The following is a 144,179-nucleotide window of genomic DNA, read 5'->3' as shown; positions in this document are numbered from 1 at the left end:
TATAATTTTTGACATGAACTAACTGAATTGTTTGAGCAAACTGAAATGAACAATTTAACAATTGACTTTTGATTATTGCCCAGAATGCTAAGCATATCATAAGGAAAATCTCATTTGCTCAAAACCAAAACTCAATTGACGCATTATAATGAATTCTTTATAAGCTTATAGTTTAATGTGATAATGATTTGCACTAACCGATACTTTATCCTTCGACTTGTGGCCAGACACGGAACCAGCCCCGTATGTGATGCTGAACTTGGCCCCATCCTTCTCGTAACTACTGCTGTCCTTGTGGGAGTAGGTGTTGTGCTTCTCTACAGTTGCAAATAATAAAAATACAAATCATTATAATACATCTGAAGAATCTAACCTAAAAATGTTCATGTAAATTTAAAATGGAGTATTTATTGATGTTGCATATTTTTTCACCACATCCTTTGTTTATACAGTATATTCTAATAACCGGTTTAGCCATTTTCTAATAATTTAGTGTGAACCACAAAAGATATTTAGCCGTAAGATATGTAAAAGTTGTATTTATAAGGAGACAGCCTCTTTCAATCTTTCATTTGCCCGTTCTAATAAGCATCGGTGTATTATTTGGGCCGTCCCCATACATCCTGGTCTCTCCGTGGAGCGAGTTCCGCATGGATTTTATCTTAAGTGATAATGCCGCAACCCCTAGGTCTAGCCTAATGTCTAGTATAATGTCCTAATGTCTAGTAATGTCTAGTAGTCCTAATGTCTAGCAATAGGTCTAGTAATGTGAAAAACAACCCAGGCTCGTGCCTAGCGTCCTAGGACAAAAAAATCCTGGACTCTCCAATAGAAGTTTTAGCTCCAACAAGAGTTCGGCGCTTGAATGCCGAATGACGTCAACATTTTACTGCCAAGGTTTATTTCCTTTCCTGCTATAACAATGGTAAACCTACGCATGTTTTAGGTTTACTAAGACTATACCACTTGCTTATGTTACTGTTTCGTTTGTTAAATGATAATGCACAAACTTTACTCCTGAATTGACACATTGGCAGTCTGGAATAGAACAATGTGTTTCTAAAGGCCAAGTTGAGGTAGTAAATAAAATAAAAGAGAAAAGTCAAGACATCAAAAACACCTACATGCCAATCATTTAACAATGAACATGTCTAAAGATATTGTTACGTTTTAATTCCGTTGCAATCAAAGTCTTTATTCAAATAAACACTTGCCACTCACGGCAGTAGCTGTCCTTTTTCTTGCAGATGCTACTGGAGGGCACCCACAGGTCTGCAGATCCCGTGTCAAACTCCACGACGACACTCTGTCCTGGGCTGCCGATCTTGATGGGTGCGAAATAGTACATCTGCAATAAGGATATTGAATAGACAAATATTCGTGTTACAAGTGCGCAACTTGATCTATTACGTGCTAATTACAATTTAAATGTTTCTGTGTATGTACTTACTTGTAAAACTAGCGAGAGCATCAGTTTTATCCAGTTGAAACCACTTTGGACAAGAATTGTACATAATATGCCGTCACTTCAAAGCTACAAACCATACTAATCTCAATGTTGTAAGAGCGTTTGTTGAACACTTATAACATTGTAGTTGTAACAGACATAACATTGTAACAACTACAATGTTATAAGTATTCAACAAACGCTCTTACAACATTGAGGTTAGTATGGTTTGTAGCTTTGAAGTGACGGCATGATGTCTTTGGCTACTGTACAATTCGGCAAAACGAGAACACACTCCAGAGGTACAATTTTGTTTAAATTGATTTAAGTGAAAATACAATCACGCAAATGGAAATTCGCTTAGTCTGCAGATTTGTGGTGGAGGGAATATTTGCTATACGTTCTCGTGTTATTTGCAATAGGCTTGTCGTCTCATTGTGAGCCTAGTTGGTTGTACTCACGTCCTGGAAGTCTTTAAGCTTGACGTCGACGCCACCCTTGGCACTGCGGACCGTCCTCAGGTGGTGACCCAGGTCAGCCAGCGAGCCATTGTGTCTGTGATATCTCTGTAGGTGGATAGTGGTCACATTGCTGTCGAACAAACCACAGTCAGCAGTCAGAGGGGGAGAATCAACATAGCCACATAACTGCGTTTACAGAAGAAGTTTTCAAACACTTAATTGTTGGATAAATATTGTTTTAAAACATAAATTATGCATATTCTTGCATTTAGCACCGTAGGTGTCAAGGTAAGAACTAGACACGATTTACTTTTTTATCGATTTACCTTTTCATTTGGGCCTCTGGAGGCCAAAAACTCGACTCGCTAAAATTTGTGTACATCTACAGAGTGTCCCTGGACACATGTATATAGCGTTATTTCTTAGGTCAAGACAAAAACATTTCAATAGACAATAGACAATAGACAATTCTTTATTCCGTTAAACAATATATACATTGCAATAGGAAAGGTCAGTACAATTTCAACGCATAAACTATAATTGGTGTTTATTTCACCATATAAACATGGGTCTGTGATACATAGTTTTCCGTCTGTCTGTATTTATGTGTTTTTACAAGAAAATTAATAACTCCTAAACGGTTTGAGATACAGCGTTGAGATTTTGCAAAAATGTTAATCTTATTGAGAGCTGTTTTTTTATTATACTAAAAAAATCATAAACCGTTTCAAAATGGCGGCCATTTAAAATATTTGACTCAGAATTTCACGAAAACCGTTTACTTAACAACATAATTTCATGAGACAAAAAAATTATAATTTTCATATAGTGTTCAATAATACCTTATTGTTTATTTAAGAAAGGATAAATTTAATAATAACAGAGAAATGTGTTCTTTTCGTATTGCATGACCACTTTTCTCCATTTAAACAATGCTAATACCCCTTTTACATTGACTAAATATCTTTACAATCAGTTATACGTCAATCGGGAGTTTTAATGTTATAATGTTTAATATTTAATATTAATATTTAATATTAATATTTAATATTATTTAATATTTTTAATATTAGTATGAAGTATGATTAGTAAGATAATTATTTTAATTTTTGTAATATTGAATTTGTCTTTAACGAGAATACTTTAAAATTATGGAACACGTATTGGTTTTTAGCACTGTTATTGTAACTAGTTATTTAGCTAGCATAACAGCTGATTGAATCCTTTGTTTTTGTTATTTATAAGCATAATTGTTGTTTATTAGCCATTAGTCCATCGGACCATGGGAACTGGGGTTATGGGGTAAATGGGGTACAAATAGATTTTTCCCATTTTGACCCTAAAAACCCATAATTTCATATTTTTTCTAAACCATTTTGTAGAGCTTAAAAAAATAATTTTGTATATTGATGCGTTGTTGTATTTCTAACGGTTACGGAGATGACTCAAAAAATTGTAAATTTAAAATGTATTTCTTATGGAGAATAAATAAACTGATGTAGTTGGCTTGTTTATCGATATATTTTAATCAAATTTGGCAATTTTCATTTTTATTTTCATTTTCATTTTTCATTTTATTTTCCACGGCAATGCCATTTACAAAATACAATCAGTTAAGGCTATAATAGATTATATGAATACAAAATATTAAATTATAACAAAACAACATTTCATCAGCAGTATATGAATACAAAATATTAAATTATAACAAAACAACATTTCATCAGCAATAACAACAATACAATCGATCAACAATAATAAACTATGACATAACAAAAACAAGGCATAATAATAATAATAACAATAACAATGATAATGAAATGTGGTATGGTAGGATGTCTAAGTTTGATCTGTTGTATTCTAATGTGAGTGGTGTAGTTCAGTAGTATAAGTAGTGTGAAGTCTGGTGTAAATCTGTATTTGGATGTGAAGTGTAATGTGGTGTGAATTAATTAAACGTGTAGGATTTTATGTTTAAGGGAGGCTAGACTGTCGCTGTAGAGGTCAACATGAGTTGAGAATTCGTTTCCTAGCCGTTGGAGTCGGATCATCGGACTATTACCCAGGTAGTTTGTTCTGTACTTAGCCCTGAAGAAAACATCTGTAGACCTGGTACTGCCTGGAACTCGAAATAACAGCTTTTCCAACAGCTGAGGAGAGTCAATTTTACCATTGATCAGTTTTAACAAGAAAGCCAGGTCCGCAACATCTCTTCTCTTGGCCAGAGTATGGAGGTTCAGCAGGGACTCAAGTTCTTCAACTGGGACGTCTCTATAGTTGTAGCCACATCTAACCCCCATCATTCTTGCAAATCTTCTCTGAATTCTCTGTAACCGAGAAACGTAGATGTCATGGTAAGGTTTCCAAACCACCGAAGCATATTCCAAAATCGGGCGTAGGAGTGTCTTGTAAAGGGTAGTTAGAGTTGTTATTGAAAATCCATTTCTTGACACTCTGAAGATCAGACCGAGGATTCCACAAGCTCTCAAATTCCTGATCAATTCCTGAAGCTGGATTCCTGAGAAATTTAGCTTATTTCAAACTAAGCTATCAACATTGCAATAAAAAACACACCTCAATACCTTCCCTGTAGCAGCAAACCTAATTACTCACTAAAATTAATGTTGTTTAGATAAGAAATCAATGTTAAGGGGATATTTTAGTGAAATTAAGCCATGTAAATGGAAATTCGCTTAGTCTGCAGGTTTGCTTTGGCGGGGGTATTATTATTATTATAAGTGTCACAAAGTCAAAATATCATAATGGTAGCCTGTTTCACGTTCACTGCTATTGGCGCACATATGTCAGCAGATATATAAATATATGATGTGTAAAATATATTTCCATTTACAATTTATAGGATACAATTTATCCAATTTAAGATAAATTAGCACTCCACATACATGATTATGTTTATGTTTACGTTTTTTAGCCTAATATAAAGGTATTATAAAATGTCATTAGCAGGGAATGTGTTAAATAAATCGTCGAAACGCATAGAAACGTTCTTAGGTGCTTACTTATTATATTTAAATTTATTCAGCCCATTGAAGAATATTTAACGATTTGGAGAAAAATAATTTGAAATGGGGTGTTTTAACTGTTTTCAAACGTATGCCGTTCTTATCTAAAATATGGAGCGATAAGAAACTTAACATATTATTAATATTTAAAAATGTGAATGGACTATACATTAATGTCAATTTTTCTAACTATGAAAAATGCAATACCTCATTAAGCAATTAATTGCGTAGAAAAGTTGTATTCAATGTTCAACTTCATTATTATTAACATTTAATATTGTTGAAAATAATATTGTATTGTTAAATATTATATTATAGGTACATTTCTACAACAATACCAAGAGGTCAGAGTCATTGTTTGACCAACTATTCTCAACCCTGAAAACTATTGAAAAATGCATTTATTTGATTGGTACGTTGAATAATCATATTGAATAGATTCGTTTAGCCATTGACTATGGTTTAACTGTATTAAAATGGCGACAAAGTCATAACTTAGTTTTGCACTTTATAGTTTCAGTAGTTTTTAATCTTTGTACATGCAACGCAACAGTAAATATTTTTACATAATAATTTATATATTTTATTTTGGATGTCAAAGACATGGAAACTTTGATGTTTTTCTTTGGCATGATAGGAAGAGAAAATCACTTTGACAAAACTTATTTTAAGAAGAATGTTTCTGGAAAATGTTTAATTAAACCATGCACGCTAGTTGTAATCATAAAAATGTACTATCAACCTTAAATACCTATTATGGAAAGTGTATATGTGTATATAACTGGTTAATTGTAATAATTGATTACTACCTGGCAGTGCAAGAATAAAACCACAACACAGATGCAATCACTAAGTTTAAAACATCCATATGTTACCAGCACTGGATACTGGATGCTATCAGCTTGGAGTAGGCCTACCTACAAGAGTGTTTGTTCTTGTTATCGCTAAAAAAACTAGGCCTACCTAGTGTCGAATACACCGCGTGGAACACATTTTTATACGATTTGATTGTGGTACCAATAATTCCATATAATTTAAGGGTTTTTTTTAGGACAGAGTGTGTGTTGTGCTAGCCTGCTACTGAGAATGCCGTATGTTCCTGAGAAACGGTTGGAACTTTCTTGGAAGTTCTAAATTAATTGAACCTAGCTGTCCTTTAGCATTTCCTATTTACTAAACGTGTCTAGTTGATATTACAGTACAGTTGATCTTGATTGTTACAATGATTATGTAATTCCTTTGTACAGGGTGGGGAAAAGTACCGGGACGGTTCAATATTTTTTTTAAATCGCAAAGATAGAGATTCAAAACATCGTACACAGTTGCTGGGCTTTATAATCATTTTACACTTTATTCAGTGATTCGCTACCTTCTTAGGGGTGCAGGTCACTAGGGGTCAAAAGAAAGTCTTAAGTGTAAGCAGAGGTTGATATGCACATCAGGTATTTTAAAGGCATTTTTATAAGAATGCAATGCAGCTAATTTGAGCTCAAAATAACAACTGAGTAAAACATGACAGCCGTTTAAAGATTCAAAATGGAAGATTCAAGAAATCTTAGAACGGGTGCCATTTTTGACTGGGTGCTGGGTTGTCCTCTTAGTTTTAAATTTTTTGCATAAACTATTATAATTTTACAAAAAACCTTGTTTACCCTCCCTATTGCAGCAAACTTAAGTACTCGTTAAACTAATTTAAATAGGCAATTAATAAATGTGATATTTTTAAACCCTTACCACTCTCGTGTCGGCCGTCTCGCAATCGTATCACATGTCGGCTTAAAAAAAACTTTTTTTTAATTCTGCAGGATTTTTTAAAATTTATATTAGTGTAATTGGGAGGAAGTTAAGATACTGGCATTAATGACCTGCATAATAAATAACACCTAGGGCATAGGCCTATGATAGTGGTTAAGGAGATATTTTAGTGTAAATCCAATTCATTTATAAGCACTGTATACACTGACATAAGTAACTATGCCAGTATTAAGTATATAGTTAAACTCAATTCAAGTTGTTTAGTTTTGCAATCAATTTTAAACAAGTTTATGGTTTTATGTGAATTAATATCGAAAAGCTTCTCTTCATGCTACGCTTAGGACAACATACAGTAGGCCTAATATGACTAACACAACAGAAACATAATTCCAAATGGATAAGTTATGTATCTAGGCCATAAATCGCACTTCGTGATCATAACAATCCTTGCATTAGTCACTTTGCCCTCGGAACTTGCACTGGCTGTATTGGCTACCACATTAATCCTACAACTAGACTAGGCCTACTTCTATCCTTTATCCACTTGTGTGCTAACAACAAGTATTTTTGCGTGGAAACATGTTTATAAATATATCGGTTCAGAACTATTTCTATTATTGGCTTAAATTATCGATTGGCTTTTCGTAGAAGGAGGCATCCTGTATAAATATAGCAACAAATCCACACAAGGCATCTCCCTGTATTTCCCATTCATCCTACACTCATAGTTGGGTTAAATACGTCCCGTTGCATCCCCGTCTCATTTTGTAATGGTATAGATATACAGTTCTCCTCACCTAAATTATTAGTATAATCTAAGAGCAGAATTCGGTCAATGTCATTTATCTAAATCTTCTTTTGTAGTATTTTGTAATTTTTTTTTCAAAAAGTCTTTTGTAGGTTGTATTTGCAACCTGTTAAAATAGTAATATCGTAGATTACTTTGTTCATGTGAACAACAGTTATGATTCTTATGGACTGTTATACATGTTTTGTTCTTTTTAACCAACACAATCACTAATCTAAACATTTTTAAATATCTAATATACATCCGATGTAGGCAAAATAATATTTAACAGTTAAAGTGTAATATGTAAGATTGTTTCAACTCAAATAAATGTCGAGCAAGCTGTAAATCTGATAATAATACTTATAGTAATTGTCCTATTATCTCAGAACAAACCCCCACAGATGTAGAGAGTAGAGAGTAGAGTGTAGAGGGTAGTGAGTCGCTACATTGTCACTGTTCACTGTACAGTGTTTAGTGACGTCGATGTCTAGACTTTAGACGCCCAAATTCACAATTCGTTGATCACTCTGGGGGGCTCCGTCTCAGCTTTTACCTAATGAAAACTATAACAATGCGACAAATCCTGGAACTTTCGCTCTTTTAAAAGTGATTCATCGGTGAAAGTATCACAGTCGGGATATTTCTAATATTCTGATCACTCTTTGTTCGACTGATCTATGAGGTCGCCTTCTCTCGCCTCGGTTCCACGGTCTACTTTACATTATTATACTTGTTGTTATTAAAGTAATAGCAGTTTGTTCCTCATAATATTTGTGTTTTTTGTCTTTAAGCCAATCAACAATAATAACTGTTGTGTTGTAACATTAATAACTGTTGTGCAGTAGTTGTAAAATTATTGTTATAAAGTAATACGAATTTTATTTATTTTTTTACTATTGAATTTGTCTGCAACAAGAAATACTTTAAAACTATGGAAAACGTATTGATTTTTTGGACTGTTAAGTTTGTAACTAGTTATTTAGAAAATAAATATGATGTTAATTCGCATAGAATTTAAAACCATTTATGTTACTGTTAGGAAAATTACATTCTCTGGTTAGTTATTGCATTTTATTTATTTTGTTACTAGTAGTAACGAGGTAGCAACATTTTACCTAGGGAATCAAAACAAATAAACATCATCAACATTTTTTACATACTTTCTCCCATTATTTTATCAACAACCTTTATCATGGGTAAGTGGTGGGAGTAACTATGATATTTTATGGGGGAAATCACGAAAGAAATAAATAAAGTTGGAATCAAACTCTTGACATCATGGGGCCTGTATCATTTGGTTAAGAGTTAAAATGGCTATTACATACATAATATTGATTGGACGCCCTAAAATATTTCCTCACAAAGGTCAGATTTATTTCCTATTTAAATAGCAGTATGAATACATAGGGGGTTTCTGCTACAGGGAAAATAATAAAGTGAAATATTTATAGCTTAGAATAAAATTAACTAATTCGCCATGTTTGACTAAAACAAGGAAACTACCTACTACAGTTTACTTATCCTCCATAAGAATAACGTGGCAAATTTAAATTTACAGTTTTAGCGAATTTCACATATAGGCCTAGTGAATAAGCTATTACCGTAGGTCTCATGGTAACTCCGGGACGGAATTACTTTTTTCGTTTTGAGATCCCCAGAGGCCAACATCACCATCCGTTCAAATTCATAGGTTTGAGTTTAAATAATTATTAATTTTATCTAATATACAGCCGCATGTGTATAATATATACCCCCGCCGCAGCAAACCTGCAGGCTAAGAGTATTTCAATTTGTCTAATTGGATTAATACAAAAATATTTCCATAAACAAGGCATATTTATTTCCCATTTAAATTTCATTGATTTAACATGTATCCTTGCAAATATTCTCGACTTAAAGCTGCAAATATTTTTATATTTTTTACCACGGTAAATAAATAAATGAATTACTTTTATTTAGCCAATTAATTAGATTATAAGAGCTGCAACTACTACAACTACTGTAGTAAAATTTGTTGGGTGCTGGTTCATTTAAACAAAACGAAAACATCAAAGGTATTCCAGAATAACTGAAAGCTTTGTCAAAAATCCTCTAATCAGACGAATTACTTACTCACTGCTGATTTCAGTAAATGTTTTTTTTTTTCTAGTCGTAATCTTTTACTTTGCCGACATTCATCTTTATCTTACTCATTACGCTGAACCAACCACAGAGTTTCACTAATGAATGTTTTAGCCAGGATTTCTTTGTCGAGTTTCAGCATGGTATTGTAAAGTTTTATTAAATCTACATAAAATCAATTACTTAAATTCTGTATTTTTGTAATACAATCCATAGGCTATGGTTGGTGGACAATAACAATATAAATTTAAGTGAATATTACATTTATTATAATTATTTATGTAATGCAAATGCAGTAATTTTTTTCTTTTATTTTTAACTAGCTGTTGTACCCATGCTTTGCAACGGGAAGAGGACTACATCTGTTGCATATAACAGTAAAACATCCGCCAACACTTTTAGAAACAAAATTCTACTTTTATAGCCTTAATAGAAACGTTTAAGTTATGACTTTTAAATCTGGTAAGTAGTGGATACCACCATTTTGGTTTTGATTAATTTTAAATGTTGTGTAGGATGATATGAGAAAAACTGACTAAATCCTCGAATAAAACTTTGACATACATGATTTTTTTTTATTAGAAATCTTTATTGTTTTTTCCATACACAACACAAAATACATTTACACATGAAAAAAGAAAAAAAACAATAACCACCTTAGGTTAAAAACCTATGTTGGTGGATTTATACACTATCTTATGTTCTAAAAATCGAAGAGGCGGTTTTGTCCGGTCACTTATATCACTTGGTTATAATATATACAGTGAGTGTGAGTTCTACACAGTGATCTTCTTCAGCACAGAGTAAAGTCAATACACTTACAAACAAAAATGATACAACAGAGTAAGTATTTATATTACTTATTATTTATATTAGTCACTTCTATACTACTGTATATAAACTAAATTCCATAAAAGTACATTTCAGCATTTTCCAAACTTAATAAATAAGGCCACAGCTGCCTAGAAAAATCTGCTTCTGAGATGGTTTTGAGATTGGATGGTAGAGCATTAAACATTTTAGGTGCAAGGTATAAATAAAATTTCTTGAAAGCTGTTAAATTTGGTTTTGGAACTATTGCATTATACCTATTTCTTAATGTTATTCTCCTTTCAGACATAGTTTCAACCTCATCTCCACTTCTTTTATAAAATAATCGTAAAACTTTATACATATATAGATTTCTCAAAGGCAAAATTTCTAACTTTTTAAATAGTGGTGCTGCATGTTCTGTTCTACATTTGTTACTAATTATCCTTATAAAGGTTTTTTGCAAGACAATTAATGGCTTAATTGAAGAAAAGTAAGCTCCTCCATAGATAGCTAAACCATACTCCAATTTAGAATTTATCATCGCATAATAAATATTTCTGAGTAGGCGTTGATTACACATATTTTTTAACACATAAAATATCCTGACGTATTGTATTAATTTATTCTTAACATAATCTATATGGCGTTTCCAATTTATCTTTGAGTCTAAGTGTAATCCCAGATATTTAATTTCCTCTACTTGTTCAACAACAGGACAATCACAATTTGTAGATTGGCAGTTTGTTTGGTGGTATTTTATCGGAGTAATAAAACTTATGTTCCTTGATAGATTAAAAATTACATATTTAGTTTTTGGGCTCATTACCATGAAGTTGTTGGTAAACCACCATCGAAGAGCATTTACATCGTATTGAATATTTAATCTTAAAGTTTCAATGGAATCTGATTTGTAAAATAATGCAGTGTCATCCGCAAAAGCCACTAAATTTCCTCTAAAACGGCTATTACACAAGCTATTTACGTACTGTATATTAGAAAAAGAGGGCCAGATAGAACAGATCCCTTTGGAATGCCATGTAATACAGTTCCTTGGTCACTAATCACGCCGTTCGCCCGAGTACGTTGAGTACGTCCAGTGAGATAAGAAGCAAACCATTTATGAGGCACACCTCTTATCCCAGCTTCATGAAGTCTATCCAACAAAATACCATGATCTACAGTATCAAAAGCTTTCATGACGTCGACAAAAATGCCAGCACAATATTTACCTTCATTTAAACCTCTATACACTTGACTCATAAAATGTAATAGCGCCGAATTAGTGCTTAGTTTTTTCCTGATCCCAAACTGCCCATCACTAAAATATTTGTACTTTTCTAAAAAATGTATTAGTCTAGTCTATATATATAATACGCTAAGCCGATTTTTGTGAACAGAACTCCTCCCACAGCTTCATTTTATGTTGTTGTTGTTCCGGATCGGTAAGACATACAATAAAAGGTTAAATTACCTGTGTCCGCCAGTCGATCCTTGTGCTGTGTCCTATTACAGGATATGCATTTCGGCAGAATAAATTGCCATCATCAGTCCTAATATAAGATCTTGATCTTCCCCGTAGGGTGCGTCTTGAAGTTTTGGAACACGTACACGAACTTAACACTTATATACATTACGAATAAAAGACAAATACACTGTAGGCCTACTTTTATTTTATTTACTACGGACATGTTAGACGCGCGTCGGTCGTGTGTCGAGTCTCGACTGGGGTCAGACGTTACTTGCAGAGTTGACCTTTGTCCTGTCTCTGTCCTTTGTAGCTACAGGTGGCGTTTCATTCAATTTTAACAATGATCTATCTATCTATATATTAATAGGCGAGCATGTTTCTTTAAAACCTTTTTTCTCAGCTCGTGTGCATCGTAGGTGAAATCTACGCATACCGTTAGAAAGCTATTTTCCTCTAGGTGTGCAGAATCCCTTTATAAATTTAAATAGGCTCAAAGATAAGCACGAAAAATGAGTTTAAAAATTTGAAAAAAATTAACATGGATCTTATGCGTTGCCATGGTGACGAAATAACAACGAAATATAAACAGAAAATCAAAACAAATGGAAGAAACTCCAATCACATGTTTTATTTACAGTGTGGGGTAAAAAATAGATAAGTGAGTACAGTACATTGGACATTTTTGGTCGAGTTTCGACCACTGGACGACCTCTCGTCTATATATTAATAGGCAAGCATGTTTCTTTGGAACCTTTTTTCTCAGCTCGTGTGCATCGCAGGTAAAATCTACTCACACTGTTAGAAAGATTTTTTCCTGTAGATGTGCAGAATCCCTTTAAAAATTAAAATAGGCTCAAAAATAAGCACAAAAAAATGAATTTTAAATAAAAAAAATTAACATGGGCTTTATGGGTTAACATGTTGGTGACGAAAATAACAACAAAATATAAACATAAAATCAAAACAAATGGAAGAAATTTATTACAACCACATGTTTTATTTACAGAGATGGATGAAAATAGAGAAGCCTGTACCTTTGACTAACAACTATACATTCTTCCCCATGTTAAAGTTGTAACCAGTTTTTAAATTAAATTTGTCGTAGTTGATGTGAGCCACCAATAGATTGCACTGATCTAAATGACTTTAATTTTTGTCAAATATACAATGTTTTTACCATGTCAAACTTATGGAATGACTCATTATGATTTATGGCAACTGTTATGACCTATCAACTTTGTCAAAAACAAAATAAGGTAGAAAATATAATTTTAGACATGCATTCTGTGATTATAATTAAGAAAATACATTTATGGTCGAGTTTCGACCACTGGACGACCTCTAGTCTATATATTAATAGGCAAGCATGTTTCTTTAAAACCTTTTTTCTCAGCTCGTGTGCATCACAGGAAAAATCTACGCATACCGTTCGAAAGATATTTTTCTGTAGGTGTGCAGAATCCCTTTAAAAATTAAAATAGGCTCAGAAATAAGCACAAAAAATGAATTTGAAATTTGAATAAAATTAACATGGGCTTTATGGGTTGTCATGCTGGTGACGAAATAACAACGAAATATAAACAGAAAATCAAAACAAATAGATGAATTGCCAATCACATGTTTTATTTACAGTGTGGGTTGAAATATGAGTACAGTATTCAATGAACATTATTAAAATTTACTTCATATATATATATATAAATAAACATGGTTGACAATTATTATGAGGCAAACATGTTCTTTAATAATTGTTTTGCTCTTTCGCTTTCGACTTACGATTATTCATAGCTATATTACAAGTGCATACTGTAAAATGTGTACTGTATGAAATGCACTGCAAACCACGTTTGTGTGTGTACATTAATAATATCAGCTGTAAAACAATCATCAGCTAAAATATAAAATCAAAATAATAACATAAACATTTAGTTTTCAGTGGTGGTGAATCCGATTTTGCACTGATTGTGTATTGTGTGTGATATGATCGTTTATTATATACTTGCTTTCTGTTTATGGAAATGTCAATCATTTTACTGTGTTTTTTAATTATAAACTTAAGTGACTTTCAATTATCAAATTCTGAAATGCCTCTACGGCGAACATTAACTGGCCGGGTAGAAAGAAGGAACCGTAACCGTCTTTATAATACGAGAGGCAATCAACAAGATGTACCGAATTTGACAGACAGTTTTAAATGTGCCCTAAGAGAAGTGCCTCGGGAGTTCTGTGGCTCAGACATTGGATTTATGAACCTAGAATGCAGATTTTGCCATGCGAAACACTTCCAGTCTGAAGCCACACGACGTGATACGGCGGCATTCACATCATGTTGCCACAAAGGAAAAATTGTTTTACAGCCGTTGACACAAAATTGTTTTTTCAAGACACTTTTTGACGGCCTTTTTTCTGCAATCAGAGGTTTAAAAGAACGGTCCGTAAGTTTTTTTAAAAACATACGAAGTTTTAATTCATCTTTTGCAATGGTAAGCTCTGAGGCTAAAATTGCAAATAATGCACAGAATGGACCATATCATTTTAAAATCCATGATACTTTCTACCACAGGGCGGGACCTATGACGACTTCAAACAACCATACTCCTGTGTATGCTCAATTGTACTTTTATGACGTTGACACCGCGGTAAATTATAGAGCTGGTCACCAGTCAAACAGTTCATGCAATAGGCACTTGATTCGTGAAATTGAATTGGAATTGGAACGTGTGAACCCTTATGTTCGTTCATTTAAAACAATGAAAAACTACTGTAGCCTTCCTGGAAATGAAAGTAAAGAAATTAGTTTACAGATCAAAGTAAATCGTGAATTAGATATTCGACGATACAATGATGCAGTCCAAACAGACGTAGCTGTAATTTTCAGTACACTCGATGGTGAGCCACCCTTTGATCGCAACATTATTACATTTTCTAAAACACATGGTAACATACGCACCGTATCAGTTTTAGACGCATCATTAGATCCGTTAGCATACCCTATGTTATTTCCAAACGGAGACTCTGGATGGCACGTCAATATGACGCACCACAACCAAGTAGTAGCTTCCACTTCAAGAGCCCCCAGGAATAAGGTCACGATGCTGCAATATGCGTGTTATAGACTAGCGATACGAAATGACTTTAGTTGGTTACACATATCACAGAAATTATTTTTGCAATGGGTTGTTGATATGTATGTACGTGTAGAAGGAACCAGATTACACTTTATTAGGCAGAATCAGAAGACTATAAGATCAGACGTGTTTAACAATGTGACAGATTTTTTGGAATCTAACATCGGTGGTGATGATACACAGAATATAGGACGGAGAGTAATTTTGCCATCATCATTTATTGGGTCCCCAAGAAATATGTTCCAGAACTATTTAGATGCGATGGCTATAGTTCAAGTTCACGGCAAACCTACTTTATTCATCACAATGACTTGCAATCCGAAATGGCCGGAAATCACAAGAATATTAGGTGATACAGCGGAATCGGCAAGTTATCGTCCAGAAATTGTTGTACGTGTATTTAATGCTAAATTGAAGGAGCTAATTGCAGCCATCACACAGAAGGAAATATTTGGCAAAGTCAAAGCATTAATCTATACTGTTGAATTTCAGAAACGGGGCTTGCCCCATGCACATATTTTGCTCACTCTAGAAGAAAATGACAGAATTATCAATGCAACTGATATCGATAAAGTTGTAATGGCTGAGCTTCCAAACATCGAAACACAACCAAAATTGCGTGAATATGTTGTAAAACATATGATGCATGGACCGTGTGGTCATTTAAATATAAATGCCGTTTGTATGAGGGATGGGAAGTGTTCCAAGAATTTCCCAAAGGAATTCAATGAATCGACTCGAGAGTCTTCAAAAGGGTTTCCTGTGTACAGGAGACGTGACAGTGGCGATAGTGCTGAAGTCAGAGGATCATCACTTGATAACAGATTTGTTGTGCCATACAACCCATATTTATTGGCAAAATTTAATTGCCACATAAATGTTGAGGTTTGCACTACTGTTAAAAGTGTAAAATACATTTACAAGTACGTGTATAAAGGTTATGATTGTGCAACAGTTGAATTAGGGCAAGTACCAAACGAAGCGGCTCAGAATATTCAAATAGATGAAATTAAAGACTTTTTAAATGGACGATATGTTGGTTCAACAGAAGCTGTGTGGCGAATTTTTGAAATACCCATGAATTTTCAATCCCACGTAATTTATAGACTTGATATTCACTTGCCACGTCAGCAAACTGTATATTTCAGACCAGGGCATGAGCGTCAAGCAGTTGAGAATATCAAACAAACTAAATTGTTAGCTTTTTTTGAATTGAATCAAACTGATGAGTCAGCTAATGATTACAAATACACTGAGATTCCTGTGCATTATGTTTGGGTTGATACTCAGAAAAAATGGAAGAAAAGACTTATAGGAGGTAATAAAGTCATATCACGATTGTACTCAGTATCTCCAAAGGCCATTGAACTTTTCCATTTGAGAATACTTCTGTTACATGTTAAAGGGCCAAAATCATTTGAAGACGTTAGGACTTACAATGGAATTGTATACAACACCTTTGTCGAAGCGTGTCATGCTCGTGGTATAGCTTCGAATGACAATGAGTGGAGAGAATGTTTAAATGAAGCTAAGGACTTCAATATGCCACGAAAATTACGTGAACTCTTTGGCTTCATTTGTGCGCTAAATGTTCCTACAAATGCATTAGCATTATGGAATGAGTTCAAAAACTTTCTCAGTGAAGACTTTCTAAGAGAATATGATGAAGATACGTCATTTAATAGAGTGCTTTTAGAAATAGAAGAAATTTTATCATCACATAACATGTCATGTGCCTCCGTTGGGTTGCCAGTCCCAATACACTTGCCTGAAGATGATGCAGTCGAAATGTTCGACCCACACGATGAACTATTAATATTTAGTGAACTTTACGCATCTGCAACTGCTGAACAGCGCAATGTTGTTGATTTAGTCATTCGTGAAGTTCAGCATCATGATACAGGTTCGAATGTATTTTGTTTGACTGCTCATGCAGGTTGTGGCAAGACGTTCACACAAACCACTATTATTCACAGAGTTCGCTCACTAAATCTTAGTTGTATTGTTACTGCATTCAGTGGGATTGCTTCAACGCTACTTATTGGAGGAAGAACTTTGCATAATGTTTTCAAACTTCCTATACCACTATTAGAAACATCAGTTGCTAATGTTACCCCAAACAGTGATCATGGTCGATACTTAAATGCAGCCTCCCTAATTATTATTGATGAAATATCTATGTGTCCACTCCAAGCACTAAAAGTTATCGATAGATTGCTCAGAGATCTAAGTATAAATGGAGACGAGAAAAATAAAGTATTTGGAGGCAAAACAGTACTTTTATGTGGTGATTTCCGTCAAATTTTACCGGTTATTCCCCATGGTTCACGTTCAACACTAATAGAAAATTGCATTATTAGTTGGAATGTATTTCCTGAGTTCCATCACTTGACATTAACCCAAAATATGCGAGCACTGCCAGAAGAAGTAGAGTTCGTAGAATTCCTTAAAACAATAGGCAACGGAGAAGCAGCTCAATATCCACAGTTTGGTGAAGATATTATTGAAATTCCAAAGAAATTAGTTGGCGAAGAGACAAAAATAATTGATGACATTTTTGGAAACATTGCAGATGATATTTTATCAGTAAGGATGTTGAACTCCGTTATATTGGCTCCCACTAATGATTCTTGCTCCATGATCAACAATGAAATTCTTAATAGAATACCTGGTGAACAAAACACGTATTTTAGTTATGACAAAATTATCAGTGATGAATTGAATGACGTTAATAATTATCCTATCGAATTCTTAAATTCTTTAGATGTCAGTGGTTTACCACCTCATAAATTGTCATTGAAAATAAATGCCATTGTCCTATTAATTCGAAATTTAAATACATCAAAATCATTAGTGAATGGAACTAGGATGAGAATCAAAGCCATGCATAGAAATACTATTGATTGCGAGGTCTTATCTGGAACAGCAAAAGGTAGTCGTATTTTGATTCCTCGATTAAATCTTACATACTCAGGAACCATGTTGCCATTCAGTTTTCAAAGGACTCAATTCCCTGTCATACACGCTTTTGCCATGACGATCAACAAATCTCAAGGCCAAACCTTTGATAACGTTGGTATCCTACTAAGACAACCTGTGTTTGCACATGGACAGCTATATGTTGCCTCCAGTCGGGTAAAATCATTCAGTGGATTGAAGTTTTATATTTCCAATAACAGTGGCCAAGGCAATTTAGCGAATGACAACAGTACTTTTACAAAAAACATAGTATACACTGAAATTGTACGGTTTTAAATAGTGCAAAAATTGAAATAATACAATGTATTCATTATAGATTTATTTAATTATTATTTGTATCAATAAATTGTTCATTACAAGGAAATGGTAAAATTATTTAAAATGTCAATTAATTACTTTTGTATGGTTTGTTTGTCAATAAAATCATTGTACAGCTTATATAGCCTGAGCATTTTTAGAAATGTTTAGTTAAGTTGAAAAAATTTCGCCAAAATACGTCAGATTATCATCCTTGACAAAACATACTTTAATTTGTCATGATAAAGTTTGCACATTTCATATTTTTGGTCGAATTTTCGACCACTGGGCGAACTCTAGTTCGAATAATATGTTGGATTGTAGTGTACTTTTATCGTTCAGGAGGTTGTGGGGGCTGGTTTTAGATGCTCTATAAATTTCATATTGCTCTAGTGATGACATTACTCGACTTTTTCTGCAAATGTGTAAAGGTTTTAAATTTTCATTTAGGCTGGAATAACTGTGATTGCTGCTAATTAGGTGCTCGGCAAAATTGGATTGTTGTGTTAAACTATTTTTGGGAAGGTGTTCTTTAAACCTCTTGATAAATGGTCTGCCAGTCTGTCCAATATAGAATTTATTACAGTCACTGCATGTTATTTTGTACACTCCGGATTTGTCACTCAGGTTTTTAACACTTTGTTGGGCTTTAGGTTTAAGGAGATTTTGGATTTTATTAGATGTTCTAAATGCTACAGTTTTTCCATGTTTTTTCAATTCATTTTTTAGAGTGTGGGTGATTTTTTCTCCGTATTCAACTGAGACAAATTCTGTTTTTAATTTAGGATTTGGATCTGTGGTCTCTTTACTAATTTTCTTTCTATGTTTGCTGATTAATGTGTCGATGATGTTAGGATTAAATCCATTATTGACAGCTATATATTTGATGACATTTCTCTCATTCTCGAAGTTTACGGCACTAAGTGGTACTGAGAGCAATCTATAATTGTACGATGGCAATAGCAGGCAATTTCAACTTTTCAACAACTACATGAACAGCTTTCATCCTAAACTAGGTTTCACCACTGAATTAGAAGCTGACAACAAACTTAATTTTTTAGATTTATCTTTAATAAAAAACGAAGAAAATATTTCATTCAACATATACAGGAAGCCTACAGCAACAGACACAACCATCCATGAAACCTCCCACCACCCTCTAGCACATAAATTGGCAGCTTATAATAGTTTTGTGCATAGATTGCTCTCAGTACCACTTAGTGCCGTAAACTTCGAGAATGAGAGAAATGTCATCAAATATATAGCTGTCAATAATGGATTTAATCCTAACATCATCGACACATTAATCAGCAAACATAGAAAGAAAATTAGTAAAGAGACCACAGATCCAAAGCCTAAATTAAAAACAGAATTTGTCTCAGTTGAATACGGAGAAAAAATCACCCACACTCTAAAAAATGAATTGAAAAAACATGGAAAAACTGTAGCATTTAGAACATCTAATAAAATCCAAAATCTCCTTAAACCTAAAGCCCAACAAAGTGTTAAAAACCTGAGTGACAAATCCGGAGTGTACAAAATAACATGCAGTGACTGTAATAAATTCTATATTGGACAGACTGGCAGACCATTTATCAAGAGGTTTAAAGAACACCTTCCCAAAAATAGTTTAACACAACAATCCAATTTTGCCGAGCACCTAATTAGCAGCAATCACAGTTATTCCAGCCTAAATGAAAATTTAAAACCTTTACACATTTGCAGAAAAAGTCGAGTAATGTCATCACTAGAGCAATATGAAATTTATAGAGCATCTAAAACCAGCCCCCACAACCTCCTGAACGATAAAAGTACACTACAATCCAACATATTATTCGAATCATTGTTAAAATTGAATGAAACGCCACCTGTAGCTACAAAGGACAGAGACAGGACAAAGGTCAACTCTGCAAGTAACGTCTGACCCCAGTCGAGACTCGACACACGACCGACGCGCGTCTAACATGTCCGTAGTAAATAAAATAAAAGTAGGCCTACAGTGTATTTGTCTTTTATTCGTAATGTATATAAGTGTTAAGTTCGTGTACGTGTTCCAAAACTTCAAGACGCACCCTACGGGGAAGATCAAGATCTTATATTAGGACTGATGATGGCAATTTATTCTGCCGAAATGCATATCCTGTAATAGGACACAGCACAAGGATCGACTGGCGGACACAGGTAATTTAACCTTTTATTGTCCTCCCACAGTTTTGGACCGATTTTGATGATTAAAGTGTCAAAAGAATTGCCCTGATCTGTAGTTTTGCAAAGTGTTTTTAGTTTTTTGATATCTTTATTAGTTTGGGCAGGATCTTCCATCAAAGTTGGATTTTCTCCCATAAGATTAACATGGGGGAATCTAAAAATTTAATTGGAAACTTTGTCTCCACTAATTTGAGAGAACGGCTGGGCGTAGAAACTTGGTAGGGGTGTCAAAAGAAAGGTCTTGGTCTGTAGATGAGTTATCAAAAGAAAAACAAAGTAAATTCCCTTAGGGCTCTGCCCCAGAAGCCTTTAAAGATCCCTCTACAGATTTGTTTACATTTTGGCCATGTGGATAATACTTTTTAATGAAACAGCTGTTAATTGTAAATTGTATTTTAAACAAGACACATTAATTGGGAGTTACTGAACTGTCCAAAAGAAGCATTTGCAATGTTATTTTCTGATTTTAAAATTAATTCTCTTCTGTATCATGTCATGTTTGGCAATATATAACGTTCCATGACGAAATCAGTGTATAATCCTTTAATCACAGAAACTCTTAAAATTATTTCTTATTGACCTTATATCTATTTTACGGGTTGGTGACTGCCCTTTTCACCATTTTTGTCTTTATTTTTATCATATTGTTCTAGACAGATCATCATGAGATTATTGTCATACAGGTTTTCAATCATTGGAAAAATATTCAAGTGTGTAGTACAATACAAAATAATAGCCTACAAGTGCAGAAGGGCACGGTGTAAATTTGAGCCGTGTCCATATTTTGTTAAATTAATAGTAGTTTACAGCAACTGGATAAAACAATTTACAATATTTATGTAGAAATATTTCCATGATAAAGAAAGTCACTAAGCTGGAAAACTGCAATATACTGCAAACTTTTTAGAGAGGTTACTTCGATGTATTCATTCAGCTTAGTGAAAACAAAATAAGATATGTATACAAATAAGAACTTGAATTCTTAAAGAGCCTTTGAATGTTATTAGACTAACGAAATGGTTGTGCATGTTTACTAGCGCTACTCAGCAACAAAAACCATTAAATTTATCTCTAAAATATATATTCTTAAAGTGCACTGATCAGCAGCAAAAAAATCTGTGTAACTTAACCATATGTTATTGAAAATAACACTAACACAACATTTTGGCTGCAAATATGGCCCAATGAGTAAATGCAGCTACTGTCATGACAGAACGGTCATATTCCTTTTAAACTAGATCACATCATCCTTCATAAGATACGTTGATTAACAATGCATGTAAACATCAATATTTACGTGACAGCCAATTTACATTATTTTTGCTTTTTGAAAAGGCATCATTGCTATGTCATTTGCATTATTTGTTGCCAATGAAGTCGCACGACCATATAAATGAGGAGGCCCCTAACAGTTCAAGAATAAAAGCCAACTTCACTTCAAGTATATTCCACTACACCTAACATTCCGTAGAGAGATTATATTGACAACTTTATGTACTAATTGATATGGCTGAGACAACTAACTGATATCCCCCATGTCAAGGAATTCAAGCTTTAACTAACCCCACAACAAATTTCTCAAAACTGTGATAGAGGATTATTCATTTTAGCACAGAAGTACGATATGAACTGACGCGACCTGACGAAGGAAAAATCAAACTTACACCGTAATGGATATCTCCCTTTGAAGTTAGAACGTGTCTTCCCAACAAACAGATACTGTATTTTTTTCAAATAAAATCATAGATTAATCTGCTTTACACTGATGAAATCACGGAAGTGTTCAACTACAAAAGATCCACCAATACGATTTTAATACTATTCAAAGGTTCTTTCAAACGATGAGATACCAGATAATATACTAATAACTCCAATGACGTACAGTATGGGAGATATTTTATTCATTGAATGATCAACCATATTTGGTAACTAATGCAATTAATATCAATATCATTATTGTTTTTACACTTATTAATCTTTAAGCAATGCTAAATGCTCAAAATATGTAAAATTTCACTCAATTTATCGCAGTTAGATGATTTAGCGTAAGCCTTGAAAATAACCGTCGATTTCGACGGGTTTCACCTAGTCTTAACTATTTTCTCAAACATTTTAGAGAATATAGATAAAAGAGCAATTGGTCTGTAATTGCTTGGATCTGTTTTAACACCCTTTTTGAATAACGGTTTTACAATAGCTGTTTTTAAATCATTGGGAAATTCACCTGAATATAAACTAAAATTTATTAAAAAAACAAGAACCTCAACAATATAAGTAGAAATTTTCTTAATAATCAAAGGAGTAATATTATCATATCCTGGTGCTTTCCTGTTTTTAAGCGATTTGATTATGCCAATAACCTCGTTTTCGCAGGTTGGATAGAAAAATATTGAATTGTTACATGTAGTTGTCTGAAACATGGGTTTATATTCGTTTACTAGCTGGGGAACTATCTGTTGTTCTAATATAATACTTTCTCTCAACTCCGTTGCTATAGAACATAAGAATCTGTTTAATTTATTTGCAACTGCTTCAGGGCTTGTAATTAACTCTTTATCGTCACCTTTCAATACAATAAGTTCTGCATCTTTTTTATTTTCTCCAATAAGGGTTTTGATTGTGTTCCATTGTTTCTTAGGATTTTGATTATTTTCGACTAATATTTTGCTGTAGTACTCATTCTTTGTTAATCTTACTTGGTTTATTACATAATTTTTAAAAACATTATAATTATTCTTAAGCTCTACATCATGTGGCTGTTTTTTACATTGAATATGCATCTTATTTTTCCTATTTATAATTTTTAAGAGTCTAGTATTGATCCAGGGTTTAAGCTTATCATTCTTATTCCTACTTATTCTCTTAGTAACATATGACTCATTTATACACTGCTTAAAAATACTCATAAATAAACTAAATGCTAGTGAAACGTTTTCGGCTAAATAAACTGAATCCCATGAGACACTTTGTAGCTTTAATGCCAATTTATTGAAATCAATTTCTTCTTTCTGTGAAACTAAATTTGCTTTACGTGTAGGTAAATTGACCTTCATACAAGTAGCTGTCATCCTGTGATCAGTTATTCCCGTATCAATAACAAAACTTGCACATTCAATATTTAGTTTTCTTTCACTTCTAAAAAATATGTGATCAATACACGAATCAGAATTTTCAGTTACCCTAGTTGGATCAGATGATGAATGATTTACCTTCATCTCCCTTAATTACATATCTTTTAATTTATTATTGACATTTTAAATTTCAATTTTGAAGTTGCAAAAATACTAATTATTAAATTTTAATGAACATTTTTTTTAATACCACTCTTCTTTATATTAAATCACAAATCCTTCCATCTTCAGTTTCTTTACTCACAATAAATCATTAGAAAAACTAAGTCAGCTGTTATCATTTTAGGATTATTGCTGTGCCTTATCAATACAGTCATTTGAAAAATTAAAGAAACGATATCTATTAGGGACTATAAAAAATTTTAAACAAATAATTTAGCATTAAAGACAGCAGACAAAACTAATATGATTATCAAAGCATCAAGGACTAAAAAATGTAATAGCAAATACAGTATATGTTTCATTGCATCTCTGATTCTACTCTATAAAAATATCAACAAACAACTTCATACAAACCAGTTCATTTAATCAGTTCCATCGTGCATTGCCTTTACATTTTCACGCTTACCATTAAGTAAACATAGTAACAGATATTTAATTGATTTTAGAAACAAAAGAACACTGTGTACTACATGGTACTACTTAGTTTTATGATATTTTCCTTGGTTTAATTTAATCAGTGGTGTGGCAAATCACAAATAACAAATGTATCAAATAAAGTAAATGTGAACTGAAAGCTATGTTAAGATAAAATAAGAGTATTTTGTATTACAATTTGATAATTAAATATAGTTACACATATACAACAGATTTTAGAAAACAAAAATCAACGACGTACAATTTAGTTATTGATGATATTCTTTGGTTTAATTTAAGCATATATTTAGCAAAACACAATAACTTAATTTACCTAAATATACATATAAAAAACAATGTGATGTGATGTGCAAGTTATGTTAAGTTAATCCAACACATGTTAAGCAGTTAGAATTTATTTAAAGAAGCCTCCAAATTCATACAAAACATGTACACATTGTAATTTTCATACTGTTTCCATGAAAACATATCAATAACATTATTTTCATAACTTAGACGCTTTAAAAAATCCAAAGCAGAGCCGGAGTTGATACAGCAACGGTTATAGAATCTTTTTTTTTATAATCATTGACATAGTTCTAGAATAAATAATACATTATAAAAGGTTGGATTAAAATAAACCTACCTCATAGTTATGGTAAATATTATATTTAATTTCTTTGTATCAGCTGTCCGAAATTGTGAATATGCAGTTTAGCAGTTCTTCTTGTTTAGATTTAAATGTCAAAGCAAATGTAAACAAACATTGTTAGTGTTCTCCTTGCATTCATGGAGACCAATCAATATTTACTTTTAAAATGTTCACCTCACAACTTTTATAGCCAAAAGGGCAAAGCCTACGGTCAGTATCGAAATGTGAATAGTCCTATAATGGTCCTTGGTATGGTAGCTATATTTTTGTAAAATTGAAGCCCAGTTGGTTCAGTAGTTTTTGCACCTTTAATAGTAACACACATACAGAGAGACACCATTAGATTTTTATATAATAGTATAGATTATCTTCCATGCTTTTGGCATGTCTTATCGGTGGAAAACACGTGTTGTTACAAGTGTAAATGTAAAACTGTACAAGCAAAGTGGAGACGCTAAAACCACTAAGCTACGCTGCAATAGTTTAGTTTTTATACCTTTAAGGTAAATGCACCAGTAGCTGACAGTGCTTCAGAAGCTGACAGTTTGAGTTTCTTAACATTATAATGTGGTCTCTTAAAAATATTTACTCATGATTGCATTGTTAAAATTGTTAGAAGAACATATGTTTAATCTTGATTTGTTTACAAACAAATCAGTGAAATTTAGCCCATACTCGCTGAATGGTGGTGGTTTGAAAGCGACCCTGTATGTACACATCACATTTAGTCGATTCCCTTAATGAAATTGTTAAGAAGGCAAGTTTGGTTTTTTGTCATTTCGCTAAATTTCTTAAATAGTATTACTGATTAGGCTCATTATTTTTATCAATTATACCTTTGTTGACAATTTCATGATAAAATTGGGGTGTTAGGGGTTTTGGATTTAAAACTATATCAATGTCAGGCTTTAGTACACAAAAGCCATACAAGTTCCACTAGCTGACAGGGGATATTTGCTACTTGCACAATATTAAATTGGTTTTACCCATCGAAATTTGCATGCTATTTATAATTAATGTGATCTCACATTTTTATAAAATGATTTTAATTTTTTAATTAATAAGCCAAATTATCTTAAAAAAATGTATATTTTTTTAAATATATATAAAATATATATATTTTTTAATGTAAATATTTTTTATTTTAAAATAGGTATGTAAAATAAATTTTAATAATAATGTTTTACATGATTTTATAATTTAATTAGGTATTAAGTTCGATTTTATTCATCTTATAAATTATAAAACCCTTAGGTTTAGCAGCTAGTACATTTATAGTTCCAGTGTCAGCTACTGGGACAACTGACAGTCAGCTACTGGTACAAGCACTTTTTTCACTGTCAGCCACTGGAACACGTACAAAGGTTGAATTAAGTTTAAAAATGTGATAAAATATATTTAAAAAACCCTTTTTGTAGGACAAATTTGAAAACTACACTAAATTTAGAATCACATAAAATCCGTAATATCGCTTTAGTTCCTATTTATTCAAAACCACGGATTATTAAGTGCGTATAGTTTCTTATACTGTCAGCTACTGGTGCGTTTACCTTATTATCTCACTTCTTTCAATCGCATGTATTGAAATCATGTATAGATTGATTTAATCGGCTGTAGCTCATTGTTGCATTCTTAGCAATAGTTTGACATCGATAGCAGATATACACTAGCATAATCGTAAATCGTAATCCTACTAAAGTGAGAAAGTTTCAATGGATGGATGTTTGTGACAAGTAAACACGAAAAATACTGATCGGATTGGATTGAAATTTTGTGTGATGATAGCTCACATTCCCGATTAACATATAGACCCAATCTTATCTGAAAAATTCTTTCGGGCTCCGCCCCAGTGGCTCTGGAGTTTCCCATGTTAACTTTATATGTATTCATATTTAAAAGGATAAACATAATTTTGTCAGCTGTTTCAACTACACAAGTTGGTTCTATGATATAAAATAGCATTAAAATGTTATAAGGTTTGCCAAGAGGGTGCAGCACTATTATTTTTTTTCATTTGTGACAACATCTAATTTGAACCAACTAGCAACAAAAAGCTGTTAAAAATTAGAATTTCACTTTTTTTAGGTGCAGTGGTAGAACATTTTGGCGATGGTAGATGTGCTATACTATGACATAATACCGTAAATTAAGAGAACCAAATTTTCTTAAACCGTGTCCTCTCCCGTTGCAAACGCAAAGCACGAAGTACTGAACTGCAATAATCATTTTATACTTATACCATAGATGAAGTAATATAATTACTTCACATGGTGGAAGGAAAAAACATACGAGTGCTATTCCTGTCATATTCAGACGTCACTCGGATTGCAAACAAAAGATCACCTGATTGTAACTGTCAAATTAGTATGTATTTGTTTTGATTTGATTGTTATTATTATTTAAAAAAAAACACAAATTATAAAAACAACTATTGTACCTGTTGCTCGAATTCGAGCAATTGCGAAGCATTACAGGCGACTCAAAGATTATGGAAATACTCACGATCTACACAACAGTTAGATATAATCGAAATCTTTTGTAAATATCTTATCTTTTTTCAAAAAGTTGATCTTGTTTTTTTAGTGTTTTTAGTGTAAAAAAAACATTATTTCTATTTCTTTTACTTGGTTGTGTTCTATGGCTTTTTCTATGTTTCCATTGTTTGCAAATCGGTTATGATTGCTCAAGAAATGTAGCCACAGTGTTAATTCAGTTTTATTTTTAGCCTATATCAAATTGTCCAAGATTTCTCGCTCTTTTCCATTGTATTAATTACACCAACCCAAGTTTCGTCTACAGATGCAATATGCCAAAGAAGATCACCTACGTACAATCTCCAAGAAGTGGTAAAAAAGGCAGAAAACCAACCTATACAATATATATAAGTTAACTCCATAAGAAATAATTTTAAAAGCTACTGTGATATTAGGATTTTCCACTGATTTGGTAATAGAACATTATATTGCAAAACATGACACGATGCAGAAGAAAATCAATTTTAAAATCAGAAAAATCCATTGTAAATACTGTACTTCATTTTGACAAATTCGATAAATCACAATTTAAATATTAACAGCTGTTGCATTAAAAAGTAGTGTAGAATTATTCATATGGTCGTAATGTAAACAAATCTGAAGAGGCAACTTTAAAGGCTTCTGGGGCAGAGCCCCAAGGGAATTTACCTCTTTTCTCTTTTGATGGCTCATCTACAGACCAAGACCTTTCTTTAGAGACCCCTACTAAGTTTCTACGCCCAGCCGTTCTCTCAAATTAGCTGTGACAAAAACCCCGTTTCCCTCCCCAAGAATAACATGGGATGGGAATTTAAAGGCCATGGGGGCAGAGCCCCAAGGGAATTCACCATGTTTCTCTTTTGATGGCTCATCTACAGACCAAAGACCTTTCTTTAGACACCTCTACCGAGTTTCTACGCCCAGCCGTTCTCTCAAAATAGCTGTGACAAAGAAAAACAGTTTCAAATTAATATATAGATAACAACCAAATCAAATATACTATACTAATTTCAAATACAATACATATACTAATTTGACAGTTACAATCAGGTGATCTTTTGTTTTGCAATCCGAGTGACGTCAGAATATGACGGGAATAGCACACCTATGTTTTTTCCTTCCACCATGATTACTTTATCTATGCTTATACGCCAACCCGTATGAAGGACTCTACTACTAGACTACTCTACTAGTAGACTATAACTAGTAGTACGCTTATTCTGCGCGTAACAGGGTGAGTGAACGTGGGCGCAACAATGGTCTTCCACATAGCACGTATCCTACTTACCAGTGTCACTGGTGAACACAATGTTATTTGTATGGGCAAATCAACCAAATCTCAGTCAACAACAATCCTAACTTCTCGTCCATTAATTAACCAAAGTCATTGGTAATATACGTAATGGATTTCCAACAGTTATCGATAGGAGGTAAATCCATCGTTCCTGTACAAAACGTCTTTTGATTAAATAAAACCTATTTCCATATTTGTTATGAGGCCTATCATAAACAAAACTAAGCCAAACTGAACTAATCTAACTTAAATAAATTGCCAAAGCACAGTGTAAGGAATCTCCAAAAAAATATCGTATTGCTTACAATGATGATTTATATCAACGATAGCGCTATTATATCATCTAAAAATGATTAAAAATCCAATAAATGTTCATCTAACTAATAAATCTAAATGCCATAAACGGTTCCCACACTCCCCACTGCTTGAATTTACCACTTCCATCGCCACTACCTACGTCGTGGACCTGTTTACCTCCCTTCCCCCAGCATTTTAGTATTGAATGTACATTAATCTAACTACCACAAACTGTTCCCACACTCAGAACTGTTCACCTTGACTACTTCCTTCACCACTTCCTACGTCGTGGACCTGTTTCCCTCTCTTCTCATAGCATTTTATTATTGCAGATACATTAATCTAACTGTCACAAAGGGTTCCCACACTCCGGACTCCTCGCCTTAACTACTCCCTTCACCACTTCCTACGTCGTGGACCTGTTTCCCTCCCTTCCCATAGCATTTTTAGAATTGCAGATACTGTACATTATTCTAATTATCACAAAGGGGTTCTACACTCCGGAATGCTCGCCTCGACTACTTCCTTCACCACTTCCTACGTCGTAGACCTGTTTCCCTCCCTTCCTATAGCATTTTAGAATTTCAAATAGATTAATTTAACTTTCACAAAGAGTTCCCACACTCTGGACTGTTCACCTTGACTACTTCCTTCACCGTTTCCTACGATGTTCCTTCCCATAGCATTTTTAGAATTGCAGATACAATATTCTAACTTTCACAAAGGCTTCCCACACTCCGCAGCGCTCGCCTTGACTACTAGCTTTACTACTTCACTACTTTCTACATCGTAGACCTGTTTCCCTATATTTACATAGCATTTAAGTATTACAGATACATTAATTTAACAGTCATAAAGGGTTTCCGTACTCCTTTCTTTTCACTGCTCACCTTTCCGCTTCCTTTACCACTCTCTACGTCGTGGATCTGTCCTCCCCCCTCGCATAGCTTTTTAGTATAAAGATATACCAACATCTTTGAATATTTAATATTCAATGCCAACATTAAATTGAATAATGTAAAAAGCTGCTTTGTTCTAAATACATGCATATATATTATTAATTTAAAGGTGAATTTTAATACTGAACATAAACGGTATATAAGTGCCAACTAATATTGTTAAGTTCAATTTATTAATCTGAAAGTTGTGAAATTTAATTAGCTTAAATAACATTATTCTGAAAGCTGTGAAATTATAATGATATATATTTATAGACGCCAAACTGTACTTACTCCATGAATGAAAGAGCTTAAAGTAAAAGTCGTTCTCTCTGTCTTAAGTAGACAACAAAATTGTTGGTCGCAAAACGTAAACAAATAAAAAGAAGAAGAAGGTAGCTCCTAATGTTATTCTTACGGGACAAATTTAAAAATGTTTTTTAAGTATTTTATAATTAATACTGAGTGGAATCGTCTAGAATTTTAATGGTGTCTTCCCACTGGTGTCATAATTATTTGTGCAAAATTTGAACGCTATAAGTGCGACGGTTTTTGAGTTTTTGGTGCGAACACACACACACGGACAAGCGGACAACTTTTCTCCGACTCCGCTATACACAATACATTATAAACAGCTGTTCTTTTCCTTGTTTGCATTATAAAAATTAAAAAAAACAACTTGGAAGTTGTTTAAAAGGTTATCATTACATGAAAAGTATTTATGGAGTAGTTATGGCATAGTGCTGTTTTTCTTGCTATGATACCACCTTAACGAAGTCTCGCATGATCTTCCTGGGATCGTGCGCATGCTGATTGGTGTGAATAGGGTTTATTCTAAGAGCTGTATCCCCATATCTAAAGACCGATTTTTCCAGGATCTTCAGGAAGAAAGAAGATAAAGAAATTATACTATCGATAAATATTGATATGTCAAATAATTAATACATCTCTTGGGCTTTCAGTGCAATTATTTTCCTTGTTTTACTAATTTCCTTAGATGCAATGTAAACATAATTTGAACTCAATCGACAACAATGCAACAATGAACTCAAATCTATAAATTTGTGTAAATACCTGCATTTATGTGATCCTGTTTGTAGCTGAGTCGCTATACCAGTTTCGACATACATCGGAGTGATCTTCCAGCTATTAAAGATGTGTTCTCGCTTCATTCGAAGGTCGTCAATTGATAATAAATAAATAAACAAAACACAAACATGTACACAAAAATAAATAGGAACATTTAGGATTCAAAAATACTGAAACGGTAGGCCAACGGGATACGGCGTGATCCGACAGGAGTTGTGTCTAAACAGTTAAACAGGATCGCATAAATGCAGGTATTTACACCAATTTATAGTATTTAAATGCGATCAGGAGGCTAAAATTCAATATAACTACGAACTAAAATATAACTACTAACTATCGAACTAAAATCTATTGAAAACAATCCATACATACAGTAGACTCCCTCTTATCTGGACTCCTCGGGACCGATGCCAGTCCGGATAACGGGTTTTCCGGTTAAACCGACGTCCCCAAAAACTTTTTTTAAACGGGCCGTTTAAATGCATAATGTTTACAGTATTTGACTTAAATTTAGGAGAGCATTGTATTGATACACTTGATTGCTGGTCTCAAATATTTCCCACGAGAACAGTCGTTTCAGTACCACCCACTTCCTGCCGATCTGGTCCGGTTAAACCAATGTGCTGATAAAAATTGTCCGGTTAAAGAGATGTCATTTCCGCTGAGTGTAGTCCGGTTAAACCGATGTCCGGTTAAAAGGTGTCCGGATAAGAGGGAGTCTACTGTAGAGCCAACACTTTCTATAGCTATAATTAACCAATTGCTTACAGAAGTTAACAAGTGAAGTGATCAAAATAAAATGTACAGTACTGCAAAGCTGACATTATCCACTCCAGCTGATTTTTACTCGTTCGGGTCCAATTTAGCTATTTCAAACCCAACTTAAGGTTTTTTACTGTCCGTTAATACCTGAACTTCACTGATATAGTCTATGTAACTATTAGCTTTGACTATTGAAACACAATTAATAGTCAATGCTATTAGTTTTGATGAATAGTGTTGTTTACTTCTTTTTTAATTGCCGTATGATATGAAATGTTGTTGAAGGAATAATTAATTGTTACTAGGTGGCGTTCGCAGAGGCGTCCACAAAATTGAGCGGAGTCATCAAGGGTTTATATTATATTGTTTTGGTCATACTGCAGTAATAACAGTCGTTTTTAATGCATGCGTTGCGGGTCTAAAGTAGCATTTTTACTCTTTAGGAAGTAAAAATAGTTTTTATCCTCTATGGAGTAAAAATCTGCTGTTGTCAACTCAGTTGTAAATTTCGATTGTAAACGATTGCATGTATCGAAAATATGTATCGATTCGTGCATCGTAATAATTTTAACCTACAGTCTACAGTATACAGTCTCTTCCCATAGCATTTTAGCATTGCCGATACATTAATCCATTCATACACTCAACACTGCTCACCTTTACTACTTCCTTCACCACTTCCTACGTCGCGGACCTGTTTCCCTCCCTTCCCATAGCATCATAGGATTGCAAATACCTTAATCTAACGGTCATAATCAGTTCCTACACTCCGGACTGCTCGCATTTACTACTTCCTTCACCGCTGCCTACGTCACGGACCTGTTTACCTCCCTTCCCATAGCATTTTATGATTGCAGATACATACATTAATCTAATCGTCCTAAACAGTTCCAACACTCCGGACTGCTCGCCTTTACTACTTCCATCACCACTTCCTACGCCACGGACCTGTTTCCCTCCCTTTCCATAGCATTTTATGATTCCAGATACCTTAATCTAATCGTCAAAAACAGTTCCACACTCCGGACAGCTCGCCTTGACTACTTACTTCATCACTTCCTACGTCGCGGACCCGTTTTCCTCCCTTCCCATAGCATTTTATGTTTGTTGATACCTTAATCTAATGGCCATGAACAGTTCCCACACTCCAGACTTCTCGCCTTTACTACTTCCTTCACCACTTCCTACGTCACGGACCTGTTTACCTCCCTTCCCATAGCATTTAAGGATTGCAGATACCTTGATCTAATCCTCATAAACAGTTCCCACACTCCGGACAGCTTGCCTTGACTACTTCATTCGCCTCTTCCTACGCCACGGACCTGTTTCCCTCTCTTTTCATAGCATTTTATAATTGCAGATACCTTAATCTAATCGTCATAAACAGTTCCCACACTCCGGACAGCTCGCCTTCACTACTTCCTTCATCATTCCTACGTCGCGGACCCGTTTTCCTCCCTTCCTATAGCATTTTATGTTTGTTGATACCTTAATCTAATCGTCATGAACAGTTCCCACACTCCGGACTGTTTGCCTTTACTACTTCCTTCACCACTTCCTACGTCACGGACCTGTTTCCCTCCCTTCCCATAGCATCATAGGATTGCAAACACCTTAGTCTAATGGTCATAAACAGTTCCTACACTCCGGACTGCTGCATTTACTACTTCCTTCACCACTTCCTACGTAAAGGACCTTTTTACCTCCCTTCCCATAGCATTTTATGATTACAGATACCTAAATCTAAACGTCAAAAACAGTTCCCACAGTTCGGACAGCTCGCCTTGACTACTTCCATCATCACTTCCTGCGTCGCGGACCCGTTTCCCCCCCTTCCTATAGCATTTTATGTTTGTTGATACCTTAATCTAATCGTCATGAACAGTTCCCACAGTCCAGACTGGTCGCCTTTACTACTTCCATCACCACTTCTTACGCCACGGACCTGTTTCCCTCCCTTTCCATAGCATTGTATGATTGCAGATACCTAAATCTAAACGTCAAAAACAGTTCCCACACTTCGGACAGCTCGCCTTGACTACTTCCATCATCACTTCCTGCGTCGCGGACCCGTTTTCCCCCCTTCCTATAGCATTTTATGTTTGTTGATACCTTAATCTAATCGTCATGAACAGTTCCCACACTCCAGACTGCTCGCCTTTACTACTTCCTTCACCACTTCCTACGTCGCGGACCCGTTTTCATCCCTTCCCATAGCATTTTATGATTGCAGATACATTATTCTAATCGTCATAAACAGTTCCCACACTCCAGACTGCTCGCCTGTACTACTTCCTTCACCACTTCCTACGTCGCGGACCTGTTTCCCTCCTTTACCATAGCATCATAGGATTGCAAACACCTTAGTCTAATGGTCATAAACAGTTCCTACACTCCGGACTGCTCGCATTTACTACTTCATTCACCACTTCCTACGTCACGGACCTGTTTACCTCCCTTCCCATAGCATTTTATGATTGCAGATACATTAATCTAATCGTCATAAACAGTTCCAACCCTCCGGACTGCTCGCCTTTACTACTTCCTTCACCACTTCCTACGTCGCGGACCTGTTTCCCTCCTTTCCCATAGCATCATAGGATTGCAAATACCTTAATAGGCCCCCCATACACGTAACGATCGGCCGGCCGGCGAGGGCCGGAAGGCCAAACTGAATAGTTTGGCCTGTGAAAGGAGGGTCCCCATACACGCAACGATTCGCCTGCCGGCCGGACTGAAATTTCTCAACCTAGTGGCAAGTGTGCAGTCAGTTTTCGTACGGCAAAAACGTTTTGTTTAACTTGCTTTAAGCTGGATGTTGTGGTATGCCTTTGTTTTGACCCTCCACCGATATTCATGCTCTCTGTATTCTTCTATAAAGGCTAGCACATGCTGATTAGTCCACGTAGCCATATTAGAACAAAGACTGAACAGAAAATAAAGTTAGGTTATGGCAATGACCGTATTTGACCTTAAAAATGAACGTAAATAAAAAATAATGCTACTACTGTACTGGCCTTCCGGCGGCCTGCCGGCGACCCCATGCACGTAACGATCGGCCTGAAGGCGGGGGTTGGCCGGACGACAACTGATGGGAATGCCATCAGTCGTCGTCCGGCCAATTTGGTCGTCCGGCGGCCGGACGACGACCCCATACACGCGACGATCGGCCGGCCGGCGTGGACTGTTCAGGCCCGGCCGGCCGATCGTTACGTGTATGGGGGGCCTAATGGTCATAAGCAGATCCCACACTCCGGACAGCTCGCCTTGACTACTTCCTTCCTCACTTCCTACGTCGCGGACCCGTTTTCCTCCCTTCCCTTATAATTTTTGGAATGCAGATACCTAAATCTAATCGCCATAAACAGTTTCCACACTCCAGACTGCTCACCTTTAGTACTTCTTTTAGCACTTCCTACGTCACGGACCTCAAGGTAGTGTCGTCATTTGATTATATTTATGATTCATACCGTTTCTGTTCTAATATCTGTGAAATAATGCTATCAGCTATTTCTTTATCTACTGCATTCAAAAGTCAACAGCTGATCATATGTCTTTGTTTATGTGTCAAATACTGCTTCCATAAGGATTACATTGAAACTTTGAGACCCAGTGGGGCGGATTCCTGAGAGCTATTTTTAACGCCATATAGATGTTGGCACTCACCGATATGGTCTTTATCACCATCCAAAATTTGAAAACGATTGATTCAGCCGTCTAGGAGGAGTTTGCGTATTACGAAATGCAAAAAAGTCGACGTATAAGAGCTTCGCTCGCTCCGCTCAATAAAAAAAAGGTAACCATGATCTTTACAATCTTATTAAATTTGTATATTGTTTCAATTAACTTTTTGAAAGCGGAGCAAACAAATTGGTACAAAAAATCAAGTTAATGCTAAATAAAGTAAACTAGAACAATGAGTTGGGCTAATGAGGCGGACCTTGATTGTGAAAAATTAAACAAGCGTTACTGATTGCATGTTTCTGCTAGATTTATCTAAACCTCTTTTAAGCCTCATTGAACTAAATTGTGTCCATACAACCGGAATAAAAAATACAAACATAACAATGGTTTTTTTTTTGTGGAAAACCGAAGAAGAAAATGTTGCTATTGTCTTCTATTAAGGAAAAAATAAGTGGTCTATTCACACACTAACACTAATCATAAACAATACTACGGCTATGTTTGCTCGCCAACACATAACATTTTGATCCCACAAAAGTTTCTTGAGCATTTTTCTCATCTATTCTCAGGAAGTGTAATGATTGCATTTTACTGATCAAAGAAAAATCTACAAAAAGGAGAATTGAAGAAAATATTTAGGAATACAGTAGTATGTGTCCAGTTTTCATTAAGAACCAACTGATTGTAGTATAAAAACTGTACAACACATTATGGGTTCTTTAGCATGAACTTTTCATTAAAAGCCAATTATAAATTAAAGCTGAGTCCAGTTTCAGACCTTCAAATAGACCTTTGTTATGCCATTGTGATTAGAATAAGAGCATCAACCGCTCAACTGGTAACCAGTAAATTAATGGGTGATTTCAGAAAATGTAATTTTTAAGTACCTGTCTAAATCAGTTTAATTTTCCACAAAATTAACGGTGAATTCCTTGAATACTCTTTTCAACCTTTATACAGGCTGGTAACTAAATAAAATTCATTTAAATATTAAACTAAAATCTACATGTTAATATGATGAACTCTGTATTACCATAGATAAAACATACTCCCTTAGTCTTTTTGTTGCTTAGTACTATTGTATTAGCCGACACCGATCATAGGAAACAAACCTAAGTGAACTGCTTATTGGACATTAAATAATTACAATGTTGTCAGAACTGTTGTAATAATAAATAGTACAGGTAAAATTATACTAAAAACCCGGTAGAAAACATAAAAATTAGTCCATTCATGAAACTTGCAGGAAACGTAGTAATTACCATTAGGTTTTGAAATCTGAAGAGTCCCTAGTGATTGTGGGGGTGGAAGTACCATTTTATGGGGGTTAAATTTTATGGGGGTAGTAATTTTGAGAAAATTTATATTTAAGAGATCCAAGCAAGTGAGGTGTCGTTTTATATGTTTCTTAGGATGCAGAATCGAAAAAGAACCAAATAAAAGCAGTACAACCGACGGTTTACTAGAAAAAGACTAATTTATTAATGAAAAACTAAATATGACAAATTATTTAAGTAAAATAATCCAGTTAATATCAATTACTGTATTACAAAATTGACTTTGAGTCTGTGTCAAATGTTAAAGTTGTGAGGAAAATTAACCAAGAAACTGGTAGTTTCGCCTCTTTAACCAAAACGTGTCATAGGCCTATTGTTCATCAGCTTCTGATGCATCATCACCATCCATGGAATGGTCAGGGTCTCTAACTCGTTTTTCTCCATCGTCGTCTTGACTTGATACTGACAGCTAAGTGAGTATGAGTAGCAGAAAAACTATGATTTGAATACTATGATTGGATATTTTGCTAGTTTATGGTTATATTTTGATAAAACTTTGGACAATTTATTTATTTTAACCTATTCATATTATAATTAAAACACACACTTTATTACCCTCCCCGTAGCAGCAAACCAAGTTAACACTAATTAAACTTTAGGTTATTGAAATATATTTTAATTGAAAATCAAGTAAGGCAAATGGAAACTCATTTAATCTGCAGGTTTGCTGAGGTGGGGGTATTTTGCCTATTCCATGAAATGCAGAAACGGCATCACGACCTATGATTGCAAGGAAAGTGAAAGATTGCTGCAGATTTATGGAGAGAGTTGGTAAAACAGAACACTAAACAATTTTTAATTATTTTAGTGATTAACGGCCACCATTTTGAAATGACCTAATCAAACTCGACCATTGACAAACTGGGATTATATATCGTATTCAAGCACTTGTAAGCCAAATTTCATTAAAATCGGTTTAGGCGTTTTGGTATTTACAGTAAAACCAATTCATAGCGACCCAGCACCCTCTTACGAGCGCCATATTGATGACGTCATTACGGGCGACCAAGGTCCTTAAAAATTCGGGTCCGAGCGGTTTTACATTCTTGGTCTCATATATTATCTTCACCCTAAGTCGCAGGATCACTGCCAGAACGGAAATATTTTTCTGCTACTCATACTCACTTAGCTGTCAGTATCAAGTCAAGACGACGATGGAGAAGAACGAGTTAGAGACCCTGACCATTCCATGGATGGTGATGATGCATCAGTAGCTGATGAACAATATGATACGTGGTGGTTAATGAGGCGAAACTACCAGTTTCTTGGTTAATTTTCCTCACAACTTTAACATTTGACACAGACTCATAGTCAATTTTGTAATACAGTAATTGATATTAACTGGATTATTTTACTTAAATAATTTGTCATATTTAGTTTTTCATTAATAAATTAGTCTTTTTCTAGTAAACCGTCGGTTGTATTGCTTTTATTTTGTTCTTTTTCGATTCTGCATCCTAAGAAACATATAAAACGACACCTCACTTGCTTGGATCTCTTAAATATAAATTTTCTCAAAATCACTACCCCCATAAACTTTAACCCCCATAAAATGGTACTTCCACCCCCACAATCACTAGGGACTCTTCAGATTTCAAAACCTAATGGTAATTACTACGTTTCCTGCAAGTTTCATGAATGGACTAATTTTTATGTTTTCTTAGGTGAGTTTTACCTGTACTAAAAATCTAGAGAAAATATGCATTGTTCATTTTCTTGCTGGCCATCAATTTTCAGACAAATCAACATTTACTTCCAAAGTTACATATCAAAACTCAAAACTTAAGGCACAGGGACATGCAATGGGCCTATGTGTTAGACGGGTTCATGATCTATCATTGTCCAGTCTAGTTTTTGTTGTGTCCAATCAAAACATACATATATAGACAGGAACTCTCCCATCTATAATATTATTGATACAAGGATGAGAATGATTAAAAACAGCATTTGCTTGGCGTATTGATGAACCATTCACAAAGTTACTCTGATCAAATAAATGAAAACGTTACATTAGACTGCCAACCGACAATAGAATCAAGGGTACAGGATGCAAAGCCTCATCATAGAAGCCCTGCTCTATAATCAATCCTGCAACCGAATCATCGTGTTTGCTGTTGTCAAAGCTACTAAAGTCAACTGAAGTGAAGCCGATTGCCAATTAGGATGAGATGTATTATCAAGAGATAATGAACCTGTAGAGTTGTGTAAAACATCTGAGTTGATTAGCATGAGTTGACTGGACGTTTATTATTGACAAAGCAATATCTACTAACTAGTGATACACGACAACCTCATTTAATGCTTCAGTTGGCTCAGCAATTGTCATGACTTCAACGAGCTAATTTCAACCTTCCAGCTCAATGTCTTTTTTGTGAATTTACCATTATCTAGCTTGAAGAATAGGTAGAAATTTGACTATGGGCGTAAAGTTCTTTAAACAAAGGTTATGAGATGGAATTGTGGCAAAACAGCATCTTTACTATTATCAACTCATGAGGAAACAACAAGGACATCAGATACAAGTACTTTTTTTTAATACTAACATTACCAAAGCATACAAAAATATAAACCCTATCAATTTTAATAATTCTTGAATTACAAAGTGTAGCATAACTCTTAATTTTTTTTCCATTTCATAAACTGGCTATTTGAAGCATTCCTAATAAATATTTTGCATTTATTATGTGGCAAAAAACATGAAATTAAGGCTTTGGGTTGGGATAATGTATAAACAATTAAAGGCCGTAAAAGTGTAAAAAAGTTTATTTCAGAAACAGCCAATAAATCTATTAAATATTTACAATATCTTGCTTTATCTCTTTTTTACAGGTTTTGAAGTACAGTACTGTGGGTGGTGATAACAAAATCTTCACAGTACTATTTATTTATTTATGTAGCCTAAATAATTGGTGACTTGCTACTCTTTCCCTTTTGTGCAGAAGTTTCCTTGTCTAAGTGCCTTAGTAGCTGTTTAGACTTAAGAATAAGAATCTAATGACATCCTGCTTGTTTAGGCTCTTTACAAATACTGTACATTAAACACTGATTGATAGAGCTGATATCAAATGGCAAAGTATATAACCATAAAATTATTCTCTCAGGCCACATATTTGACTAGATATTCTCTTCAGCGACATCTTCTTCAATCATAAATTAATTGATGAGACTCAGATTAGTCCCTGCCATCAATTTCAGAAATTCTAATTATATTTTCAGCTTGTCTGAGCAAGGGCATGTCAACCATACTTCCAGCATGCACAAAAGCTCCCTGAAACATTAGGGATTATTGATTATTCAAAAATACCATACTGCACTAATTCTAGGAAAGTGCATACCTAACCTTGTATAGAATAATTAGTACCGGTAGACCGAGGCTTGCTCGGTTGTGGTTAATTAGGTTAAATCATTAAAAAAATATACAGGTTGCCTATTGAAATATAGGATTATGGGAAAAGCAGAGAGAACGCTGTTCCCGCCCCATTATACCATTAATAGTACTTACTCTGCCCTCTTGTTGACTAAGGTTGAATCCCTTGACAACCTCCCTCGCCCATTGTACTTGCTCAGGACTAGGCAGGAATGCACTCTGGACTGTCTCTATTTGGTTTGGGTGTATAACTTGTTTGCCTGTGTAACCCAATCGAGCACCAGCAATACTCTGTTCTCTTAATGAGTCAACATCTGAAAAGGAGAAATTACAGTTGGTAGTAAATTGTTGGTCTTTAATGTATGCTTGAGGCTACAGTTTAAATCAGAAACTAAAGCTTTAGGCCAACAGTCTTTCAACAATAGATAAACTGTGGTTATTGAGACACATCACTTTCAGAATTATTTTCAACTACCCTTTGTAGTGTAGTTTTAAAAAATACTAGCTGTCAGTGTTATTCTGAAGGACTGTGTAAGGAGAGAATTTTTCCTCTTATCAAGGCCGGCACAAGGACCACTGCCAGAGTGTGGTTGTGTAGATGTCCCAGGTATAAAGCCAGCAACATAGGCCCGGTTCACACGAGCGACATACCTAGCCGACTAGGCTGTGACTAGTTAAGCCCGACTGGGTAGCGGACCGCAGGATCAAATGGAGCCGTTTACACGAGCGTAGGGCGACGACTAGCTAGCCACGTTCGAGCTTGGTGTCTCAAAACATAGTTGGGCCCCGCTTCCCAGTCATTGGTGGCAGCTACCCAGTCACCCAGTCTAGCGGCGTAGCAGTACACGTAGCCTTATGGGAGCGTTCACACGAGCGATCGGGTAGTCGCGCTGCAGCTCGCATTCTTCCCTTCGTTCTCATTGTGAACCAGTGATGGATCCGAGTGGTTTTGATAATTTTCATCTAGTCCGTGGACATGTGGCTCGTGTGAACCGGTGTATCCTTTGGTCCGCTACCCAGTCGGGCTTACCTAGTTTTAGCCTAGTCAGCTAGATAAGTCGCTCGAGTGAACCGGTTATAGGCCATAGGCTTTAAACCATAGGCTGGTAGGCATCAGCAGATGCTAAGTGTCCACACTGTCTTCAATATATTTGTCAGCACTTCTTGAGTAAAAATTTGTTTGTGACAAAAGAATTTCTAAGTCTCATGTCTGCAGCTGATGTGTTTCTTACTTAAAAGATATATCTCTGAGCTTATCTTGCATACGGGGAGAGATTTTATTTATTTATTTATTTACAGCAAAATCCCCACTATTACAATCTTCAATTGCATCATAGCAATTTGTGGACAACATTGATACTAATTTAACAATTTTACAGATTTGATAATTTAACAAACTTTCTAGTCGCACAGCAAAGTGTACACATCAGCTACAGAGCTACAAATGGCGCCTTTCATAAATGATGCCAGTAAGCATCCTCGCTGCGGCATAAACATGAACTAAGAAGCTATACACAGAAACTGTAAATTTAAAAAATCTTTCAAGAGAGGACCGCCAGCTTGCTACAGGCATGGGGCGTGCCAAATAACCTTGCTACAGCACTGCTCTGAATAAGAAAAATAGTATCGGGTAAGTAATACACCTTCTAACCTGTTTGGAGATAATGTCTGATAATTTGTTGCCTACCTTTGAACTGGATGTGAACCATATCAATAGCCTGAAGGCCAAACGCTTTTGCCACAAGCACAAGACGTTGTCTGGCATATAAGATCTCACTACCATCCACACTCCTAGCCGCTCCTGCATTAGAATTTGACGTGATCAGAATTAAAGTAGTTTAGTATTAAAGTTATCAGTATTAATTTAAGCTTTCCTGCTTCCTGGCTACATGAAAACCTCTCTAAGTGGACAATTTTTGGGCTCAGAGATTGTTGAGTTTGGGGGTTGTCAAACAATCCAGAACATTGAAATGAATTTTAATAAATTAATACATAACAGACTAATTTTTAATTTTTACATTTACATATACAGTATAACCGGTACTTACATGAGTAATTTTACACATAGAGTGAACTATAAAAAAAAATTGAATATATTCAACAATTAAAACTTGAAAAGTCTAACACAATAGTAAGACACAATAGTAGAGCTGGACATGCACCCTGTCAGCTGTTGACTGTCTAGTTACACGGACTATTGAGTTACCGGGTGTCGAGTTAGTAAGGTTCTACTAAAGCACTTCTTGGATGGATTTTATCAAGTTGTTTGCAAAATTATTGATAATTGGTATTCGTGCATTCAGCTTATTGCATTGTAGGCCTATACATCTTAGAAAATAAGCATTAAGATACCTTAGTTCAATCTCATGGGTTAAAATGGTATATCTCTAGGCCTATGCTAAATGTATGGAAGGGAAAGGGAACAAACCAAAATAAATAGTATATTTCAACTACTTTTATTGCTGGCCAGTTGTGACCAGACTTAACTGTAGAGGCATAGTGCAATGAGATAGCTGTGTAATGTGAGTCATTGACTGGCTAATCATGAATGTGACTGCGGTCTACGAGTCACTGATCATATGATGAGTATGCCAACATGTCTGGTCTCTGTAGCCCACAAGATGGTGGTAGGTTGTTATTTCAACCTAGACTGGTACACAAGTCATCACTGCCAAACACCAGTCCGACAGGTACAAACATGTGGGACCGAACTGTACTGCAGCTCTGCAGATCTCTGGCAGGTCCGGGATATTTAGGGATAACTCTGCATGAATCACTGCCAAATGATGATAGATTGTAACAGTAACTGTATTATTTACTCACCTAGGCTGGCACACAAGTCATCACTGCCAAACACCAGTCCGACAGGTACAAACATGTGAGACCGAGACAGCTGTACTGCAGCTCTGCAGATGTCTGGCAGGTCCAGGATAGCTTGGGCTGACTCAGCATACATCACTAGCTTCAGTCTGCTGTCCTTCCTCAAATGTTGGCCAAGCTGTTCAGCAAACTACTGAAATGTTTCATTAAGTATTACTTTTCTGACCGTGTAAAACAACTCTAAATAAGATTTATACCCTACTTTGAGTTGAGTTGGTTCATTCCTTTTGTCCATAGATTATTTAATGATTTATTTATGACTATGTTGTATTAAGTCTGTTCACTTTGTCATATGATTTATTTGTGTTTGAATACGTTTTGTTGTCAATTGTCAAATGATTTTTGTAAACAAGATTTTTGTAAACATTGGTTTAGTTTTGAAATAGAGTTTGTTGACCCAAGATATATGATTACTATTCTTGGATTAGAAATAGAACATGGTGGCAGCTTAATGGATTTTTTATCAAACTCAAAGTCTAAAACCACGCATAATGACAAGTAAGGGCAGAAAAAAAACCTGAATAAACTGAGGCAAATGTATGAGGACAACGGTTAGGACAATGCCAAAAGTGAACTCAACAACGTGTCAGAAAGGGATTCTAGAAAGACTAAAGATAAGTCACGAGGTTTTGGATTGGGACAGACGAACCGAGAAAATAATGTAGTTATGTGTACTCCTACTCCAATGATCAATCTGACAAAACCAACTCTGGAAAAACATTCTCTTTTACTCTGAATGAAAGGAATTCCTGGAGGAATCGCTTTCAAAGGTAGGCCTACAGACGGGGTTGCGGTCTGGATAGCACTTCCGACGCTCGGCAAATCAACGTATTTTTGTTTGCAATAGGTAGTAGGAGTGAAGATATTTTCAATTTGTTTTCATCAAAACCTAATACTTATGACAAGGCTCTTCAGGCCTTTGATGAATACCTACTTTGTGCAAAGACGGAATATAATTTATGAGCCGGCACAATCAAACTTTACCAATAAGAAACACACATCGACACATGCTCCAGATTTTACAAAAAATCTAATAAATAAACATTTTTTATCCATTGAATTTAAAACCTCATATGGATAAAAAATGTTTTAGGGATAAAGTTAAAGCTTATCTCTTAACAAAAAATTGGTACTCTATAGAAGAGTTTTTTATTTGATTTTTATTCACCTTTTAAATCTGACAAGAATATTAGTTTTAAATCTATCAGTTTGTAATGTATATCTCTTTTCACATTTGAATTTTTGAATATACTTGCTGTTCTTAATGTATAGATTTGTTTCTATTGAGAATGAAGGTTTTATTTTGTTGTATAAACCCGATATTAATTGTTGATTATAAATGTTAAGATTTCTGTAAAACTATTTGTAGCCTAAGTATTGAATGTATTGACTCTATTCATGTATGTACATACAGACCGAATAAAGATTATTGATTCTGATTCTGATTCTGGTACAACCATATAAGATGTCTATTCCCACTACTCAATTGATATCAGTGGTACAATCACTCGCTTATAATAGCCTATCTTTGCATAAACATTGTTTTGACAGTTGGTTAGTAAAAAAAAGATAATTGAAAATTGTTGATTAAATTCTAATTTAAGCTGGGTTTTCCTAGTCGCGGAATGGGGAGAGCAGAATTACTTGGTAATTTAATGGTACTATTTTTCTATTATTATCTATTATCTACTGTTTTTCTGTCCGCTATTACTGAGCTATTAATTTCCGTTTAGCTGTAATCTAAAATCCGCTATTAATTTCACCAAAACCTAATATTTATGAAGAGGCTTTTTGGGCCTTTGATGACGGACTTTTGTTTACAATGGGTAGTAACAGTGAAAATATTTTTGATTCGTTTTCACCAAAACCTAATATCTATGATGAGGTCTTTGATGAATACATTGTGCAAAAACGGAATATAATTTATGAGCCAGCACGATCAAACTTTAACAATAAGAAACACATATGGACACATGCTCCAGATTTTACAACCATATAAGATGTCTATTCCCACTATTCAATTGATGTCAGTTGTACAATAACTCAACAACAATAACTGTTATGGGGAGCGAGCTGGTCTAGTGGTCAGAGTGCGGGACTCCGGTTCAAGGGGTCCCGGGTTCAGATCCTGCCAAATCACAGATGGATTTTATACAAGTGATAATGCCCCAACCCCTATGTCTAGCCTGAAGTAATGTCAAAAACAATTCCAGGCTCGTGCCTAGCGTCCTAGGACAAAAAAATAAATAACTTGCTTATAATATTTGTATAAACATTATTTTGACAGTTGGTTAGTAAAATAAGGTAATTTAAAATTATTGATTAAATTCTAATTTAAGCTGGGTTTTCTTAGTTGCGGAATGCAGAGAGAAGATTTGTAATTTAATGTTAGTGTTTTTATAGAAGCCGAAAATCGCTTTTCCACGTTCCTCTACTCCAAGAGCAGAGAAATACACTGTTTGCTGGGTCGCTGTCCGCTATTACTGAGCTATAAATTTCCGCTTAGCTTTAACCTAAAATCCACTATTCATTTCACCAAAACTTAATACTTATGACGAGGCTCTTCGGGCCTTTGATGAAGTACTTTTGTTTACAATGGGTAGTAAGAGTGAAGATATTTTTGACTTGTTTTTACCAAAACCTAATACTTATGACGAGGCTCTTCAGGCCTTTGATGAATACTTTGTGCCAAGACAGAATATAATTTATGAGAGAACAAAATTTTTGAGACACAAGCAAGGAAGTGATCCATCTGAAAAATGCATAACAGATTTGCATGGCCTTGCGAGATTGTGTGCATGGGGTGAACTGAACGATGAGCATACTTGGGAATAATGAATAGAAATTATAACAAATAGCGCTATTCGTTCGTTTTACAAGATTGAAATGATGGAGAATGCGCTTTATCTACGCATTATCCTTACGCTATATCTACCCCCAGGCCTGTACCAACACCATTAAAAACCAAGGTGAAAGAGCAGTATGCTTGAAAAGGAGTGATTGTCTCAGTTGAAGACGCGACTGATTGGTGCGCACCAATAGTAGTATGCGCAAAAAAAGGGAGGTGGTGTTAGGATCTGCATGGACCTTTCCAAACTCAACAACAGTGTGAAATGTCGGTTTTATCCTATTCCAAAGATTGTAGGAGCCGAGTACTTCAGCAAGATCGATGCAAATTCTGGTTTCTGGCAACTGAATCTTGCACAGGAGTTAGGGAGGTATAAATTCCGTAAGTTATCTTTTGGAATTACATCCGCTCCTGAAGAGTTTCAGCGCCGTATGTCAAAAGCTTTAGAAGTGGCAAAGAACTGTTCAGTGCACATTGACGACTGTCTGATATGGGGAGAACAAAAGAAGAACATGAAACACGAGTGTCTTAGAGCCATTCTAGAGAGAGTGCAAGCTAATGGACTCATCAAGCCTCATCCAAGCTAGGTACAAGCAATAATTGTGGACTTACCAGCTCCAAGTAATGCTAATGAAGTCCAAAGATTCATGGGCATGATCACTTTTCTGGCTGAATTTATTCCGAACCGCAGTGAGATTTTGGAGCCAATTACGGGCTTGCTAAACGGACGAATGGCCTAGAAAATCTAGTTTAACTAATGTGATTCTAGAATACTTTACATAAAAGTTAAGTCTTATTGATGGGTTATTGCTTCGAGGAACTCGGATGATAATACCTCAGGAACTACGAGTGGAATTGCTTGAGAGACTTCACAGTGGACACTTGGAAATCACAAAAACGAGGAAACATGCTTTGGGAACTATGTGGTGGCCTGGAATTTCTCAAAATAGAAAGGAAAATCAAATCGTTTCCAGTGTGTATTCAGAACTCAACTAATCACAGTGAACCATTGATTCCGAGGACTGTCCCAGACTACCTGTGGCAAAATATGTCTGTTGACTTGTTCAAACACGAAGCCAAGTGGTATATGGTTTTTGTAGACCACTACTCAAGATTGAAGTAGAGGAAATTCATCGAATGATGGCTTCAGATGTGATTCGGATTTGCAAAACAACATTTTCACGTTTTGGAATTCCTCAACGTGTTTATTTAGATAGTGGGACGAAGTTTCACCATATTGACTAAAGTGAATTTAAAATGTTTGCAAAGGAGTGGGGGTTCTCTACACTCAGAAGTGGTCCCTACCACCATCAGGGAAATGGGGCAGCTGAACCAGCTGTGAAAGTAGCAAAAGGGCTAATGAAGAAAACCAAAAGCACCATACCTTCACATTAATTATTCATAAAAACTAGTATGTTATTTTAGCAGCATACTCACCCATTGTAAATTCTCTACAGACTCCACTTTGGGCAAAAATATGGTTTGTGGAGTATGAGATGCTGATAATATTACAGCCAAATCTTTATCACAAAGGCCACTGCTCACAGAGTTAACCCTTAGAGAAACCTCAGGCCTCACAGGTACGACAGAGTCAAACACACTCTTGATCAGATCACGAGCTGTCTCCTGTAACATTAATTTTATTTTATAAGTATTTTTGTTCAGCCAATTTCCTCTTTAGGGAAGAAATAGTCATATTTTGTTTCAATCATTCAAGATAGCATTGGTTATAAAATTCCACCAACCTTTCTATTTATTGCAACTCCATCTTCACAATCCAAAACTATGCAGTCAGCTTTGCTTGTTAAACCTTTATTGATTTTCTTGATATCATCCCCTGGGCAGTACATAACAGCTCTGCGTGGAGTATTGTCCATATTTATCTGTAATTTAAAATACTGAGCATAGGCTATTCAAAGTAAATAAAAAGCTGCAAATATTAATTAACATTCATCTTTATTTTGATCCTAAATTATTCGGAAACAAGAAAAGATAAAGATGTTTTTGTGAAATGATGATTACGTCAGCAATACAGTAGAAACTTTATAATAAGACTCTCATGGGGATTTTTAAATAAGACTTGTTACGTTACTAACCCTTAACTGCGCGCCCGGGGGTATGACATGGCACATGGACAGACGCTAATGAAGGAAGGATTGTAGGCCTACGTGCCAGACCCTGTTTCTTTTTACACATTCAGTTGTTTGTGGCTTTGTCAAGGGTGTGCTTTTTCAGTGAAAACTATGTGTTAAAACAAAGCCATCAACACAAAAAACGTATGTGGCCATATTATTACTTCAAACATAGGATTCAAGGAAATCCTATAAATATGTAAAAACTTAAATAACTTGACATTATACAGTAGAGTCCCGTTAGTCCAAAATGATTGGGACCGGGCCCATTTCGGATTACCGAATACTTCGTATTACACGTTTTTTGTTTTTTTTAATAGGTACCGGTATTGAAAAAAAGTTAACATTTTTTTTATTATTTTTTAATCTTAAGACGCAGGCACGAGCCCGGGATTGTTTTTCACATTACTTAAGGCTAGACCTAGTGGCTGCAGCATTATCACTTAATAAAATCCATTTGTGATTTGGCGGACAAAAATGAAAAATGTTACAGTAATAACAAAAATGGTGAAATATTTACTTAAATACTCTACAAAAAAGTCTATCTCGCTCGGCCGCTACAGAATACTTTGAGGAGGTACAGCTAACTGTGTTAAAAGTTAAATAAAAAAATAATTCAAAAAAATTTCAAACAAAGTTTTAACATTTTAATTTTTTTATAAAAAATATATTTTTTTGTTTCAGATTAAGCGGACTTTCGGATTACCGAAGTTCGGATTATAGGGACTCCACTGTATTTTTAAAGGTTAATTACCTTAAATGTTAACCCGCATCTATTCCTGAAGTAAGGACCCAAATCAATTAATGCACTTACTACGCAGTATTAGGCCCATACTATACGGACGCAAAATGTGCCATGCTGTTTTTGCGTCAACGCCCCACGTTGCTTCTCAAATCCCTCACTCATTTGCTCAAGTCTGCGGGTGACGCATCTAGCGTCCGTAAGTCCGGCCCCTAGCGTTGCACTATCTACATTGCGCTGCTAACGTTTTTTTCAGTGCTGATTGCGTAAAAACGTATCAACGCCAATTTTGGAGGCCAGCGCAGCACGTAGACTGCGCTCATATAGTCGCTCCAATTGACTTGCATTGCCATCCGAAACAAAAAATAGCGCAGTGTATTTTACACAACGCATTTAGCGCCCATATGGGCCTTAAATGTATGTTGGGTACTTCAATGAGTGGGATTAGAGAAGGGTTCAGTGTGAATGCTTCGCACGGGTCGGCTATTAAATCAATATTGTTCTTTAATCAATTGTATCTGTTTTTATCAAGGTTTTGCATATATTTATTCATGTTGCATTAAATTTACTATATTGCTATTGATTCTTGTTACTAGAGTTAGTATATCCTACTGTTATTTTGATATTATTGCTTAGAAAGTCTATTGTATTGTTATTCTGCTGCTAGTTATTTAAAGAAGATGATTATATTGAGGTTATCTTTATTTTGTCTTGTTCTTGTTACTCTTGTTGTCTCCAGTTTGTTTGACTACTTAAATGTAAAAATGGGAAATTCGCTAAAAAACTAGTTAGTTTAGACAAAAATCTAGTATTTTCCTTTAAAAATGGTGAATCTGTTTACAAACACAGTAATCTTACTAATATTATAAATGTGAAAGTTTGTGTGTTTGTTTGTTTGTTTGAAGTTCAATCACGTATTAACGACTGGACGGATTGGGCTGAAATTTGGCATGATAGTAGCTCACATTCCCGATTAACATATAGGCATATTCTTTTCTCAAAAAACCTTTCGGGCTCCGCCCCAGTGGCTCTGCAGTTCCCCATGTTAACCTTATGAGTATTCATATTTAAAGGGAATTAAAGAATTTAGTTTAAACTCAAAAAGTTGGTTCTATGATATATATATATTTTTTTTTTTAGAGGTTGGCGGCCTCTTTTAACCTTGCATTTGCCTGTCCACATAGACTACAGATCTGTGCGTGGAACGTATCCAGCAAAGCAAGGAGTGAGCCGGTACAGTACAAAGGTGAACTGTACTGATAAAAGTTTGTGGCAGTGACCAGGATCCGAACCCAAGACACTTCTGCCATGGGCCCAAAGTCCGTGACGCTACCAACTGATATGCAAAAGCATTAAAAAGTAATAAGATTTACCAACAGGGTGCAGCACTATTATTTTTTTCATTTATGATAACAGCTTATTGGAACTATAAGCAGCAACAAAAAACTGTGATACGCAATGAGAACTTTCAAAGTATGATTGTTTACAGTTATGTTTATGCTTTTAATTTCATGTATAATTTGTGATATTTTGCAAACTTTTAATAATTTATTTTTGTCTATTGTTTAGGTGAAGTGGTAGAACATTATGGCTATGGTAGATGTGTAATACTATGGTATACCATAAATTTAAAGAAGTAAATGTTATCAAACTGTGTCTTCCCCCATTGCAAATGCAAAGCTCGAGTATAACTGCAATAAGCGTTTTATACTTATATGCCAACCCCGTACGAAGGACGGGTACTCTGCTAGTTATAAATACATAGGAGTAAATTTACATGACAGTTAAGTTGGCAGATATTATTATCCAATACTAATTACAAGAATGAAAAAAATTGCTGATTTGTGTGTTATTGTTGCTTTTTATTGATGGTTTTTACCTTCTAACATTTTTAATCTCAATTTAAAAACTTTGATTTGGGCCTATTTGTTTCTAGCTAGAAATCATTAAAATAATATGGAAAGTAGAAATGGTTAGTTACTATGTTACATAAATTTAACTGTAAAGATTGTTGCTGATCAACAAAGAAACACTTAACATAGTTTACTATAGTATAGTAAACTATGTACTATAATATAGTAGTATATTTTCATATCTATATAAATAAAATTAGAGTTTTGTCTGTACATTGCTCAGAATCATACATTTTTAGGTTATTTTTACGTTTTATACATTAAAGAAGCCGAAACGAGTCTCATCTAAATTTCCGTCTGTCTGTCTGTCTGTCTGTCTGTCTGACACACTCAAGATGGCATTTTACGCAATCTTCTCCAGGAAAACGAGAGTACCTATCAAGACCCAAGTCATTTTAATGTATTCACTGGATTGGCGAGAGTGTCTTTAGCCATTAAAATATGGTCTCACTACTTTGTAATTAAAATTACGGCCGTTCAAAAATGCAGTTTTGTGCGATTTTTGTTAAGTTTTCTTCCAATTTGTATCACATAATCATCTATGAAACAACGAACAGCTGCTCGGATCAAGATTATTTTTTCTAGCTGTCACTGAAATGTTTACAAATGTTGTTTACAAACACCACAACCATTTCCGATCACGTTTTGAAGGCAAATCCCATCCAAGTGAGATTAAAAACGTTTTTATTACATAAAGGATTTAATTAATCGCAAGTGGAATAATATAGTGTAACCGTAAATTAAATAACCAGGCATCATCCAGGTCAGGAACCAGAAATATGTGTATAAAATTGTTTTGGAGTTTTGATAACCAGAAAGAAGACATTGAATCAAGATTGAATCAGTGTTGTATACGGCTGGGAAACTTAGATTTACTAATGACCGTCGCCAATAGCTTAGAAACAATGTTCCACTCATTGACGGCTCTTCAATGGCGGTTGTGTAAAGTGTAAAGCAAAAAATTACAACTGCAGTGGGTGATTGTACGGTAACAGAGGTTTACGGATGATGCTGAACTCGATTTTCCAATGTGTCACTTTCTGTTCCTACCATTGACTATATAAAGTCAATAGTTCCTACTCACCGTGTGATGCAATCGCTGGACCATACAGCCAATAGGCCCATAGCCCTTCTCTTGGGTACGTGTGGTACGTATGCTTACCCAATTATTTATAACAACCCTTTCGACAACGATCCTTGATACCGGTACTTTTCCATAGAATACACGGCCTACCTAGGTACTTAAGAAATAAAATTATAAACGTCCAAAAACCCAACGTTGTGTGATTTTTGTCACATTTCCTTATAATGTTAATATATATACCAGCAACCATTGTTTAGAGAATACGTAATCTATTAAATAACAGAAAGTTGTGTTGTATAAGGTTTTTTTTCAAACTGACACCGATAAGTTTACATTAAGAGTTGTGTACAAATAAAGCAATTAATGGGAAATAACTTTGATTGCCGATAACTTTTTACGAGAAAATCCAAAACCAAGAGATCAATAACCTTGATTAACGCATATAATTGGTCGGCTGTACTACAGTTCTTAACTGTAAACGTTGGTTTTTGGTACGGTACTGGTTCTTTTCCTTTTAACCTTTAGTAGCAGCAAGAATCATTTTTACGTACCAACACATCACAGTAATTTACAAATTAGTTATCGTTGGTGTTGCACCTTATTTATTACAGGCGTAGGCCTATTCAGTTTAATTGATGTCTTAACTGTATAATTTTTGCTTTTTCTGTCTGGATTCCAAAATGTTATGCTAAGAAAACTATAACGCATTTTAGTAAAACATTTATTCAGCAAACCATCATGAATTGTTCAAACACTTTGAACGTTGTTTGTGTATCAATAGTTCGTGGCCTATTTTGGTAATTTTTATTACAAATTACCAATCTAAATCGTCTATAGTAGGCCTACTGTACTTCATTTCATATAGCAAACCGATTCAGATAGCATTTCAACAGAATTTCGAGTCATCTCCGGTCCAAGCAAATATAAATTGTTATGATCAAATTTTATGGCATTAACAAAGATTTTAAGTACTAATTTTATATGTACCTTTTTATGCTTGAAGCGTAGCAGATTCCCTAATTAAGTTCGGTATTTTTGTGTGTATGTATGATGGTAACGCATTAATGTCCTTGTTTCTCAATGTTTCACGGAAAGGACAAGAACGCCTTGATAATGAAAATGTCAACCCGAATAAAGTGTTAAATTAAGAGGTTGAGGTAGTACCTTAAATACTTTTAACCATTATGTTATAGTCCTTTAAATTCTGAACAAAATTGTACAAATCCCATTTCCGTATATTTACTCTCACCGCTTACACATGATAAAGGTTGTTGACAAACTTATGGGAGAAAGTATGTGTCAGAATGCTGATACCGTTTATTTAGTCATTGGATATAACATATGGACCAACAAGATCCGGGTGACATTTAATTGCGAAGCATTAGTTTTGGCTTGAAACTGTCTATACTGTATTTGCGAAGGAATAGTTTTGTCAGCATATCTGAAAGTATGCAAACCAACTGCTGTGCTTTATATAAGAAGGTTTTAACTGACTATGATAAGATCCCCGTGCGTAGAACGGGCACACAGCTAGTTATGAAAATATAATTAATTATGAGTGCAGACTTACAATTAAATGTTTAGGAGTTAAATAAAAATAATATTCAGTAGTATACCTTTGGGCTAAGCTTGGTTTATGGTAACATCACAAAACACTGACTATGGATCAAACTATTTTATCTGCTTCAAAAACTATGTAATCATGAGCAGATGTTACACACTAATTGAACCTCCTACAAAATTTGATAAGATAACCTACGGGTTTAAAATTAGTTCTAAGTTTAATTCTTTATCAAGAGGTATCTGCTATATTATTGCTTTAATATTTTGCCTACGATACTTTGTTATATCTTTCAGGAATGGACTTGACCGAAGATTATATGGTTGCAACTTCTTTTCAAACTCAACTCAACCCTTTAAAATCCTGCCTGGTTACTATAACAATAATAATAATTGGTTTATTGTAGTCAACAAAATACATTGCATTACAAGCGTCAGATAATATTTGTGAAAAAATAATTCAAGTTAATATTTACATTTTGTCAGGATTTTTTTTTTAACACCAGTGCCTGAATTTTTTTTTGTGTGACATTTCCTAGAATTTAGATATCTCAGCGGTTGTTCATGAATTCATCTACAGAGTACAGCACATTGGACACCAAAAGGTGTTTTAGCCGAGTTTTTAATTGTTTTTTTGTTTCGGCATGTTTGATGCTGGCAGGAAGTTTGTTGAGGATTGTGATACCAATCTGCGATGGCAAAGACTCGAACGCCACACTTCTATGCTGCAGAGTCCGGTAATCGTCCCTGCCCCTAGTCTCATAATCATGGACGTCTCGGCCCTGCACTAGTGAGCATTCATACTTACAGTCATGGCCACATCCAAGATGTAGAGACAGGGTACAGTGAGCAATCCCAACACACTGAAAGCATTTTTACATGAGTCTCTCCTCCGCAATTTGCAGATTATTCTCACTGCCTTTTTCTGCAGTTTGAAAACTCATTTGAGCCCGAAGATAGCACAGCTTCCCCACAGTCTTATTCCATAAGAAATGTGAGGGTAGATGAGACCAAATATGTTTGTGCCATTAAAAGCACTTCATTTGTGCAAAGTTTTGCAAGATTACGTAAAACAAAAATTCCAAATGTAACCTTGGCACAAATGTGATAAACTTGATCTCCCCAGGTTAGCCCTTTGTCAAGGTGCCTTTGTTACTGGTTTCAATTCAATACAACTTGTCCATGGTTAAACCTTTAAAGAGTTTATTAAAAGTTCTACCTAATTACCTATAGTTCATTTTATTTTGTTTATTGAGCGGAGCGAGCGAAGCTGTTATACGTCAACTCTTATGCATTTCGTAATACGCAAACTCCTCCAAGACGGCTGAATCAATCGTTTTCAAATTTTGCATGGTGATAAAGACCATATCGGTGAGTGCCAACATCTATATGGCGTTAAAAAAGTCTATCAGGAATCCGCCCCACTGGGTCTCAAAGTTTCAATGTAATCCTTATGGAAGCAGTATTTGACACATAAACAAAAACATATAATTCAGCTGTTGACTTTTGAATGCAGTAGATAAAGAAATAGCTGATCGCATCAATTCACAGATATTAGAACAGAAACGGCATGGATCATAAATATAATGAAATGACGACACTAGCTTGAGGTCCGTGACGTAGGAAGTGGTGAAGGAAGTAGTAAAGGTAGCAGTCTGGAGTGTGGAAACTGTTTATGACAATTAGATTTAGGTATCAGCATTCCTAAAATTCTATAGGAAGGGAGAAAAACAGGTCCGCGACGTAGGAAGTGGTGAAAGAATTAGTCAAGGCGAGCTGTCCGGAGTGTGGAAACTGTTTATGACGATTCGATTAAGGTATCTGCATTCCTAAAATTCTATGGGAAGGGAGGAAAACGGGTCCGCGACGTAGGAGTTGGTAAAGGAAGTAGTCAAGGCGAGCTGTCTGGAGTGTGGAAACTGTTTATGACAATTAGATTTAGGTATCTGCATTCCTAAAATGCTATGGGAAGGGAGGAAAACGGGTCCGCGACGTTGGAAGTCGTGAAGGAAGTCGTGAAGGAAGTAGTGAAGGCGAGTTGTTCGGAGTGTGGGAACTGTTCATGACGATTAGATTAAGGTTTCTGCAATCCTAAAATGCTATGGAAAGGGAGGGAAACAGGTTCGTGACGTAGGAAGTGGTGAAGGAAGTAGTAAAGGCAAGCTGTCCGGTGTGTGGGAACTGTTTATGACGATTAGATTAAGGTTTCTGCAAATTCTCACATGCTAGGGAAAGGGAGGGAAACAGGTCCGTGACGTAGGAAGTGGTGAAGGAAGTACTAAAGCCGAGTTGTTCGGAGTGTGAGATCTTTGTGTGACCAATAGATTAAGGTATTTGCAATCCAATAATGCTAAGGGAAGGGATGGAAACAGGTCCAAAACAAAGGAAGTAGTCAAGACGAGCTGTCCGGAGTGTGGGAACTGTTTATGACGATTAGACTAAGGTATTTGCAATCCAATAATGCTAAGGGAAGGGAGGGAAACAGGTCCGAGACGTAGGAAGTGGTGAAGGAAGTAGTCAAGACGAGCTGTCCAGAGTGTGGGAACTGTTTATGACGATTAGACTAAGGAATTTGCAGCAGAAACCGTTTTTAGCAGTTAGATTAATGTATCTGCAATGCCGAAATGCTATGAGAAGGCATGGAAGCAATTAAGCATGCCTACTATATAGAAAACGGTGAAAGATGTAGTAAAGGCTAGTAGTGCGGATCGTGGGCAATGTTTGTGGCAATTAGATTAACGTATCTAAAATACTAAAATGCTATGGAAAGTGATAAAACAGGTCCATGATGTAGGAAGTGGCTTAGGAAGTAGTAAAGTATGAGCATAGTGTGAGAACAGTCTGTAGCAGTTTTATTAATGTATCTTCAATCCTAAAATGCTATGAGAAGGGAAGGAAACAGGCCACACGACGTAGGAAGTGGTGAAGGAAGTAGTAAAGGCTGGCAGTGCAGAGTGGGGGAACCGTTTGGGCAGTTAGATAAATGTATCTAATACTTAAATGCTATGAGAAGGGAAGGAAACAGGTCTATGACGTAGGAAATGGTGAAGGCTACAATGAAAGGAAGTAGGATGTAGGAAGTAGTAAAGGCTTGCAATGCAGAGTGTGGGAACTGTCTATGGAAATTACTGTATCTACAATCCTAAAATGCTATGTGAAGAGAGGGAAACAGGTCCCTGACGTAGGGGGTGGCGAAGGAAGTAGTAAAGGTGAGCAGTGTTGAGTGTGGGAATGGATTAATGTATCTGCAATGCTAAAATACTATGGGAAGAGACTGTAGACTGTAGGGTAAAATGATTGATACATATTTCGATACATGCAATCGTTTACAATAGAAACTTACAACTGAGTTGACAACAGCTGTTTTCACTCCATAGAGGCTAAAAACGATTTTTACTCCTTAAAGAGTAAAAATGCTACTTTAGACCCGCAACGCATGCATTAAAAACTACTGTTTTGACTGCAGTATGACAAAAACAATATAATATGAACCCTCGATGACTCCGCTCAATTTTGTGGATGCCTCTGCGAACGCCACCTAGTATAGATTTGTATACTGTATGTGTTTTGTCAAACTAATGGGTTGTTAATCCACGTTTAACTCGTTGATATGTTATTAACAGGGTTGTTTGCATGTGACATGCAATGGGCTTGGGAAATAATTGCACCCCTCTCCATCTACCATGTGAATATTTATAGGCATGCACTGTGGATGCAATACTCCCTGGTGTGGATTAACGTCCGCACGAGTGAGTGCTACAACTATCCACAGTAATATCCTGATAATTAGACCAATTCGTACCTATATACCAAGGCAAGAATGTGGTTCGGATTCCACTATAAATTGTAGGTCCCTTAGTTGCCATTAGCTGTATGGGCTATTAATTAACAGCTGTGTCTAAGGAATGTCAGCCTTAGTCACTAACAAGACTACAAGATTGCGCCACTCATCCTACACTCATCTCCATTCATACTTGGCTTAAAATACCTACTTTGTATGGTCGCCATTTCATTGAACATTATTAAAATGTGACAGAATTTCTCTCTTCCTTGTGCCCCCAACAAACCTAAAACCTCTTGGGTCCCTGGGCTCGGGCCCAGCGAAGACTGTAAGTTAGATAACTAAGAGGTCCTATGTTTACCACAATAAAGGAGTTTCATTTGACTTAATTTCATAAAGCTATGTCCAAGGAATTTGTATTTAGCTGAACTAAAATAAAGACAAGCCTAACCTGGAAAACATGTATAGCGATGTTTAATCTGTATGAAATAATATCACCACTATATGAATATTTTGATAAAGTTTTTATTTTGCAAACAAATGAAGAAGTTGGTTAAATCGTAACATAGTCAAAAACCAAACATTTTTAACAAAACAAGCAACAGCTGTTACATAATCAATATTAAAATAAAGTACAGACCAAAGGCATCACAGCTGTTGATGACGCCATACATGTTTTAGGACCTATTTGTTATTTTTTGTGGTCAAAACTTGTAATAGTATATTACGTTAATAGTCTTGAAAATAAGTGTTTGCCGGACAAGTGGATTACCATACAAGTCCGGTAAACACATTTTGGACGATTGACGTACGATAGTTTACGCCATAGTGGGCCTACTAAATCTGTATAAATCCTTATATATTACCTCCAACTAAAGGACTAAAACTCATTAGTCAACCTCTGAGAGAGGTTATGTTTTTGTTTATGACTACTCATTGCCACCCAAATACAGTACAATCAGCTGATTGGTGTCCGGTAAAACTCATTACAGTACAGTAGTACGCACACCCCATTTGATTAAGCTGGCGGCAAACAGCTGTTTTCTGGACTAAATCCTTGCGTGGGAGGTTCGTCAAAATAGTGTAGTTTGGCGTAAAAATTATGTTTTATACAAACTACAAATGTAATAAATAATAATCATTTTTATATCTATATCACTATGACTATACTTTTTTAGGGTTAAATGTGGCATATATTATTAAAAAATAGTTGTTTAGCCTCCGGATTACTGTATTATACTTAAAATGGTTTACAATACCTGCATATTATAGTAATCCTTTGTTGCTGATTTAGGCAACTAGTTTCGGTTCTTGTTTTGAACCATCTTCAGGCCTCAAGGTGTCAAGTGATCACTTCATTTGAAGGTGTTAACAGAGTCACACAATAAAACAGAGTTAATAAATAAAACAAATACAAAACACAACACACGGAACGGACACACACTACAAAAAACACGAAAAACACGAAGGGACATTGACAATCGATCTAGTGGGCAAACTGATTTTTAAACATTTAAATAAACCTCAAATTAATTCCACAGAAAATAAAACGTATATTTCAGCAATTTTTGGTTCACATATCAGTAGCACATTTAAAATATCATGGAAAAAATAAATTCACCGTAGGCCTATCGTTCAAGACTAACAATAAACTTGGATCTCTATTGAAAGATAAAACAGAAATTAATTCATCCATCTACGATAAGTCTGGAGTCTACAAAATAAATTGTAATGACTGCACGAACTACTACATTGGCCAGACTTCACGCTCGTTTAAGAAGAGATTTAAGGAACATATGCCCAGAAAGACAACAGCTCCCCAAACATTAAATTTTGGAGAACATCTAGTATATTACACAACCACAATTACTCAGACATCAATAGTAATATGGAAGTTTTACATTTCTCGCAGGACCGTCTAACCAGAAACACATTGGAAGAGTTATAAATATACAGAGCGGTTAAAGTTGACCATCAAAATGTTTTGAACGATAAATTCTCCTTCCAATCCAACTATATTTACAACACAGCTATAAGGATACTGGAGGGAAACAATGAATGAATGAACACGTACCGGTGATAAGAAGACAGAGACAACGTCATAGACCACTTTGACCACCAGTCTAGACTTTACCTCAGCCCGGTCACGATCGTTTGTCAATGTCCCTTCGTGTTTTTTGTAATGTGTGTCCGTTCCGTGTATCGTGTTTTGTATTTGTTTTAGGCCTATTTATTGAACTCTGTTAACGACCTTCGAATGAAGTGATCACTTGACAACTTGAGGCCTGAAGATGGTTCAAAACAAGAACCGAAACTAGTTGCCTAAATCAGCAACAAAGGATTACTATATATGCAGGTATTGTAAACCATTTTAAATATATTATTAGTTTTAATCTATACATCATGTTCATGTTAATACTTAATACTTTAATACTTTTTAGTGAAATGACGAACATACAAAGTAGGTATTTTAAGCCAAGTATGAATGGAGATGAGTGTAGGATGAGTGGCGCGATCTTCTAGTCTTGTTAGTGACTAAGGCCGACATATTCCTTAGACACAGCTGTTAATTAATAGCCCATACATCTAATGGCAACTAAGGGACCTACAGTTTATAGTGGAATCCGAACCACATTTTTGCCTTTGGTATATACGAATTGGTCTAATTATCAGGTAGTAGTAGTACTGCGCGATAGTCATAGTACTCACCCGTGCGGACGTTAATCCACACCAGGGAGTATCTCATCTACAGTGCATGCCTTTAAATATCCACAATTCGTGACCTCCAAGTAGCTGGATTACTAACAGGACGACGCCACCCGTCCCAGTCATTAAACTATAATAAAATGTTACCCTGTAAAATCAGAGAAATTAGATAACCCAATGCTCGAAATTGAGCAAAACTGTAACTGGTAGTAAATGAATTAATTACAAAAACATAAACAGCAAGACCTCGATCAAAGAGTCATTCTAAAGTAACTTATATGACTGATAATAGAAAGATAACATGTTGTAAAAAGTTGTAAAAGTAATCTACAATATTTAAATATAGATCCGCTCTCATACTGCTTTGGTTATTTCTTATACTGTATACACGGGTGCCTTCTATGATCACATAGATGTCAACCACACCCTATAAAGTGAGTTTTTTCAGACCTATGGAAGCATGCTAAATCCCTCTCTCGCCGCCAACCAGTACGAGACAAGTACTCTAAGATTGTAAAATTATTTTAGGCGTGCTAAAATCAGAGGCCCCTAACAAAGTCTCCGATTGGGATCATAAGAGGGTAAGCAAGTGGATATAATGACGCATCTTGAACGGATACGCGTTAGGTATTAGTAAAAAAAAAAAAAAACTATAAGATTTATTTTATGTATTTATTTCGGAGGTGCTCTGTTTGCAGCTTTAAAAATAGCTGTGACATCTATATACAGGTAGCAAAAATTTGACTGTCTCGGCTAGTCTTTTCTTGCTTAAAATGTAATCTACCCCAATTTTAACATTTAAGGTTTATTGTCCAAGGTGGGATGTATCACCACGGCAGTACTGCCACTCTGTATCCGTCAAATGTTTCATTGGGAGGGTGATGCAAGCGGCTACGTTCACGTTCCCTCCAGACACTCACAGTTCTGCTTCTTACTGGTGGTATTTAATTTTAAATTTAGATTATTTTTCTTAAAAGACTGCTAAGCTTTATTGAAGCAAATAACATCTTGTCAAAAAACCAATTTGGGTTCAGAAAAAACATGTCTACCTGTGATGCCATTTTCGCCCTTTTAAAGGAAGTATATAACCACCTTGACATATCTGACAGCTTACTATGTCTCTTTTACGACATGACAAAGGCTTTCGATCTTCTTGACCATGGGATCCTTCTGGATAAGCTGCGAATACTTGGAATTTCTGGAAACCCACTGCGATGGATTTCATCCTATCTTAAAGATCGACACATGATTGTATCCTTGAAGCACAGAGGCCCTGACAACATCCTCCGGACATATAAATCGTCTCCATCACCAGCTCTGAACATCGGTGTCCCCCAGGGATCAAACCTTGGGCCCATCCTATTCCTGTTATACGTGAATGACTTGCCCGGCTCCATATCTTCTGGAAATTTATGGCTTTTTGCTGATGACGCCTGTCACCTAGTCCCAAGCCCAAATCGAAACGTCACAATCGAAAACACCCAAACTGGCTTACTTGAAATGTCAACTTGGTGTAGCAAAAATCATCTGGTCCTAAATTCTAGTAAAACCAAATTAATGGAGTTTTATAACAGGAAGAAGCCTGAACCACCTCCGATATTGACCTTGGACGGGGTGCCTCTTGAAACCTGTAGTGAAACCAAATACTTGGGTCTACACATTACGGAGAACCTAAATTGGGGAACACATGTCGATGCAATAGCGCCCAGACTGTCATCTGTCACCTACCTGCTGTTTAGACTACAAAAGCTGGTTGACATCGAGATTCTCCTTAAGGTTTACTATGGCTGCTTTCATAGCATAGTTTCATATGGTTTGGTATTCTGGGGAAGTTGTAGTGAGGCAAAACGTATCTTCATCCTTCAAAAACGTGCGATTAGAAGAATATGTGGAGTCCATAGACGGACACACTGTAGACCTCTGTTCCAAGAACTGAACATTCTCACACTTCCGTCTCTCTTTATATTGGAATCTGCATTGCTCGTTAAGAAGAATCCTAATATTTTTGTAACTAACAGCATGGTCCACAATTACAATACAAGAAGAGCAACAAATCCTCATGTACCACAAGTAAATTCCACCCTTGCAAGCAAGAGCCCTTAATTCAATAGTATAAAGATTTACAATAGATTGCCTCAGTACATTACGCAAGAGCCTTCTATCAACAAATTCAAGAACCTGCTTAAAACATTTTTAAGTCAAGCGGGCCACTACAGTGTTGATGAAATATATGTCTAGGCCATGTGCATGAAGAGGAAATGAATCAATTTTATATTAATTAAAAGCAAGAAAAGTAAAAAAAAATAAAACCTGACGACCACGTCGCTGATGTGATACCAGTGGGAATTCTCCAAGTATCCAAGTAAGTATCTAAGTAAGATAAAATACGAAAGTTAACCAAACAATGGAAAGCACTACAAAGGAATTTTGATACACATTGTAAATTACATGATAATATGGTAATATAACGGGTAGCTGCACTGTGGAACAATCGCTTTTTAAAAACATTAACTTCATCACACCGAACCGTAATCGGTAAAATATGATGTAAGGCTAAATAAATTCAACTATTACAGTACTAACAATGTGTTGTGAAGTCTTGCTAGGAAGCTCTTTATTTATGAACCAGACAGTTAACAGATGTCAAAAAAATATAAATCCCGGCTTTGTTCTGGAAGAAATAAGTCCTGCAGTCTAACTTTAGCCTAAACTTAAAAACTATATCAATCTACGTCCATAAGTTTAGTTGTAAACAAAGTGAATTGAGTTTGATCTAATGTCAACAGATAGCACCACCGTTCCCAAACTTTAGCCCTTAACTAGGCTATACTTAAGTGACGCACTTTCCAAATATTCTGAGACGTATTTGACACCTCAAATGTTAAAATCCGTCAAGCCGATTGAGTTAGGCTGCCCTTTACTTTAGGTCCTACACTCATTCAAATGAAAATTTCGATCGATATATAGATTATTCGATATATCGTTTGGTTAGTTAGGTTAGGTTAACCTTACCTATAACCAAACGATATATCGAATAATCTATATATCGATCCGATATTTTCATTTGAATGAGTGTAGGACCTAAAGTAAAGTGCAGCCTTGTTCTTTCCTATGCAAACCTGGTTTACCTCACCTGTGTACTTGATACTGCTGTGCTGTAGTCTGCCCGATGACTAAAATATGCCTGAAGAAACCGAAATGGATTTGTGGTATATTTTGTACCAGCTCTACTAGCCATTCTCACAGTGCAAAATAAGATTCGGATACTGAAGTCTTAATGCTGAAAACAATAAACTAAATTAAAATAAAAACGTAAGCTGTCAAAGCTAACTTTATTTATTTAAATTGATGTGTGAACGAGACAAACCTACGTTTCGCAAAAATTGCACCGGTAACTTATCGGTCTATTTCACTCTTCATTCTATTAAAGACTTAGGTTATCTTTGACATCAAGTAGGCTACAAGAATCTTAATTCACACCAGCTAAAACAATCAACAAATAGCCTACGGTAAACAAATAAAAAAAAACAACAAAATAATACCATAAAAGGCGTACCAGTGAGATTTTGACTTTTTGAAGGTTATTTTTTTAAACGAATGAACCGAGCAGAACCAAACCAATGACAGCTGATAACGTTGCCAATGGACCAGCCCAGCCTGCAGAGAGCGAGAGCAGACTGCAGGCAGAGCGAGAGCACTGAGCAGAGCAGAGCAGCAGGAGCAGACCGGAGCAGACAGACCAGAACAGTAGACTTCCCATCCTATGGAACAGCTGAAGCCAATTTTATTGTTAGTTCTGTCCGGTTTTCTGTAGATGTCGGATGTCGTGTTTTGTTTTCAATTTGTTTCTATCACTGTAGGGTTAAGGGTTAGTTTAGTTTCTCATTATTTGCGTCTCACTGTTTAATTATATGGGTTGTGGACGAGTTATTGTTTACGATTAGATAGTTTTATTTGGTTAAATGAGGTTTTAAATTACTGAAATATAACAAAACACGACATCTACAGAAAACCGGACGGAACTAACAATAAAATTGACTTTAGCTGTTCCATAATAAGGATGGGAAATCTACTAAGGGACTATGTTTTATCACAGATAAAACAGACTGTATGGTTTTATTTATACCAGAACGTCCAGAAACTAGCGGCTAGTCCCTGCCCACCAAATCTGTTCAAAAGCGAAACTTCTACTTACCCTCCCTCCAGCTGAATTTTTATTCCAGGATTAATTTTGCCATCAGTGTCATTTGGAGGCTTCTGATTAACTATAATGCAGGTTTACTAATTGAAAAATTAGTTTTGTTCATAAAATAAAACTATAAATGCCTCAAATTCAGTTTTATAATTTTTTTATGAAATTAAACTGTCATAACCTAACCAAACCAACCAAACGTGCTGATAATGAAAAAATCCAATGAAGGTTTATTAATCGAACAAATAGTTCTGTTCATAAAATAAAATTATAAATGCCTCAAATTCAATTTTAATTATAAAATTAAACTGTCATAAACTAACCAAACTAACCAGACTTGCTGATAATGAAAAATTAAATGAAGGTATAGTTCCTGTTCATAAAATAAAAGTATAAATGGCTCAAATTTAATTTTATAATGTTTTAATTATAAAATTAAACTGTCATAACCTAACCAAACCAACCAAACTTGCTAATAATGAAAAAAATTCGAGACAAAAATATAGTGCCTCGGGTGAGATTCGAACCCGGCTCCTTCAGACTATCAGCCCGGCACTCTATCCACTATACCACCGGGGCCGATGGCATCATGCCGTATCGTTGCGGTAATGGTGTTCCCTCAGCCAATCAGAACAGCTGGAGGGTAGAAGTTTCGCTCCCGAACAGATTTGCTGGGCAGGGACTAGCCGCTAGTCGTCCACTGGGGAGTATAATTGGTCCAACGTTGTAAAACAGTTCGTTTGGTCCAAAATCGTTTTATCCTCCGGTTGGGGAGTATTTCATTTGGCCCAAAATCGTTTGGTCCAACACTCTAATACGAGTTTGTTTGGTCCAACAGAGTATGAACTATTGCATCCCTCACATTGAAGGCGTTCAAATAATCGCTGTCACGTCGTCAACCCAACCGCCTGTGAGGCCTATTTATTGTTTTGTGTTATGTTTCTAAATAATTTATATGTTTGCATTTATATACACGCACATATACATCAATAGTATTTAAATAACTTGAATCAAACGTATTTAAATAACATTAGGTTTAACGAGTACCTAGGTTTGCTGCTACATCGAAACTAATAAATTGTGTTTTTTAGTAAAATATTAATAGCTTTAGTATAAAATAAAACAATTTGCCAAGTTTGATCAAAAATATATCCAAAAACAAGCAAACTACGACATTTTTCAATATTCTCCATAAGATTAACATGGAAATTTTAAATTTACAATTTTTAAATTTTCTCCGTTAACAAAAACCGTAAAAAAAACACTTTGATATACTAAATTATTTGTTTTTTAAGCTCTTTAAAAAGGTCTAGGGATAAATTGGGAAGTTCTGTGTTTTGAGGGTCACAAATGAGAAAAAAAGTTTTGCCCCATAAAACCACTAGCGTCTAGACTGCCAGTGCAACTCCGAGGAACGAGGATCAGATCACCCCCCACCACCGCACCATGTCTTACGCTTCCGTTCCGAATCATGCCGGCACATCAGCATAGTTTAACTCTTCGCGGAAAATTGTTATCTCTATCACTGTCGCTGTCAAAACATATCGTTTATAGGTCAAATTTCAATTAAAAATAATTGAACTGTCATAACCTAACCAAACTAACCAAACTTGTTGGTAATGAAAAACTCGAATGAAGGTTTACTAATCGAAAAAATAGTTCTGTTCTAAAAATAAAATTATAAGTGTCTCAAATTCAATTTTATAATTTTAATGATAAAATTAAACTGTCATAACATAACCAAACCAACCAAACTTGCTGATATGAAAAAATTGTTGACAAAAAGTTAGTGCAACCAAATAGTTCTGTTCTAAAAATAAAATTATAAATGTCTCAAATTCAGTTTTATAATTTTTAAATTATAACCTAACCAAACCAACCAAACTTGCTGATATGAAAAAAAATGTTGACAAAAAGTTAGTGCTATCAACGGGATTCGAACCCGGCACCTTTCGATTATCAGCCCGACACGCTATCCACTACACCACCAAGGCTCATGACAATGCTCCGTATCGTTGCGGTAATGGTTGACGTCACGCCATCGGCACGGAGCGGTGGTGGGGGGGGGGGGGGTTTCAGGGTACTTTCCTGTTAAAGGGAACATTCATTATTATCGATGATTTATTTTCGATATATCGATATTTTTGTTTTCCATCCGATATATTGATAGTAACAAATTGAAACATATCAGCTGACAAGTACGATATAGGATACAGTAAATAAATATTGTTCCGTGTCAACAAACAATGTAAAAAAATATTATATTGAAATGAAACTGTTCTAAACTAACCTAACCAACCAAACTTGCTGTAACAATTCAAAATTCCGTTTGATAGCCTATTCCCCATATTGCTTCTTCTGTTACCAAATAAATGGAATATTGAAACGGTAACTTAGCCTATACAGCAAGTTTGGTTAGTTATGTTAGGTTAGTTTAGAATAGTTTCATGTCCTAATCAATATATAGGCCAAATATATATATATATATAGCCAATATATAGGCTATTATTTTTGCCTAAACAAGGTTGGTTCTTAATTTGTAATTTAAATGCGTATGAAGTAATTAAAACCAAATATCGTGAAGCACCAATCGTGAAGTAAAACAAAAATATCGATATATCGAAAATAAATCATCGATAATAATGAATGTTCCCTTTAACAGGAAAGTACCGGTTTCAGATCTGATCCTCTTTCCTCGGAGTTGCACTGGCTGCCTAGATGCTTATCATAAACCCCCGTTCCCATTGTCCGATCATGCTGGTTCGCGAACTCATATAAGTTTATCCTGCCTGACACATTTAACACACGAAACCAAATTTAATCAAAATCGGACAAAAATTATTTAAGTTATCGCGTTCACGGACGAATATATATATATACATGTATACAAATTTGAACGAATGGTGTTTTTGGCCTCTGGGGACATCAAAATTAAAAAGTAAATCGGTCCCGAACCTTGGTCTTACCGTGCCACCTACGGTAATAACTACTTCCCTGTAGGGAAATTCTCTAAAAACAAAAGGCTCGTTGGTTAGATCATTGACTATATAACAGATAACACTACTGGTCAGTGACGTCAGCGCTATGATCGCCCCTTCCCGCCAGAGTGTGCTGATTGCTTGTTCACAACCAAAAATGCATGGGGTTTTCAATCTAGTAGTGTTTATAGTCAATGGTTAGATAGACAGACTAGACAGCTGGAGCTGACAGCTGTTTGATTGATAGGATACAGACGACAGACGAGACAACTAGCCTAGCCGACAACCGACGACGAACCAACAATCAACGACAACTGGAACTGAGAACTGAGTTCTGTTAATTTTGTATTTGTATTTACAGTTTATTACTTTATTTAATTTCAGTTATAGTTTATGTATCTAAAATATTGTTGTGTCTAACCATACTTGCATATCCTTCTCTTATGGTACGATCACAGTGAAGTGAATCACAGAAGAACATTGATAATGGTAAGTTAAGTTGGTTAGGGATAAGTTGGGCCCTATTATGTAGCCCTAGGCATTGAAATAACTTTTTTGTCGTAACAGCTTTTACGTTAAGACAGATGTACCTACCAAAAGCTGACATAAATGCTTTGTGTGTAAAATAGGCTAACAAGTTTAGTTTAGCATATGATCAAATTACCTCGCTTATTGCCAGAACGTTTTACTATGTATAGCAGGAGCATAACTTACATCATAATGCATAGCATACAATGTATAGCATCATCGAATTTCCATACATTCCATACATTACTTACATGTTAGGCCTATGTAAGTAATAATACTTACTTACTGAGACGAGTAAGTAAGTAAGTATCATTACTTACATGGGTCTAGGCCTATTCACACAAGTAAGGGCAGATCCACTGCAATATGTACTTGCTTACTTACTTGATACTTGGTTTTCACCTTTGACCAACAAAGTTGGATTGATTGCGTCTTATTTACATTAAAAATATTAAAAACATTTCTTGCCAGGAGTATAACGGTCGACTAAGCAAACTCTGGCGTAGCGTTGACTTAAATCGCTTTTTGTCTAGAGCACGAACTCCTTTCAGCAGCGTATTAAAAAGCCGAATATTTATTTATTTATTTGTTCACGGTATAACACCATTTTTACAGGGTTGACATTACAGGGTTGACATGCTGATAACTATAATAGCAAGCGAATAGCAAGCGATGGGTAGGAGTTCAGAGTGTGACTGAGTCGGCAGCGGTCAAAGATGAGTCGGTCAAGATAACATGCTCTGCGTGTCCCGTAATCGTGCTGCACGCTTCTAGTCATAAAGGATGATTCATTTTCTGGCTGCACTTTACTTTAGGTCCTACACTCATTCGAATGAAAATATCGATCCACAGCAATATCCTGATAATTAGACCAATTCGTACCTATATACCAAGGCAAGAATGTGGTTCAGATTCCACTAAAAACTGTAGGTCCCTTAGTTGCCATTAGCTGTATGGGCTATTAATTAACAGCTGTGTCTAAGGAATGTCAGCCTTAGTCACTAACAAGACTACAAGATTGGGCCACTCATCCTACACTCATCTCCATTCATACTTGGCTTAAAATACCTACTTTGTATGGTCGCCATTTCATTGAACATTATTAACATGTGAGAGAATTTCTCTCTTCCTTGTGCCCCCAACAAACCTAAAACCTCTTGGGTCCCTGGGCTCGGGCCCAGCGAATACTGTAAGTTAGATAACTAAGAGGTCCTATGTTTACCACAATAAAGGAGTTTCATTTGACTTAATTTCATAAAGCTATGTAGCCTACAAGTAATTTGTATTTAGCTGAACTAAAATAAAGACAAGCCTAACCTGGAAAACATGTATAGCGATGTTTAATCTGTATGAAATAATATCACCACTACAGTATATGAATATTTTGATAAAGTTTTTATTTTGCAAACAAATGAAGAAGTGGGTGAAATCGTAACATAGTCAAAAACCAAACATTTTTAACAAAACAAGCAACAGCTGTTACATAATCAATATTAAAATAAAGTATAGACCAATAAATAAAGTAAAAAAATAAAGTATCAATATTAAAATAAAGTATAGACCAATAAATAAAGAAAAAAAATAAAGTATAGTAGTTTGGTTAGTTAGGTAAGGTTAATCTAACCTAACTAACCAAACGATACATCGAATGAAACAATCGAATAGTAGATATTTTCATTTGGTTGTTTGTGTAGGACCTAAAGTAAATTGCAGCCCATTTTCTTTCAGGAGGGCTAGGATGTTAAGCACATATTGGCTATGTATGGTCAGGATAGCAAGCTCCTTGAAAATTGGCCGACAATGGTAATCGACGATGTTATTATTCGTACATCCTATACATAACTTAAACCACACCAGTACACATCCATTATTCGTATGTTCTTTTGAAGTAGCAGCAGACTTTGGGTGGCAGGGCTATGCCCCCACACCACCAGACCATAGTTTTTATGGCTATGGAAGAAAGAGTGGTTGACCATTATCAGATAGGGACGAGTGATCTGGTTTTAGTTTTCGTACGAGGTATAGAATCCTGCTTAATCTAGCGCATACCTTCTCAATATGCTGACTCCAATTGATTTTTGAATCAATCCAAAAGCCAAGTAGTTTGACTGCCTCATCGTCAGTACCTTTCTTGAGAGTGCAGGTGATGGCTTGAATTTTCTCAACATTTAGTTTGAGCCGGTATCTTGCAAATCACTCCTTGGTCTCATCAAGCAAGTAGGATGCCTTCAGCCTCCAGATCATTTTGGTTTCTGTGCCTCGTAAACAATGTAGTGTCGTCAGCAAAGAGAAGTGTGCGCCTGTATATATATATATATATATATATATATATATATAGGTCATTCATCGTGACGACAAACAGGATGGGTCCTAGCACAGATCCTTGGGGCACACCATTGTGTAGCTCTTTGATTTGAGAGGAGGCTCCTTGTAGTGACACAAGTTGTCTCCTGTTGTGAAGGTAATCAGTTAAGGTTCTATGGGCCGTTCCAGCGATGCCATACTTGGATAGCTTGACTAGGAGTAAGTCATGGGAGACTACGTCAAAAGCCTTGCTGAGGTCGCAAAGGCTGAGATGTACGGAGTCGTTAGCTTCAAAGGCCGCAGAGATGTCCTTAATAAGACTGAGAAGGGTGGAGGTAGCGGAACACCAGGTCCTAAATCCATGTTGTGAGTCACTAAAAAGGTTATTCTTTTCAAAAAAGTTCACCAGTTGTTGCTTCATGACCGCCTCAAAAACTTTGGAGGAAACAGGGAGGATAGAAATCAGTCTGAAGTTTGCGGGTTGCGCTGGATCGCCTTTTTTGAAGATAGGGGGGGGGGGGGTTTGAGCTATTTTCAGATTGTCCGGGAAAACTCCTTCAGATAAACAGTTATTTACTAAAAAGGCAAGAGGTTTAGCTAGGCCTATCTGCTTCATTACTGACTTTAGGACGTGGGTTGAGATTCCATTACCCATGTCCTGGACTATGAGAATCTTTAAAACTAGAGACTAATTTTATATTGTCAGACTCACTCACCTTAAGTCCAGTTAAAAAAGTTAGTGGGGGTTAGATCAGCGAGGTCTTCAATTGTAGTTTTCTGCAACAGAGGTAAGTTGGGGATTATTTCATCTGCTATGCTAGTAAAATAATCGTCGCCAGACGACAATGGGGATATCGGGGCATGACTGGAGGGTCTGTGCTATGTTGTTGAAATTGTGATCTTTGATTTTATCCTCTTATGTTAGGTTGTTCCAATCTTTAGTAACTGCTAAGGACACTTCATCCCACAACTTCTTTTTCAAATTAATATCCGAATAGTCTTTCAATGACTTAAAATATAAAGGTGTCCTCTTCTCAAATTCATCAAATAATTGTTTGACATCCTCATCACGGACACTCATATTTAAGTAATTTTCTAAAAACTTCACACAACAAAAAGATACCAAACACTAGTGACAGTTCTGGCCACGAGTAGCTGAATTCCTGGGGTGAGACTGAGCGACAATTTAGTCGCATGTGTGCGCGTCTACATTTGTTTCAATGGATACCAAACCTGGAACGACAGTCCCGCGACAATTGAGTCGCAGAGCTGTCTCTGACAAATTGGGTCCGGTAACATCAGTTGCAATAGTTGCGCGACTGTCCCTAGACTGTTTCCTTTGTATGCGCACTCCAATTTAAAACAATGGTGAACATTTTAGTAGGGCAACTGTTGCTAGACTCAAATTGCCTGTGTGCGCCTGGCTTAACTGCCACAGACGGTTCCAACATACCACACTGCTGGCCTTTACTACTTCCTTCACCACTTCCTACGTCGTGGGCCTGTTTACCTTCCTTCCCATAGCATTTTAGTATTTTACGTTAATCTAACTGCCCCAAAGCATTCCCACACTCCGCACTCGCACTGCTAGCCTTTAAGACTTCCTTTACCACTGCCTACGTCGTGGACCTGTTTCCCTCCCTTCCCACAGAATTTTAATATTTGAGATACAATAATCTAACTGCCCCAGAGGGTTCCCACACTCTGCATTGCTAGCCTTTACTACTTCTTTCACCACTTCCTACATCATGGACCTGTTTCCCTCCCTTCCCATAGCATTTTAGGATTGCAGATACATTAATATAACTGCCACAATTGTTTCCCACACTCCGCACTTCTCGCCTTTTTACTTCCTTCACCACTTCCTACGTCGTGGACCTGTTTAAGTTTGCCATTTATGAGATGGATCCATTAGAATGTGATTCACCAACAAATTGAAGATATAATGTTGTTTATTTATAACCTCATTTAGCTACGTAAATAAAATCTGATAAATACTTTAGCTAAGAAAGTATGTTTTATCCATGTCTGTACCTATTCGATCAGTGGTCGTTTCCAAATCGCGACTTAAATGTAAACCTAAGACTTTCTCTGTATGATTTTATCAGTTCTCATCATCAGCATTTTTTTCCTTTGTACTGTGTTTAGGTCGTGGCTTGATTTTAACATATGCTGTGATTCTTTGTTTTGTTTACATTTACCTGGTTATTTTGTAACCATCATAGCAACCCATAAGACCAATGTTAAAAATTAAAAACTTTTAGTTACTTAAAAATTATAGCACAGAAAACATAATACTATAACCCAGAATGCCAACCGCATGGTAAAAAGCATTAAGTGTTTTGAGAGAGCTTTGCCTGTCAATCGTAGGCAGCGCCACCAGGGGTTGCCATGCACTCAAAACACTTAATGCTTTTTACCACGCGGTTGGCATTCTGGGTTATAGTAATATGTTTTCTGTGATTATAGGCACTATCAAAAATTGAAATTGGTTACGTCTAAACCATCCAAACATTTGACAAAACAACCTTGGTAAGCTTGGCTAAAATATGTTCAGCCGTTATTGAGATTAAGTGTTATAAAGATTGCATTGAAGTTGATCCCAAAGAGCTTCGCTTCGCTCCGCTCAATCACTCAAAATTATCTTTTGTATATTTTTTGTACATATCTTTTCTGTACTGGTATGAATTTTTACTTTGAAGAGAATAACTTAATAGTCTAAGCCTAGAAAACACTTAAAAATTTATCATAGTAGGCCTAAATGATCTAGGACAAAAAATGAATTGTCCTGCATTCTAGTGGAAATTTAGAGAACAACAACAAAGTTCAGTTCACGGAGAACAAAATATCACACAAATCTTGTGGTCCCGACAAGAGGTCCCTTTTCTGAAAAGCGATTTTTACAACATGCTTCAATAAAACAATTATTTTAATGAAAAGTACCGTGAGTTAAGACAAAAATTTGTGTTGCTTCCAAAGAGGACATTATAAGCTTTCCTTTGATACCAAAATCGTTTCTTAGATACGAAAAACACCGTTTTTATGCATATTTGTAATTTTCAAATCAGTTTTTCTCAAAATGACCCTTTTCTATAACAAAATTTCAAAGTTCTATAACTTTAACAAAAAAAAATCATACATGCGTGGAATTTTCACCAATTGATTTGGAATTTAATAAAGAATGCAAATATATAAATTACTCAAAATTGAAAATTTCCGACAAGAGGTCCCTATTCGCTTTCCACATCACATTTTCTGTATTGAATAGCCAAATAAATTATTTTATTTGTCTTACATTATGTTTTGTTGTAGGGGTTGCTATCAATTTTAAGAAAACTTAAATCTTCTCCAGACAAAGAATTAAGGATTTTACTTCTTGGTTTGGACAATGCTGGAAAAACAACTCTTCTGAAAAAACTTGCTTCTGAAGATGTGACTCATATAACACCGACTCAAGGCTTCAACATAAAATCTGTTCAATCTGATGGATTCAAACTTAATGTTTGGGACATTGGTGGGCAGCGAAAAATCAGACCTTACTGGAGAAATTACTTTGAAAATACAGATGTTCTGGTAAGTTAATTGTGTAGGTAATATTTCAGCACCTTAACTTAGTAGGCCTAAGTGGGGTAAACAATTTATGTTAATAAGTTAAGTTACACCATTGTCAAAATAAATAAGTGTACTAGAGTTTTTGTAGTGGATAGTTTCAGTTTCTATCTCAAGCCCTTCAACCTAAGTATAAGTACATGGACATGGTAGGTACCACTTAACCATAAAACCTTAAAACTGTGTTTGAGCTGTGAATTTTGCTATTAAACCTTAGAAATATAGATACATTATTCTGGTTCTTGATTCCTACAACTGCTGATGCCAGTGATATGATTTTCTGATTTCAGAATATCCCACAATCTTAATGAAATTTTGAATTTTATATTGTACAAGCTTTGCAGGGGGCTTCCACAATCACTTTGGATCCTAATAATTCCTGTCCCTAAAAAATGAAAAAAATATTACAACCAACAATAAGTTGGTAATTATATCGATCTCGAGTGTCAACCCTTCTTATCCGGCCACCACGGGACCAAGCCCCTGGCCGGATAACAATTCGGCCGGATAAACCAACCTTATATGAAAATTACAATTTAGGGCCTATACCTAATAATAATATATCTAATCTATATATGCAAGTTCAAATCGTCAAGTCTGTTTTGGGATTATTTTTTAGAAGAACTAGCTGACCCGGCGAACTTCGTATCGCCTAAGTTATAGGTTTCCCCTAAGACAGACCGATGGAAAGAAAGTACCGTTACGTTTAATTTTCAAGATGATCTCGTTCGCATCGCTCAATCACGTCCTGGTTGAAGTTCGTTCGCTACGCTCACTCACCTTTGGGTTGAAGTTCGTTCGCTACGCTCACTCACCTTTGGGTTGGAGCTCGTTCGCTACGCTCACTCGCCTCCAGGTTGAAGTTCGTTCAGGTTGGAGCTCGTTCGCTGCGCTCACTTGCCTTCAGGTTAGCTCGTTCGCTACGCTCACTCGCCTCCAGATTGAAGTTCGTTCGCTACGCTCACTCACCTTTTGGTTGCAAATTGGCTGTTGTCATAAATGTAAAAGAAATAATAGTCCTGCACCCTGTTGGTAATCCTTGTAATTTTAATGCTATTGAACATCATAGAACAGAACCAACTTGTTTAATTGAAACAGCTGTTAAGATTCATTAATTCCATTTCTCATAAGGTTAACATGGGAAACTCCAGAGCCACTGGGGCGGAGCCCTTTTAAGAATTTCGAAACGGGAAATAGTTTACGTCCGATTCGCATACCTACAGAATTTACACACCAAATTTCATAACGATCGGTGAAGTCGTTCTGGAGGAGTTTGCAGACAAACACTGTGACACGAGAATTTTATATATTAGATAAACATGTTTGTAAAAAGAAAAAAAAACTTTCTAGGTTAAAGTTGCGAAGCAATGAACATACAACTAGGTATACGCTCATTCTTCCCGCATGGGGACGAAACAAAGATAGTGAATAAGGGGAATTAGGCTGAGCTGGCTGTCTATATGTCCTATATGCCTAAATAGGCCTATATTCGACGCCACGATCATAACACTTAGACCTGCTGTCACTTGGTTAACAGTACACTCAGGCCACGGGCAAAAACCTGTTAAACAGGGATAATTTACATTTTAATACGCTGCAATTGTGTATGTAAATAATATATTCTTTTTTTTATATTTTTGATAACCTTTTATAGTGTCGCATATTTGCGATGCCCGGTTTATAGCGAAGACAATAGTGAAAATTATTATACTTTTCTTGAAATAGTCCAAACCCCGCATATATGCGACAGTTCATTTTTGTATATGTTTTGAGGTGAAAGTAAGTAAAAAAACAGATTATTCAAGAACAGTTTATAATTGAACAAATATAAAAGCTACATATGATAATGCAGCATACATACAGCATACATACATACAGTGATGTAGAAAAGTAAAGACCAGTTTTTCCAACTATCATATGACGTAATTTATAATCATATCCACAGACCAAGCGACACAGTTGTGCGTCAGACATCCCTGTTGACCACTGCAGAGAATTCAGTGCCTTCAAATCGACCGTTACAAAGATATACGCCTTTTGATAACATTGGAACACCGACGCAAATATTTGTTGTCAATCTATTTTAATGTGTCTAGTCATCGCGAGGGCAGTCTGTGGGTAGAAACCGGCTGTCGCATATTTGCGTCACTGGTCTATGTGAATGGAAAATTTGGTACTATTGCAGTAGTGAACGTGTTTAGAAATAGCGGAGTTCAAAGAACAAATTTTGTGTTAGCGTATTAATTATATAGATTGTGCAGGGCAAACTCCCCATCAATGGATATGAACACATATTATTAAATAAATTAATTTAAGCTTTTTGTACATTTTAGTGATGGTTCCATGAAATTTGGCATGATTGGTAAAGACGTCAATGGCTCAGATATTGTACTCACATCTTGCCTCTTGTTACCTCCTTAGCATAGTCCTTCCTGCTATCAGAAAATCAGTTTTATAGACTGTAGTTTAGAAAGGAGTTATTGGAAATGTATTTGATATACAGTAAATAAATAGGCTAGTTTTTTGTAATGTTATAATTATGATTTTAACTCTTTTTTTTAGATTTATGTGATTGATAGTTCTGACCGCAAACGCTTGGACGAAACTGGTTATGAACTTTCAGAATTGTTGATGGATGAAAAGTTGGTCGGAGTTCCATTGTTGGTCTATGCCAACAAACAAGATTTGTTACATGCAGCCTCTGCCTCAGACATTGCTCAAGGTCTGGCTCTGCACATGATAAAGGACCGACCCTGGCAGATACAAGCTTGTAGTGCTACAGCTGGAGAAGGAGTCAAGGTATTCTATCTTGGTTTTAAGATATTGTATCATTCTTATCTGTAGTTCAGTTTGATGGCTGACAAGCACGGGTGTCCATCAAAATGGGGAACCAAGGGGCTGAGAATTCCGGGAAGTTTGTGTAAATTTGTTGAATCGAGAACTATGCAGGATTTTTTAATCTGAAGTCACAGCAAAAGTGTTAAACCCCTTCCGAGGTCAAGGCAAAATCAAGAGCATCTTCTGCGGTCACAGCAAGATCAAAACTGGACTCAGCTATCTTTGTCAGGAACAGCTGGTCTTAGTCACTAACAAAGATACAAGTGAGATCTTCTATATGGCCACACCTCATCTTTCACTCATATTTGGGTTTATATAGACATATAGGTGGCGTCCCCATCTCAAATTATAATGATTAAGAAAATTTTTTGCCGTCACAGCCAAATCATGAACATAGTCCGTGATTTCGGCGAAACCCGAAACATCTTCCGCGGTTGCATAAAAATAAAAAAAAATTTCTGCAGTCACGGCAAAATTAAGAGCATCTTCAGTAGTCACGGTGAAATCAACGTCTACCGTGGTCACAAGAACATCATTCCTGGTCTTAGCAAAATCATGCACATCTTCCAAGGTTAAGAAATAATCTTGGGCATCTTCCCCAGTCATGGGACATCAACAATTAAAATATGCACATAGTGGCGTCCTCATCTTAAATAATTGATAATTGATAATTGATAACGTCTCTCACAATCACGGTAAAATCATCAATTTTTCGATCGCGCATCATTTGTATACGCTTTCCGCAGTAGCAGATATTTGTGCTCGGCTCGACTCGATCCAAGCTTGGCTCGATAATCGTTTTCTATCCGTACGAATCACTTGTTTTAACCGTGCATACCTGAAAATATGGATTATCCGCAGACCCCAAGTAAAACGTACCTTGGGGACTAGGAATGAAAAAATCAGTGAATTTTGTCTAGTCGTTCTGCCCAAAATAACAGATAACCTATAAGAAACAGTCCTCACTATGCCTCTGGACACAGTAGTAAGTATTAAAATTTTAACAACAATGCAACAAATATCCATTGACAAAGCAAATTTAAAAAAGCGTAAAATTAGAATCAAACGTTTTGATCTAAATTTTAATTATTTCCCAGAAGTACCCCAACTAGGACCACTATTTTTACTGAGTTAACTCCTATGTAAAAGCCAGATGGACGCTCATGCTGAAAAGATATTAATTGGCTGCATTTTCTGTAATCTGGACTATTGGGACTGCACCAGTCCAGGTAGCTGCAGTTGTGAGAAATGTTTAATAACTATTTGTAGTAGCGGTTAAGGTGTCTAGCTTGGTGATGGGTTTTCACAATTGAAATTACTGGAATCTTCACATGAAAACAGCATGCACTTTCTTCACCCTCATAACTGGTCAGGCACTTTACTTTAGTTATCAATGTTCTAAGTGTAGCCTACCTACTCTGTGTAGGCCAACATTTTATCAAAGCACTAAAGCTGGCCATACGTAACCGTGGCTGGGATACGTATGCTACCAGTCTGAGAAAATTTCCTATAGGTCTTCTTTTTCTATGACCATAGTTTAAAAAATATTCTTCATCCTATTTCTAGAACTTGTGATTAACCATTTTTATTCGTTGCAGGATGGAATGGAATGGGTGATACGGAATGTAGGGAAAAAGAAATAAAACGATACCTGAAGTGCCTGAATAAATGATCTACTACCGACGAATCTGAAGAGAAAATTAGTGCCTTCTCTTGGGTAAATTGTGAGAAACATGACGACAAGTAGGCCTATTTGATTCACAAAACAGATATAGGTAATACTATTTCTATTTCTTTACAAATTTTTTATACCAAAGATAAATTATTGTTATATTATGTTTTCTAGTCAACTACATTTAGCTTGGTTTTGTAATTATTTTATATTAAAGTCCAGTCTGCTTTTATAGACTTAACTTAATGATGCTTATGAATCGTATATTTTTGATTTTTGACCATCATACGCTGCCGTTTGTACTCTATATTTATATGTAGATATATATATATATATATAAATTATCTGGGTAAGTTAATCGAATGGCTACTGAACTCCCTTCATATCTGAAGGTCGCTGGTTTGATTCCAAGTGAGATTGTTGCCAAATCCAGATGCCATTTGTCATTGGGCTATCAATTAATGATGTTGTCTAATTACAGGTCTAGGTTGGATAGTTACTAGACCAGGGTTTGGACTGTTCCCTTATACTGAACGTGAAATAAATGCCACTGGCGTAGAAAGACACAATTTAAAAAAAATTATAATTACAGTACAAACCTGCTAATCTATCACATACGTGACCGAGACCATGGTCTGAACAATAAAAAGGTCATACTATTCAAAAGCATATTAAAAGACCATATTAATTTCTTGAATGACATTTATTTAAAATAATACAGTATGTGTAGAACAATATACTCTTAAAACTTTTAAATGTTGCATTATTTGTGTTCAAAAGTATATTTATTTTACCATAGTTGACATAAATACAGTAAAAGTTATATTTTTTGCCTCACTACCAGCAATAAATATACAAGATAAGTAAAATACAACTCATACAGACATTTTAAACACTGATAATTGTTTAACCTAATAATAATTTCTTATTTCACCACTTTGAAAACATAGAATACTCATACTTGTTTTTAGATGTATCATGCAGCAGATTTGAGCTTAACTCTCTTGACTTATCAATTATTTCATGTGGGATCTCACAACATTGTCTATTGTATTGTAATGCATTCTGTGATAATGGAATAATTGGTAAATGATCACAGTAATCTTTACAATGGCAGTCCTCAATTGGAGTGATTCACATTCAAACTAATGGAATATTAGCATTATTGCAGTGGGTGAGCCTATTATGTGCCGGGGAGAGGTAGTTAGCTTCATCGACACCCTGTAGCCTGTAGCGTTCTTGTAATTTCATTACAAAACTGACTGGTAAATCTATTGTACACTAGCTGACTTTACTCGTGGCCCTATTCCAGCTGACTTCAACTGTTCCTTTCTGTAAACGATTTCGGGTCCATAAGAGTATAAAAAGCAACTGCTTACCGTGAAGTGTGACGGAAATTTGAATAGCAGCCAAATTGAGCTATAATGCAGAAAATAAGGAGTTTTACTGTATCAAGGGGGGAAAATAATTTTAGTAGAATAAAAAGACAAATATTTGTAATGTTTGTTGTCATCGATAGAATTTAAACAATACACATACAGGCAAACTATACTTTCCATTTTTATGAGTAGTTTTCAAGTACCAAGAGAAAACAGATTCAGGCTGTCAATGAGATTGCTGTTTTCATGTAACAAGTTCTTAAATTTAGTAGAATAGACAGTTGTACAAAAACTAATGGTCACAGCACAGCTGTTGTGAAATCTTTTAGTTGGGTATTTTAAATTTTACTGCTATGGGGTCTCTATATATTCATTAAAATGGCAACTGAAATAAGATGCAGAGACTAGTCTTGCTGACCTCGTCCTGTAATGAATGAATAACTAAAAGTAAAATGGTTTTTTTTCAATTACAAACAGCCAATGACAATGCTGCATCTGTGATGTAAACAGTGGTTCAGGCATCACTGACTAAGATATTCTAAATATCCATGTTGTTATGAAATTCTTTCCTCATTCTTGTTCAAAAAAAAAAAAAACACTCTAAAACTAATTTTAAAAGTGATAAGAAATTTGTTGTGCTTTGAGCTTTATTACGTTTTAATGGTTTTATCTAAAACTTTTGCTATTAGTAGAACTTCAACTATCTGAATCAAAAGGGACCGAACCACTTTCGGATAGTGTGATTTTTGCCGAATTGCGGAGTATATTATAGAAAGTAAGTCAAGTCCAGCCGAGCTTTAACTATTGCGATCGCAGAACCTGTATGCGAAGATTTCACAATTGAAAAATTCACGCTATTGCTGCAATTGCGGAGGGCGATGAAGATTTTTGTGACCACGGGAGATGTTCAGGATTTTTCCGCAATCATGGCTTCTCTTTAATTATTAATAATGATTATTATTACTGTAGTTTTTAAAATTCTTTCTGTAAGCAGTTCGAATAATTGGTGATTCGGATATTTGGAGTTCAGATAAATTTAGCTCTACTCTACTATACTTGATACTTAAACTGTTCTAATTATCCTCATGTGTTTCACATTATAACATTGAATTAAAAATACACACTGTATTTGGGATCTCAACAATTTATTATTAATTATTAATTTATATGTCTTTCACGCTAACTTCACTATATGTATTTTAGGCAGGTAGGTAGGTAGGCCTACCTATATTATACACTATTTTTCTAGTCAGTTAATTTGCTTCAATCCATCCTATGTAGTAGCCTATTAGAATATGAATACAGCTGGATAAGACTGTTGTTTATTAAACATTGATCTCATCAGTTAAGACATTTTATGGCACAGTTATAATTAGTACTGTGATAGTCTAAAGCACAAAAACACTCACCAGACAATATTAAGTAATTAAATATATAATTGTGATATAGCAAATTTTAAGTAAAATGACAAGCACGTTTTAGTTGTGTATCATGTATAACCAGTCCGTCCTAAAAAAGTAAATAAAGATATTTTGGTGGTTTTTTCTTTTGTAACTAACTACCTACCCTTTTTCTATATATTTTTAATTTAATTGATAACATAGATTAAACCAGATCTTTATTATTGTTGAAATGGTAGTTTGTTATTGTCAGGCCTGGTGTGAGAGCCCCTGACTGCTCAGGTAGAAGTTGATTGGATGGGTTCTTTGTGAGTTGCGCCTCAAATCAGGCATTTTAAACTCAACTGAAACATTGCCATTTTATGATCAACAACCACTGGGAGTGTAAGCGTCAATAAGGTATACCTCCTGCAGCACAGGATGCAGATAGAGTGAATTGTATAATATTTGTGTATGCTTAACAGTCCTTATTGCATACAGTACTCTCTACTTATTATTTAAGTTGTATCGCACATTACTTGGTTGGCCGCCTTGATATATAAGAAAAATAAGTATGGTCCAGGACCTGACTAGGGTTCTGTGTGCATGTCGCGTATAGAGAATTTTGCTTTTGCATTTCAATATAGGTGTCTTAGGAAGTGTTTTCCACTCGGGTGTCAAGTTCGCACCTGGTACGTTTTCGAGCTATGACGTCATCAAAATGGCGGCCATTGATTTTTTTAAATCGTATATTTCGCAAACTATTTGTCGGATTGGAATGAACTTTTTTTTGTTTGAAAGATAATTTTAAATGCTACCTGTTGTAAATTTACACATTTGTTGTATGTTTCGTACATTCTTCGTAATTTTGCAAAAACCTGTATTTTTAAATATTTTTGTGTTATTTTTGTTTGTAACGTTTTATTGATACAATTTATCAAAAACCACCAATGAAAAAAGTTGTAGAACGTTTAAAAATCTTTACAAAAATACCGAATTCGATATGTTTTACTCAAAAGATTACGTCAAGAAACTAGATAAATCTCATAAAAACACCAATTTTGGCGCAAAAACGCCTATTAGTCCGGCATCTAGGGGAGTTCGCAAGTCTTATAAAGACAGTTTTACCATTCAATGTTGATGTATGTGTCTAAATAAGTGTTTTCAACTCGGGTGTCACGTCTGCACCCACTGCAGTTTCCGGTTATGACGTCATTAAAATGGCGGAAAGGGCTATATTAAAAATAACTATATTTTACATACCATGTATCGGATCGGAATGAACATTTTTTTGTTTGAAAGATAAGTTTACATGCTATCTTTCTTACATTTACACTTTTGTTTTATGTTAAGTACATTTTTCGTAATTTTGCAAAAACCTATATTTTTAAACATTTTTGTGTTATTTTTGTCGATAACGTTTTATTGATACAATATATCAGAAATAACTTAGAGACAAAGTTGTAGCACGTTAAAAGGGCTTTACAAAAATACCAAATTCGATATGCTTTACTCAAAGGATCACGTCAAGAAACTAGAAAAATCGTACAAAACAACCTAATTCGGCGCAAAAACGCATATAAATCCGACATCGATGGCTGTGTTCGAGTCATATATAGACAGTTTTACCATTCAATGTAAAGATCTAAAGATGTATGTGATGTATGTGTCTAAAGAAGTGTTTTCAACTTGGGTGTCACGTCTGGACCCACTGCAGTTTCCGGTTATGATGTCTTTAAAATTGCTACATGTTACGATTTCACCAACTATTTTACTTAAAATAAGACACCTTCTTTTATGCAAGTAAAAGCACAACAAATCAATGTAATTAGTCCATAAGAATGTTTCCACTATATAAATACACCCGGTGAAGCAATCCTGTCGACTAAGCGATTTGCCTGGATTGATTTTCAATTAATCTATTAAATTAACATTGTTTAAGAATACCTAGGTTTGCTGCTTAAGGGAAACTAATAAAGTGGATTTTTTATTAAAATATTAATAGATTAGTACTGGATAAATAAATCTGCCAATTTTGATCAAAATATATCCATAAACAAGCCAACTACTACAGTTACAATATTGTCCATAAGAATAACATTGGAGTTTTAAACGAAAAATGTTTTTATTTTCTCAGTAACCAATAACCGTTCAAAAACACTTTTACCGTTCAAAAAACATAGGTACTCTTAACAATGTTAATTTAATATATTAATTGAAAATCAATCCAGGCACTTAAAAACACTTCTTTAGACACATACATCAACATTGAATGGTAAAACTGTCTATATATGACTCGAACACAGCCATCGATGTCGGATTTATATGCGTTTTTGCGCCGAATTAGGTTGTTTTGTACGATTTTTCTAGTTTCTTGACGTGATCCTTTGAGTAAAGCATATCGAATTTGGTATTTTTGTAAAGCCCTTTTAACGTGCTACAACTTTGTCTCTAAGTTATTTCTGATATATTGTATCAATAAAACGTTATCGACAAAAATAACACAAAAATGTTTAAAAATATAGGTTTTTGCAGAATTACGAAATATGTACTAAACATAAAACAAAAGTGTAAATGTAAGAAAGATAGCATGTAAACTTATCTTTCAAACAAAAAAATTTTCATTCCGATCCGATACATGGTATGTAAAATATAGTTACTTTTAATATAGCCCTTTCCGCCATTTTAATGACGTCATAACCGGAAACTGCAGTGGGTGCAGACGTGACACCCGAGTTGAAAACACTTATTTAGACACATACATCAACATTGAATGGTAAAACTGTCTTTATAAGACTTGCGAACTGCCCTAGATGCCGGACTAATAGGCGTTTTTGCGCCAAAATTGGTATTTTAATGAGATTTATCTAGTTTCTTGACGTAATCTTTTGAGTAAAACATATCGAATTTGGTATTTTTGTAAAGATTTTTAAACGTTCTACAACTTTTTTCATTGGTGGTTTTTGATAAATTGTATCAATAAAACGTTACAAACAAAAATAACACAAAAATATTTAAAAATACAGGTTTTTGCAAAATTACGAAGAATGTACTAAACATACAACAAATGTGTAAATTTAAAACAGGTAGCATTTAAAATTATCTTTCAAACAACAAAAAGTTCATTCCGATCCGACAAATAGTTTGTGAAATATACGATTTAAAAAAATCAATGGTCGCCATTTTGATTGCGTCATAGCTCGAAAACGTACCACGTGCGAACTTGACACCCGAGTGGAAAACACTTCCTAAGACACCTATATTGAAATGCAAAAGCAAAATTCTCTATACACGACATGCACACAGAACCCTAGTCAGGTCCTGGACTAGTAGCAGCCATCTCTTGGTGGAAATCATTTTTTAGCGTTAGCTGTAGCTACGCTACTTTTAAGATTTTGTAGCTTTCGCGCTACTTTTTTTTAGCGTTAGCTGTAGCTACACTACTTTTAAGATTTTGTAGCTTTGTAGCTAGCTACATTTTAGCGAATTTCCCATATAGGGAATAAGCTATTACCGTAGTACTCATGGTAAGACCTGGACCCGGGACCGATTTTTTTTTTCGTTTTGAGGTCCCTAGAGGCCAAAAACACCATCCGTTCAAATTCATATATATATATATATATTTATATATATATTTATATATTAATTTATATATATATTTATATATATATATATATATATATATTTATATATATATTTATATATATATTTATATATATATTTATATATATATATATATATATGTGTCCGTTAGCGCGATAACTCGAGCAAAAATGATCCGATATTGATGAAATTTGGTACAAACGTGTAAACCTGCGTTTATTCGAACGAGTTCGCGAACCAGCATGATCGGACCATGGGAACGGGGGTTTATGGGGGCTTATATGGGGTAAAAATGGGTTTTTCCCATTTTTGACCCAAAAAACATAAAATTTTGCAATTTCTTTCCAAACAATTTTGTAGAGCTTAAAAAAAACAAATAATTTAGTATGTTGAAGCGTTATAATGCGCGTAATGGTTACGGAGAAAATTCCAAAAAATTGTAAATTTTAAATTCTCATGTTATTCTTATGGAGAAATAAGTAAACTGTTGTAGTTTGCTTGTTTATTAACATGTTTTGCCCAAATTTGGAAAATGTTTTTATTTATTACTAACTATTAACATTTTACATAAAAAAACACTTTTACCCTCCCTGTTGCAGGAAACCTAAGTATGTGTTAAACTGATTCTAAATAGGGAATAAATGTGATATTTTTAAGGAGATATTTTAGTGTAAATCCAATCAGGCAAATGGAAATTCGCTTAGTCTGCAGGTTTGCTGCGGCGGGGGTATTTTAAGTAGTTGTAGGGGAATTTTTACTACTTTTCTCGCTACATTAACATTGATAGAGATAGTGATTTTTATCACAACCTTACGTGAAACAACCTCTTTCAAACTGAGATTTTCAAGAAAATTAGGCCTACTTTCTTGGCTTTATACAGCTGGGTGCAGCCGTTTCATTACCTATTACAACATTGCATGGACATGGAGGTCTCATCTCCTTCATTTACTACTCTATGATTACTGTCAGATAAAATAAAATCGCTAGATGCAGACAACGTTTAAACGTTACCGCTGACAAGAGAAGCATTTGAATGCTTTCAAGTGATTGACAGGGAAATTATATAGTTATCAAATTAGTTTCTTTATTAATCGATAGTTTCAACTTGGGTTTTAATGGATCGAGAAAGCTCTATCATCCTTTGCTTCAGCTGTTGATTGTGGTTCATGATCACAATCCATTCCTTGGTTGCATGACGTGACGAAGATTTTTCAAAGGTTTACCAAATTAAGGAAGAGGAAATTACCTGATGAGATTTAAGATATGCCTAGACTACATAATAATTGTTACGAAAAAATCTCCATATAACATGAAACTTAAATTGAAAAAATAGCATAGTTTGCTCCTGATAACAGCTCTTGTCAAGGACTATTCCGTGGCAATGCTATTGGGTTAATACGAATATCAAGTTCAGTTAATAGGAATATATCTGTTTAGTCGTCGTAAGAACAAGCCTACTATAGCCAACTTGTTACAATTAAGCCAAGTAGGCCTAAATGCTATTTTTACTTTACAATTAAAAAGCCGATTTCAGAATGAGTTGCTGAATCAACGTTGTTAAAGCACAATTTGACCTATGCATAGTGACAAAGGACGATTTCTTGACATTGAAAAGTGTTATTCATAGAACAAGCAACATATCACTATGGTTAAAAGTTATAGCAATGTCGTTTTTAACATTAAAAATAAAGAAAGGCAATAAACTCCAATTTCAGTAGGCTAGGATCTGTAACACAAAAAAGTATTTTTTAATAAACGTTTTACAGTTTTATTGTTTTTAATAGTTGATAAAAGACATCTACAAATGAATGTGCATTAAAGAAATAAAATGGGCTTTGAAAATATAGTTTGGTTGTATGTCCTTTGAACTTAATGAAATTTACATATAAGATGCTTAAAAATAATTCAATATTTAAATAAAAAATAAGTACCAAATATGATAAAAGACCCAACTAACTTATTTTGGTTGTGTTATTGTAATGTTAGGTTTATGTAGTTGCAATTAATTTACATTTACATAATGTGCGTGGAATAAAAGTAACATCTTAGGAAAAGTAGCTAGAATTTTAGCTGTAGTTGTAGCTTGCTACTCTTTCGGAACTGTAGCTAAGCTACTTTTTTGGAAATGTAGCAGTAGTTGTAGCTAGCTACATTTTTTTTTAGTTAGGTACATTTTAAAAGTAGCTTCCCCAACACTGCCCCCACCGCAGCAAACCTGAAGACTAAGTGAATTTCAATCGGTCTAATTGGATTCATACTACAATATTTTCCATAAACAATACATATTTATTTCACATTTAAATAACATTTGATTTAACGAGTAACAAATCGGGGGTTGGTGCAATGGGGTGGGTGAAAAGTGTTTTTCCACCTAATGTTAATAATTTAAGATAAAATAAATAAATTTGCCAAATTTGATTAAAATATATCCACAAACAAGCAAACGACATAACACAGTTTACTTAATTTCCATAATCAAAGAATTGTTTAGCCTCCGGATTACTGTATTATACTTAAAATGGTTTACAATACCTTTAGTAATCCTTTGTTGCTGTTTTAGCAACTAGTTTCTGTTCTTCTGAACGATCATCAGGCCTCAAGGTGTCAGATAATCACTTCATTCGAAGGTCGTTAACAAACAGAGTTCAATAAATAAAACATATACGACACACGATAACGTAGAACGGATACACGTTTACAAAGAACTCGAAACACACGAAGGGACATTGACAAAATTGAATGTGACTGGGCTGAAGTAACATGTGTCCAGTGGAAAACTAGTATTGTCCATCCATTGCCTAAAACATCTAATCCTACTGACTTCAGTGAGCTTAGACCTATATCAGTTTTCTTAGCGATATCAAAATTATTGGAAAAATTAGCAATAAAACAAGTTCTAGAACATTATTATATGAACGCTCAATAATTAAGAACAAATGCTTCCAAAATTACAGTCAGGGCTTAGAATAAACCACAGTACCTGCACTGCATTAGTGAATATGTTTGTAGACTTGTTTGAGGCAAGGGATCGGGGCAGGTGTAGCTCTGTAGTAATGCTTGACTATTCACAGGCAATTGATTCCATAAGCCACAGTTTACTCCCTCGCTAAATTGAGACATCTTATGGTTTTATGGGTAATGCAATTGCTTGGATGCAGTCATACCTTGGAAAAAAGAGAACAGGTGACTAGAGTGGGAGCTGATGTTACACTTTCCCTTGACAAAGTCAGGGGAGTGCCGCAGGGAAGCTGTCTGGTTCCCATTTTATTCACCCTGTTCACTACAGACCTATCCAGTTGCGTACACTTCTGCAATGTGCACGCTTATGCAGATGACTGTCAGATTCATTTATCCTATTATGTCAATTCAATTTACCAAGCTGTTCTGGCAAACGTCAGTGAGCGGTCTATGAAACATGGTCTAAATTTAATTTTACCTCATGTTAAATTTCTAAAAATGTAAATTCACGCAGAGAAAACCCCTTTAGTATGATTTATGCAATTTCAGATTTATACCGTCCGATAGTTGGTTACTTTGACTGTGCTAAACTTCATGTGGATTGTTTCAGCCGTTCAGGAGTATGTAGAAAAACAAAAGCAGTAGAGTTCCGCTAAAAAATTCCCATGTTAATTTTATGGAGGATAGGTAAATTGTTGTAGCTAACTATGGATAGGCCTATATTTCAATCAAATTTAGTAAATTTATTTATTTCAAACCAAGCTATTAACATTTGAATAAAAAACACACTTTCTGGCCTTCCTTTCCTTGTATAGCAGCAAACCTAAGTACTCACTAAACTGATAAGAGCCATATTTCTTTATAAAAGCAAAATATTATGGGAGGTCTTATGTTAGATATCTGTATAAAAGTAAATAATACGTAATTTTCTATTTGTTGATTAGTTTAAATACTGGTGCAGTATAACAAACAATAATTATAGGTTATGTCATTGTCCGAATGGCTACTATTTTATACGCTTATATACCGATTTACAAGTACAGAGATTAAAGGCTGTCTCAACATAAGATGTGGCAGACTACCTGACCAAGAGGGTGGAACAGTACAATGTCACTCCTGATCCTTCAAGTAAATCCAATTTACCAGGCATCAATGAATACTCCCCACTTAAAAAAGTGGAAATATTACCAATAATTAAAATATAATAAATTCGTTATATCCGAAAATAATATTTTTAAAGTTCCCATAAAAACAAATATTTTCATGTTTGTCACATGCAAATCGGTCGATTTTAAGTATTAAAACAAATTTTGATGGTAATGAATGATGACCCTAAATCTTGCGGAATGAGTGGAAACCTCGATTGCAGGCTTTTAAAAATTGATTTAAAAAATGTAAGTTTCCTAGTCCAACACTGGTTCAAGGTCTAGTCCCTGGTTATCAAAACTCAAGTACAACTTAATACACACAGATTCTCTGGTTCCTGACCTGGTTTATTGTCAAAATGTTTAATGAGGTTTTCCTGACCCTAAACATCTATGTACTTGTAATTTATGTTTAAATAAACAACCTGTTTAATACATATTTCCTCTAGACTGTAACTTTAACTCAACGGTAATCACATTCCACACAAAATATTGATTTTAATGATAATAAGAACCATTAAAATAAAAATGGTTCAAAATTGTAAGCCTATCTCTTTTTGAAAATAAATGGTTGGAAGGAATAAACAAAATGTACAAAATACTAATAATTTATTATTAATAAATAAATATTATTCTCCATTATCTTTAGTTTCTAGAAAATACATAAATTCTAAACCTTAATTCACTATATTTACAAAGAAAGAACTATTATATACATTTTTAACTTAGATTAATTTTAAATACTGTTCAATAGAGACAATAAGATAATGGAAAATAATGTAGTATTAAAAATTCAATTTACAGGAGAGTCATGATGGTGGGGTCAGAGGTCAGTTTACAGTTCATTGTGGACATATTGCTCTGTTGTTACTCTTTGGTCTTCTTCATGAAACTGACTGCAGTTAGCTGGATACTTCACCTGCAAACATAGAATGTATTATTTTGTTTGTTTGTTTGTATTTCTCTATGAAGATAGAATTAGAATCTATCTATGTATATAATACGTGAAGCCGTTTTTTGTTAACGCAACTCCTCCCTTATTTGTGGACCAATTTCAACGTTTAAGGTGTCAAAAGATTCGTCTCAATATGAAGTTTTGCAATAAGGTTTTAGAATTTTAAAATTCCTACTCTGAAGGGCGTGAGACCCTCTCAAAGGTCGGGTTTTCCCCATAAGAAATACATAGGAGAAATTTAAAAACCAAAAACAGCTGTTTATAAAAAGAAACTCATTAGCTTTTTGGGAGTAAATATTAATGTTTGAAATATTCAGTAGGTTAAGACAAAGTTAAACCGGTAATCAGTTTTGTATGAAGAACAGAAAATGCCTCAAGTTCAAAGAAGAAATATTGAAAACGTGAGTAGGAGACAATTAATAATAAGATATCTTATGCGTATGAGGAGAGTAGAAATAGAGAGGCCTGGTCTAACAGACACCCATCCAGATACACATTCACTTGGTGATATGTATAATATTTGCCAGTTCTGCTATACATCGATGGTTCTGCTCAGCAACTCACTTTGGAAGTGAAAAAATGTACGAAGCACATAGTGTTGTCACGGTGGTAAAATAAACTTGCCTAATGTCAGATCAAATGAATGCATGCAAGAAATGTTTACTTCTGACAATGACAAAACAAGATATTTCAAAACATTTAGTATTAACTATATTTAATGCCTTGGCTATGATTAGTTCAAGTAGTAAGATTATACCAAATCTTGGCGGACCTTATATTTTTATTGTAAACTTTTGTATTACTCGCTCTACTTCAATTGAGAAAAAACACAAATGGATTGTTTACTTCTAGGTTATGTTTCCAGTTCCTCGGGAAAACTTATACAAGGTCTACTGACTGAATTTACCAACACAATCCAGACATTTCAAGTCAAAAATAAGAAGTTTGCTACAACAACTCATTTGCTATTGAAAGTTTTAGTGGCAATATTAGACCAAACATAAGTGAAGGAATTAGTGTTTATGTATTCAACGATCAAGTTGTTACGGTCAAGTTTATTTTTATGATTTAGGAAAGGCAAATAATATACGCTGTTCAAAAAGAGAATATGAAAATTGCTATCCAAATCGTATAGCTACAAGAGTTATCCAACCTATTTCGACAAATGAATCCATACTTTCAAAACGTTGGGACAGGTATTTAGAGAAACTCCAATGAAAAACGTGAGACTGACAGACAACACGTTGAAATATGTTAACCAACTTTCAATGGTGTTGCTGCTTTAGCTAATTCAAAGCAGATTATGACAGTTAAGTTGACAAAAAATGGACCACATGAAATAGTTGATACCACCTAACTTTTCAGGGTTCTCCACGAAGAAAATTTGTTTGATTAGGGGGATGTCTCAAAGAAATAAAATGACCCAACTTAAATTACTAAACACAGGTTATCAGTAGGCCTAAGGCAACAGTTTTCTTTAATTCTCAATGCTGGAAAAACTTAGTTGCAACATGTTAACTCGAATTGAAGCAGATTGTTTAGCATTCATTAGAAGTTATCAATTAAAACTGAGAGCAGAAATAATGTAGGTGAACCTTGACGACGCAAACAGAGATATTTAAAATTAGTTTCTAACAAGTGTTTAAACAACTCTAAGATGTAGCTACAATTACTCAAATTTAAGCATAAAGTTTTCCTCGGCGTTATGTTTCATACTATGCGGCTCACTGAGCCGCACGGGTTCTCTAGTATACTGTATTGTTGAAAAAACCTGTTATCGCAAAATGACAACATACAGTAAAATGTAGGGTAAAAATACAAAACATTATTATCCACACGGTTTAGAGCTATTGGAAATTTACTGTTCAAACTTTTTTACATCATTATAACCTCAATTTCCAAAATTGGAAATTGAATTTACATTGTTTGATTTCATTTTGCTAACCACAACTCTAGAATACATTTTTTCCATAAACTGAATTCTAAGTAAGATTGTTATTAAATAATGCATCTTCAGGATTACACAATCTGATATGTGTCCAACCACATGCCTGTAGTACTTTAAAAGTTGAATTTGTAATAATAGTTTTGAGTTAGAGTTATCGGTATATGATTTCCTTAAACTTTAATACTCAAAATGAATACTCGTTTTAGAAAACAATGAAAAGCCCAACACATTATAATATAACTGTTTGAATCAATGAAAAATTATACCAACATGTAAACCGTATGAAGTTATAAAAAATGACGGTGAAGATAAACTTTGAATCGGCAAAGCCAGATGTGCTGTGCATATAGGCCTACACAATAAAAAAATCTTTTAGAACTAACCCTTAACTCTTGTATACTACCTAACCTTTCATTATGAGCATTTTTTAAAAACTATGACTGTTTAAGATAGGCTATTTATCTAATATTTGACTGATTTGCAAATAACCTAACTAGTGTCAAAGTAGAAAGTACAGTACGAATTCAAAAATAAAATTGCGCAATCATTGATCTCTACCTATCCATGAAGTGATCATGTGCTTAACTAGGAAGGATTTTGATTACTTATTTTCTATGAATAAGTTACTATCACAAAAGATACCGTACAAAATTAATAATGAGGAGCTATGGAAAGTGTTTATAGTTCTGGAGTGATTGACAAAGAATTTTCATGTCCTACAATTTTTTTTAGAAGAGGCAGGGGATAGAAGAGAATGGGAGGCCAGAATACCAGAATACCAATGTTTCAGTATCCACGGAAATAAGATAAGGTGTTTATATAGTCAATGGTGAAAGTATGCAATGAAGGTGGTATGTAGGTACTGTACTGAAAACCAGTTTGTGAATCGGCCGCCAATCTCACCTCAAGGCTTATCAAATCGTCACAATTGCTGTTTTATTATAACATATTTGGATTTAAAATGCATATCGTATATAAGGGAATCAAGTGACATTTGTTTACCAGATGATTATCCGCATTAAAACTGCTAGAATTTGTTTTTATGCAAGTTTTGAATTATATTCAGTTATAATTGACTACCAGAATCCGAGTCCCTTATGTAGGACGGGCCAACAGTTTGTCTCTTTAAAAAAATAATAAATATGTTACTCACCTGACAATTATGATCCTCAACTGCAGCATTATACAGCTTCCAGAACGGAGTGCCGGTCTGCCCTGACAGGAACCAGGATGCCACCAAACTACGGAATACATTTTAGTTTAATATTACCTACGTAATAAGAATCTCCTAGGTTGTTTCTTGAAATAACACATTTCAATCAAATTTCCTACTTATTGGGATCCCAAATAAAATAAACGTATCAGCAATCTGATACATACTTTCTACCATTAGCTTGTGAACAAGCTTTATCGTAATTGGTGGGGGTAACAATGATATTTGATGGTGAAACTAACAAAAGCTGCAAACAATTTCAAACCACAATAATTTTTACAGCAATGGGGATTGTACACTCTTATTAAGAGTTAAAAGGAGGATAAGTTTTAAACTTGAATCAAAATCGGTCAAGCTTATTTTTAAATCTGATTTTGTTTTTTTCTCATGAGAAAATCACATACATTGCAATACATTTTTAACCCCTAGTTTACAGCGATGAGGTTTCTACCATTTGTTAAGAGTTAAAAGGTCTAAAGAATACTAAATTTCAAACAAAATCGTTCAGACAGCTTTTTAAGGCTGATATTTTTGTAATTTTCATGTATTATTATTGGAAAATCACCATTAAAAATCAAATGTAAAAACGCCTGTAGATATCATGGTGGTCTGTAGCACTTCACACATACACACATACATAACTCAGAAAACTACTCTTTTTAGGTTCAGGGAGATCCAAAATGGATATATTCCACCCAAAACTCACCCTCAAAGATTTTGACAAAAACAAAACAATACTTTCCATAGAGGGAGAGAACTACTGAGAAAGTAGAAATCTGAGCAATGAGCAAGTCCAAAATGTATATTCAATAATATGGAAAGTAGTATAATAACACTTGAAACATATTATATTTACACTTATACTGTTTTAACATGGGAGTAAATGTATAAAAGACAGTAGTGGTGATCGATTTCAATTGGACTAATTATCATCAGGCCCAATAGGCGAATTTAAACCAATAGAACTCTAACTTCTTAGTTCTTTTAACTTTTTTTACCTAATAAAGCAATTTTTTTGTTAACTATTGCCTACGAAACTTATCTCTAAAGAAACAGGTAATTGCCACCATTTGCCTCTAGGCTTACCCGATAAAAACATAATTCAAATTTTACACAGTGGCGGCGATAAGAGCCCACGGACCCCCCCCCCGCAAGTTTGTTCGCCGGGCCCCCCTCTCCTAATAATCTTAAAAACATTATTACATGTATTTCCACCTAAACTTGCACTTAAGCTTGGCACGGCATCTCCCGAGGCACTGAGGCCTCATCATCGTCTTCCATGATCGCGGCAAAATCGTGAATACTTCCCGTAGTCATGGAAGAAACATTATCATAGTCTACCGTGATTGCAACCAAACATATGACATTATCATGTAACAACATCATCGTCTCCCACGTTCACGGCCCAATCCCTAATATCTCCCACGACCCGTGTTGACGGAAAAATAATTTTTTTTGCAATCGCGGCAAAATCATAAATATATCGCTCGCGGAAAAATAAATGTCAATAACGTCTTCCGCAATCCGGCAATGGTGGAAAAATATTGAAATATTGAAATTAATATTTTTCCTGCGGCCACGGAGACATCTTCATCATCACCTGCAGGGAAATTTTCTCTTAGATATCCGCGATCAAGGCATAAGCGTAGGCCTAATCTTGCAATTTCGTGAGAGTGATCCTCGCGGACATAAAGCTTTTACTTTTAATCGGGCATTATTGTATTGAGAACTGAGAAAATCGGCTTGAGCTCGACTTTCTGACTTTGTGATTGATCTCTCAAGCTTGTAGGCCAGTCATTTCTTGGCTTGAATATCAACATTATATAAAAATCAACAGTTTCCAAAGCAACGCGATTTTGAACCGATCTGATTTGGCTCGAGGCCTATAGGTAAGTAACATTTTTTACCTGACTAACCTAATAAACTAATCTAATGTGAGAAGGAAACAAATCTAAAGCGCAGCCTCCTAATAGTGAGGAATAAAATTAAATGATAATCCTTCTTTAGCCTCAATGAAAGAATGGAATTATTTATTAGCTAGTGCCCTAGCCACCTAGATTATTTCGCCGATTTGATCGTAAAAAATATGTTCATTTAGTTGAACCAGCATAGAGAGCCCTCTCTGGTGTGACCCGCCGGGGGCTAGGAGGATTAACATTATTGTTTTATGCTCTTAGGCCAGGGGGTGGGGGCCACATTGGTTCTAAATACGTCCCTATTATATATAGCGCCTTCTCACAGTCCACGAGGACAGTTGATGCAACCTGCATGACTGATGACAATTCTCTTACTTAGTGGTTGCTAGAGAATTTATATCGATCAGCCAAGTAATACAGTAGTGTCAGCCATAGATGTATATAACCAGGTGTCAGTTAAGCTGTTGTAAACTACTTGTCCTAGTGCTTGTACTGGGTTTAAAAAATTTTTGTCATAAGAACATATGGTATTTCTCATATAAATATTGTTTTGATAGGGGGCCTGTGTGGCTGAGCCTGTCACAATATTGCGGGCCCGTGTCCCGGTAAAATTTGCTGAAAAATCCCGGTCAAGTCTCACGGACCCCCCTAGCCCCCCGCACCGTATGTAAACAATGCCACAGAGGCACACACAGGATACTCCCAATAATATACAATGTCTCCCAATGTTGGCTGAAGATGACTCGTCTCCCCTCCACACATAAATATACTTTCTACGCAAAGTTTTTTCCCCTTCACCGTCTAATTTCATATATCCACACATAACTTTTATTCCTACCAATGATATATTTTTCAAAAGTGTGGCGGATCATAATATATTGCAGAGAGGAGATTTATGTGTTGGCAATCTCAGTTTCACTGTATTACCCACCTGGACAGTTTGGTGACTCCGGGTTTGAGTCCAGCTTGTCCCTCTGTGCCGGGAGGGAACCGGTTGAGTTGACACACCAAATACCTGTCACAGCTGGGCACTCGCAGAGTAAAGCGGTACGCTCGCCATACCCTCAGTACTGGCTCCAGCACCTCTCCGTTGAGTGTCTCGGCCAGCTTACCCTCAATGTCCTGCGTACTCAGGTGAGATAGTCCCAAGCCCTTGCTCTGTCCTAGTCTGAACACATCCTGCCAACAAACATTGAACATTGGGATTATGATGGCTTCTACTTGTGGACTACCCAGTCATATAATGATTCAATGTAGATAATCAACAAACGAATAACAATAACCCATACTTTCAAAAACCCTTATATTGGGTCTAGTGGGAATAACTCTGATATTTTATGGGTAAAATCACATAAATTGCAATAATTTTTTAACCATAATTTTTACAGCATAGGGGGATTGTACCGTACCACCTTTAGAGTTTTAAGGCTATAACGTTACTAAATTTGAATCAAAATAGTTTTTCATCAGATTTTACCGTTATTTTATGGGAAAATTACCATTAAAAATAAAAATCTCTGAAAATGCCTGAAGATACCATTGATTAGCACCCTCCTACCAAAATCGGACCACATGTGTAGTCTGTTGCTCTGCACACATCCACACACACGCAAAGCCATCACCTCAAAAACCACTTATATATATTCAGTGGGACCCAAAAGGGATATTTCCACCCAAAACTCAAACTCTAAAATGTTGACAAAAACAACACTTCTCCATATGTATGAGTGAGAAAGTAAATACAAGTTATCAGCAATCTGACCTGACATATACTTTCCCCATAAGTATTAACAACCCTTTTGGGTAAGTGGTGGGAGTAATTACAAATCATGCTTTGAGCCGTAATTTTACAGCAATGGTTTTGTTGAATTTAAAGTGCTACCGTATAACATACCAGATTTTACCATTATTTTATGAAAAAATTGCCAAGAAAAATCTAAATTAATTTAAAAAGGAATAAATGCGTAGCAATTCCATGGATTAGACGTATACCAAAAGTCCGAACCGAAAAACCGAACCACAGACAGTTAACAGCTCTATATACACTCTATTTTAAAATACTATTAAAAATACTTCATTCCTAATTATTTCTATGCTGATGATAGTTTAAAATGTCGCTGGATGGTAGCTGCTATACTCTCTTTTAATTGTAAATTTCCCATGTAACTTGTAGAGCTTATTCAAAATTAAACCCTCTGTGGAATCGTGTTTGTTTAGTAACCTTTTCCTCTAGAATTGTTTAAACTATATTATTATTATTTTTTATATAATTTTTGAGGAAAACTTACAAACAAAAAATATGTTGGGTAAGTTCCTTTTTTATTTGTTTTTCTAGTGCTGGGAGTAAACCATAGGAATTATGGAGAGTTTAGGGAAATCATAACTTCCGGTAGATATGCAAAGGCTATAGTACTGTGGATTTTTTATTAACCCCAGCATCAGAGTTCATGTCAACAAATATCATCCATCATTTACCATATTCATTGACACAGTTCTATTACAATCTATTTGAAAATAATTTGCTCATAATACTCGCCCAATTACATTACTTTACCCTAAAATTTCACCGTAAAAGGCATTTTACCCTCGGAGGAGACCGTATTTAGTTTTCCAAAATAGTTAAAGTGCAACTGTGAAAATCTAAACATATGTATGTACCTGAATGTAGGCTACTGCTGGCTTGATGTATACTGCAGAGTTAACTTTGAGCCCAAACTGTCTCTTGAACACAGCATTGGCCAGGAGACTGAGACTCTCTGTGGGCCTGGCAGGGTCAAACAGCACTGCCTTGGAGTAGCCTTGCGCCTTGAGGAACCCATTACCCATGAACTGGATGGTGGCCAAGTACCTGTCAAACAAAGCAATTTGTGTTTCAAAACTGTACACCTCCAAAAGAAAACAAACACAAATTAGGATCTGAATTATTTTAAATACGTTTAAGTTTAAACTAAACTTTGCGAGAATCGTTAGAAAACATATTCATCCGAGAAATAAGAGGTGGGTCGTAGCTCAAAGGGCTGTGAATGCAAGTGATGACAAGGGTTTTGTGTCCTGGACTGGCTGGACTCCTGGTGCCACAAAGCCACAGCCACAGCCTTCACTAACAATATTTATCTGTACTTGTCTTGTAATGCATCAGTCAACTGTACTGTGGGCATTGTTTATGCTGTCCACCCCACCATTGACTATATAAAGTAAATTATTCCACTCATAGAGTCCTAGGGTAAATTCACTATAGGTTAAGCAGATAGAAATATTTGAAAATCGCAAAAGTTTGATGGTTGATCGATTTGCATAAAAGTTAGGAAGATCCCGTGTATATAAAGAGGATTTTACTACGTCAGCAAATCAATTCAATTTGCTTGTAGGTAGTAATCAAAAGATAACTAATGGACAAGTAGTATAACTTGTTTAAAGTAATGCTACTTTAAAACCTCCAAGCATGTTATGTAACACCTCCGATTCCGATTTTACCATTAAATCAACCATTAAGTACCCATCTATAATTTCGCTATTGATCATTGAGTGAGTTGTGCAATTAGTTGTAATGGATGGTGAATAGCGGATATATTTATATCGCATATTAGACGTGTGTTAACGATAACGGTAGCTTAAGGTCTAGTCGGGTCAGTGGCCTTGCCGCTTGCCGCCGCGTGCTTGAGCCGTTATTATTTGGACAGTCACCAAACTGAGACGCAAACAAGAAGCTGAAGACTAGAGGCGACGTGTGAAGTTAAGTTACATAGTGATCTTCTAATTGAAATCAGCTTACTAGTAAACTGGGATCAGGATCATTATATCAAGCGTGTGCCTCCGTAATTTTAAGTGAAAACTGAACGATTAATCGATCATTAACAACCTTGTTCCTCGTAAAGTATAAGCAAACCACAGAGCACAGAATAGAATTATTTATGGTGCAAACACAATATTTTTAATTCAGCCTACTGCAGTCTACATAGGCTAAATGACATTGTATTCAATTAGTTGTACATTGCATGCACATGCAACTAAATTTAAAATGCTATTAAATATCTTTATCATTTTACACATTAACATATTTAGGTACATTTAAATTTGTTGTGAAAATGCATACGTGATTTCCTTGTTAATACGACAATATTTCCAAAAAGATAAGAACGGTAAATAAGTTAAGTTAAAACCGATTGTATCATAACCATTCTGGTTATTAGTTTTAAGATTTTTTTAAATTTTACGTTTCGTTTTTACAGCATGATTATGCATCTTTTAGTACGGAATAAAGAGTAGAATAGTGTAGGCCTATACTCATATTCTATTACTATGCTTTTAATCAGAAAAAATCCGTATCATTGGGCATAATTAAGCTTTTAGCAAACCTCAAGATAAATGTAAGTTATAATACAGATGTTTAGATAGAGTCGTTTTTTTTTACATCCGCCCACATTCTTAAGATCGTCTTATCCAGTTTCACAAAAAATACAGAAATGTGACACACCTTGTAGGCCCTCCCCGCCCTAGATGACGCCACCCGGACATCCGAATACCCGGTACACCTCAGTGTGATTAAACCTCCAGCTAAGCTACTCGTATACCTTAGAAGTAATATTTACGTCACAATAATAATAATAGCCTACAGCATTTACTATGTTCAGAAGCCTAATGCTCCCAAAATAAATCCGTGAAATGTTTAAGTAATCATAAATAAAGTAAAAACAGTCCTATAAGGTGATACATTAGAAGAAAAGGTTAAAATAACTTTAACAGGAACCCTCGATGTATACTATGCATTTGTCCAATCAATACTTCAATATGGAATTATAGTATGGAGAGGATCTAGTAGTAATATTTTAAAGCCATTGTTTGTCATACTACTGAGGTAAAATTATAATGTGTAATGGTTTAATAAGTCCATATTTAGAGTACAGCCTTAGAAAATACTCTAAGTTTATAGTAGGCCTACTTAAGTGCGATATCGTATAATGAGTGTGTGAATGAGTACTACGACAACAGAGACGGTTAGTTCACAATCAAGTGTATTCAATAAGAAAGCATCAGCGAGACGTAACTCTGACCCATTCAACTCTGCATGTTAGATGACTCAAACAACTTATAAGATAGAGCAGGAATTACAAAGCCGCATTGAAGTACATTGAGTACATTTGCCGACAAAAAGCGCAAACGAGATTTACCCGTGGGCCCCTCTGGGCTAGATGCGCAAACGAGAAAACCTTTCTACCTGACAGCTGGGGCTGGTGCGCATAAGAGATCCGCCTCAATTACTTCGGACTCGATCTTGGTATTTATGGTTTCGGTTCATTTGGATTACCCTGCACATACATTAGTTGCAGTCAAATCTGCAGATTTTAGATCACGAATAGAATTATCGAGTCCTGAATCTCGAACTCAAATGCATCATTTAGTACAACATAATTATCTAAGTAATGTAATGTTTTTTACTGTTAGCTAAGAATTATGCCTACAGCAAACGTAGTGCTCATCTCCCGCAATTGCGAATTCTTGACTTGATTCGACAAAGTGAAATGCCCCCATCGCAGAAAAAACTATAGAAAGAGTGACGTTCATTTTCCTGATTGGATTTTGACTAAAATATTTACTATACATTTATATACATATTTGAACGAATAGTGTTTTTGGCCTCTGCGGACATCAATTGAAAAGTAAATAGGGCTCGGGCTGACGTCTACCGTGTCACTAATTTCCAATAGGGGAATTCGCTGGACAAACTGTGATCAGAGGCGATTTAATCAGTAATTTAAACTTAACTTCATCTCTGTGCTTCTATTACGGACGATCGGCTATGGACATACCGCGTGTAGATGCGGGACTATAACGAAGCGTCTGCACCTATTCCTCTAGTTTTACACTGATTAGTCTGAAAACCTATCACCACAATTTTTAAATATGGTGCATTTGAAAACAATCAAATATACTAGAGTATACTATACTAATAAAATACTAACATTTTTAACTTTTTTACTGCACCTTAAAACGATTACATTATTTCTTCCATTCTTCAACATAACTATGTGTTAACCCCCCCCCCCCTCACCCCTGTATATGGTCCAGGCTACGCCATTGATGATTACCTAATTAATGAATTGAAAACAATTCGTTGCTAATATAATTGTTTGGTATTGGAGCATGAAACGACTCAGTTTCCCTTCATTGTGCCAGTTCCACTACTTGACTCCGTTGTAAAGCAAACAAGGTGATTCTGGGTCACTCTTTTTACTTATTGTCAATGTCACGTCACGGGATCTAATGGTTCATCACTAGCAATTCTAAGGTTATTGGAGATCTATTTAGTTTCTTGTGGTGGCAATACATGCCAAACAAACGGTGATTCAACATAAGAACGACCTTCCAGAACATAATTCTTCTTGCAAGAATTAATTTTAATTCGGCTTAGCCATTACCGACGGGCTATTTTATCTGTCAAATATCTTAATATTATGTACTAACCGTTAAATAATCTTGGCAGTTGATGCTAATTATACGTTTAAAGGAGATTGCAAGGCGTTTACTCAGAGACAGGCTGCTTTAAAGTGCAGTAGGAACTACCCTACAGCCTGCATCGCAAAACGTGTAATCTCAAAAGCTATGTTATTTGCAAGTTGCAAGAATCGGTTTCTTATATCATATCTATCAATAAGTCTAGCGCCACGTCATTCGACTCATTCAATGTACCAAAGTACCACCACCACCACCACCACAACCACGACCACCACTGAGACTGAAAGACTGAACTGAACTAACCTGGACTGAGTCGCTGGGTCCGCCACGTGTTTCACCCATTCCGCCACAAAGCTGGTCAGACTGCGGATCCACCGCCGTCGAAAGCTGTGGTTCTCCATAGACTCGAAGATGCGGTCCATCTGGAAGTGGCCATCAGTGTCCGTGAACAGCTTGAAGATGGCCTCGAGGCCACTGTTGGTCCACAGGGTCCTGCCCAGCTCGGACTCCTTGAAGTGGTCCCAGTAGATCATGGCTGTGTTGAGGAAGGGAGGTAACAGGGAGGTGGCCTTCTCGTGTCTGCGGTGCTCCTCGACATCCTCAGTCTCGTCGTCGTGGTGCGCGTGTCCCGTCTGCAGCAGAGCTGGTAGCAGGTTCATCAACCCCTCCAGGGGACTTCCCTGACTCCCGCCTCCGCCCTGGGACATGAAGCTCGCCGCGATGTCCATCATCGACTCCCAGTTCACCTCCGGACTCGCCGCCGGGGCCGCAGGTTTTCCGTCATCACCTCTCTTCCTTCCGCTCGACCGCACCTAGTTACAAAACCAATCTTTGTTTTCAAAGGGTTTGTGGTAACGTGTTTTCCTACTTAGTAAACTACAGTACCAGTACATAAAAACAAGGTCCAAACATTACCAACTCAACTCGTTAAGTACTCAGTGATTGATATTGACGCTTCCAAACCTAAACCTATTCACTGTCTTCCAAGTTTCACAATTTTCTCACCCAAAGGAGAGGAAAACACATGTACACAATCTTGTAAGTTTCAATTAGTTAAAGCGCTAAAGGTCGGCAAACCGGCGACAAGCACTTTTGAGTTTCAAAGTATTTATATTCCTTCCCTAGTAACAAGGTTTATAATAAACCCTTGGCGTATGTGCACATTCGACGTACCTGTCGAGAGGGAGGGATTGGTCAACGCGGTCATTAAACTATCTGTTGTCTATGGATAGAGAAAGTTGCCACCTTAACCCTTGACCCCGGAGTCGTACCTAGACTGAACACTGACGTACACAAAGAGGAAGTTACCTTGTCTCTGTCTCAACCTTAACTTGTGTCACCACAAAAACATCGCATTGAATACAATAGTATCTCCGCTCTCGCAACGGCCTCATTAAGTAGGTATCTGAATCACCATTAATTTAGTGATGATAAATAATAAAACTTGTTAATGAATAATTTTATATATGTATGTCCATTGATTAATCTTTTATATTTCTTCTGTATAATTTATTTGTGAAGTTTAATTATCACATACTAGCAACAGTGCCCGTTGTTGTTAAATACAACGGTCTCTAGTAAAATAATGGTTATGAAATCCATACACCACATAACTCACTAATATTAATGGTACAGATTAAGCACATAACATAATAAGAACAACACACTTAACATAAGGAACACACTTTAAACACAAATGCAAATTGTTAACAACAACATTCAATAAAAAAAAAATCAATTAGATAACAATATAACAATAAGCTAACACACGTTAACAAGATTTTTTTTCACTTCAATTAAAGATGTATTCCAACAGTTCTAATTACATTACCCTATATTTTTTTTGTAAACACCTTAGTGAAATACCAGCTTTCATTTGAGCTATTGATTATTAAGATTGGACTACCTAAAGCACACTGCTGAATCACGAATCAACAATAATTACAATCGTTTTAGTACTTTTCTGCAATCAATGATACGTAACTCTATTTTTATTTAAGTTATTTTATATGTCTTGGTCTTAATACTTCAAATGCTTTCACTTGAGATATTGATGCATTAAGCACCAGCAATACCAGCATGTTAAAGATGATTTATTTTTGGGTCATAATTAGGTTAAATATGTGTATCTAAATAAATGAAAATACCTAAACAATCCTAAGTGTAGGCCTACACTTTTACGGCATTGATTTTACTGTTCTTAGAAAGGAGTTTCTGAAGCTTATTTATCACCTGATAAAAGTTGTTTCATGTTAAAGTTATCTTGCGATAGAGTATCTGTTGTAAAATCGCTGTAACATGAAACGTTACTGCAGTAAAAGTAACATAAATTTGATCATTTCTCTTTGTCGCACCTTGAATTTAAAATAAATCACCTTAGTCTATAATCCAGTGACAGGCAGTAGTACACACAAGGTCAAAACTACTTTTGTCTGTTGACAAAAATACCAAATCATTTCCATTTTTGTTAAGTCTTTGAAGCTCAAAAGATGTAAAATTAAGCGTAAAATAAGTTAAAACTATAATATTATAACTTGCTTAATTTTTACTACCTGAAGCTCTGATTTCAACATCTCATGATGTAGATTGTTATGTTTATATTTACGAATTATAATAGCTCTCAAGTTGTTTAACAACAGAAAAAGATGTGAGAGAGTACAATAAAAGCTATAAATATGAGTATATTATTTTTTAATTATTTTTAATCAAGGAATATATATACATATTTCAGAGTTTGGCTAATTTTAAACGCGTTGATGTTGATATTTATATGAGCAATTAATTGATTAATTATTGATTTAATATTATGTCCCTTAGTATGGTTTCCGTTTCCCTTAGTTCCATCCGTATGTTCAAGTCGAAAAGTAGATACTGTACAGTAAATTGAAAAACTTAAACATTTGAAAAACGATAAATTGAACTATAAGTACTGTATTTTTTTGTAGTAGGACCTATTTGATCATCCAGGTGGCAATAAAATATTTGATGTTTAAAAAACTCATTAAACAAAGTATCAAATTCTATTTACAAAACGCATTTACGATCTCGTGGGTTGTCTTGTGACGTTTAGCGTTGAATATATAACCTACCCTATTCTGGCGACACTCATCCTACACTCATCTCCATTCATACTTGGCTTAAAATACCTACTTTGTATGGTCGCCATTTCATCGAAAAGTAAAAAAAAATATTCAAACGCGTTTGACTAGGTCACAATAACTGGTACAACAAAACAGCAATGGATGCGAGGGTCTAGGTCACGGACACATGGCGTGCGTGTGTTTGTGTGTATTGAGGGGGGGGGTTATAGCATATACCCATACAGTTATGTATAGAAAGACATCTATTTTATATAATTGATATCATAAAATTCAAAAAAATAAAAGATAAATCAATCAGTAGTTATAGGTAATGAATTGAATTGTAAGCAGTAAGTTGCAGAGAGTTTTAGTCGAGCAAATAAATGTATATTCAGTCGTTTGAACAGCATTTTCGGATATGAGTTTGAACGCAAGTTTAGTTTTACATTTATTTTTTGCATTTTTACAGGAACCTTTTTTTTAATGTCAAGCTATGCAAAAAACGAGTAGACGTGTATCGTTGAAAATTGATGATTAGTCTTGTCGAGGTACATGCAAAGTATGTCCTCGATTGATTGGTCCGGAATGTTATTGGGTTGAAAGCTTAATGAGTTTTTCACTTTGATCGAATGTTCATGTGTGGAATGTTGTACCAAGTTGGTTATATGAATCCCTTTTGTGTTTCAAAGTTTGGAACATTATAGTTAAGTATTTTTATTTCCCTCTATAGTTAAGTATCTTATCACCTCTCCCACTTTTTGGACGGTTGTAATAGCTATGACGGTTGTAAAGCACCAGTAGAATACACCGCAGCGCAGACGTGAGCTTGCATAGCTAAAGCTAAGACATGAACCACTAACCTCATTGTTGTTGTGGTCGACGTTGCTGTTCTCCTCTGTCTGCGTCTGCGCCATGTTCGAGAACATCTCCACCATCTGTCCCAGCAGCTGGGGGTTGCTGCCTTGGGCTGTGGTGAGGATGTTGCCGAGGCCGCTGAGGAGGTCGCCTCCTAGTTGTTTGCCTCCTTCACTCTGCAGCAGAGACTGTACCACCGTCCCCAGCCCTGCAGCTGCAGCACCTCCTTCGCCTCCGTGGTCTTTGGTGTAGTCCTGCAGCAGACTCTTGGCTGCCTCCACGAAGGGGTTTGTTTCTTCCTCCTCGTTCTGTCTCGTGAATGACGAGATGATGAGCACGCAGAAGAGCGCCTTGTAGTCGATGATCGCCATGCTCTGACCGCCACCGCCGCCGTCTGCCTAGTGCCTAGTGCCTACTGACTGAGACTGCAGGCTTGCTGCTCCCCGGCTCCGGCAGTAACGGGACTGTAGGTGACGTGTCGGGTCAACGCTCGCCGACTCGCCCCTGCTAGCCTACTTCTGGGGTGTGGTGCAAAAACTCCAGAATGGGCAAACACCTATTGTGGCCCATTCAGTTTTATGTTTATTCCGTTATTTTTTTTAGTAGTAAACAACACATTTTTGTTTTATTGCGGTAGTTTTTAACTGAGTACACTATTATATTTTGTTTATATTTTCGTTTACAGTTTTGCTATTCGCCAACAACATACTTGAATAGATTTTAGTGTTTCTATTCATCAAAATGAATAGTACATACGTAACTTAGGTTTACTTGTATAAATAAGTGTTTTTTCGTGTTAGTTATATAAATTTATTACTTGAAAAGTTAATTAAAAAAAAAAAAACATCTATATCATGTCCTGTGATACTGTTCCGTAAATTGAAAATGAGAACTTATGATTGGCTAATGAGAAGTATCTTGACTATACAGTATTATATAAGTCCGTCCGCTGTTCTATTCTCGTTTGATGGTGGGACCTGGGACCATGTCATGTCATAAGTGCAATGAAATGTCCATGGTAATGAAAGTTGACTCAAGGAATTTTTACGTTGAGGGTTTAAATTTATACCTTTATAACTCACAACCTTGGGGCAATTGAAACCAAAAAATTATTGCCAAGCTATGTTGACCTTTGTGTCAGGCAACAAACGTCGAGTTCGCTCTCGATAAAAGTACACCTATAAATCTAAGCAACCATAATTACAATCTCCAACACAATTGTAGCTCCCCTTGACAATCTGTACGAGCCTATAATCACATATGTAAAACTATAAACGAAGGAATATAATTTCATAAGACTCAATTATGTTAGAAAATGTTGGAAGTACACATTGTTATTGCAACTTATAATGTTCGACATGTTAATATACCATACGTATGATACTATCATAGACAAAAAGAATTAAATACTATTCAACTACGAAAAGATACATATGCACAATGCATTGAGACACATGTTACATATCTCACCTCATTGTTTGTGTGTTGATAACAGTTGAATGCGTCTCGGGTTGATATGAACCATGATTCAACTACTGTACAAGAAAGCGTATAAATTGCACAAAATCTTTTGAAGCCTGGTTATGCATATACGTTTAGCTGTGTATGCATATACAGTAGAACCTCGATAACTTAACTTTGAAAATACACGTCATGGGAAGTCTGGTTGGGTAAAGTCAAGGCTGAAACTTTACAAAGCTTGTTCAATTTCTAGATTTACTTTTCCCCAGGCGAGTGTGTTGTGTGCTGCTGCTGTGAAGGTGAGAAGGCAGACCAGCAGTGTTGCTATTTGAACTTGACCAGTATCGAGGTCAAGGACACATCGAGCTCCACGCTCCTCTCACCGTTACTCCAACTGCTAACTGCTATTGGCCTACAGTAGTTGTTTTTGTTTTGTTAAAAAAAATTGAAGCAAAACTTTTTTTATCTGCACTAATAACAATAATTTGAAACACTAGTAAGTATGATTTCGAAAGTTGAGCGCTATCTTCTTACTACATGAGTTCCACTTTTCATTCTGTATCACCATGCTGTAAAAATGTTAATTAAAAAATGTTAATATTAAAATGTAAATTATTTATTGCATCATCCTTAACATTTAATCCTAAGTCAGTGATACAAATCTTAATCTAGGTCTTCTCTTTCTGGACCCTTGAATACGCTTTGTGTAAATTTTAAAATGGTGACAAATAGTGGAGTCGTAATTCGCCCTTTATGCCAATAAGATTTTGATATTACCAGGGCCAGTTAATGACAACGGTCTTGGGTGTTCATAAACTAACCATCGCAGTTATAGTTGGTCGGAATCTGAATGTACCGTTCTTCTCCTCCCCCGCCCCACACTCACCTCTCTAATTACACACCTCTAAATTGCAAATACAGGAGAATCAACACACAGTATAACAAAAAATTTGAAAGAGGTTTCTTTAGATAAGTTGGTTCAAACTTTTTTCCTCTAATATTTCAATTTTAGTTTACTAACTACTAATAATGGTTCAAAGCTGGTCATTAATGTTTCCGTTTCCGGTCATCAGTTTTGAAATTGACAATACATTTCGATCTACCTATTTATACTGTATTTATATAAATTGTTAGAACAACTTTGAGCCATTCTAGTGGTAATATACAGTGATTAGAATAATCAGTACGAGTGTGATTGAGACAGTCCCGTAAATTACGAAGCTATGGTCATGGTCAAATATATACGGATGATAGGAACTCGCGACAGAAAAAAGTGCACAATCTTTTTCCTACGACCATCACATCAACTTTGAGCTATTCTAATGGTAATATTCAATGTGAAGAATATGCAGTGTTAGTTAGTATCATTGAGGCAGTCCCATAAGTTACGAAGCTGTAGGCAAATCTATATACGGTTTTTGAGCACGCGCGACAGGAAAAAGTGCACAATCTTTTACTAAGCCCATCACACCAACTTTGAGCCATTCTAATCGTAATATACAATGTGTAAGAATGATTGCATTTTATTCTATCGTATATTTTTGTATATTATTGCTAATAAGTTACCCTAATACCCGACCTTCGTACGGGGTTGGCGTATAAGTATAACACGCTTACTGCAGTTATACAGTACCGTACTGTGCTTTGCGTTTGCAATGGGAGATGAGGGGACATGTTTTAAGAAGATTTGGTTTACTATAATTTACGGTATACTATTAGTAAAGCACACCTACCATAGCCATAATGTAGTTAATGCGTGATTGAACTTCAAACAAACAAACACACAGACTTTCACATTTATTTATATTAGTATGATATTTTTAAAATATTTATCTGCCCCGGGACTTTGAAAGCGTAAAGTATGGTCTAAAATTGTTCTAAGTTAATGTTTTAGGCTTATGGCATTTTCTTGTGTAATAAAAAAAGAAACGGGAAAGGTTACAACTAATTTACTTGTTAAACAACTGAGGATAATGCATTATTTGTTGAAATAGATTATTAGGCAATGAACTGCAACAAGGGGTTTGAGGGCTTTTAAATAAATTTAGATGAATATTCTGCTTTCACTGGAGTGATCCAAAAAGTATTAAAACTTACAATTTTCAACAAACAATTATTGCCATATTTAGCAGAGTTAACACTCTGGAATGATACAAATTATTCCTTGAAAAAAAAAACATAACCAAAGCAAACAAAGAGACTGTTTTTTACCCAAAATATATATAGTTTACAGGGATGCCTATCCTGACAAATAGAAAATTTTATTCTGAGTTTGTTTAATTATTACAATAATTAATTTGTTTTACATTTGAGCTTTTTAGGGACTTATGTTCCTACAATCCACTGGTAAATTATTGTTACAACTAAACATCCCATATAGTAGAACAAAAATGCCAAGTAGGCCTATAGCGTAGATGGGGCGATAATGAATTGGTTCATTATATTAATGATTTTGTATTTAATTCAGCGAGTCTACGCCCCTGGATTTAACTTTCCTCCCGCCGCATGGCAACACTGCTAGGTAAATGCAGTGATGTAGTTAGTATTTTGGAACTAAATTTCCCGTTCAAGTCCGGCTTCTGACGCGATGGCAAAACTATAATAATTAATTATACTGTTTTGATTTTGATTTGAAGTCCGGCTCAAGTTATGGGAAAGATTAAGTATACTTGTAGAGGTAGAAGTTTTATAAACATTCATGGACATTGGTCAGTGAAGCTGAAGCACATTCTATCTTTATCAGTCACTGTTGCTGCACTAAAACTATATCAAGTTTCGAGACACAATCCTGCACGGAACTTTAAAAAAATAATCTATAAGTATAAAAGAGGATGTTTGTATATATATATATATATATATATGTTTGGCAGTGATAAACTCAGACACCGCTGAACCGATTGCCACGAAACTTGGTACATACGTGTAGAATTTCATGGAATAGGTGTATACACCATCAATTTCGTGATCCGTCCAATCGGCTCCGCCCCAGTGGCTCTGGAGTTTCCCATGTTAACCTTATGAGGAATGGAATTAATGAATCTTAACAGCTGTTTCAATTAAACAAGTTGGTTCTGTTCTATGATGTTCAAAAGCATTAAAGTTACAAGGATTACCAACAGGGTGCAGCACTATTATTTCATTTACATTTATGACAACAGCTAATTTGCAACCAAAAGGTGAGTGAGCATAGCGAACGAACTTCAACCTGGAGGCGAGTTAGCGTAGTGAACGAGCTAACCTGAAGGCAAGTGAGCGCAGCGAACGAGCTCCAACCTAAAGGTGAGTGAGCGTAGCGAACGAACTTCAACCAGGACGTGATGGAGCCGAATAGAAAGACCAAAAATATTGTCTACCCACTAGCATTAATATAAGAGCAATAATAAAGAATCGGTTATACTTTGTACTATATGTGTTTCATTAGTTGTCATACGTATTTTAATTTAGTTATAAGCACTTCATATACAATAAGACAATTAAACGTTACGGTACTTAAATTATAAATAGTCAAAGGCAAGACAACGTCTGCCAGGTTCAGCTAGTATATATATATATATAAATTTACCGGGTGTTTCAAAATGAATGACCCGGTTTTAACGCTTTATAACTTTTATCTTTTATACTATTAAACTTCCCGCTATAAAATACACATCAAACGAAAAAGCAACTCAAAGAGTTTATGCCTTCCAAAAGACACATTATTTAACAAAATAGATCCAGTAGAACTGTAGATTTAATTGTACAAAGTTAAAAAGTAATCTCCAACTTTTTTACCACTAGAAATTTGGAGGTTGCTTGACGTTTTTGCAAATAACTTTTAGGAGGAAATCGACCAAAGTGGAAGGTAATATTCCGAAAGAGAATAAAATTGCCTACAATATACTATTATGCATTTCTTGAAAATACTCAATAAATGTAGCCTAAATTTGCCTTAAAATAAAAAGTGTGAAATTTAATGTTTGCTATGTCTATTGTCTACATTGAAGACTGGGATTTTCAATTTTTTTTTAATTTTGAGGCAATTTTTGGTACTTTTCTTGAGTATTTTCAAGAAATGCATAGTAGTAGATTGTAGGAATTTTATTCTCTTTCGGAATATTACCTTCCACTTTGGTCGATTTCCTCACCATTTAAAAGTTAGTAGATATAATATACGGGTTTAAAGTCACTTGGGGCACGTTTTCCCATAAGAAATAACATGGGATCATTTTTTGGCCACTAAAACCAAAAATCCTGATCTTTTGCCTAAATATCCCTATAAAATTGTCAAACCTTATTTCTTACTTATTCCCCATAAATATATTCGATATTAAGCTAAAAAAGCTATTTCTTATATTTATTGACCCTTACAAGTGTAAATGTAGAGTAGAGGCAATATGATGGTTTAACATCACTTTAGGCACGTTTTCCCCATAAGAATAACATGGTGAGCTTTTTTTGACCACTTTTTTAAAAATCCAGCTCTCGGCCTATACAAGCCTATATAAATGTTCAATACCATTGTACAACACTATTACTATTTCAAATCCATATCCATTCACATGTATATTCTCAAAATCATCAACTTGACAGTGCGAGGTTTGTACGCGAACTCGGGCGCGCTCCCGGCTCATGGCGCGCTCCTGACCTATGGTCAGGCTTCTTGCTCCTGACTCATGGTCAGTCTTCTCGTCTCTAGTGGCAAATACTGATTAAGTCTTGAGTGGGTGACCTCCCGTTGAAGTAATTTCTAATTAAAAATTTTGAAATTTATGTAAAAACTTCTTAATTTTTAGTTAAAAAATTTGAAAATTTCACAATTCCTGGTTAAAAAATTTTGAAAATTTCACAATTTCTGGTTAAAATTTTTGAAATTTTCGGAAAATCTATAAATAGAGGTGACATCAGCCCAAGTCCTCATTCCTAAACATGAAGCCGTCATGTCAACACTGCTCCGTGTCGCTCTCCACCAAAAGTAACCTGATTCGCCACTACAAGGTAATTCATCAAATGAATGTGAAACTGTGCAAGGTTTGTGATTTAATCTGTGATAATAATGTGGCTTTAAAATCACATATATTACAAAGTCACAAGACTTGTAATTTTTGTAAGAAAAATGTTGTTGGCCATTTTAGAAGACATATCAATTCTTGCAACAATTGTCCATACACAATGATAAAATTTGTTGGTGAATCAATTAGAGCTGAACTTGAAAATACTCTCAAGTCTTTTCCTCTGCCAATAAAATGGACTTTAGTTAGGAGAATTAAATTTATAAAATATTCAATGGATAAAAATGGAAAATTAGTTAATGAAAAAGAATGTATAGCGGATTTTAGAAGTCTTACTACCTTAATTATTGAGAAAAGAGATTTAAAGCCTCAAATTAAAAATGCACTTTTAAAGATTGATGCATCCATTCACAAATATCAAGCCCAAGGCAGTGGTTGGATATATGACCATACTAAGTATTGGCAGCTGCATGTTTACAAGTATAAACCCCTAACTCCAAAGTCATATATCCCCACACCAGAGATTATTCAATCAAAACATGCAGTTCTAAATATAAGAAATTTTGACAATAAATGTTTCCTTTGGTCGATATTAGCAGCTTTATATCCAAGGAATTGTATCAATGAAAATGCTAATAGAGTCTCTAATTATGTACCCTATGAAAGTCAGTTAAATATGACAAATATAAAATATCCCGTAAAAATATCTGATATTGATAAATTTGAAACACAAAATAATATAAGTGTTAATGTATTTGGAGTTGAAGACCAGAAATGTGTATATCCATTAAGAACAACCAAACTGAATAGTAATACCCATGTAGATTTATTATTATTACAAGAAGGTCGTAAATCACATTATTGTTTAATTCGTGATTTTGATAAGTTAATGTTCCATTGTACAAAAGATAACAATAAGAAGCATTTTTGCAAGCTGTGTTTGCAACATTTTTACACCAATGATAAATTAGAACGTCATATAACATATTGTAAGAATTTTGATGCGCAAAGAGTGGAAATGTCTAAACAAGATATATTACAATTTAAAAATTATAAATATCAAATTAAAGCTCCATATGTAATTTATGCTGATTTTGAATGCTTTATAAACTCCAATATACATATTCCATCGGGTTTTGCATTTGTCGTAGTAAAAGATTCAAAAATTATTTCTGAAGAGTTGTACAGTGGTATAAATGTTATGGATGTGTTTTTCGAAAGGCTATTTGAGACTTATGATTATATTAAAAATCAAATGGCAATATACATTCCCCTAGTAATGACTCCTGAGCAAGAGGTATCTTTCCAAAACTCAACACACTGTCACATTTGTGAAAAGCCCCTATATTTTGATAGGGTGAGAGATCATTGCCATTCCTCTGGGCAATACCGTGGAGCTGCCCACAATGATTGTAATTTAAACTATAAAGTAACAAAGAAAATCCCAATATTCTTCCATAACTTGAAAAATTACGATGGACATTTAATAATGCAACACTTGGGAAAGTTTAATAAACATAAATTAAATTGTATAGCTAAAGATATGGAAAAATATATATCATTCTCTGTTGATGATTTGATATTTTTAGATTCCTATAACTTTCTGTCCCTTCCATTATACAAATTAGCTTCCAATTTAAATACATTTAGATTCATAGACAATCCACTACTACAACGTAAAGGCGTATTTCCATATGAATATATGACGGGACCAGATAAGTTCGCAGAGTCTCTACCTCCAATTGAAAAATTTTACAGTACTTTAACTAAAGAACATATCTCTTCCAATGAATACGAACATGCTAAAAATGTCTGGACCCATTTTAATATAAATAATTTACAAGAATATCATGATTTATATCTTAAAACAGATGTATTGCTACTGGCTGATGTGTTTGAGACATTTAGAGACCTGTGTTTAAAGGATTACAAACTGGACCCCGTACATATGTATTCACTTCCTGGATTAACATGGGAGGCCTGTCTTAGAATGACTGGTATAAAATTACAACTATTTCAAGATATTGACATGCATTTGTTCATAGAAAGTGCGATTAGAGGAGGAGTCAGTATGATTTCTACACGTTACGCTAAAGCCAATAATAGATATATGGGTGAACACTACGACCCCAATCAAGAGAGTGTGTATTTAATATATTTAGACTGTAACTCGCTATACTCTACAGCAATGTGTGAGCCACTGCCCGTGGATGGATTTCGTTGGACAAATGAGATAGACTACAAATATAATCAAAATGATGAGTTTGGATACATTTTAGAAGTTGATTTAAAATATGATAAAAGCTTACATGATTTACATAATGACTATCCATTAGCACCAGAGAAAATGAATGGCAAATTAATACCTAATTTAAATGACAAAACTAAATATATTTTACATTACAAAGCATTACAAAAATATGAGGAATTGGGTTTGATTGTTACAAGATACCACAGAATTTTAAAATTTAGACAGTCTAAATGGCTTGCGCCCTATATTAATTTTAATATTGAAAAACGAAAATGGGCTAAAAATGATTTCGAAAAAGACTTTTACAAATTGTTAAATAATAGTCTCTTTGGTCGAACAATTATGAATCAACGAAAGTTTCGTGACATTTATCTCAAGGATGAGTCACTATTAACAAAATATGCCACTAATCCAAGGTTTGACTGTAGCAAAAAGTTCGATAACAATTTACATGCTATACATTTAAATAAATTAGTTGTAAAGTTTAATAAACCTATATATTTAGGAATGACAATTTTGGATATAAGTAAAGTAATAATGTATGATTTCCACTATAATTATATGTCAAAATTTAAGAACAAAAGATTTCTTATGACAGATACAGATTCTTTAATGTATTCTATAGTTACTCAGGACTTTTACAAGGAAATAGAATGTGACTTGCACTTTTTTGATACCTCTGGATATAGTAAAGACCATTTCTTATACTCTGATAAAAATAAAAAAGTCACTGGCAAGTTTAAAGACGAATTAGATGGTCATATTATGTATGAATATTGTGGTTTAAGACCAAAGTTATATTCTTATATTCCTCTTAAATGGTTATATGAAGAAGACAAGCAAGCTTTAGAGGTGAAGAAAGCTAAAGGAGCTGATGGTGCTACAGTTAAACATCTCCTTAGACATCAACATTATTTGAACTGTCTTGCAACTGGGCAAGATTACTATGAGAATGTGACAAGAATTAAATCTACAAATCATCATCTTCAAACCTTGACCATGAACAAGAAAGTACTATCCTTTGACGATGACAAGAGGTTTATTCTTGAAGATGGCATTAATACTCTTGCGCTTGGTCATTATAAAATTGATCAAACATGAATTGTATGTGTAGATATAAAATAAATGCAAATGTTAAAAAAACTCCAGTCTTTTATTTATTTACCCTTACCATCCTCTTGATAGAATTGGTCAAACATAAATCTATATTTACCATTATTCTTTGACCTTTCTTTGTCTATTACGAAAAAGCCATATTTAGTTTTATCCCAACATTGATGACAGAGATTTTTAAATTGGTCAAATGAAAAGTCATTACCAACATGATTGTGATATACATGTTTTAAATTTAAATCATCTTGTTTGAATAATATTAGGAAATTTACATTATCACGTAAATGTTTGTGTACTTTGCTGTAAGATTGACACAAGTAAAAACAGTTAATATTTTTATGTCGACCCATTGAGAAAAATTGTGTAATATTTGGACTATTTATGTCATCAAATACAACAACTGACTGTGATTTTACATCATTTGGTGTGATTTCACAGTCAGTAAACGTGTGTAATTTCACTTCATCACACAAACTAAATATGTCAATTATTTTTTTATATTTTTCTTGTTCTAAAGATTTAGATATTAAATATAAGTTTGTAAATTTTAATCCTTCCTTTCTTACAATTAAGTTATAAATTACAACCGTCTTCCCACTTCCACTTGGACCACAAATAACACATCGAATATTGGTAGGAAATAGACCCAACTTCTTTGGTATATTTTCCTTAGTATGTACTATTTTAAATTTGTGTTTTTGTTGAATAAAAGACATTTTTTATATAATAAAAATGGTAAAAAATGTCAATAAGAAAACATGTAAAAAGGGCAAAGGTTTATTCCTAAAGCCATACAGGGGTCGAGGGTTATTGAATACTCTTATAAATAACCTTCCATTCCCACTTCACATACCATCATATCGGTACTGTGGACCTGGAACGAATATACGTGAGAATCTAGCTAAAAATGTACCTCCAAAAAATAAACTAGACTCTTATTGTAAAGAGCATGACATATTCTACATGAATAATCCCGATACCGCTTCTCGGAACAAAGCAGACATGAGATTAGCAGACTTAGCTTGGACTAGAGTTACGGCCAATGATGCAAATCTCGCTGAAAAAGCTGCTGCTTATGCCGTAACAAATTTGATGAAGGCAAAAGCAAAAATGGGAATGGGATTAAAATTTAATAAAAAAGATGGACAACTACCAGCTGTTAGAGGCCGCAAAAGACGTGCCTCACTTCAGGGGGGTGTACCTAAAAAACGAGCTAAAAAATCTAAAACCAAGAGTAAAAGAGTGCGGAATAGTTAATTTAGACAGTTCATCTGGCACACATTGGACAGCATATCGTAAAAATAAAGATATTGTAATTTATTTTGACCCATTTGGAATCCAACCTCCAAAAGAAGTAATTAAATATTTTGAGGGATATAAAATATTCTATACAACTGATCAAATACAAGATTTAAATAGTTCTATTTGTGGAATTTTATGTTTATCATTCATAAAAAATTTTTGTTTATAAAAATGGATTCATTTACTATAACATTTTCGGGTACAGAGTCAGAGCTAAAGTCAGTGTTCTTTCCTCCCATAGAATTAAATGATGATTATGTAATTGGATTAGTAGATTTTCAAAGTTATAATTCTATATTTAATGTTAAAAAACCTCTAAATACTTTAACATATTACAAAGTAGAGAAAATGACATTACCAAAAGGAGAGATCTCTGTCGATGATTTAAACCAGTTATTAAATGGTAAACTTAAAGTTATAATAGATAAAAATGGAGAAGCATTAATTAATACCAAATCCAAACTTTTGTTTAAAGGGCTTATTCCAAAATTAAATCAACTTAAGGGCAACAAATTAACCATTAGAGAAGGTGATGATGTTTTCTATTATGACCACAATGCTCCAGTTACAATAGAAATTTCTGAAGGAACATATGAGGTGGTTGAGCTTGCAAAGGAAATTCAAAAGCAAATCCCAGACTTTTTCCTTACAGCTAATAATAAAACTATGAAAGCGACACTACTTTCTAGCCACGTGTTTGATTTTACAAAAACATGTTTAGGGTCTGTTTTATTGGGATTTAAAGGTGTATCTACTCCTGGTGTTCAGTTTGAATCTACAAATAAAATAAACATTAATAATGTAAATGTGATTAGAGTAAAATGTAATATTGCAAACGGGTCCTATTTAAACGGAAACAAATCACACACCATACATAGCTTTTATCCAGAAGCTCCTCCTGGCTACAAAATTATCGAAGTTCCAAGAAATATTATATATTTTCCTGTAAATAAGAGAAGTTTAGATGTTGTCAGTATTACATTTGCCGATCAACACGACAAGGCAATTGACTTTAACGGAGAAGAAACTACAATTACTTGTCATATAAAAAAGATATGAGAATTTATAAGAATTTATCTATAAGTGTACAAAATGCTAGGTTCCTAAAATCAATAGGACTAAAGTTAAAATTTTCTATTAATAAAAATGGAAGATTTTCTAGACGTTACAGGGAAATCCCAATTCGACGATAGTGTGGTTAAAATTACAAATCACTCCTATGTTCCCCACAATACTTTAGCAATAAATAATTCTGATGAAATTCGAATATGTATTAATAATCAAGATTTGCTAACTCTACCATGTAGGAGTTATCTGTATATTAAGGGAGAAATTGAAAATCATGATAAAGGTCATTTTATAAATAATGCATTTGCGTTCTTATTTGATGAAATTAGATACGAAGTTGCAGGTAAAGAAATAGACATTGTAAGAAACCCAGGAATTTCTAGTCTTATGAAAATATTGAGCTCTTACAATAAAACTACTAAATTGTCAAATGTAGCATTTGATTCTGACACGAATTTAAAAGAGTTCCATAAAGGTGGCAAGTTTAGTACTTGTTTGCCATTAGAGATGTTAATGGGTGTATTTGAGGATTTTAATAAGGTATTAGTAAATGTCAAACAAGAATTGGTGTTGAAAAGATCCAAAAATGATTTGAATTGTATATTAACAACCACTAGTGCTCCAGCCAGTGGCACTGCTGATACGATTCCCAAAATTACACTTAACTCAATTCAATGGGTAATGCCACACGTGATACCATCAGATGGAGAGAAGTTACAATTACAAAAGATGTTATTGCAAAATAAAAATTTGCAAATTGCATTTAGAAGTTTAGAGCTGCATGAACTTCCATCATATCCCAATACCACAAGACATACATTGTCAGTAAAGACATCTTCAAGTTTAGAGAAGCCTAGGTATATTATATTTGGTTTCCAAACAGCTAGGGATAATGGTGCACGAAAAAGAACTGATGAATTTGATCACTGTAAATTAAAAAATCTCAAAGTATTTCTAAACTCTGAATATTATCCTTATAGTGATTTGAATCTCGACTTTGAAAATGGAGATGTCTCTAAAGCTTATGAGATGTTTATGAGGTTTAGAGAGACTTACTATAATACTATCCCAGATCCTATGATTAGTAGGGCTGAGTTTATGAAGAAATATCCACTAATTGTAATAGACTGTTCTAGACAGAACGAAACAGTGAAGGAAGGAATTGTTGATATTAAATTAGAGATTGAAACTGCAGAAAATGTGCCAGCAAATACATCTGCATATTGTTTGATAATACATGATAAAGTGTTTGAGTACAATCCTTTGTCAAATGAGATAAATAAAATGTAAATAAAAGATGAAAAACATTCAACAAGAATTGGTTGACTCTGCAAATCAAATACGAGAGAAATATAGAGCTTTAAAACGTGGCAAGTTTCTAGAGGCTGAAGAGAGGTTCCAAACATTCCAACCTTTAATAGAGCCATTACAAGAATTAAAAAAAATCACAGCTATTGGCAAAACAGAGAGGCCTCAAATGGAGATACTCCCAATGACTCCATCTAGAATATCAATGATACCAAGATTACAACCATTACAACCATTACAGCAATCCACTCCACAGAAATTAGATTTTGGTCTTTTAGCATCAGACTATTTAGGAAATTACCTCAGTAAAAGTAGTATGACAGACACTACATATGGTATTAGACGAGAAGCAAATAAATTTTTTATTGGAAATAAGGAAGTTGATATTGCCAATGATGATGTCACAGTTGCAAATAAAACCTACAAGGGGACAAAAGGCTTGTGGCAGTTGTTAACTTTAAAAGAACCTGAGGATTATACTCAGGTTGATTTGCAAAATTATAAAGAGATTTTGGAAGCCACAAATGGACATTTAAAGAGTTACAAAGATGGTGCACCAATTTCAAGTAATAGACATACTAAATATCTTAATATAATTAAACCTCTTTTTAAATCTGTTGGTGAAGGTTTGAGACAAGTGACTGGTAATAAAATAGACTATATTTATTGGGATGATCCTAATGAGCTTGTAGATAGGTTAAGACTTCTTTGGCTAAGTCGCCAAGCCGGTAACTCAGGAGTGGATAATGAAATAGATTCCATTATTGAGGAATTAAGAGAAAGTGGAATTATTTATTAAATAAAAATATGTTTATAGATAATTTTTATCGTTTATATAATCCATATAATAAGCCTACAGAACCCAGGGCTAGTCATGAACCTACTTTAAATTTAAAAGACGATAGTTGGAATTGTTTAAACCGTAAAATTGGTAATGTTAAAGATGGGGAGTTTGTAGATGATGTATCAACTTTGGGTCAGACATTAACTAGAAAAGGTGATGTATTTTTACAAGGTAAAACTAAATATGAGTTTTTAGAATCTAAGAATAAAAATTGGAATGCTAAAAAACAGAAAATTACTAATGTGGAAAAGGGTGAAAGTTTAGATGATGTGCCCACTTTACAACAGACTTTAATACGAACAGATGGTGGTACATTTGTACAAGACAATAAAAATTATGAATTTTTAGAATCAGAGAATGGTGTTTGGAATGCTAAGAAACGGAAAATTACTAATGTAGAAAAGGGTGAAAGTTTAAATGATGTGCCCACTTTACAACAGACTTTAATACGAAAAGAAGATGGTAATTTTGTACAAGACGATAATAATTATGAATTTTTAGAATCAGAGAATGGTGTTTGGAATGCTAAGAAACAGAAACTTAGCAATTTGATAGAAGGTACAGATAGTAAGGATGCTGTGAATGTTTCACAAGTTCCAAAAATGGAAGCAGGCTATTGGGATTTTAATAATAAAAGGTTAGTACGTGTTAAACCTGCCGTTGATGACACTGACTGTGTTACAAAAGAACAGACTATAACTTTTGATAAAAAAGAAAAATGTTGGGATGCCAAAAAACAATATATAAGAAATCTGCCAATGGGGGAATATTTAGATGATATTTGTTTAATGTCACAAGCTATGTATTATGATGGATCAAAATTTGTATATGGAGGAAGAAAATTTAATTTGATGGAATACAATCCTGATTTATTAGTTGCCGACCCTACATCTTTGAGCGGATTTAAGTATATAGATAATAGACCATATATACCAGAAAACTATGTATTTAAAAGAATGGAAGATAATCTATTGATTGGGGCTAATGGTAATATATTTACAGTACAAGGAAAGAGTGATGTTATAAAAAATGAATGAAATTGCATACGAACTTCATAAGCCTGCAAGAAAGAATTTCATTAGAAGGTCTTTTAAAGTAATAGGTATAAACGAAACTGTACAAATAGATTTAATTGATATGCAAAACTATGCTAGAGAAAATTCTGGCAATAAATATATTTTAACTTTAATAGATATATTTTCTAAAAAAGCTTATGCTGCTCCGCTAAAGAATAAGACGGGTTTGGTGGTTACAGAAGCCATTAAAACCATTCTACCAAAGGGGGTTAAAAACATTCAATCTGACAATGGAAAAGAATTTTTTAATCAATATTTTAGCAAACTAAATATTAATCACTATCACACATTTTCTACAACTAAGGCTGCAATTGTGGAGAGGTTTCAGAGAACTTTAAAGAATTGGTTATATAGGGAATTTAGTGCTCAGGGAAGTTATAAATGGTTGGATTTACTCCAAAGTTAATTCGAAAATATAATAATAAGGTGCATAGATCTATAGGAATGAAGCCTAACCAAGTGAGTATTAAGAATAGTAAATATGTGCATGAGAGGTTGACTTCTAAAGTAGTGCAAGTTAAAAAGCCAAGATATAAGGTAGGTGATAGTGTGAGAATTTCCAAGTATAAACATGTTTTTAGTAAAGGATATACCCCGAATTGGACAGGTGAGCTATTTACAATAGCAGAAGTTAAGAATACAAAGCCTGTGACTTATATCTTGAAAGATGAAAATGGTAATATAATCAGGGGAGGCTTCTATACAGAGGAATTGTTAAAGACCAAATATAAAGACATGTATTTGATAGAAAAGGTTATTAGGAGAAATGGTGATTTATTATATGTCAAATGGCTTGGGTTCCCAAGTAGCCAGAATTCATGGATTTCCACTAAGGATGTCCAAGGGGAGCGCGCCATGAGCCGGGAGCGCGCCCGAGTTCGCGTACAAACCTCGCACTGTCAAGTTGATGATTTTGAGAATATACATGTGAATGGATATGGATTTGAAATAGTAATAGTGTTGTACAATGGTATTGAACATTTATATAGGCTTGTATAGGCCGAGAGCTGGATTTTTAAAAAAGTGGTCAAAAAAAGCTCACCATGTTATTCTTATGGGGAAAACGTGCCTAAAGTGATGTTAAACCATCATATTGCCTCTACTCTACATTTACACTTGTAAGGGTCAATAAATATAAGAAATAGCTTTTTTAGCTTAATATCGAATATATTTATGGGGAATAAGTAAGAAATAAGGTTTGACAATTTTATAGGGATATTTAGGAAAAGATCAGGATTTTTGGTTTTAGTGGCCAAAAAATGATCCCATGTTATTTTCTTATCGGGAAAACGTGCCCCAAGTGACTTTAAACCCGTATATTATATCTACTAAAGTTATTTGCAAAAACGTCAAAAGCAACCTCCAAATTTCTAGTGGTAAAAAAGTTGAGATTACTTTTTAACTTTGTACAATTAAATCTACAGTTTTGCTGGATCGATTTTTGTTAAATAATATGTCTTTGGAAGGCATAAACTCTTTTGAGTAGCTATTTCGTTTGATGTGTATTTTATCGCGGTAAGTTTAATAGTACACAAGTTATGAAGCGTTCAAACCGGGTCATTCATTTTGAAACACCCGGTATATACAATTTTAATATTTCTTGTTTGTTTGGATAACAGAGATAACAAGTCTTTATAAATTTAAATAATTCTATCATTGACATGTGTATCAATAAATTGGCGTTGCATTTTCTGTAAAATCTTGCAGTAGTTTAGGGAGCAGAAATAAAAACAGGGAATAACAATTAAACAGAAATAAAAACAGTTAAAATGTACAGTGACTATGAGAAATGTGAGAAAACCAACAAGTATTTTATAATTTTGTATGATTGCCAAAATTGTATTGAAGAATAAACAAATTTGAATTTATAACCTTGTTTCCGACCTCTTCTGGCAGGCTTAGAGATAGGAAGGTCGTCTTTAGGAAACCCCGAAATATGTCTGGGGTTATAAATTCTTATGCGGCTGTATAGTATTTAGATATAAGCTACGCAGGTCAAAGAACGTCAAGAGATGCCGCTGTCTCGATCATAAAATGGGTTTTATCGATGGGTAGTGTTCGTTCGCTCGGTGACACTTGACACTATAGGGATGGAAACTATACTCTGTTCGGCGAGTGTTTGGAGTGAAGCGCCGCCCGCTGGGGGAGTGACATTTAAGTCAGGCCTGTTCACAGTAAACCCCCTGCGCAGCCTTGCTATTGGGTCTGTCTCAATCATACTCATACCGATTATTCTAAACATTGGGTATATTACTACAGTAGTAGAATAGCTCAAAGTTGATGTGATGGGTTTAGGAAAAAGATTATGCACTTTTTTATGTTGGGAGTTTTAATTGAACGTGTTTTGTTCAGCCATAGCTACGAAATATGCCTACAATACATGAATTAATTATTGCACGTGTATACACGGTTTATCCACGTTTATGAAGATCGTGGTATTATTTACATTATATACATGTAAAAACATCATTTCGCACAGTAATATCATTGTATTGTCTTTCCGGCATCCCTACAAAACACGTTTTGTGAGTGGTTTGTGGCATCCACAGGCGTGGTGGAAGTAAATAAGGTGTGCTACTGCGCATCGTAGCCGGCTGCAGGCGGTGCGGGGGAGGGGTATCGTGACGTCACCTTGGGGGCAAACATGCCTCGCGACCATATCGAGCAGTGACGCCGCTCTAATAAAATTGTAATTTTTAATATTAAGAACCGATAAAAATTCCTGAAACTTTGCATAGTCTTGGACTATTAACATAGGATGCTTATGGTTTAAATTTTATTAATTTATTTGAATTAAAAACCATTCAACCACCGATCAAACTTCAAACTTTTTCATACTAACACAAAAAAGTTAGTCGGCTACCAAATCACGTATTATTTGGTCAGGTTTATGAGACCTGCGGGAAAGATTTAGGGAAAGGTTCTAATTTAACTGCAGTATCGGTTGGATTTCGATAAAAGAATTACTTTTTTAGCTACGAAGAATTATATTAAGCGGCAACGGAGCGCGCGCTCAGCCAGCCGATGCTACCGTTTATTGGATAATAAGGCCACGCATTTATTATCCAAAACACTGTAGCTACATGTTTATAAGGATATACTTTGTATTCTACATTTTAAATGAAATATTTTAATATTAACATGTGACAGATATAATAAGTTTTACATTAAAATGCGTTGCAACATCTTCGTTTTTATACAAATTACTAACTCTGTTTGATAACTGTTACCATAAAATTTGTAGGATCGGAAATGAATAACATTTCCTTAACCAAAAATATAGTTTATTACATTTTGCAATCTTATAAAAATATTTACGACCTAAAAGTAAACATCTAAAAAATTAAACATTTCGTCACCTCTGGATTTTCTAAACTTTTTTATGTTTCTTTAGAAATTTTCTTTTTTTGCCACTAGCAAAAGTGCATTGTTTTAGCCTCCTGTTGATTTGTTGAGTAAAACTAAATATCGCACGTTTGGTTGCGTTTTCTTATTTTTCGAACTATTACAACAACCGTACACTGCACAATGGGGCATTTTTGTAGAAAGATGTGTGCCCTATGTAAATCTTACATCTACTGCAACTCGCGGTGAACACAGAAACGAAAACAAAACAAACAACACGTGATCATCCCCCGCACACACCCCCGCCACCCGTGCCAAAGTTGCGATATATAACAACCCCTCGTGAAATAGGATCCCAGCTGTCGAATTAAACTGGAATATCACATTTTATTATCATGGTATTGCAAGAGTGAAACAATTTTATATTTTAACCTGATTATAAATACAATGTTTAATCACCAACTTATTTTTTAACAGAGTACATTTTATTTTATATACTACGTTAAATACATTCCTTTGCGTTAAAGATCATTTATTATTTAAACCACTATTTGCAAACTTTGGTTTGAACTAATCAACAACGATTTGCAATACTTTAAATGCAATTTGGCAACGTTAACCCTATTCACCGAGGAGACAATAGTATATACAGGTGTTGAAAATGTCTGGAACCAACATTATATCTGGTGAGTGGTTAAAGAAAAACAACTGATATTTTGTGTACGGATATACTATGGTTTTGCCTATCTTTTGGTGCCTTATGAAATTTTTTACCACTTATAGGGAACGTCCTGTGGAGGATGCAGTAAAAAGTTTTAAACGGAAGCCTATGGTAAATGGTACATCATTTAAAGTTCAATTTTTTTCTGAGTAAGGAGCCGCAAGTTTCATCTCAAAAGGACCACCCTAGCAAAAATGGCGACTGTTTGAAATTTAAAAACCCACTTATAGGGAACGTCCTGTGGAGGATGCAGTAAAAAGTTTTAATGGAAGCCTATGGTAAATGATACATAATTTTAAAGGCCATTTTGTTCTGAGTAAGGGAGCCGCAAGTTTCATCTCAAAGGTCCACCCTAGCAAAAATGGCGACTGTTTGAAGTTTTGAAAATAATTGAAAGCTTAATTGGTATTTCTGTTAAAAATAAGTTTAGTAAAACAACCCAAACAATTTAGTTAAACTTTTTTTCAGTCATTTTTCAGTTCACCACGTGATAAACTACTGTACTTCGTAACTGGCTTGTAATATCATTTAAAGGAAACAAATACGGACCATTTAAATAGCAATGCTTTTAAATTTCAAAAAGTCGCCATTTTTGCTAGGGTGATCCTTTTGAGATGAAAACTTGCGGCTCCTTACTCAGAAAAAAATGGCCTTTAAAATGATGTATCATTTACCATAGGCTTCCATTAAAACTTTTTACTGCATCCTCCACAGGACGTTCCCTATGAGTGGTAAAAAATTTCATAGGCACCAAAAGATAGGTAAAACCATAGTATATCCGTACACAAAATATTCAGTTGTTTTTCTTAACCACTCACCAGATATAATGTTGGTTCCAGACATTTTCAACACCCTGTATATATTCTCTGTTAACTATTACGAAACAACCCATATTCAAACGGGGAAAAACACACTGAAGTCAACAGAACAAAAATTTTTCACATAAAAATATAAATACAGGAATACAAATATAAATACAGGAATAAAAATATCAATGATACTATATTCATGAAACTACATTATTTGTTGGATGGCAATGTGTGATTAATAGGCCTACTTGGCAACTGACTCGACTCGTGGCACGCGCTCCGATCACGCGCTCATATAACTTAGCATATCTCAGGAAATAACGCCTCTAACGGTATATAGTTTGAAGGAAAGTTAAATTTGGATCTTTATCTAAAACTTTCCCGCTGGTCAAATGCTTCTAACCAAATAGTACGTGATTTGGTAGCCGACTAACTTTTACATGTTTAGTTTTAAGAAAGGCCAAGTATAAAGAGTGATTTCATTTCACGCTTAAGTTTTTAACAATTACAAACTATTTTTTTCACAACACGCATCGTCCACTTATAATTGATGTCCATGTCAAGTTTCATAATTTTTCCTCAATTCTAACAGTTCAAAATGTTGATGTTAATAGAGCAGTGTCACGCTGAGCTATATACGCGCGCGAAGCGGTTTGCCCCCAAGGTGACGTCACGTCGCGATGCGCAGACCAGAACGGTCTCAAACTCGTCCGGCTGAGTAGCACACCTTTACCAACCCGTATCTATTACAATTCGAAAAAAGCGCCGATGGAGCCGCTAACTTCACGACACGACGGTCCAACTCCAACACCGCAAATGGGAAAGTGGCAACTGGCAACCACTGAGCTAAAATTATAACTGGAGGTAGCACTGCCATGGCAGAAGTCTGTCAAAAGCGTGTCGCTGATTTTGTTAGGTTGGTATAGCAGTGAGTTTTTTTTATCCAATAACATGGTTTCTTATAACTCACACTCACACCTCACGCAAACATGGCGGCTGGCGACACGCATCTTTGACATTCTGTGCTACCTCCAGTTAGAATTATAGCTCTGTGCTGGCAACTGGCAACAGGCCTGGCAACCACCTACCTATTTATTTAAATTCTGATATTAGATGCATGGGAGGAAGAATTTTGATTTGCTTCTAGGGTTCTAGGAGGAGGATAATTAATTTGTCTTGTACAACCGTGGCCTAGAGTGGAAAACAGTGGATAATACCATTAATCCATTACCTGTAAGTTTGTTCGTTAGCCTATATTTTCCTCAAGTTGCACTTATGTTACCTGTCCTCACGTCCTCACTGACTTGTTTTGGGGTGGCAAAGTGAATTAGCCTATTCTTTTTAGCCTTAAATTATTATTCATTAACTTCAAAACGGGTACAGTTTCTTACATTTAACTGGGCTACGCTAATATTCGATTGAAACTATCGAATTGAAAATATTGATTAATAACTTAGGCCTAATCAATATTTTAAAATATATCTATATTTATAAAAGAGGAAGTTTGTATATATATTTGAACGTTATGAACTCCGAAACCACTCGACAGATTGTAATGAAACTTTGAGGCATTAAAGCATTATTTAAAGATGGTTTGTGTGAAGTTTGGTGCAGATATGTCAAAAGTCAAAAGGGCTCCGCCTCCGCCCCAATGGCTCTGGAGTTTCCCACGTTGACGTTAACCGTATGAGTACCGTACTCATATTTAAATGGAATTAATTAAAGAATCTTAACAGCTGTTTCAACTAAACAATTTGATTCTATGATGATCAATAGCATTAAAAGATTACAACATTTATCAACAGGGTGCAGCACTATATTAATTGTCTAAATTTATGACAACTAGAACTAGGCCTACTAACAGTTGCTAATTTCAACCAAGCACCTGTGATACAAAATTAGAACTGTCAAAGTAGGACTGTTTACCATTTTTGTTTTTGTTTTTAATTTAATAAATAATTTTTGATATTGTGTGAATAAGGAGTTTTTTAAGTGCGTAATTCATTAATTTATTGACTTTCTTTTTCCCAAAATGTTAATAACTTATACAGAATTTTTATGGTTTATTTCCCCAAAAAAATTGTCTGGGAAACGGAAGTAACCAGTTAAGTTAATATTTTAAGTTAATTAAGTTAGTGGATTACTAAAATTGTATCTACATATAGGCCTAGCAGATCTATGGAATAATAATTATTCTCTTAAGCGTTCTCTTCCCGTTGCGAATCAGGGGTATGGTGGCTAGTCTATTATAAAATTAACCTAACCTAACCAACCAAACTAGCTGATGGTGAAAAAATCGCGTGAAGGTTTACTAATCGAATCGATATTACCGTACCGTAGCCCAGTTAAGAAACTGTAGGCTATGAGAATGAGAATGAGAGAATGAGAATGAGAGAATGAGAATGATTTATTTCCTGAAAGCATAATAAGGGTAAGAATGGCTACCCTTCAAAACCCCCAAAATAAGGGAAGATTGTTTCAGATAACCATGCCAAAGGTAACTAAAATGGTCTTCTCATGTAAACATAGGCCTACACCTATCACAATAGGTATAGGCCCTAGGCCTACCGGGTACAGTTTCTTAAGGGGATCCAGGCTTCAGAAAATACATTTTTTAAATTTTTTTTGTTTATCATTTTTTAAAGATATTTACTATATCAAATGGGCCTAAAAACTGTTTTTTTATTTGTTGTAGCCACTCTATGTACCACAGTACCATTTTATGTATTTTTATGTATCATAACGTAACACATTTTTATTTTTGATATAACTCATAAAATAGTTGATCAATTTTGTTCAATTAGGTGTCTTTTTGTAGCTATGTACACTTACTGAAATCCTGGGTATTACTTTGTTTGTAGGATAATTGGTTTTTATTTTATAAAGGTTGAAAAACAAAAAAAATTCTTAAATACTATTTTCCAAATAAAAAAAATTATATTTTTTTAACTATTTGACTTATATTAATAATTATACCCAAAAGGTTTGTAAATACTATCAAGAACATCTGGTAAAAATTTCAGCATGATAGGACAAAAATTGGCTGAGATATATCAAATTTTCTGTTACAAAACACTAAAAACCACAACTTTCGGGGAATCGCGATCGAAGTCCTAGAAAATACTAAGACGCGCGCATGTAGTATCTGGGGAAATTATATTTTTTGTTATGAAAAACGTTTAGGATACCTATAAAACTTATATTTTCTTGTACATAAATAACCAAATAACAATAAAATACTATAAAAAAAAGAAGTGAATTTTGGCAATTTTTTCACTTTCTGAAGCCTGGATCCCCTTAACTGGGCTATGCTAATATCGATTGAAACTATCGATTCGATTAGTAAATTTTCATGCAATTTTTTCACCATCAGCAAGTTTGATTGGTTAGGTTAGGTTAAGATACCGTAGTTTAGTTTGATAATAAATATATTTAAAAATAAAGATTATTAATCAATATTTTCAATTCGATAGTTTCAATCGATATTAGCATAGCCCAGTTAAGAAACTGTACCCGGCCTACCTAAGTTAGGCCTAACCTTTGACTGTTAACCTTCCCGGATGGACTAAATCGTGACATAGGACGGGAAAAAATAGAGGAAAAAATAAAAATTAATTTTCCATATTTGTGTTTTGTTATACAAGTAGGCCTATACATAAAATAAACACAATGGAACACTTCATACTGTCAAAATAATTTTTTACTCGTTTTTAACTACTTATGCGGATATATCCGCTACCCGTCTGCGAATGAGTAGAAATTCAGCGGATATATCCGCCACCCGTCTTTGAAGATATGACCATGACAACGTTTCGGGGTGAGCAGTTTGTCGCCCATTTTGTATGACCCTCGTGCGTTCCTGGTACATGACCATGATACTGACTAGTGCGTTAAAGTGTCCTTTATTTCGTGACCGCATGGGTAAATTACGCAGTGCAGCCATATTTATCCGCAAAACGGCCATCAATAGATTTTGGTGTGCGCAGTTTGTCATTTTAAGCCCTTTTTGTATGACCCTCGTGCGTTCCTGGTATATGACCATGATACTGAGTAGCCTACTTAAGTGTCCTTTATTTCGTGACTGTATGGGTATTACGCAGTGCGGCCATATTTTTCATTGGAGTGAACCTGGCAATAACTCCAGCCATAAGTAGTGCGCGCGCCCGAAAAATCTATTGCTGGCCGATTTGCGGCAAAATACGGCCGCTTAACATAATACCGATGATGTCACCATATAGAGGACACTTTAACGGATTTATAGGCAATTTTACATTAGGATAAAAGTGAGCATTCAATGAACGTAACTTTGGTGTTGTCCTTGCTATAAAATAAATGCTGTTAAATTTTAGCTATGGTCTTTAGTTGGGGGGAGTTTTGCTCAAAGAGAATCCTTTACACTTATCATGATCTAGTCCTATACAAGATATCATGAGATATCTTAGCTTCTTTGCTTTGTAGACGGATTAACACCTCTGAACTACTTTATTACATATTAAAAACTCGTTGGAATAGGCTTGATTTCAACCAGAGCCTTAAAAACCAAATCAATACCAGCCCCATACTATAAAGTTAATACAAAAAAGTAAATAAGAGGTAGAATCCATATATAATTTAGTACCGAAACAATTATTTAGGCCTAAAGTATTGTACTAACATTGATACGTTTTTATATTTTGCTACTTCAAAAATAAAAGGAAACAAAAAACGTGATTTTTCAATGCCTAGTTCATATCCGCTGGTCTGTAGCGATGTTTGAAATGCCTTATAGCTAAATATCCATTGAAGATTCCTCATATCAACATGTTGATATTGATACTGTCGTGTCCGTTAGAGTATTCTCTATCTGGTGACATCATCGGTATTATGATACTCGGACGTATTTTGCCGCAAATCGGTTAGCAATAGATTTTTGAGGGCGCGCGCTCTACTTATTGCTGACTTTACCCCCTCTTTCTTATCCGCCAGGTACATGATATTGATACTGTCGTGTCCGTTAAAATGTCCTCTATCTGGTGACATCATCGGTATTATGATACGCGGCCGTATTTTGCCGCAAATCGGCCAGCAATAGATTTTTGATGGCGCGCGCTCTACTTATTGCTGACTATACCCCCTCTTTCTTATCCGCCAGGTATATGATATTGATACTGTCGTGTCCGTTAAAGTGTCCTCTATCTGGTGACATCATCGGTATTATGTTACGCGGCCGTATTTTGCCGCAAATCGGCCAGCAATAGATTTTTTAAGGCGTGCGCTCTACTTATTGCTGACTTTACCCCCTCTTTCTTATCCGCCAGGTACATGATATTGATACTGTCGTGTCCGTTAAAGTGTCCTCTATCTGGTGATATCATCGGTATTATGATACGCGGCCGTATTTGGCCGCAAATCGGTCATTAATAGATTTTTGAGGGCGCGCGCACTACTTATTACTGACTTTACCTTCTCTTTCTTATCCGCCAGGTACTTGATATTGATACTGTCGTGTCCGTTAAAGTGTCCTCTATCTTGTGACATCATCGGTATTATGTTACGCGGCCATATTTTGCCGCAAATCGGCCAGCAATAGATTTTTGAGGGCGCGCGCTCTACTTATTGCTGACTTTACCCCCTCTTTCTTATCCGCCAGGTACATGATATTGATACTGTCGTGTCCGTTAAAGTGTCCTCTATCTGGTGACATCATCGGTATTATGTTACGCGGCCGTATTTTGCCGAAAATCGGTTAGCAATAGATTTTTGAGGGCGCGAGCTCTACTTTTTGCTGACTTTACCCCATCTTTCTTATCCGCCAGGTACATGATATTGATACTGTCGTGTCCGTTAAAGTGTCCTCTATCTGGTGACATCATCGGTATTATGTTACGCGGCCGTATTTTGCCGAAAATCGGTTAGCAATAGATTTTTGAGGGCGCGAGCTCTACTTTTTGCTGACTTTACCCCATCTTTCTTATCCGCCAGGTACATGATATTGATACTGTCGTGTCCGTTAAAGTGTCCTCTATCTGGTGACATCATCGGTATTATGTTACGCGGCCGTATTTTGCCGCAAATCGGCCAGCAATAGATTTTTTAAGGCGTGCGCTCTACTTATTGCTGACTTTACCCCCTCTTTCTTATCCGTCAGGTACATGATATTGATACTGTCGTGTCCGTTAAAGTGTCCTCTATCTGGTGATATCATCGGTATTATGACACGCGGCCGTATTTGGCCGCAAATCGGTTAGCAATAGATTTTTGAGGGCGCGAGCTCTACTTTTTGCTGACTTTACCCCATCTTTCTTATCCGCCAGGTACATGATATTGATACTGTCGTGTCCGTTAAAGTGTCCTCTATCTGGTGACATCATCGGTATTATGTTACGCGGCCGTATTTTGCCGAAAATCGGTTAGCAATAGATTTTTGAGGGCGCGAGCTCTACTTTTTGCTGACTTTACCCCATCTTTCTTATCCGCCAGGTACATGATATTGATACTGTCGTGTCCGTTAAAGTGTCCTCTATCTGGTGACATCATCGGTATTATGTTACGCGGCCGTATTTTGCCGCAAATCGGCCAGCAATAGATTTTTTAAGGCGTGTGCTCTACTTATTGCTGACTTTACCCCCTCTTTCTTATCCGTCAGGTACATGATATTGATACTGTCGTGTCCGTTAAAGTGTCCTCTATCTGGTGATATCATCGGTATTATGACACGCGGCCGTATTTGGCCGCAAATCGGTCATTAATAGATTTTTGAGGGCGCGCGCACTACTTATTGCTGACTTTACCCCCTCTTTCTTATCCGCCAGGTACTTGATATTGATACTGTCGTGTCCGTTAAAGTGTCCTCTATATGGTGACATCATCGGTATTATGTTACGCGGCCGTATTTTGCCGCAAATCGGCCAGCAATAGATTTTTCGGGCGCGCGCACTACTTATGGCTGGAGTTATTGCCAGGTTCACACAAGTATATTTTTCCGCAAACCTATGTACTTGTTGGTGAGTTATTGGCAGGTTCACACAAGTACTAAGTTTTTAATTGAAAATTAAATTTTTTTAAAGCATTAAATACGTTTTCACCATTGGTTCAAACTTAAATTAGTAACTTAGTGGTTCTGCTACTTTAATTTTTTCTTTAAGTTGTTTAATCTTTAAGTTAGCTACCTAACTTAAGTTAACTTACTTATGTCAAAATCTGATACCTAAGGTATATTATAATAATTTGAAACAAACAGCTACAACTTCACTAACTTAAATATGAAATTAATTTTAATTACAAATAGAGGACAACTAAACTATTGATGTTATGGCCTAAACTTATGCCACCCACCATAAACTTACCAAGTAGGCTAGACTTGATGGCAAATATTAGTGACTTTTGATTGGCCTAACTTTGTGTCTGTATGTGTCACCTGTCTTGCATTTATTAGTACGGCCATCCCTAAAGCCGCGTTTACACGAGGCCAGCTGTTGGGCAGGTTAGTTGCCTCAGGTAACTTGAAATAAACTAGAGGCAAGTAACCTGCATGCCCTACTGGCCTCCTGTAAACACGGTTTTACACTCTGTTCACACTGTACAGTATGGTTTTTCCATCCGGTTAAAAACCATACTTTTTACGCCGTGTTTATCTTTTGTTTAACTTAAGCCTGCACGGTTTCTGACCGTACGGCGAGATGAGTGTAGGGTTCCCAGGGACCCTCCATCAAAAAAGAGGACAAAATTACTCACCAAGGGTGGTCCTAGACATATATTTGGGGGGGGTCACCGGGGGGCCTGGGGGGTATAGAATACCCCCCAGCAAAGAAGGGGGGTCCGGGTGTTCCCCCCCGGAAAAAATTTGGTGTGCTAAAATTAGTACTTTTTAAGCTATTTTGAGGACCTAGTTTAATGTGTTCAAGCTTCCCAGTTTATTTTTTAAAGGTCAAGAAATGTTAAAAAAATAAACTTGTACTCGTATAATGTCATGTTTTTTTTTGTTTTTTTTATTGAGACTTGTGGTTTTAATATCAAAGGAATACCGCAACATTACAACACATTCAAGCATGTTTGATTTACAAAAACACCCTGGTGCCAATGTGCATGCTAAAGTATTTAAGAACTAGCACCCAACACGACTGCATTATACCTGCCCAGCAAGCAACAGTTCATGTCGACCACGCTTAAAATAAGTAAACTTTTCTTTAAACTTTTCTGAAAATACACATTTTCTTTTCGGCATTAGGGTAGGCCCTAGGGACGATCAACACGGACAAATTAAAAAGTAAGATAATTATTTTTTAAGTAGGCATGTAACATGTAACGTAAAGTAAGCAAGTAAGCAGATGAAGAGCTAGTCACTGGTCGACGGCCGACGGTCGCTAGTATGCTACTGGCCTGGCAAACTGGCTACTAGTGAGCAGAGTTATTCAGTTTTGCCTTCCGTTCTGTTTTGTTCTACAGTATTTCCAATGGATTCTAGCGTACGTTATACACGAAATTTGACCTAAAGAAAGAGGAAATGACACTTTTATATAAAAGATATTATTAAAGTGTAGTATTTTAACTAAGTTTAATGTTATGATGACGATAATTATCTTGTATCTATAATTATAAAAGCTGATTGCTAATATTAATACTTGCAGAAATATTTTTTTATTTTCTCACAAAGTCAAAATCCCGGACATTTGAAAGTATTGCCAAAAATCCCCCCGGACGTTTTTTTTGTACCCAAAAAGAGGACGTGTCCGGGAAAAAGAGGACGTCTGGAATCCCTAGATAAGTGTGTTTAAAACGCTGTCACAATAAACATAACTTAACTTAAACATTGTCTAATCAACAATCCAGATTGTAAACGATTAACAGTGCAACAGCTGATCTATTTGTACTGAATGGTGGTATAGTCATTGATGGTGAGCTTGCGTTTAACTACATGGCGTGACAACCATCTGGTTCAGTGGCAGTGTACTTTTGGAAGCTGTGTACTCAAGAATAAGATCCCATCAAATTTTAGGTTAATTTAATCATTAGGCTATCAATTAACTTAAGTCTCTAAAAGGAAGGATCAAACCTTATTGGACCAGATTGACTAATTGTCTGCATCTAAATCTGTGATTTTGTTTGTTACTAAATTAGATAGATCTTTGACCTTATTACCGGTACCGGTAGGCCTACATTTGTTTGATTTTTCTTGCAATCCTTGTTCTTTATCACACATCAAAGTAGTGTCTTTGTGGTAACAAGTAACTACCAAGTATAAGGCTAGGCGCACACGAGCGATTATTTTGAGGCGACTATTTCATCGGCCGATCTGTGCATCATGTATTTGAATGGAAGCGTGCACACAGGCGATCAAGAATTGTGCCGATTTTAAAATCTGGGTGTTGCTACAGATTCGTAGGCGAGGCGATTGTCGCCCGAAAATCTGTAACTTACAGATTGTTTATCAGTCTGTGCACACGGTTGACTAAAAAATCGCCCAGTCGCTTGTTGTTCTCAACAGGAGTCAGTGAACTTCAGTGTGAGTTGTGTTGTTTTCTTTGCTAAAAAAGGCCACAGCTGTTATAATAAAAACTGAAACTTTCAACAGACATTCTATAGTAATTAAAGAACGTTTTACTGTTATCACGTAAAGTGTATAGGCTAGTTTATAAAACTGTCGATTTAAAAGTCTCTGACTTACTATCGGATGAACCCAATATTTTAAGTTGTCTTCTTTTTTTCTTTGATCTAATTAGAAGAGCACAAACACAGGTTAATTCAACAAAGTTCATTTTAGGATAGCTTAAACGCACTCAAAAAATCCATTTTTCAACTAGGCCACGTGTGCGCCTGGACATAAATCAAGGGCGATTTATTTTTGACCGATTTTTTATACGGCCGATCGAAAAATCAACCGTGTGCGCCAGGCCTAAAGGCTACTACAAAATTTGAATATGTGCCTGAAGTAGATTTAAAACAACCTTTTTTTTCTTTACCTTCGACTTCTGATTTCATGAACCCCCACAATCTCTTCAATGACTGCATGTCTGCCAAGATCATTAACTTAGTCATCTAGTAAGCAGGACTCTACTTAAGGCAACAAAACACAAGATGTATCTGCTGTTACCTCTCTATTGTTTCCAAGGCTTGCAATTGACATTCCAATTTTTTGTGAAACTGCATTAGAGACAAATGATGTTCTAGTTCTGTGTTTTTTAATTCCAAAGCCAGCACCTCCCTAACATATACTTATACTGGAAGTCTGCATCACCAAAATGTAGTAGGCTACCTTAAGTTCCATTAGAGCCTTAAGATAATGCTGTTGGTGGAAAACTCTTTACATAAGGACGCCTTTCTGTCTTTTTCACATGCTCTAGACCTAGAAATCAGATTTGTTAATGAGTATTGGAACTTCTATGTAGCATTTAAGAGTCTTCTTCACACTCGATGTTTGGGGATGGCCTTGGGGTGGAAGGTGGTGATGACGGGCGAGTAGCGTGGGGTCATTATGCGATGCGTGCCATTCTGAAAACATCGTAAACACACAACGCGTTGGTGACTCATCTGCCGGCTGGGCCAAATTTGTAAAAGGCTAGTAGCGCAATTAGCCTTCCCACAAAACATGTTAATTTTGTCCCCCTTTCGAAGTTACCTCAAAAAAATGAAAATAATAAAAAAGTTGTATCAATGTTAAGTACTCAACTTAAGTAACTTAACTCAATTTAAGTAATTAAAGTAACTGAATTTATGTAACTTTTAAGATTTTTTTTGTAGGTAGCCTACTCATACAATTATTGATTTTCTTGGATAGACCTATATCAGGTATGAGGGCTCTAGAACCAATGTTAGTCTGTATGGGGAAAAGGTTTTAATATTAGATCTTTACAAATTTCATCAGGAGCAAGGGACTTCCAAGACATGTTTTTATTGTTTTTGTAGGGGTGAAGAAGACTCTTGAGGTTGGTTCCCTAACTTATCTTTGGTTTGAAAAAAAAAACTCCAAAATTGCAGCCATTCCTTTGGATCTCTGCCAAATTTGATCAATTTGACTTTTGGAAATCTCACTGTGTTTTGCTTAGGTAGTCTAATGAAATACTTTTATTACTTACCGCACAGAATTGCTGAGAGAACGAGGTCATCGTCGTGAGTTACTTACTCTTAATACAAAATACAACAACTTACTTACTCTTCTTTTATTTGGGCCTAATTGTTCCAAAACTTGTACTCATCCTGCTTTGCAAGTTCGGCCTCAATTTATTCATCATTATTTTCTTAAAGCATTACCCCTACTTCTTTATTGATTTCTTTATTAATGATACAAATAACTAACAAAAAAATCAGTATTCAGTGCAAGTATTTGCAGTATTTTATTTGAACAATTCTTACAACATCCTCTTTCATAAAAAAACAACACTAAACTAACTGATCTTGATTAAATTTTCCATGAAATAAATAGAAATCTGTTATCATTATCAAGCATGTTATGGGAACACTAACCAGTGCAGAAAATGCATCGTAGAAATTGTACAGTGCATTAATACACCGGCGGCGTCTGATTGTTCAGTTTCTTGGACTCCAGTCTGCAGCAAGATGGCGGTTAACCGGCGGCTAAACGTTCTGGGAGCACAAGACTCTTGCCCCGGGCTGGTGACGGTGATTAAGTCACCGGTACATCTGCACAAAGTTCCCAGAACTCGCCCATTAACATAATATATACAATTTTTAAATCTCCTTATTTCACTAGAAACCAAATTCAGTTGAGCTCTTTAGTAACCAAGCCACCCCCATTGGCAGGGTGATAATGTTAGGTAATCAAGTTAAGGAAATCAAGGGTTTTTTTGTACAGTATTTGATTTTTTATGTGTTTTATCACAATGTCTTCTTGTATTCTGTTTACCAATTTAAAGGTTTTTTTCAGAAATACTTTTGCCATGGATTTTAGTGACGAACAAAAAAAACAGCGGGCGCTACGTGTGTTGGCAGTGGTAATTGTGATTATAATTATTACGCTTATAATCTCATTCATATTTGGTAGTTTGATACCATCTCTCATTGGAACAATATTGGTAGTCTGCGCCATTGCATATGTGGCTCATAGAATTTACGTCAACAAAAGACAATCGGTAAGCAATATTTGACAACTAAGGGCTTTTGTGTACTGTTATTCAAAACTTTATTGTAAATGAAAAAATATCTAGAAATGAAAGTCATATTGTAGACATCAGCTTTATTCCATAACAGCATACCCAACAGATTCCAGGTTGTGAAATTTGAAAATTCTTATAAACCCAAGAGTCCAATGATCTATGGCAGTTATGAAATCTTATGAATTAGTAACAAACTATATATAGCATAACATTTTAAATAATTCTTGCCTAGAACTAAACGAAGTTGCTCCGATTTGTACTTATGGTATCAATATTTTAAGTTACTTTGTTGTGATATTCTATTGGTATCGACACTGCAGTTCCACTAAAGTATTATGTACCAAGTGGGGTGGAAACCAAATAATGGAGTGGATTTGTGGTATCGTAACGTCCCTAATTACATAAACATATTATCAGTGACAGTTTGCAGAAAGAATCTTTCTCTAAATAGCTGATTCTTCTTTTTGGCGAATTTCCCTATAGGGAAGTAGCTATTAGGTGGTACGGTAAGACTTAGACCTGGGACCAATATACTTTTTCATTCCGTTGGGATGTTCCCAGAGACTGGAAATCCTATTTGTTCATTTTTTAGCGAATTTCCCATATAGGGAATAAGCTATTACCGTAGGTCTCATGGTAAGACCTAGACCCGGGACCGATTTACTTTTTCATTTTGAGGTCCCCAGAGACCAAAAACACCATCCGTTCAAATTCATATATATATATATATATATATGTCCGTTAGCGCGATAACTTGAGCAAAAATGATCCGATTTTGATGAAATTTGGTACAAACGTGTAAACCTACGTTTATTCGAACGAGTTCGCGAACCAGCATAATCGGACCATGGGAACAGTGGTTTATGGGGGGTTTTATGGGGTAAAAATGGGTTTTCCCCATTTTTTACCCTAAAAACCAAAAATTTTGCAATTTCTTTCTCAAACATTTTGTAGAGCTTAAAAAAAGAAATAATTTAGTATATTGAAGCGCTGTTGTATGCCTAACGGTCACGGAGAAAATTAAAAAAAAGTGTGAATTAAAATTCCCATGTTATTCTTGTGGAGAAAATGAAAACTGTTTCATCCTATACTATTGACATATGGTCAAAAAACACTTTTTACCTTCCCCGTAGCAGCAAACCTAAGCACTTGTTAAATCTAATGTTATTTAAATTGGGAATAAATATGTCTTATTTATGGAAATATTTTAGTGAAAATGTAATCAGACAAGTTGAAATTCGCTTAGTCTGCAGGTTTGCTGCAGCGGGGGTATTATAAATATGTATTCATACTGTACATTTTAATTCCCATGTTATTCTTACGTAGAAAAAGAAGACTGTTGTAGTTTACTTCTTGTTTGTGGATGTAATGATGATCAAATTCGTGTCAACTGGCAAATTCATTGAAATTATCATATTAATGTTTGGTTAAAAAACACTTTTACCTTTCCCATAGCAGCAAACCTAAGCATTTGTCAAATCTAATAATTTAAATGGGGAATATGTCTTGTTTAGTGAAATATTGTAGTAAAAAGCAGATGAAACAAATTGAAATATTCCGTTCACTAAATTTAGATGGTTTGAGGGAAAGTGATTTCATCCCCTTCACATCACCATGAACTTAAAACAACAGCTGATATGTGGATTGAGCTAAAAAAGGTGGTGGGGGGAAGCAAGAAAGCTTCCCCTTAAACTGTCTAAATTTTGTGAACAGACTATAGTTATACCAATTTATATAGCACTAAAGTAATACAAAAGGTTTGCGTCTGCTAAACTTTTCAAAGTTTTAAATGAAACTTCTTAAAAACTGAGACACAAAGTTGAAATGTTGACTTTGAGATTCCCTTCCTCTTTAAAACTTTTATTTCTTTCAAAAGAAGAATCAGGATAATCTGTCAAGTGGAAGTGATTGATACAGAATCTTGAGGCAAAAACCTTTCCATGTTTCAAATTTATAAGATATTACAAGAAGCATTTTCTTTTGTTTACAGATGAGTCCAGATGTGGAGGCTGGAAGAACATAATCACCATGTTGACTTGATATGTTACTTGCCTGAGACTGGGATGGATATAATAGTACAACTAACTTATTGCTTTCAATAATTAATTATTAGCCTAAGCTTTATGACCATAATGTGATTCAGAGGCCTAGTGATTTTTCTATTTTACTATTTAAATAAAAGCAAAAATAATGTTTAGAAATATTTAATAAATTTATATTCAAAAGATGTTTATATTTTTATAACTATTTATTTACTCTGTCATATGAAATACAGTACCCCCTGTTAACCAAATTCAGGGCAACCGAAATGGTTTCATAAAATAATACAGGGCTGTAAAATGCTTTAGTAACTCCAGTTGTTTAGTTTCAAGTATTTTCTAACCCATTGTAACATTTTTGTTGCTGAAATAAAACACTGAATTATATAGACATCCTACTAATATTACTAGGGTTGCTTTCAGAGAGGTGAAAGCCAGTTGAGCGGAACAAACGTGATTTGATATTTACGTATAGTTTTGCTATGGTCAAAGGTCCAAATCCAAATGTTCTTTTCATTTGGTTTTTATGTAGTAATTTGCTAGAATCATTGACTTTATATAAAGTCAATGCTAGAATACTGTAGATGACCATAATGCAATCATTTTTGAAATCGTTTCCCTGTTAAACCAACTATTCCAAAAGATAAAAATAATATGATGCAACACAAATAAACAACCCGATCACCTATCTATAACCTACACTACCGTCAACCGGGGTTAGATTGACCCCTTTTTTGATGTTTTTGTTGATTAATTTTTGTTTATATTGATTAATATTCACAATATATTTTTTAAATTATATACAGGTACTGTGTGAATGCCAACCAGTATTATTTTGTTTTTTATTGTCATATGTTAGTCATAAAAAAAAATTATAAAAGGGGTCAATGTTACCCCGTGTCTTGGGGTGACATTGACCCCCTACATTTATTATACTAAAATTATACATAATAAAGCACTGGGGTCAATGTTACTAGTGTACAATGAAACTTTGACCCCTGTAAAAGGGGTCAATGTTACTTAAGAACAATTGAGTGGTAACAACATCAAGGAGTGAACATAAAAATTTTTGTATGAACTCACCTAGGCTATAATGATGGAATAAATCAAATTAGCAATTTTTTTTATCACATGATTAGGATGTAACACCAAGGTAAAACATCAAAACTACAAGTTATTAGTGACTAAAATTATTAAATTTCCTTTACTCAAACCCTTCCAAAAAAGTTATAGAAAATTTTGCGCCCATTAGATTCCAGAGTTCCCGGCTACTTACCAATCAGATCTACAGATGGGGCAGAATAGAAAACACATAATTTTCTTTTGGATGTAAATTTGTCCCCATAGTTAGTGTCAACAGAATTAAGTCACATTACTTCAACAAACTGTTGATTTTTTTAACTTAACAGGCAAAGACCTGGTTAAAGTGTTGTTTTCCTCGCTTTCCACAGATTGCTTTTACCTCAACTTCATAGATAAAAATAAAACAATTATAAATCAACATTTTTAGTAGGTCTATTACATTATATACATAAATCAATTAAATTAAATATACCAGAATTAATAAAAATGATGTGTAGGCTAATTACTAATTAGTAACTTGGAATTATAACGAGGGGTCAAAGTTATCTGAAGGCAAAAAAAATAAGGGGTCAATGTTACAAGGCCTTAAAAAATAATTATTAATTTATTTAATTTTCTTTATTTGCTTGTAATAATAAGTGCTCAAATATTCCTAAAAACATATATATTTTACCATATAAAATCCTGACAGTGCCAGAACCATCAGTTTTTGCTGGGCTGAAAAAGTTTTTTGTTATGAAATTATACAGCTGTATTGTAGATGATTGTATTATAATTTTTTTGTATTGTTATAAAACTAATTTCTGCTAAATATTATTTGTTTTCAAATTGCTACCAAACTCAGTACCGCATTTCCCATTAGGCCCACAAGGCCCAGGCCTAGGGCGCCAAATTTTAGGGGGCGCAAACGTTTTTTAAACACAGAGTGGTGACTCCAGTTATTATAATAGCTCAGTGGGGATAACCTGCTCTTTTGCGTGTGATATGTCGTTTTGCGGTAGTCCCGACGACATCCCTGCAGCGACTGCCAAAATTATTCAGCTGTGTAATTCTCTCCTGTTAACTAACCTGTTGAGTCGTTCTGTTTATATGCTTTGTTATGTTAGTAAACACTGTTGAATCATGCCGTTATTTTGCTTAGAGATGATGAAATATTTAAATAACGACAATTTTAATGATGTTTTGGGACATGAATGTTGTCCATCATAAAGGTATTCTACGTGTAACACAATAAAACAATATTGTATTGTAAATGTTCCACTTCTACATTTTACATGATTAAGATTTTCTGACGGAAAGTATTTATCATGGTTCAGTTAATCTCATTAGAGGTGTAGTATAGGGACAGGTCATACGCCAATTTATGCAAAGTTTAATACAATATTATACATTTTACAGGAGTTTATTTATTTAAAATATCAACGGATTATCCTTGTATATGCAACTCAATGATAATGATTGTGACATTATTTACGTTTCGCGACCAATATTACGGCAGGGAGGGCGCAACTGTTTTGTGTGCCTAGGGGCGCCGTTTGGCTAAATGCGGCCCTGACCAAACTACTGAAATTTATCATATTTTTATTTTCAATTTATTTATAACCTACTATTTAAAAAAGAATATAATAAAAATAATTGACCCCGGGGTCAATGTTACCCCTGGGGGGTCAGAATTACCCCGCTTGACGGTATACCTTCCTAATCTAACCTTACTTCAAAACACTTAATGAAGTCACGAATACTCATAAACCCCGATCTACCTTCCCTACTTGCCTAAATTAGATCAGTGTTCAATCTGAGTTTTGATTAATAAGTGTAAAACTTACTGCACCATCGATGTAATTCAACATAATATAACCTGTGAGGTATTATCGGATTAAATATCGATTTCGATGCGGTTTGATATATCGCTTATTAAATCCTGATTTCTAACATTGGCTGTTTCTAATCAGCTGGCAACAGAAATAGGTTCCCAAGAAAGTAGTCACCGGTCCGTATCCCTCCGCTCCTTGTTTATGCTCCGCGCATTGAGAAATTAGTTCCGTATATTTTCTCAACTTTTAGTGAATTCCGCGCCTTAAAAAAATGTTTTAACGACATTCTCTTGTTTATTAAAATCATAGGAATGGTTTAAAAACGTTTAAAAGAAAAGTCTAGAAAGTTCAGAAATACCTTATGATTCTCTTGTTTACAATTTAATTGTAAACAAAAAAACTGTCATGGCTAATTTAGCCCCATAAGCCTAATGTTAAATATTGGAAATTAAGTTCGTTTTAAATTGCATAAGCATTATCTAGTTGAAATTTGTATGTTTAAAAACCATCTCACTATTAGTCTAAGTTATTTTGTTAAGTTTGGCTGAAGTGAGTTCAGCCGTTATTGAGTGATGTTTCTCTATTTGTTGCATTGAAGTTGATCCCAAAGAGCTTCGCTCAATAAATGAGAAAGTTTGGATGTATGTATGTTTGTGACAAGTAAACACGAAAAATACTGGTCAGACTGGGATGAATTTTTTTTATAACATGGGTCCCTTCTACCTTAACCTACATACTAAGTTTTATAAAGATCAGTTGAAAAAATCTAAAAATAAAAATATTTGTGTAAAGAATACAAAATTGTAGATATCTGGTTAACAAAGCGATTTAGGAAAAAAATGTATTGTTGATTTCTCTTCATTTTGACCCTTAGAACCATTTCCTGGAGTTTGGCTGTTTACTTACGGGACACCCTGTATAGTTGTATAAAATTCATTGTAAAAATCTGATTAAGAGAAATAAGCTAGAGTCAATCCACTAAAAGTCTATTCTAGTAGGTTTACCTGTATATGAGCAACCAAGAATATTCCTTTCCATTCGTACAGATATGAAGGAATTACCTTGTTGTAATACAAAAGAAGAATCGTCTCTTGCCATTAATGTAAAAACATTTTTAATTCATCCACAAATTACATTACTATATGAGTTTCATGTTTGTACAAAATCTCAAGGTTTTTCTAATATGCAAACTAACTTAAGCACATTTTGTTTCAATAAATTTGAACTTTTATTTTGTAAATCTGTTGTTCATTACTCTACTAAAATTTATTTGGTACTTCCCAAATGAACCCACAACCAACAGTAGCATCTAAACCTCGTTGGATAGTTAATGAACATTTACAGCATTTTGTTTTACATTAGCAATTTGTACAATAAAATGTCATAGTTTTTCTATATGATCTCTAAAATTTAAATTTATAGTTTTATGCCCTTGTTTTGTCAAAAATGTGTTTATAAAAAATATCTACTGTGTCTTTTTTTAATGTTTTGCTATACATAACCTTTGACTACTAATAGCCAATGGTAAGAAGCGCGGAAGAGGAGCACAGACAGTGGAGGGCGGAAAAACGATTTATCATGGTGCTCCGCTCCGCTTCTAGGAAAACAGTAACATTAAATTACCTAAGACAAGATAGTCCAGGACCTGACTAGGGTTCTGTGTGCATGTCGTGTATAGAGAATTTTGCTTTTGCATTTCAATATAGGTGTCTTAGGAAGTGTTTTTCACTCGGGTGTCAAGTTCGCACCTGGTACGTTTTCGAGCTATGACGTCATCAAGATGGCGGCTCGGCAATTTTTAAATGCGTATATTTCGCAAACCGTTTAACGGATCGGGATGATTCTTTTTTTGTTTGAAAGATATTTTTACAAACTATCTTTTTTGTATTTACACATTTGTTGTAAACTTAATATTCACCGCACAATATTGAAAAACGTCGTTTTTATTGTTATTATATTTATTGTTTTGCTTATAACTTCTTAACCGCTGATAAAATCAAATACCACCTGTTGCAAAAGTTGTAGATAATTCTATACCCTTTCCAATGATACCAAACAATATGTGATTAGACCTAAAAATAAAGCAA

General features: G+C 35.1%; 4 protein-coding genes and 1 long non-coding RNA gene across 11 annotated transcripts in view; 2 read left to right on the top strand and 3 right to left on the bottom strand.

Moving 5' to 3' along the window:
• The window catches only part of LOC128983707 (lysosomal aspartic protease-like), a 7,871-nt gene extending 3,663 nt beyond the window's left edge, over nucleotides 1-4,208 (bottom strand). The window contains exons 1-4 of the mRNA XM_054403109.1: nucleotides 3,867-4,208; nucleotides 1,909-2,094; nucleotides 1,222-1,348; nucleotides 199-317 (exon numbers count right to left, since the gene is read on the bottom strand). Coding sequence (XP_054259084.1) covers nucleotides 199-317; nucleotides 1,222-1,348; nucleotides 1,909-2,094; nucleotides 3,867-4,208 — 774 coding nt within the window. The remainder of the gene's footprint in view (nucleotides 1-198; nucleotides 318-1,221; nucleotides 1,349-1,908; nucleotides 2,095-3,866) is intronic.
• A 35,338-nt stretch (nucleotides 4,209-39,546) lies between these two features.
• Nucleotides 39,547-63,428, bottom strand: LOC128982748 (citramalyl-CoA lyase, mitochondrial-like). Of its 5 annotated transcripts, none has more exons than XM_054401703.1 (8): nucleotides 63,333-63,428; nucleotides 62,910-63,056; nucleotides 47,604-47,741; nucleotides 47,296-47,484; nucleotides 42,954-43,140; nucleotides 41,818-41,931; nucleotides 40,266-40,444; nucleotides 39,547-40,031 (listed from the first exon to the last, which is right to left on the bottom strand). In XM_054401703.1, the coding sequence occupies exons 2-8, from the start codon at nucleotides 63,012-63,014 to the stop codon at nucleotides 39,936-39,938; spliced, it is 1,008 nt and encodes a 335-aa protein (XP_054257678.1). In that variant the 5' UTR covers nucleotides 63,015-63,056; nucleotides 63,333-63,428; the 3' UTR covers nucleotides 39,547-39,935. The 5 variants fall into 5 exon arrangements, with proteins under 5 accessions (XP_054257678.1, XP_054257680.1, XP_054257679.1 ...); XM_054401705.1 differs by lacking the exon at nucleotides 63,333-63,428 and adding an exon at nucleotides 63,144-63,211; XM_054401704.1 differs by lacking the exon at nucleotides 63,333-63,428 and adding an exon at nucleotides 63,148-63,211.
• Nucleotides 63,429-67,232: 3,804 nt separating this feature from the next.
• LOC128983019 (ADP-ribosylation factor-like protein 3) lies at nucleotides 67,233-87,844 on the top strand. Of its 3 annotated transcripts, none has more exons than XR_008489779.1 (5): nucleotides 67,233-67,435; nucleotides 73,091-73,351; nucleotides 75,950-76,186; nucleotides 77,824-78,000; nucleotides 87,827-87,844. XR_008489779.1 is itself a non-coding variant. In XM_054402140.1 (4 exons), the coding sequence occupies exons 1-4, from the start codon at nucleotides 67,433-67,435 to the stop codon at nucleotides 77,866-77,868; spliced, it is 546 nt and encodes a 181-aa protein (XP_054258115.1). In that variant the 5' UTR covers nucleotides 67,233-67,432; the 3' UTR covers nucleotides 77,869-80,809. The 3 variants fall into 3 exon arrangements, 1 of the variants encoding a protein (XP_054258115.1); XR_008489778.1 differs by lacking the exon at nucleotides 87,827-87,844 and adding an exon at nucleotides 78,379-80,809; XM_054402140.1 differs by lacking the exon at nucleotides 87,827-87,844 and having other exon boundaries at nucleotides 77,824-80,809.
• Nucleotides 87,845-89,001: 1,157 nt separating this feature from the next.
• LOC129005549 (uncharacterized) lies at nucleotides 89,002-105,252 on the bottom strand. The gene is made up of 6 exons (XM_054434461.1): nucleotides 104,787-105,252; nucleotides 101,150-101,658; nucleotides 97,052-97,241; nucleotides 95,325-95,572; nucleotides 92,418-92,505; nucleotides 89,002-89,280 (listed from the first exon to the last, which is right to left on the bottom strand). The coding sequence occupies exons 1-6, from the start codon at nucleotides 105,150-105,152 to the stop codon at nucleotides 89,197-89,199; spliced, it is 1,485 nt and encodes a 494-aa protein (XP_054290436.1). The 5' UTR covers nucleotides 105,153-105,252; the 3' UTR covers nucleotides 89,002-89,196.
• A 20,824-nt stretch (nucleotides 105,253-126,076) lies between these two features.
• LOC128982853 (uncharacterized) lies at nucleotides 126,077-143,332 on the top strand. Its single transcript, XR_008489744.1, has 3 exons — nucleotides 126,077-126,300; nucleotides 136,928-137,132; nucleotides 139,147-143,332. It is a non-coding gene; the product is annotated as an uncharacterized LOC128982853 (long non-coding RNA).
• The last annotated feature ends 847 nt before the right edge of the window (nucleotides 143,333-144,179 follow it).

The sequence above is a fragment of the Macrosteles quadrilineatus genome, unplaced genomic scaffold (assembly GCF_028750875.1).
Source record: "Macrosteles quadrilineatus isolate MER2022 unplaced genomic scaffold, UCM_ALF_1.0 Scaffold_1__1_contigs__length_201487025, whole genome shotgun sequence".
Classification (NCBI taxonomy): Eukaryota; Metazoa; Arthropoda; class Insecta; order Hemiptera; family Cicadellidae; genus Macrosteles; species Macrosteles quadrilineatus.
This window is presented reverse-complemented; position numbering and strand designations above follow the sequence as displayed.

What these genes read in the sequence shown, in the direction of transcription:
- LOC128982748 (XM_054401703.1), bottom strand. Translation starts at nt 63,014, where the DNA reads ATGGCTAGTAGAGCTGGTACAAAATATACCACAAATCCATTTCGGTTT. An exon ending in CAGCAGTATCAAGTACACAG is followed by an intron (nt 47,742 to 62,909) that starts GTGAGGTAAACC and finishes TTTAAATTACAG; the next exon opens with ATAAATATGGACAATACTCC. An exon ending in TGACTTGTGTGCCAGCCTAG is followed by an intron (nt 41,932 to 42,953) that starts GTGAGTAAATAA and finishes ATTCTAATGCAG; the next exon opens with GAGCGGCTAGGAGTGTGGAT.
- LOC128983019 (XM_054402140.1), top strand. An exon ending in TTGAAAATACAGATGTTCTG is followed by an intron (nt 73,352 to 75,949) that starts GTAAGTTAATTG and finishes TCTTTTTTTTAG; the next exon opens with ATTTATGTGATTGATAGTTC. An exon ending in CAGCTGGAGAAGGAGTCAAG is followed by an intron (nt 76,187 to 77,823) that starts GTATTCTATCTT and finishes TATTCGTTGCAG; the next exon opens with GATGGAATGGAATGGGTGAT.
- LOC129005549 (XM_054434461.1), bottom strand. Translation starts at nt 105,152, where the DNA reads ATGGCGATCATCGACTACAAGGCGCTCTTCTGCGTGCTCATCATCTCG. An exon ending in GACCCAGCGACTCAGTCCAG is followed by an intron (nt 97,242 to 101,149) that starts GTTAGTTCAGTT and finishes TTTGTTTGACAG; the next exon opens with GTACTTGGCCACCATCCAGT. An exon ending in TTGAGGATCATAATTGTCAG is followed by an intron (nt 89,281 to 92,417) that starts GTGAGTAACATA and finishes CTATGTTTGCAG; the next exon opens with GTGAAGTATCCAGCTAACTG.